At 48.6% G+C, this 144,179-nt stretch overlaps 1 protein-coding gene and 1 long non-coding RNA gene across 3 annotated transcripts; one reads left to right on the top strand and one right to left on the bottom strand.

Annotated features, from left to right (window-relative positions):
- Positions 1 to 37,838: 37,838 nt before the first annotated feature.
- atl1 (atlastin GTPase 1) lies at positions 37,839 to 142,881 on the top strand. 2 transcript variants are annotated; one of them, XM_072489785.1, is made up of 14 exons: positions 37,839 to 38,034; positions 39,218 to 39,393; positions 56,985 to 57,229; positions 93,664 to 93,798; positions 104,030 to 104,134; positions 109,868 to 109,918; positions 110,011 to 110,067; positions 110,687 to 110,779; positions 116,581 to 116,719; positions 116,899 to 117,026; positions 120,138 to 120,194; positions 124,322 to 124,393; positions 135,171 to 135,602; positions 142,660 to 142,881. In XM_072489785.1, exons 2-14 carry the CDS (start codon positions 39,348 to 39,350, stop codon positions 142,864 to 142,866), a joined length of 1,767 nt encoding a protein of 588 aa, XP_072345886.1. In that variant the 5' UTR covers positions 37,839 to 38,034; positions 39,218 to 39,347; the 3' UTR covers positions 142,867 to 142,881. The 2 variants fall into 2 exon arrangements, with proteins under 2 accessions (XP_072345886.1, XP_072345885.1); XM_072489784.1 differs by lacking the exon at positions 39,218 to 39,393 and having other exon boundaries at positions 37,840 to 38,034.
- Positions 57,001 to 58,318, bottom strand: LOC140401382 (uncharacterized). The gene is made up of 2 exons (XR_011938097.1): positions 58,111 to 58,318; positions 57,001 to 57,171 (listed from the first exon to the last, which is right to left on the bottom strand). It is a non-coding gene; the product is annotated as an uncharacterized lncRNA (long non-coding RNA).
- Positions 142,882 to 144,179: the final 1,298 nt, after the last annotated feature.

Here is a 144,179-nt window from a genome sequence, read left to right as displayed (position 1 = left end):
CACGGCACTCGCCCTCTCCCCCCTCCCCGGCACCCGCCCTCACTGCGGCACTCGCCCTCTCCCCCCTCTCCGCACTCGCCCTCTCCCCCCTCCCTGGCACTCGCCCTCACCCCCCTCTCCGGCACTCGCCCTCACCCCCCTCCCCGGCACTCGCCCTCACACCTGCACTCGCCCTCTCCCCCCTCCCCGGCACTCACCCTCATCCCGGCACTCGCCCTCTCCCCCTCCCCGGCACTCGCCCTCTCCTACCTCCTTGGCACTCGCCCTTTCCCCCCTCCCCGGCACTCGCCCTCTCCCCCCTCCCAGGCACTCGCCCTCTCCCACCTCCCTGGCACTCGCCCTCTCCCGCCTCCCTGGCACTTGCCCTCACCCCGGCACTCGCCCTCTCCCCCCTCCCTGGCACTCGCCCTCACCCCGGCACTCGCCCTCTCCCCCCTCCCTGGCACTCGCCCTCACCCCGGCACTCGCCCTCTCCCCCTCCCCGGCACTCGCCCTCTCCCGCCTCCCTGGCACTCGCCCTCACCCCGGCACTCGCCCTCTCCCCCCTCCCTGGCACTCGCCCTCACCCCGGCACTCGCCCTCTCCCCCCTCCCTGGCACTCGCCCTCACCCCGGCACTCACCCTCTCCCCCTCCCCGGCACTCGCCCTCTCCCACCTCCCTGGCACTCGCCCTCTCCCCCCTTCCCGGCACTCGCCCTCACCCTGGCACTCGCCCTCTCCCCCCTCCCTGGCACTCGCCCTCACCCCGGCACTCGCCCTCTCCCCCCTCCCTGGCACTCGCCCTCACCCCGGCACTCGCCCTCTCCCCCTCCCCGGCACTCGCCCTCTCCCACCTCCCTGGCACTCGCCCTCTCCCCCCTTCCTGGCACTCGCCCTCACCCCGGCACTCGCCCTCTCCCCCCTCCCCGGACATTGCCCTCTCCCCCCTCCCCGGCACTCGCCCTCACCCCGGCACTCGCCCTCTCCCCCCTCCCTGGCACTCGCCCTCACCCCGGCACTCGCCCTCTCCCCCTCCCCGGCACTCGCCCTCTCCCACCTCCCTGGCACTCGCCCTCTCCCCCCTTCCCGGCACTCGCCCTCACCCCGGCACTCGCCCTCTCCCCCCTCCCCGGACATTGCCCTCTCCCCCCTCCCCGGCACTTGCCCTCTCCCCCTCCCCGGCACTCGACCTCACCCCCGCACTCGCCCTCTCCCCCCTCCCTGGCACTCGCCCTCACCCCGGCACTCGCCCTCTCCCCCCTCCCTGGCACTCGCCCTCACCCCGGCACTCGCCCTCTCCCCCTCCCCGGCACTCGCCCTCTCCCACCTCCCTGGCACTCGCCCTCTCCCCCCTTCCCGGCACTCGCCCTCACCCCGGCACTCGCCCTCTCCCCCCTCCCCGGACATTGCCCTCTCCCCCCTCCCCGGCACTCGCCCTCACCCCGGCACTCGCCCTCTCCCCCCTCCCTGGCACTCGCCCTCACCCCGGCACTCGCCCTCTCCCCCTCCCCGGCACTCGCCCTCTCCCACCTCCCTGGCACTCGCCCTCTCCCCCCTTCCCGGCACTCGCCCTCACCCCGGCACTCACCCTCTCCCCCCTTCCTGGCACTCGCCCTCACCCCGGCACTCGCCCTCTCCCCCCTCCCCGGACATTGCCCTCTCCCCCCTCCCCGGCACTCGCCCTCACCCCGGCACTCGCCCTCTCCCCCCTCCCTGGCACTCGCCCTCACCCCGGCACTCGCCCTCTCCCCCTCCCCGGCACTCGCCCTCTCCCACCTCCCTGGCACTCGCCCTCTCCCCCCTTCCCGGCACTCGCCCTCACCCCGGCACTCGCCCTCTCCCCCTCCCCGGACATTGCCCTCTCCCCCTCCCCGGCACTCGACCTCACCCCGGCACTCGCCCTCTCCCCCCTCCCTGGCACTCGCCCTCACCCCGGCACTCGCCCTCTCGCCCCTCCCTGGCACTCGCCCTCACCCCGGCACTCGCCCTCTCCCCCTCCCCGGCACTCGCCCTCTCCCACCTCCCTGGCACTCGCCCTCTCCCCCCTTCCCGGCACTCGCCCTCACCCCGGCACTCGCCCTCTCCCCCCTCCCCGGACATTGCCCTCTCCCCCCTCCCCGGCACTCGCCCTCACCCCGGCACTCGCCCTCTCCCCCCTCCCTGGCACTCGCCCTCACCCCGGCACTCGCCCTCTCCCCCTCCCCGGCACTCGCCCTCTCCCACCTCCCTGGCACTCGCCCTCTCCCCCCTTCCCGGCACTCGCCCTCACCCCGGCACTCGCCCTCTCCCCCCTCCCTGGACATTGCCCTCTCCCCCCTCCCCAGCACTTGCCCTCTCCCCCTCCCCGGCACTCGACCTCACCCCGGCACTCGCTCTCTCCCCCCTCCCCGGCACTCGCCCTCTCCCCTCTTCATGGCACTCGTCCTCTCCCCCTCACCCCGGCACTCACCCTCTCCCCCCTCCCAGGCACTCGCCCTCTCCCCGGCCCTCTCCCCCTCCCCCCACCTCCCCGACACTCGCCCTCACCCCGGCATTCGCCCTCTCCCCCCTCCCCAGCACTAGTTCGATCCAGGCTCCAGATCACTGTCCGAGTGGTGTTTGCACATTCTCCCCGTGTCTGCATGGGTCTCACCCCCACAACCGAAAGATGTGCAGTGTGATGCGACCATCAATACATTCACCATACAGTATAGGTGGATTGGCTATGCTAAATTGCCCCTTAATTGGAAAAAAATAATTAAGTACTCTAAATTTAAAAAAAGGAACATAGAATCATAGAATCCCTACAGTGCAGGAGTCCATTCGGCCCACAGAATCTGCGCTGACCCTCAGAAAGAGCACCCTACCTAGGCCCACTCCCTCACTCTATTCCCAAAACCCCACTTAACCTGCACATCTTTGGACACTAAGGGGCAATTTAACATGGCCAATCCACCGAACCTGCACATCTTTGACCATTTATAAAATTTGTTTTGGGGTTCATGCTGGCAACACCATAGTTGTTGTCTAATTCTATTTGCAGACATGGTAACTATTCTAGGTCTAGTTATTTGCAATTACCTACTCTTTGTGTATTATTCACTGTACTAACCCAGCTAAATAGGCAAATACGCTATGGTAATTTTCTTGAACGGAGCAAGTGAGTTCTCCTCGTTCATCCCTAAACCAACACCTAAACAGATGATCAGGCCATTTATCTCATCGCTGCTTGTGGAAGATTGCTGTGTGCAATGCAGCTGCCAATTTTCAACATTACAACAGTGACTACACTTCAAGTTGTATTTAATTGGCGGTAAGGTATTTTGGGATGCCCTGAGATCAAGAAGGGTGCTTCAAAATAGCAAGTCTTCTTTTATTTAAAAAAATTATTTATTAAAACAAGTGCTGAAAGTATTATATGTCCAAATATTCCGAAATATGACTGATATCACAGAATATAGCATGCACATTGATACTGTAGTCAGTAGGGTTCAGGAAGTCTGGATTGTTTAACCTGGACAAAGCTGAGGAAATCATAGGGATAAAATGTCATGAATTTAGGGTTGATGTTATCTCATTTCGGAGCTGCAAGAGCTTTTGGTCGAAAAAAGAAAAGCAAACAATGCGTATTCCCCCACAAGCCATAAGTACAACAGCAATTTTATTTCAGTACAGTAATTTTTAACATTAAGCTGCCACCTAATGGTGAATTAGATGAAATATACTGACTTAAATATTATATCGGGTGAACTCGACCGCCTCCTGTGCGAGGATGAGCTTGATACAATATAAGTGGTTCACAGGACTCATATAACTCTTGCACGTATGAGCAGGTTCTGCCCAAAGTGGAGAATAGGTGTGAGAGGTGTGCAAGGGGACTGGCGAATCATGTGCATATGTTTTGGTCATGCCTGAAATTGGTCAAGTTTTGGATGTAGGTATTTGAGACATTGTTGAAGATTGTGGGGGTGAGGTGGAGCTGTGCCCTTTGGTGGCAATCATTGGCATATCGGAGCTGCCACAGCACGATAGTGCAGTGGTTAGCACTGCTGCCTCATGGTGCTGAGGACCAGGGTTTGATCGCGGCCTCGGGTCACTGTCCGTATGGAGTTTGCACATTCTCACCGTGTCTGCATGGGTCTGTAGCCATCTGGGATGGCCACTTCCAACTAGGTACAGGGAAACTCGCAAAGCCTAGCGGGTAAAATGGACAAGCCAAGACTCAGGCAGGCTCAGAGCCTGAAATTCATATTTATAAGCAAGAAGCCCAGACGGTATCGAAACTCCGTCCAATTAGCATTGTAATGGGGTCGATTAGCATTTGATGGCCCATCTTCACCAAAACAAAGGACTGGTACTCGAGCGATCGGTACAGTCCCAGACATTTCGGCGCCACACCCTGTTCAGGGGGTGCGTAAACAACGGGGTCAGTGACTGCTTGGGACACGCCAAGCTATCCAGATCCCCGCCCACTTATTGGTTAGGAACCGAACGGAGTGATCAGAGATCACCCAATTAGTAGGGCCCAAACCGGAGGACCGCCCAAAAGAGCGCGAAAACCCCCAAGTATAAGAAGAAGAGTTCACCACATGTTCGTCCTGCCTCACTCTGTGGATGTTGGTCTGTGGAAAGAGGTGGGGTGTGAGTGCCTCATCCCTTTTATAGTGAGATACCACCCCTGAATGTCCTGGCTGCTCATTGGTCGTGTCCTATTCTATGTGTTCATTAGTTGCATGTATGTATATCATGACATCTCCCCCTTTTTTTTAATGTTTGGTTGGCGTATGTGAATGTATTTACATGTGAATGAGTCGTCTAATGTGACTGACGGCAGACAACAGAACAGAGCAAACAAAACAAGCGTTCACAAGTCCAGTCTCTGAGGCTTGCGTCTGATCTTGGCCGACCGCCGGAGAGATGGCGGAGGGGACGACGGCGCCTTGACAGGCGGTATGGAAGCCTGACTGGTGGCCTCGTGGTACGAGGTATCAGGAGATGGCAATTCAACATATGGAAATGGAGGAGAAAGTGGTTGCGGGCAGGCAACTTTGCGCAGTGCCCGTCGATTCCTTCGCACAATGGAACCATCAGCCATACGTACAACATAAGAGCGGGGCGCGGCCTGTCGAACAACGACTAGGTGTCCCTCATGAATCTGGCGCAGCACCAAGCTCTGGTGACTGAGCGGAATGACAATCCTGTCCAGCTTGAGGAGGATACCATCAATCACCGTCAGGTCATCCTTCACATTGTAAAATTGTGGGCACTGCCCTTTCTGCCAGCCATTGGTGAGGTTGTGGATGATGCGCTGCAAGAGGGGGTCTTTGGCTGTCTCATCACGAATGAGAACTACCTTCTCATCTGTTGCCAGGAGAGTGCTAGCACACAGCTGCACCTGCGATTCGATGTGCTGGATGATCTCCAGCGGCTCACTGGGTGAGGTGACGGAGCGGGACAATGTATCAGCGATGATGAGCTCCTTGCCAGGTGTGTACACCAAGTTGAAGTCATACCTCCTAAGCTTAAGCAGGACTCTCTGCAACTGAGGTGTCATGTCGTTCTGGTCCTTGTGGATGATGTGGACCAGAGGCCTGTAATTCGTCTTGACAGTGAATGTCGGCAGGCCGTAGACATAATCATGAAATTTGAGGATGCCGGTGAGAAGACCCAAGCACTCCTTCTCGATCTGTGCATATCTGGTTTCAGTGGGCGTTATCGCCCTTGATCCGTAGGCTACTGGTGCCCAGGATGCTGTGTCATCTCATTGAAGCAACACCGCACCGATGCCATCCTGACTCGCATCTGTGGATATCTTTGTCTCCAGGTCCAGGTCGAAGAATGCCAGGACTGGTGCAGTGGTGAGCTTGGCTTTCAGCTCCAGCCACTCTGTCTGGTGTGCCGCCTTCCACTCAAAGGCAGTTGACCTTTTCACCAGGTTGCGTAGGGCCGTGGTGTGTGTGGCCATGTTGGGAATGAACTTGCCCAGAAAATAGACCGTACCCAAGAAGCGCAGCACCATCTTTTTGTCCTCGGGGACCTTCATTGCCTCGATGGCCTTGATTTTGTCTGTGTCCGGGCGCACACCATGCTGTGAGATCTGGTCGCCGAGGAAGTTGAGCGTCGATGTGCCAAAACAACGTTTGGACCTGTTTAACTTTAGGCCGTTGGCATGTACACGGAAGAATACCTCCTGGAGACGGGACACATGTTCTTCAGGGGTTGTGGACTATATGATGATGTCCTCCAAGTACACAAACCCCTTCATGCCTTCCATCATCTGCTCCATGATGCGATGGAATATCTCCGATGCCGAGATGATGCCAAATGGCATGCGATTGTAGCAGTATCTGCCAAAAGGCGTATTGAAGGTGCAGAGCCTTCTGCTGGACTCTTCCAGCTGGATTTGCCAAAATCTCTGTGATGCATCCAATTTAATGAAGAGGTCCGCGTGTGCCATCTCACTTGTGAGTTCCTCCCGCTTCGGGATGGGGTAGTGTTCCCACATGATATCCTAATTGAGATCCTTGGGATCAATGCAGATGCGCAGGTCCCCCAAAGGCTTCTTTACGCACACCATCGAGCTGACCCAGTCAGTCGGTTCGGTGACCTTGGATATGATGCCTTTTTGCTGAAGATCCTTGAGCTGTGCCTTCAGGCGCTCTCTCAGTGGAGCAGGGACTCGTCGTGGTGTGTGGACCATTGGCTTGGCATCAGGTCGTAGCAGAATCTTGTATCGATACGGCAGCGTGCCCAGCCCGTTGAACACATCTGGATACTGGGCGAGGATGTCATTGATGCCGGCCTGAAGATCCACATGGGAGGATGTCGTGGTGTAAACCCTTCGAATGAGGTTCAGCTGCTTGCAGGCGTGCGCACCTAGTGTGGCTGCTCTGTCCGGCTTAACAATTTCAAAGCGTAACCGTGCTTGTGTGTGTCGGTTGGATACGTGCAGATGGCAGGATCCCAGTGCCGTGATGGCATTCCCGTTGTAATCCAGGAGCTTGCAGGCAGCTGGAAGGACCGTGGGGGGTTTCTTAATGTGTCTGAAGTCTGCCTGTGAGAGGAGGTTGGCAGAGGCACCTGTGTCCAGCTTGAACTGGATGGGGCAGTGGTTGACCTTCATCACTGCTCACCATTCGTCCTCGGAATCCACAGCTAGGATTGATCGGACTTGCGATGCGTCTGGTGTGCCATATTCACACGTTGTAATAATGCCCACATGGAAGGCGTAGTCCAGGCATTTATCATCTGGATCCATTGCACTGCTGGGATAAGAATCCTGTAGGTGTTGTTCCACACTCCAGATGCGCCGTCGCCGGAATTGGGAGCGCTGGCTCCTGACTGGTGGTGCAGATCTGCACAGGGTTGCATAGTGGCCTGGCTTCCCGCAGTTTAAACAGCGTCTGCCTCTCGCAGGGCAGTGTTTATTTAAATGGGCAGTGCCACAGTTCGAACATGTCATGACGTCGGCGTCCTGACGCTCCGTGCGTCGTTGCACATGCGCAGTGCGGTTATCAGACGTCTGCACCTGCGCAGTGCGGGTTTCGGCCGCTTCGTTATCCCGTTCGCATCGCGCATGCGTCGGGCCCCGGGAAGAGCGCGCAAAATGGCCGCTTTCGTCAATGTTGAGGCGCTGCATCCGGAGGATGGCCTGCACACTCTCTGCCTCGTGGGAGGCTAGTATATCATTTTCTGCCGTTTTGTACTGGGAATAGCGATTTTCAGCGTGCCCATGCACTGTACATGTTTCAATCACGACTGGCAGTGTCATATGCTTGATCTTCAGTAACTGCTCTCTCAGAGGATCAGAGTGAACTCCAAAAACGATTTGGTCTCTGATCATGGAGTCAGTGATATCACCGAAGTTGCAGGATTGCGCTAGCAGTCTAAGGTTAGTTAAATATGAGGTGAAGGATTCGTCTTTACCTTGCAATTGCTGCTTGAATATGCAGCGCTTGAAGATTTTGTTGGTGTCCACCTCACAGTGGCTGTCAAACTTGTCCAGGATGGTGTGAAACTCTGTCTTGTCCTGGTTTTCAGCGAAGTGAAAGGAGTTAAATATTTCCAAGGCGTGATCACCCGTTGTGGTGAGGAAAAGAGCTATCTTTCCGTGCATCAGACGCACCATTGAGGTCTGATGCTTTGACGTAAAGCTGAAATTTCTGCTTGAATGTCCGCCAGTTGGCACTGAGATTGCCGGAGGTGCTGAGCTGGTGAGCAGCCTGAATCGTTTCCATTGTGCCGGTATACATTCGCTGGTCGTCACGGATCTTGCTGAGTTGAACTAACTAGATTGAACAGACTCCTGGTATCATGTTGTGTTATGCAATTTGGAATAAAACAAGCTGCCACTTGATGCAGTTTTGAGTAAAAGATGCTCCAGACTTTGAAGTGAGTTCAATGTGTTTTATTGAACTATTAGCACAGTTCTCAATGAGTTCGACTCTCTGCTAATCTAAATGTCGTAACTCAGTCTAACTGAACCAGCCTTGCTCTAAGCCATGTGCTGGGGTGTGATGCTGAGGATACACCCTGTCTCACTCTGTAGACGTTGGTGTGTGGAAAGAGGCGGGGTATGAGTGCCTCGTCCCTTTTATAGTGAGATACCACCCCTGAGTATCCTGACTGCTCATTGGTTGTGTCCTATTCTATGTGTTCATTAGCTGCATGTGTGCATATCATGACACCGTGTAGGTGAACTGGCCATGCTAATTTGCCCCTTAATTGGAAAAAAGAAGAATTGGTTACTCTAAATTTATTTTAAAAAGAATATCAGAGCTGCCGGAGCTGCTGGAGGTGAAGGGGGCCAATGTCATGGCCTTCGCCTCTCTGATTGTCCGGTGACGAATCCGACTGGGTTGGAGGTCGGCGTTGTCACTGAGTGTGTCGCCGTGTTTGGGAGATGTGGCAGAATTTCTGCAAATGGAGAAAATTAAGTTTGCTGTAGAAAAATTACAAACTGTAATTTGATTTTGTTTTTATGAACGTGGAGCCTTCTGTATGGTTTGGAATAAAAAGAAATACACTAATTTACCACCTTAAATATTAAAGACCTCCATGAAATTTGTTGTCGCATGGGAATGTATGAAATAAAATCTGATGCTGAAAGGGATTACGTGGGATTACATGGGATATGCTGCCCAGAGACAGGCCATTTCACCCAACCAGTCCATACCGGCATTTATGCTCTGCTTGAGCCTCCTCCTAGCTTACCTCATTTAAGTCTATGAGGAATGAGATTAATGCATTTAGAATTTAAAAAGTGCCATCTGACTATTTATAAAAGCATTTTGAGGGGCGGCACGATGGTGCAGTGGTTAGCTCTGCTGGCCCACGGTAACGCGGACCTGGGTTCGATTCCGGCCCTGGGTCACTGTCTATGTGGAGTTTGTTCATTCTCCCCATGTCTGCGTGGGTCTCACTCCCACAACCCAAAAAGATGTGCAGGGTAGGTGGATTGGCCACTCTAAATTGCCCCTTTATTGGAAAAGAAAAGAATTGGGCACTTATGGGTCCCTGGAGGAGGTGGTGGAAGCAGGTACCATGGTTGAATTTCGCTGCAAGGGAGCAAGGTCAGAACAAATTTCAAAATGACACTTTTCGGGAGGCTCGAAGCTTTCAAAGCAGGCATGGAAGATTGGGCCAAGAACGCTGAGTGGATGTGCTTCTTTTATTCAGGCAAATGCCATTACAGGAGATGACCAACAAAAGATGATGCTCCTGACCGCCTGTGGAACCCCTACCTTTAACGTCATCAAAAGCCTGAACTACCCTGTGGCCCCAGATTCCAAGACCTTTGACGAGCTGGTAGTACTTGTGGTGGATCGTTATGACCACAAACTGTCGGTGATAGTACAGAGGTACAGGTTCAACACGACTGGGCGAACCCCGGGACAGTCGGTCACGGAATCCTTGACACCACTATGCAAGCTGGCCGGGTATTGCGACTATGGGCCATCCCTTCCGGAGGTGCTGAGGGAGCCCTTTGTGTCTGAACCTTCTTTGGACTTGAAAAAGACCTTAGGGATATCCCTCTCGTGTGAAAACGCAGAGAAGGGAGTCCAGGAACTCCAGGGTTCACTAGATATGGAGGTGAATAGTGTTGGACTCCTCCTATTCCAGAGAGCAATGCCCCCGAAGAGTAGAGCCTGTGGGATCCAGCCACTGCCCGAGCAGCGTCAGGGCCAGACCCATGGGGCGAGGGCCTCTACATCCAGCGAGACAGCTCCCTTTAGCCCCACGAGGAGGACTCATGGGGGTGCTGCACCACATGGGGACCAGGAACGCCAGAACTGTCAGCAAGCATGTCACCCATGTCGGGGGACCAGCCCACCCAGAGGCATGGCTTTACACCTGGCACAACTCGAAGAGGATAAGTGAATGCAGCTAAACTGCATTGCAGAACCAAGGGTAACCCTCATCAAAATCACATTCCAGGTTAATGGCCACCCGTTAGAGATGGAAATTACACAGGGGCTGCTGCCTCGGTCATCGGACATCAAATGTAAAGGAAAACCGTCCAGGGATCCAATGCCTGGACCTAAGGGACTCTGAGGCACGTTTGGCAATATATACAGGAGATCCGCTGGCCATCACTGGCACAACAACTCCGGTTGCCGACGGGCAGCAATCCGTTTGGTTGCCACTGATAGTGGTACAAGGGTCCGGACCCAGCCTGTTGGGCCGTGACTGGCGGCAGAGGCTCCACCTGGAGGATTCAGATTTTCAAAGTGGTCACTACGGGATTGTGCGGGGTGCTGGGGAAATACCCAGAAGTTTTCCAGGATATCTTGGAGAAAGTAAAGGGGGCCATGGCCAAAGTCTACATGGACCCAGAAGCCCAAACTAAGTATTTCAGGGCCCACACCATTCCCTATGCCCTATTGTCAAAAGTGGACGATGAGCTCAGCCAGCTGGAAAGCCTGGGGATTATTCATCCTGTACAGTTCGTGGGGTGTGGAGCTCCAATGCTGTAGCCGGATAAAACCATCCGCCTGTGTGGCGATTACAAATTGACGGTGAATAAGGCCTCTCGGTTGGATGGGTGCCCGATGCCGTGCATGGAGGACCTCTATGCAAAGTTGGTTGGGTGTGACTCCTTCTCCAAATTAGACATGAGCTATGCATACCTCCAGTTGGGAGTTGGATAAGGCGTTCAGGAGATAAGTGACCATCAATGCCCCCGGGTCTTTATGAATACACCATGCTTCCATTTGGGGTATCGTCCACCTGTGGATTCTTTGAGCGGGTTATGGAGAGCATCCTCCAAGAACCCCAAGGGTGACAGTTTAGTTGGACGACATCCTGATTATTGAAACCACTGAGAAGGAACACCTGTATAATTAGAGGAAGTCCTCACCAGTTCTCTGAGGCAGGCGTCCACCTAAGAAGTGTGTATATCACGCAAAATTGATCACATACCTAGGGACCGGTTCGACAAGGACGTCTTGCACCCAATGGAGGAGAAGTTACGAGCTATCAAGCAGGCCCATGCCTGAGAATATATCCAAACAGTCGTCATTCCTCGCACTCGGAAATTATTATTGCAAATTCAACCTGTAAATGGTAACCATAGAATCATAGAATCATTCCAAGAGCCGGTGCAGACTCGATGGGCTGAATGACCTCCTTCTGCACTGTAAATTCTATGATTCTGCGATCACCCAAGACCTACCTTAGCCCACACCTCCACCCTATCCCCACCTAACCTTTTTTGGACACTAAGGGCAATTTTGCATAGCAAATCCACCTAACCCGCACATCTTTGGACTGTGGGAGGAAACTGGAGCACCCGGAGGAAATCCACGCAGACACGGGGAGAATGTGCAGACTCCGCACAGACAGGGTCCCAAACCAGAATCGAACCTGGGATCCCGGTGCTGTGAAGCCATAGTACTAACCACCATGATAGTGTGCTGCCCTTACCATACTGGCCCCGCTCTCCTAAAAAGACACAGTGGCATAGTGGTTAGCACTGCTGCCTCACAGCACCAGGGATCTGGGTTCAATTCCAACCTTGGCTGACTGTGTGGAGTTTGCACATTCTCCCCGTGTCCGCGTGGGTTTCCTCTGGGTGTTCTGGTTTCCTCCCACAGTCCAAAGACATGCAGTTTAGGTGGATTGGTCATGCTAAATTGCCACTTAGTGTCCAAAGGTTTGGTGGGTTATGGGGTTACAGGAATGGGGCAAGCGGGGCTCAGTAAGGTGCTCTTTTGGAGGGTAGGCACAGACTTGATGGGCCAAATGGCCTCTTTCTGCACTATAGATGCAGAACTTTTACACATGCACCATAGAAAGCATCCTATCAGGCTGCATCACAGCCTGGTATGGCAACTGCTCGGCCCAGGACCGCAAGAAACTTCAGAGAGTCGCGAACACCGCCCAGTCCAGCACACGAACCTGCCTCCCATCCATTGACTCCATCTACACCTCCCGCTGCCTGGGGAAAGCGGGCAGTATAATCAAAGATCCCTCCCACCCGGCTTACTCACTCTTCCAACTTCTTCCATCGGGCAGGAGATACAGAAGTCTGAGAACACGCACGAACAGACTCAAAAACAGCTTCTTCCCCACTGTCACCAGAATCCTAAATGACCCTCTTATGGACTGATTTCATTAACACTACACCCTGTATGCTTCATCCGATGCCAGTGCTTATGTAGTTACATTGTATATGTTGTGTTGCCCTATTATGTATTTTCTTTTATTCCCTTTTCTTCTCATGTACTTAATGGTCTGTTGAGCTGCTCGCAGAAAAATACTTTTCACTGTACCTCGGTACACGTGACAATAAACAAATCCAACCCAATCCAATCCAATATAGGGAATCCATGATCAGGAATGGGTGTGGAGGGCACTGCAAGAAGAGGTGTTTGCCAAGGTAAAGCGACAGCTATCATCCTCTAGGCTTCTAACACTTTACAACCCTTCCAGACCACTCCTGATCATGTGTGATGCCTCCCCATATGGCAGCGGGGTGGTGTGCCACCGGATGGACAACGGGGCAGAGAGGCCAATTTCCTATGCATCAAGAACTTTGGCCGATGCAGAGCATAGGTACTCTCAGATCAAAAAGGAAGCACTGGCTATTATTTTTGTGGTCAAATATTTCCACCAGTTTAGGGGCAGCACTTTGCAATCGTAACAGACCACAAACAATTGCTCATTCTGTTCAAGGAAGACAAGGCAATCTCAATGATAGCGCTGGCCAGGATTCAGCAATAGGTGCTATTATTGGCGACATTTGAGTGTGTGTTCGGGTGTCGCCCTGGCTCACCAATCTCGCATGTGGATGCCTTGAGCCGACTTCCATTGCCGAAACACCCCCTGTCCCCGGCAGTAACTGACAAAGTTGTGTTGGAGCTGAATTTTATGGAATCCTTGCCGGTCACAGTCTCGCAGATTTGTGAATGGACACAAAAGGACCCGTCCTTAGCGAAATTATGCCAGATCATCCTGGACGGGAAGGCAACAGGGAAGACTGCCTGAGGAGTTGTCAGTTTTCGCAACTAAGCAGCAAGAGCTTAGCATGAAGGACAGCATTCTCCTGTGGGAAGCCCATGTTCTGGTCCCGAGCCAAGGCAGGAAAGCCATATTGCAGGACCTGCACAATTATATCTAGGAGTGTCCAAAATGAAGGTGCTCGCCAGAAGCTACACGTGGTGGCCAGGGCTTGATGGTGACATTGACAAGTTGGTGCAGTAGTCCAAATAGTTGGACGTTTACCAGATGCCGTCTACCACTTCAAGGACTACCATTGGGAACTTATGCCAATTGTTTAGCATCCATGGCATCCTGGAGGTGCTCGTTACTAATAATGGCACTGCTTTTACTAGTGAGCAATTCTCGAATTTCATGAAGATGAAGGGTTTAAAACACATTCGGACTGCCCCAGACCACCCCTCTTCAAATGGCCTGGCTGAGTGGGCGTTGCAGACTTTTAAGAGAGACATAAAGAAACAAGCCACGGGGTTCTTGGAGACAAATTGGCAAGGTTCCTTTTTGATTATCGGACCACACCGCATATAACAACTGTTCTGGTGCCGGCAGTATCGCTTATAACGACTGCTGTGGCGCCAGTAGAATTGCTGATGGGCTGAAATCTACAGATCCGTCTTAGAACATAGAACATAGAAAAATACAGCACAGAACAGGCCCTTCGGCCCACGATGTTGTGCTGAACTTTTGTCCTAGATTAAGAACAAATTAATCTACACCCCTTCATTCAACCGTAATCCATGTACCTATCCAATAGCCGCTTGAAGGTCCCTAATGTTTCCGACTCAACTACTTCCACAGGCAGTGCATTCCATGCCCCCACTACTCTCTGGGTAAAGAACCTACCTCTGACATCCCCCCTATATCTTCCACCATTCACTTAAATTTATGTCACCTTATAATGGTTTGTTCCACCCGGGGAAAAAGTATCTGACAGTCTACTCTATCTATTCATCTTATAAACCTCTATCAAGTCGCCCCTCATCCTTCTCCGTTCTAATGAGAAAAGGCCTAGCACCCTCAACCTTTCCTCATAAGACCTACTCTCCATTCCAGGCAACATCCTGGTAAATCTCCTTTGCATCTTTACTAAAGCTTCCACATCCTTCCTAAAATGAGGCGACCAGAACTGTACACAGTAATCCAAATGTGGCCTTACCAAGGTTTTGTACAGCTGCATCATCACCTCACGGCTCTTAAATTCAATCCCTCTGCTAATGAACACTAGCACACCATAGGCCTTCTTCACAGCTCTATCCGCTTGAGTGGCAACTTTCAAAGATGTATGAACATAGACCCCAAGATCTCTCTGCTCCTCCACATTGCCAAGAACCCTGCCGTTAACCCTGTATTCCGCATTCATATTTGTCCTTCCAAAATGGACAACCTCACACTTTTCAGGGTTAAACTCCATCTGCCCAGCTCTGCATCCTATCTATGTCTTGGAATAGAATAGAATAGAGCAGAATCCCTACAGTGCAGAAAGAGGCTATTTGGCCCATCGAGTCTACACCAACACTTCGAAAGACTACCCTACCCAGGCCCAATCCCCCTCCCTGTGACCCTACCCTAAGGGGCAATTTAGCATGTCCAATCCACCTAGAGTGCACATCTTTGGACTGTGGGAGGAAACTGGAGCACCCGGAAGAAACCCATGCAGACACAGAGAGAACGTGCAGACTCCACACAGTTACCCAAGGTCGGAATCAAACCTGGGACCTTGACACTGTGAGAAAGCAGTGCTAACCACTGTGCCACCATGCCACCCTTAGCCTGACGTTTCCTAATTTTGGTGGAAAGGTGAAGAGAAAACAAGATCTCCAGAAAAAAATATCATAGCCAATGGAAGCAGGACAGAAGGTTCAGGCCAGGGGACATGGTGTATGTCCGGATTTCAGAGACAGTGCCTGGTTGACACCATAGGCCATAGTGGAGAAGACTGGACTGGTCTCTTATTTGGTAAAAACCAAGGAACAGATGGTACGAAAGAACGTGGACCACCTTAAATGCAGGGAGCCGATATCAGGACCAGTCCTGCCAGAAGAATCAGCTCTTCGTCCATTCTACCTGTCATCCAGGGGCCAAGGAGCAACACTCCCCAAGGACCAGGACGCAGAAATTTACAAGACGGAAGATTTATGGTCAGACATGGAGATAGAAACATCCATAGACTCAGACGTCAGTTTGACCAGCGAGAGACCACCGACAGCGTCCCCCAGACGATCGGGGCAGAAGTGACATTCCCCTATATGCTACTGTCGTGGAAATCATAATAAAGCCAAATTCCTCGAGGTTCGATTTAAGGAAATTTATTTACACAAATATATTTGCGGAGAGAGAGAGTTCCAGTTGCAAAAGCTAGTGCACTGCACTCTGAGATTCGATTGAAGACAGCATGTTTTATAGTCTGAAATCACAGTTTGAAGTAAACAGCCATGTTTATATTAAATAGACCTTGGAAAGTACGTAAGCTGAAATATGTAGTATGAATGTACTTGCCCTTGGCTAAAAACAATTCGAGTATACATTTTGTTATCTTTCGGAGGACAAGGTGTTTTCATAAACCAAGACCAGAATATTTCAGCATTTTCGCTAAAAAGCAGTGTTGACTATAGTCAAGCATTTCCCACCATGCTTTTAATATGGCAACTCATTAATTTCCCTTCCACAATTCCCTCCTTGTTGGTCTTAGAGCCCATTCTGCTATCTCTTTCCTGGTGAATGGGATAGGTCGCACAGGGAATCCTTCCCCCAAGCATCTGGGAATTGGTGTACAAACCCAAGAACTGAATTTATTTACCCTCTCTGCTTTTGAGTGAGACATGTATATTAAGGTGTTAGTATGCATCTACATGATGTTGGATTAATATGATAATATAAAAACATCAACGCCGTCATTCTCTTCAGGTCAGCGTTTCGCTAGTACTCTCAAAGTTCTGTATGATGTAGTTTACACGAGTTGCGTGGATCCCATCTGGCTTTTCTTTTACTTTAACGGCTGTTCGGGTTGTCAGCAGCACTTGGTTGGATCCATTCCACCGAGGAGAAAAAGAATCTTTGTTTAGTGCTTTCACATATACTTGATCTCCAGGTTTAAAGGGTGTGTATTTCCCTCTTTTGGATGCATCTGAGCCTATCGCACCTTTCCATGGTTTTTTTTCAGCGGTTTCACACATGGCCTGGGCATATTTTAGTGATGCCTCATCTGCCCATATTAAGGCTACTGCCGCTGGGAGTCTTTGGGGGTTTAGTTCCAGTTGTCATGGGACATTCCATTAATATCTCATACGGGGTTAAACCTATATTACGATTTCTCAGATTTCTCAGGACATACATTACTATGGGTATGGCATCTGGCCATAGCAGCCCATTTTGTTGACACACTTTTGTAACTGCAGTTTTAATTATTCCATCCGCCCTTTCCACCATTCCTGAGGATTGTGGCTGATATGGAAATGCAATTTCCAATCAAATCCCATGGCTTCTGTTAGGGCTGTGGTCAATTTGCTAGTGAAATGAGTTCCCCTGTCACTGTTAATACCCATTGGTATCCCAATCCCAGGATATTCGTCCTTCAACACTTGAGTTGTCTGATTTTCCAGTGGCTTATCAACCACAGTCGGCATCACTCCCACCTGCGATCCAGCTATATCATTACCCAAGATAAACTGTATTCCTGGACAAGATAGTTTCTCTATTACTCCTACTTCACCGCTCTTCACTGGACTTTCCAACCTTACCTTATATAATGGAACACTACTCCTCTCACCCTGAATTCCACATATTACCACCTTTTCTGGCAACATTCTTTCCATAACTCCTCATCTCTTACCATCAAAGATTGACTAGCTCCCGTATCTCTTAAAATTGTGACTTCATTACCTGCTCCTCCTGATACACATGAGTAAATTTTACCCACACAAGTAAATTCTTTAAAAAGATCTGGCACCTTCTTATCAATCACCTCTTGATCAGGCTGTACAATTTTTGCACCTCCTTCGCTTCACTTGGGTTTTCTTTTACCACTTTAACAAACCCCACTGTCTTATCCTGTTTTACCACATTAGCCTTCTCAGTGCTTTTCTTCAACCACCAACACTGTGACTTTACATGGCCTAGTTTATTACAGTGAAAACATTTGAAACGTTTCATTTCTTTTCCACCCTCCTGGATTTATTTTTTAATCTGAGGTACACTCTCCTTATTATCTCCCATCAGATCACATTTACCACTTGAGTATTTCTCATGTCCCCAGTTTCTATCCCTCACAGGCTGAAACAGATGTCGGAAACCAAACTTTGATTTATGAACTAATTCATAATCATCTGCCATTTCTGCAGCTAATCTCGCAGTTTTAACCCTCTGCTCTTCCACATGAGTTCTCACTACATCAGGAATTGAATTTTTAAACTCCTCCAAAAGTATAAATTCTCCGAGAGCTTCATACGTTTGGTCTATTTTCAAAGCCCTTATCCACCTATCACAATTGTCTTGATAGTAACCTGCTTTTAGCCAAGAGCGATGCTCCTGTAGGGAGGCTTGCTGCTTATGCTCATCCTCATGAGCATACCAAGCCGAGCAATGGGTCACTATATTCTCTCATCAGGACTCTATCAGGTGTTTTAATAGCTGTGCCCAAGGGTCATTAATCTTTTATAAGACTTCCTGCAGTTTTGAAAACTTTTTTTTTAACAGCGGTACTGTAAGGGTTAACGTTAAGCTGCCAGCATAGAACACAGACACAGAGCGATCGGGCGCAGGCTCAGAAGTTATTAAATTTTGCAGCTGGTGAGCTCGTATTTGAGACAGTTCTATAAACATTCCATTATCAATGAAATGTATCACCGCTCCTAATTTGCAGAGTGTCTGTCTGCCTAATAGGTGTTGCTAACTTTTGGTTGGCTCTTAAATGTTGCCCGTTGTATCTTTACTGAATTTGCTCTGTTTCTATAACCTTTGCTCTAGAGTCGCCAGGTATCTTTAATGATGCCGTCACGAGGTTCAAGTTCAAGTACTGATCAATAACTAAATACATCAGTTAGTAAGTTTCAAATCAAAACACATTTATTATACACAGTCAATCACTACTCACGCATAAACTCTACTTACTAGACTATCTCTAACACTATAGGCCTATACTTATCTTTGGACTGGCCCACCAGGTCAGGGAAACAAATGGCCTTTCGTTCGGGTTCTGAATCTGCAGGCTTCAAAGCTGGTACGGACTAGTAGCTAGGAGCGCCTATCTCATAGCGTGCGTTGGCTGGAGACTTACTTGGTTGGTGCAGCAACTTAGGAAGTTCACTGTCGAGGGTAGGCTCGATCTGCTGAGTGACCCTGCCAAGAAGGACGAATTGAACTTGGGGACTCTATTTTATAGTCCCCAGGGGCTTCACGCCCCTTCGGGGCGGACCCTATACCTGGTTCCATGTGATTGGACTAAGTTCTGATCACTTGGATCGATTTCTCCAATACTGGAGCTGTTCCCTGATCACTGGGCGATCCCTGAGTGTCCGTTGGCTTTCCTTTGTCTTGGCTCCTGCTGGCGCCGAGGAGTCTGGCTTGGCCTTATTCACCTTAAATGATTCAATTGTTCCCGGGGATCGCTCATTAATATGCAGATGGCTGTGAGTTTCAGTGCAGTCTGGGTTTCTGCAAAGTCTAATACACAGGAAACTTTGCACCTGCTAGTTTTTCCTGGCTTGACTGAAATTCCCTGCATTCTTTGCGGATCTCCATTTTAAGTCGGGAAGTGGCCAACCCAGGTGACTACACTCCCTCCTTGTGATCCCTAACGCGAAGCGTGAAAGATCACATAACTGAGTTGTCTTCACTCCCTGACCCAGCGAGCACTCTTCCATGGCCTCTACACTGACCATAACTATGTATGAAAATTTTTAACTAACAATTCTAAGTGGCGCTATGTCACAACAGGGGCATGCATTACAACATTAAAAAAACAGTACTTCTAACTATCTTCCATAAACTACACTCACTTAAACATCCAATCATACTAACTTCCTAACAATACAAAAATAATAGCAGCATTCACATTTTCCTCTGGCTTGGAGGTCAAACACAGAGTTGTACAATTTTTCTTTATTTACAAATCACGTAAACGAATGTTCTTTATTGTAGATCCAGGGGTTCGGGGGCCTGGTGAAAACCGAAAATAGGGGATCTCATCCTGTATACCGGGGTGCTAGAGCGGTAGGCTCTCCTTCGCCATTTCCTCATGCGGATAGTCTGCACGATGCTGCAGAATATCGCCAGTACTAGAAGGGATTCTATTACATATGATGGTGAATACCAGATTATAAACGTATCACACCATGGTGGTGTGTTGTTACTTGTCACTGGGCTCTGGGTGCTATGGGGAAGCGAATCATCGACGGCCGGGAATGGTTGGGGTCAAGGGGGTTCGCATTTGCGCGGATACAAATTACAATAACGACGAAAAACACGTATGATGTCTTCATTGTTGTCTTCTTTTCCTTTCTTCTCTTCCTCTTTTTCTTCCTCTGAAGTTCCTGAGGTTCCGGAGTTCTATGGACACAAGCATAATATCTGTTACTATCTTGTGTAATATCTTGAATGTTAGCATGTCTGTCTTTTAGTGCCAATTTCCCTTTATAATTTGTCACCATGTGTGACTCCCTCATTTTTTTTTAACCGAATATCCGGACAAGACGTCTATGAAAAATACTGCCGTACTGCAAGCCATCTCGCAGCCTTTGTGATTTACCATCCCAGTGGTTGAGGATGTAAATAGCAGAGGTAAGCAACCCTAAGGTTGCCAAAACCAAACAAAAGAATTTTGAACATAATGAGCCAAAAATGGGGTGCGTATGGGCCGCGGCGGGTAAGATTTGGATGGAATCCCCGGGTAGGATGGTGATCAATGCCGTATGTGCTCTACCCGAGCGAAGCTGACCAGAGGGGGGTCCTCAGGCAGGGCGGGGACCAATGCCGTTTCTCCACTGCTTGAGCAACCAGCAAGAATGGGTAAGAATGTGGTCGTCGTGGGGGCTGCCTCTCGTGATTACCTTCGAATCAGGAGAGTAGTTATGATTGTTGTCTGCCGACAGACTAGTTCCTCTGAACTATTGTCTGAGACAAACTTGTACCTTTAACAATATTCTGTAGACAGACTAGTTCCTCTGAACTATTGTCTGGGACAAACTTGTACCTTTAACAGCCGGGGGGGCGTTAAAGGAGTGGTGACGTGGGGTAGTGAAAACTTTCGAGTTTACACACAACACTTAATGATAATGTTAACGAACAAACATTGAACAAACATGCTGCAGGTTTCATCAGAAATTACATCGTGAATCACATTTGGACTGGGGTGTAACTAGCATATGGAGGCAGTGTAGTGTGGCCGAAGAAGAGAGGAAGGAGGAGTGAAACAAAAATGAAGTGGCCTTGCTGAGGTGTCCCTGCCAGGAGAAGTGGTGGGTAATCGTTCACAGTTTGCATGGGGCAGCTGGGACCTTGTAGCTGCTGTGGGTGGTGTTCTCTTTCATATCTGGGGGCTAGTCTAGCTGGTGGGGGTCTCCTGCAATCTCGGGCGAAGTGTCCTGACTGCCCACAGTTGTAACATGACCCCTGGGGCACATAAGGTGGAGCAGGCTCTCTGGTGCATTGTTCCCTTGGGTATGGTTCCCTGGGTGGGGGGTAGGGGCTGTTGGTGTCTTTGCTGGTTCGGGTGGCATTTGTGGGCTGATTCCGTTGCTGTTTCGGGGGGCTTGACATTCTCGTGCGTAATGTCCTAATTGTCCGCAATTGTAACATTCTTGAGCTTTGGGCTGGGGTTGGCTGTTCCTGCCCTCATTTACCCATGCGGGGTTCTGGTGTGCTTTAACTGGGTTCATTTCTACCTGCTCTTCATCGGGTGCTATAAATGCGGTTTTGCCTGCAATTGATTGCTCCCAAGCGCGGGACAATCTCTTCAAAACCCATTTTTCATTGTGGGCCTCATCTGAGGGGTCATAATTGGTACAGGCTTTTTGTCCTGCCTCTGTGGCATGGGAGATAAGGGTGCGGGTCCATTTGGCCATGTTGTCTGGGGACAAATGGGCACGGTCTAAGTTTCCAAAAACGGCTGTTTAATGGATCCACAGGCGTCCAGCAAACGCTGTGGGGTGTTCTGTCTTCTTCTGCCTGCACTTATTCAGGCCTTCTACTGGGTCACTTCTGTTGTAACCGATCGCGTCTAGGATCGCTGTGTGCATCTCTGCAAGGGTGCCTGTGGGTTGGGAAGGGCTGCTACAACTGAAGGGTCGAAACTCAAAACTGTGAGCTTCACTTGCTCACGCTCATCCAGGCCATACATGGTCGCCTGCTGCTTTACTCTAGCAAAGAAGTGGTGGGGGTCTGAGGTGGGGAGGAACGGTGTGATCTTTTCGCATGCGTCCCGTAATTGGGTCACGGTTAAGGGGGTGGTGTAAAGGAATTCCGCGTCTCCTTCCGATGTGACTGTGCGGTGGGTGGTTACTGGATTTATGGGTGCCTGATCTATCTGCTCTGTGGGGGGTTGGGTTGCTTTTCTCTTTTGGGGCTTTCCTTGCGCACATGTTCCCTGAACATACCTATGCGCGGTTTCGTTTAATTCTTGCCAATCAGGGCCGTCTTCCTCATCTAATTGGGATCCAAAGGTACTCTGAAACCAATTTTGCACTGAAAGCAAAGACTGCTGTTCCGCAATCTGCTTCCGGCATTTTGAATGATGCACTGAGCTTTGTCTGTGCTCCATGGTGGCAGCATGGAGTGCTCTTAATGCTGCTTTTAAATTGCTGCACTGCCTTTGCAATGCCTCTACCTGTTTCTCTGTCTCTTCTCTTACCAGGACTGCACGTTGCGTGTCCTGATAGGCCTTTTCATATTGGGTTTGGAAGCTGCTCAGATGCACTAGGCAAGACTGGTGTGCCCACTTGGCATCATCCACCTCTCCGTCCTTTGCTGCCAACTTCCTTCTCAACTCTATGTTCTCTCTCTCGATCTCACTAACATCGACCTTGCACATTCAATGTCTCTCTTCTATCTCTTTGCGGAGCGTCCGAACGACCTCCTCTGTGCCTCGCAATTGTGCCAGACAGGACACGATTGCCATTGACTTGCGAGCTTTCCCTAAGCCTTTCTTATGGATCTCTGACAGGTTCTCCCACCAAGTATGTCCTATACTCCCGGGACCTGTTTCCTCATTATCACAGAATTCACTCCAAAGGGGCCATCCTTTCCCTTTGAGATATTTCCTGATCTCTTCTTCCCAAACGGGACACGGTCCTACTCTGCTGCTGGTCGCTGCGACCACAAATTCTTGAGGGTTCATGAGCCGTTCCATTGCCTTCATTGCCATTTTTCCTATCTGAATGCTCTTTTAAATTTGGAACGAGGGGTGCTAAGGCAGTGCTGTAAACACGGGTACGGCGTTCGCTACTTTCCGGAATACAAACTCACGACAGTTTTTCACAACAAAAATCTATCAGTTTTACCTTATAGCCCTGTTAGTTACGCATGCATTAACACGCTTCCGAATTACGAGGATTGATCAGAACTGCTTGAACACTTGTGACTGCTTCTGTTCCCAATTGGATTCTCAATTCAAATTTTGGGTTCTCCCGGAGTGGTTAGGCTACTACTAAGTTGGGTCCCGTCAGGATGTTGCCAGTAAATGTTGCTAACTTGTTGTTGGCTCTTAAATGTTGCCCGTTGTATCTTTACTGAATTTGCTCTGTTTCTATAACCTTTGCTCTAGAGTCGCCAGGTATCTTTATGATACCGTCACGAGGTTCAAGTTCAAGTACTGATCAATAACTCAATACACTAGTTAGTAAGTTTCAAATCAAAACACATTTACTATACACAGTCAATCACTACGCATGCATAAACTCTACTTACTAGACTATCTCTAACATTATAGACCTATACTTAGCTTTGGACTGGCCCACCAGGTCAGGGGAACAAATGGCCTTTCGTTCGGCTTCTGAATCTGCAGGCTTCAAAGCTGGTACGGACTAGTAGCTAGGAGCGCCTATCTCATAGCGTGCGTTAGCTGGAGACTTATTTGGCTGGTGCAGCAACTTAGGCAGCTCACTGTGAAGGGTTGGTTCGATCTGCTGAGTGACCCTGCCAAGAAGGACAAAATGAACTTGGGGACTATTTTATAGTCCCCAGGGGCTTCTCGCCCCTTCGGGGCGGACCCTGTACCTGGATCCAAGTGATTGGACTAAGTTCTGATCACTTGGATCGATTTCTCCAATACTGGAGCTGTTCCCTGATCACTGGGCGGTCCCTGAGTGCCCGTTGGCTTTCCTTTATCTTGGCTCCTGCTGGCGCCGAGGAGTCTGGCTTGGCCTTATTCACCTTAAATGTTTCAATTGTTCCCGGGGATCGCTCATTAATATGCAGATGGCTGTGAGTTTCAGTGCAGTCTGGGTTTCTGCAAAGTCTAATACACAGGAAACTTTGCACCTGCTAGTTTTTCCTGGCTTGACTGAATTTCCCTGCATTCTTTGCGGATCTCCATTTTAAGTCGGGAAGTGGCCAACCCAGGTGGCTACATAGGGTCAGGTGTCGCTAGTTGCGGTACATCCTTCCTGGAGGTTAAATGCTTCTTGGCCCCTTGCATGATAGCCTCTTTCCCTCTATTTGCTAACCAGTGTTCGAGGGGCTCATTTCCTTCATTCAAATGATTATCATTATTGGGAACCCAGCCCCATTTATGCCGGGTGGGACTGCAATCCCATCCTTCAAAGCTTACCAAGATGCACCATAAGAGTATTTTAGAAGCAGCAAAACATCCCCTGGGAGGGGGCTATAAATAGCACACATTTAAGTCAATTTCCAATGATTGATTTTATGGGCATTAGCTATTCTTAGAGATGTATATTTTTCTTTGTCAATTCAGAAAAGGTCAACTGTCTGCTGAAATGGTTAATGTTTCCAGCAGAATCTAAGGGGCGGAGAACTTAGCATGATGCCATTTACGTTTTTTCACGTAATCTAAAAACTTATTCATGGTCAATAACTTTTATTCGTAAAGGCACTTTCTTTCTTTTAAACTGATTGTAATTTCCAATGTTTTTGTTCAACAAATCTCAACAAAAATCACTTAAGTTATAATCTCTGACTCTGACTCACAATGACAGACGATAATAAATACAACCCACTTAGCACTTCATGCTTTGACTAAAATTAATTGGTTAAACAAAACACAGATTCTCACAGCTCACAAACATCACAGTTAACCGTTAGCCTTATCTCACACACAAATCTGAATTCCTTTTTCTACAGGAACCCATCTGTTACGCTTTTACCTTAATCTTCTATTTACTTTTACTCCCCTGTTTTTTGTTTCGAGAGGGGGTCAGCTTCATTAGATTCCTATGCGGGACATATAGGTTTTCCTACCTCATTCCGTTGCTTTACGATTGTTTCTTTTCATTTTCTTACTCATTTTGACTCCCTTATCTGTCCTCTTTAAGGAGTTCACCTTCTTGCTCGCTCCGGATGTCTTTACCGAGGCTTCGGGACAACCTGTGAGGGGGTGTCGAGTTTAATGCTCATCGTTCCTTCTGCAAAATACTTTCAAACATATATATAACAATAACAACGACCGCAGAAATAATTTACAAATACTACAGGGAGTGCATACCAGTGTTTATCCTTTCACTAACCTCAAAGTCTTTAAAAAAAAATGTTGTCTCTAAGGCACCTTTTTCTTCCCATGCAGCTATCATTAATTTATTAATTAAGATAACTCTCCGAGCATGAGTCACTGGCCAGTGATTAAGGCTGCCGAGCCGCAGACCCCCCTTTAAGCTGGGGTTGCGCTATGGCTCTCTCCCTTTCAGCTGAGAGAGTCCTGTTTAGAGATTCATTTTGGGGTTCACTTCCTGTTAAATTAGGGAAACTGCAACAACTACGCCAATTTGTCGTGGAAATCATAATAAAGACAATTCCTCGAGGTTCGATTTAAGGAAATTTATTTACACAAATATATTTGCGGAGAAAGAGCGTTCCAGCTGCAAAAGCTAGTGCACTGCACTCTGAGATTCGATTGAAGACAGCATGTTTTATAATCTGAAATCACAGTTTGAAATAAACAGCCTTGTTTATATTAAATATGATGTGGAGATGCTGGTGTTGGACTGGGGTGAGCACAGTAAGAAGTCTTACAACACCAGGTTAAAGTCCAACAGGTTTGTTTCAATGTCACTAGCTTTCGGAGCGCTGCTCCTTCCTCAGGTGAATGAAGAGGTATGTTCCAGAAACATACATATACACAGATTTAAAGATACCAGACAATGCTTGGAATACGAGCAGGTGATTAAATGGACATTGGAAAGTACATAAGCTGAAGTACGTAGTACGGATGTTCTTGCCCTTGGCTAAAAACAATTCGAGTACACATTTTGTTATCTTTCGGAGGACAATGTGTTTTCATAATAAGGCCAAGACCAGAATATTTCAGCATTTTCACTAAAAAGCAGTGTTAACTATAGTCAAGCATTTCCCACCATGCTTCTAAATTGGCAACTCATTAATTTCCCGTCCAGAGTTACATAACCCCTGACCCGGCTATGCAACCGCTGGAAATGCAACTGTGGGTGAAGTGACGAAGGAGACCTCCTCCACCCTCTATGAATAGAGGAACTTGCGCAGGCTTTGGGGTGTGGGAGGGGGGGATGTAATAACCCCTACGAGACCCACGGGGATGACCCAATTGATTTCCCCATGGGGTTCGTGGTATGCGAACTCCCCGGCTGAGAGGCAGAGGCCTAATAGCAGGGCCCGATGATTTGGACAGATAAAAATGGATCGGAAGCGGCTTCTTCAGATGCTCCCGACTGGGACTGGATGTACTGCCAGCCACGTTGCGGCCTTGCTTTTCTTTAACCGAATAAACCAAATTTAAGGCTTAATGGGACTCCTGTGAATATTATTGTGGTACCCTCAATAACGACGCTTAGAGTGTAAACAGTAAAGAAGGCTTTAATAAACTAAGAACTAGGCTAGAGCCGAGACGTGTGCTAACTGCTGCACTGCCCACAAGGTGGCCCCTTATATATGGCTCACAGATGGGCGGAGCCGGAGGCGGAGTTCCCCAGGGTTCCAAGCCCGGTCTTAAAGGGGACATCACCTTACATGATGACAAGGGTACAGTGTTACAGTAACCGTTCATCACATTCACCCCCTGTTTAAAAAAGAGTCCGGCGGGGATGAAGTGCCATCATAGGTCCATCCGTCTCGGTGGCCGGATCATCCTCATCGACCGCCTCAGTTCGCCCGGTGGTGCGGCGGCCGGTAGTGTGGCGGACATGGACATCCTGGTTCAGGGTACGTCCGGGAGCACAGCGGTCGGAGCTCGGTCCGGGTCAGGGCAGGGGAACAGGGCGCAGGGAGAATAGGCGGGGCCGGGGGTAGCGGTGCCGGTGCTGGCGGGGTGTGTAAAGGGGGTTGCTAGGGGGGGCGCGCGGTAGTGCTCACCAACGGGGGGTGGGGTCGGGAGGGGGTGTGTTGTAGGGGGTGCTGGGTCGTGTAGGGGAGCGGCGTGGTAAGGGGCGTCTGTAGTGGGGGATACAGCGGGTGCCAGATCCCGAAGGGACACCGTATCTTGCCTGTCGTCGGGGTACTCAACGTAGGCGTAACAGGGGTTGGCGTGTAGTAATCGGACCTTTTCAGCCAAGGAGTCCGTTTTATGGCTCCTCGCGTGCCTCCGGAGAAGAACAGGTCCCGGAGCCATCAGCCAAGGTGGAAGCGAGACCCCGGAGGTAGACTTCCTGGGGAAGACTAACAATCGGTTGTGCGGGGTCTCATTCGTGGCCGTGCAGAGGAGCGACCTAATGGAGTGTAGGGCATCGGGCAGGACCTCCTGCCAGCGGGTAGTTGGGAGATTTCTCGACCGTAGGGCCAGAAGGACAGCCTTCCACACTGTTGCGTTCTCCCTCTCCACTTGCCCGTTTCCCCGCAGGTTGTAACTGGTCGTTCTGCTCGAGGCGATGCCTTTGCTGAGCAGATACTGGCGCAGTTCATCGCTCATGAACGATGTACCCCGGTCGCTGTGGATATAAGTGGGGAAACCGAACAGAGTGAAGGTGCTGTGCAGTGCCTTAATCACGGTGGCTGAGGTCATGTCGGGGCAGGGAATGGCGAATGGGAAACGGGAGAACTCATCGATAACGGTGAAGAAATAGGCATTACGATTGGTGGACGGGAGGAGCCCCTTGAAGTCCACGCTCAGTCGCTCAAAGGGCCCCGAGGCCTTCACAAGCCGAACATTGTCTGGCTGGTAGAAGTGCGGTTTTCACTCCGCACAGATCTGGCAGGCCCTGATCATGGCCTTGACCTCCTTGTTTGAGTAAGGTAGGTTGTGGGACTTGATAAAATGGACGAGCCGGGTAACCCCCGGGTGGCAGAGGTAATTTTGGATGGCTTGCAGGCGGTCGTCCTGCGCGTTGGCGCATGTGCCACGGGACAGGGCATCTGGGGGCTCGTTGAGCTCCCCTGGACGATACTTGATATCGTACCTGTAGGTGGAGAGTTCGATCCTCCACCTCAAAATTTCATCATTTTTTATTTTGCCCCGTTGCGTGTTATTGAACATATAGGCGACTGACCGTTGGTCGGTGACGAGGGTGAACCTCCTACCGGCTAGGTAGTGCCTCAAGCGCGGCACAGCCTCCACAATGGCTTGTGCCTCCTTCTCGGCTGCAGAGTGTTGAACCTCGGAGGCGGTGAGGGTCCGGGAGAAGAACGCTACTGGTCTGCCTGCCTGACTGAAGGTAGCAGCCGGGGCGATGTCTGATGCATCGCTCTCTACCTGGAAGGGGATAGTTTCGACCACCGTGCGCATAGCGGCCTTGACGATATCGGCCTTGATGCGGTTGAAGGCCAATTGAGCCACATCCGAGAGGGGAAAAGTGGTGGTCTTTATGAGTGGGCGGGCTTTGGCCGCATACTTAGGGACCCACTGGGCGTAGTAGGAGAACAGCCCCAAGCACCGTTTGAGGGCCTTGAGGCTGCGGGGGACGGGTAGTTCCTTAAGGGGCGCATGCGGTCGGGGTCGTGACCTAGGACCCCGTCTTCCACGACATAGCCGAGAATGGCTAGCCGGGTTGTGTGGAAAACGCATTTTTCCTCATTATAGGTCAAGTTAAGGGCTCGGGCGGTCTGGGGGAACTTTTCGAGGTTAGCGTCATGGTCCTGCTGGTCATGGCCGCAGATGGTGACATTGTCCAAGTACGGGTATGTAGTCCGCAAACCGTACTGGTCCACCATTTGATCCATCACCCTTTGAAAGACGGAGACCCCATTTGTTTTTTAAAAAAAATATATTTTATTGAAAATTTTTTCGATCACAATTTTTTCCCTTTACAAATCAAACATAACAGTAAAGAAAATTTAACAATAAACAAATGGCTAATCAACATGGTAATCTAATCGTTTAACATAAACTAAAGCTTCCACCCCGCCCTTCCCCCCTGGGCTGCTGCTGCTGGTCATCTGTCTTCCCTCTAACGTTCCCCTAGGTAGTCGAGGAATGGTTGCCACCGCCTGGTGAACCCGTGAGCCGATCCTCTCAGCACAAACTTTATCTGCTCCAGTTTTATGAACCCCGCCATATCGTTTACCCAGGCCTCCAGTCCGGGGGGTTTCGCCTCCTTCCACATGAGTAGAATCCTACGCCGGGCTACTAGGGACGCAAAGGCCACAATGTCGGCCTCTTTCGCCTCCTGCACTCCCGGCTCATCCGCAACTCCAAATAAAGCTAGCCCCCCAGCCTGGTTTGACCCAGGCCTTCACCACCTTGGAAATCACTCCCGTCACTCCCTTCCAATACCCCTCCAGTGCCGGGCACGACCAAACATATGTGCGTGGTTTGCCGGGCTTCCGCCGCACCTCCCACACTTGTCCTCCAATCCGAAGAACCTGCTCAGTCTTTCTCCCGTTATGTGTGCTCTATGTAGCACCTTGAATTGAATCAGGCTAAGCCCGGCGCACGAGGAAGAGGAATTTACCCTGCTTAGGGCATCAGCCCACATACCCTCCTCTATCTCCTCCCCTAGCTCTTCTTCCCACTCTCCTTTTAATTCGCCCACCAACTCCTCCCCCTCCTCCCTCATCTCTCGGTATATCTCTGTCACCTTGCCCTCTCCGACCCACCCCCCGAAAGCACTCTGTCCTGAATCCCCTGTGCCGGGAGCAGCGGAAATTCCCTCACCTGTTGTCTTGTGAACGCCCTCACCTGCATATATCTAAGGAAGTTTCCCCAGGGCAACTTATACTTTTCCTCCAATGCTCCCAAGCTCGCAAACGTCCCATCTATAAATAAATCTCCCACCCTCCTAATTCCCAACTGGTGCCAGCTCTGAAATCCTCCATCCATTCTTCCTGGGGCAAACCTATGGTTGTTCCTGATTGGGGACCCCACCAGGGCTCCCCGCACACCTCTCTGTCGCCTCCATTGTCCCCAAATATTCAATGTTGCCGCCACCACCGGGTTTGTGGTAAACTTTTTTGGTGAGAACGGTAGCGGCGCCGTCACCAGCGCCTCTAAGCTCGTCCCTTTACAGGACTTTCTCTCCAGTCTTTTCCACGCCGCTCCCTCTCCCTCCATCATCCATTTACGAATCATCGCCACATTGGCGGCCCAATAGTAGTCGCCCAAATTCGGTAGCGCCAATCCTCCTCTGTCCCTGCTACGTTGTAGGAACCCCCTCCTTACCCTCGGGACTTTCCCTGCCGACACGAAGCTCGTGATGCTCCTGTCTATTTTTTAAAAAAAGGTCTTGGTGATTAGTATAGGGAGACATTGAAATACAAATAAGAACCTCGGGAGGACCATCATCTTAATTGCCTGCACTCTGCCCGCCAACGACAGAGGCTGCATGTCCCACCTCTTGAAGTCCTCCTCCATTTGTTCTACCAATCGTGTCAGATTAAGTCTGTGTAAGGTTCCCCAGCTCCTAGCGATCTGAATCCCCAGGTATTGGAAGTTTCTTTCCACTTTCCTTAGAGGCAGGCCTTCTATCTCTCTACTCTGGTCCCCTGGGTGTATCACGAATAGTTCACTCTTCCCCATGTTAAGCCTATATCCCGAGAAATCTCCGAACTCCCTCAATATCTGCATGACCTCTATCACCCCCCCGCTGGGTCCGACACATACAACAGTAGGTCATCCGCGTATAGTGAGACTCGGTGTTCTTCTCCCCCTCTAATCACCCCTCTCCTGGAGTCTCTCAACGCCATGGCCAGAGGTTCAATTGCCAACCCGAACAACAGTGGAGATAGTGGGCATCCCTGTCTTGTTCCCCTATATAGTCGGAAATACTCCGATCTTTGCCGACCAGTGACTACACTTGCCGTTGGGGCCCCATAAAGAAGTTTGACCCAGCTAATAAACCCGTTCCCGAACCCAAACCTCCTTAACACCTCCCATAAGTACTCCCACTCCACCCTATCAAATGCCTTCTCTGCATCCATTGCCGCCACTATCTCTGCCTCCCCCTCCACTGGGGGCATCATTATCACCCCTAATAGTCGTCGCACGTTGACATTCAGTTGTCTCCCCTTTACGAACCCTGTCTGGTCTTCGTGCACCACCACCGGGACACAGTCCTCTATCCTCGATGCCAGTACCTTTGCCAGCAATTTGGCGTCCACATTCAATAATGAAATAGGTCTATAGGACCCGCACTGCAACGGATCTTTATCCCTCTTCAGAATTAGCGATATCGTCGCCTCCGACATTGTCGGGGGTAAAGTCCCTCCTTCCCTGGCCTCATTGAACGACCTCACCAACAACGGGGCCAACAAGTCCACGTATTTTCTATAAAATTCCACCGGGAACCTGTCTGGTCCCAGAGCCTTCCCTGCTTGCATGTTCCCCAGCCCCTTAATAACCTCGTCCACTCCAATCGGTGCCCCCAGGCCTTCCACCTCCTGGTCCTCCACCCTCGGGAACCTCAATTGATCCAGGAACTGCCGCATCCCCTCCTCTCCCTCTGGGGGTTGGGACCTATACAGTCCCTCATAAAAGGTCTTGAACACCTTGTTTATCTTCCCTGCTCTTCGCACCGTGGCTCCCTTTTCGTCTCTAATTCCCCCTATCTCCCTCGCCGCTGTCCTCTTTCGCAACTGATGAGCCAGCAGGCGACTAGCCTTTTCCCCATATTCATACCTCCTCCCCTGCGCCTTCCTCCACAGCACCTCCGCCTTTCTGGTGGTCAAGAGGTCAAACTCCGTCTGGAGTCGCCTCCTCTCCCTGTACAGTCCCTCCTCCGGGGTCTCTGCAAATTCCCTGTCCACCCTTAAAATCTCCCCCAGTAATCTTTCCCTTTCCTTGGCCTCTGTTTTCCCTTTGTGGGCCCCAATGGAGATCAGCTCTCCTCTGACCACCGCTTTTAGTGCTTCCCATACCACTCCCACACGGACCTCCCCATCGTCATTGGCCTCCAGGTACCTCTCAATACACCCCCGCACTCTTCCACACACTCCCTCGTCCGCCATCAATCCCACATCTAATCGCCAGAGTGCTCTCTGCTCCCTTTCCTCTCCTAGTTCCAGGTCCACCCAGTGTGGGGCATGGTCCGAAACCGCTATGGCTGAATACTCAGCTTCTTCCACCCTTGAGATCAACGACCTTCCCAGAACAAAAAAATCTATCCAGGAGTACACTTTATGGACATGGGAGAAGAAGGAGAACTCCCTGGCCCTCGGTCTAAGAAATCGCCATGGATCCACTCCACCCATTTGGTCCATAAACCCCTTGAGCACCTTGGCCGCTGCTGGCCTTCTTCCGGTCTTTGATCTGGATCTATCTAACCCTGGGTCCAGCACGGTATTGAAGTCCCCTCCCAAGATCAAGTTTCTTACCTCTAGGTCCGGTATACGACCCAACATCCGTCTCATAAATCCCGCATCGTCCCATTCGGGGCATATACATTAACCAACACGACCTCCATTCCCTCCAGCCTGCCACTCACCATTACATATCTACCTCCGCTATCTGCTACGATGTTCTTTGCTTCAAATGCTACCCGTTTCCCCACCAATATGGCCACCCCTCTATTCTTTGCATCTAGTCCTGAGTGGAACACCTGTCCCACCCATCCTTTCCTTAACCTAACTTGGTCCGCCACCTTCAGGTGCGTCTCTTGAAGCATAGCCACGTCTGCCCTTAGTCCTTTCAAGTGCGCGAGCACTCGGGCCCTTTTAATCGGTCCATTCAGGCCTCTCACGTTCCACGTGATCAGCCTCACTAGGGGGCTACCTGCCCCCCTCCCGTGTCGACTAGCCATCACCTTCTCTAGGCCAGTCCCATATCCCGCCTCCGCGCTCCCACCCGCTCCCCAGGCGTCGCATTCCATCCCCGTCCACCCACTCTTTAACCATTTCCTTTTTGATTTCCGCAGCAGCAACCCAGTTGTCCCCCCCCCCCCCCCCCCGCTAGATCCCTTTCTAGCGTGATTGCTCCCCCCATATTACTTCTGCAAGTCAGCTGACTTCAACTGACCCCGGCTACTCCTGCTCACTCCTTGACCCCCCCGTGTGGGGAACTCCCATCCGCCTTGCGCCTGTCTTCCCGCCATAATCTTTCTGGCGCGGGAACATCCCTTTATCTGACCCGCCTCTTGTGGCGCAGCTCCCTTTCCTCTCCCCCTCCCATTCCTCATTCTCCGCTTCTTTCTTTCTCCCTTCTTTCCCCCCTCACCGGCGCCCACATTTCCTAGTGTCTCCCCCCATCCCAATTTACTTCTCTATTTACATCAACCATAACAATAACAATAACATTCCCTACAGTATCAGTCCCTCAGTTCCGATCCAATTTCTCCTCTTTAATAAAGGTCCATGCTTTTTCCGCCGTATCGAAATAATGGTGTCTCTCCTGGTACGTAACCCATAGTCGTGCCGGCTGCAGCATCCCGAACTTCACCTTCTTTTTGTGTAACACCTCCTTGGCTCGGTTAAAACTCGCCCTCCTTCTCGCCACCTCCGCACTCCAATCCTGGTACACCCGTACCACTGCATTCTCCCATCTGCTACTCCGCACCTTTTTAGCCCATCTCAGGACCTCTTCTCTATCATTAAGGCGGTGAAATCGCACGATTGTCGCCCTGGGTGGTTCTCCCGCTTTTGGTCTTCTCGCCGGGATCCGATGTGCCCACTCCACCTCCAAGGGGCCCGTAGGGGCCTCAGCTCCCATCAATGAGCTTAGCATCGTACTTACATAAGCTCCACAGTCCGCTCCTTCCACTCCCTCAGGGAGACCCAGTATCCGAAGGTTCTTCCTTCGCGCTCTGTTTTCTAGGGCCTCAATCCTTTCAATGCACTTTTTATGGAGTGCCTCGTGCGTCTGTGTTTTGACCGCCAGGCCCAGGATCTCATCCTCATTATCCGTCACCTTCTGCTCCACCACGCGGAGCTCTGTCTCCTGGGTCCTTTGTGCCTCCTTGAGCCCCTCAATTGCCTGTAGCATCAGGGTCAGCACCTCCCTCTTTAGTAGCTCCACACACCGTCTCAGGAATTCGTCTTGCTCGGGCCCCCATGTCGCCTGGGCTTTCTCCGCCGCCATCTTGTGTCTTCTCCCTTTCTGTCCCTTTCGTCGAAGATTCCTCGCGCTGCAGCCGCCGCCGCCGATATTTTCCTCTTTCGTTGGGGGGGGGGGACTCCCTATTCACTCACCCCACACCGGGTTTCGTCGCCCAAAAATTTCCCGTTGGGGCTCTTAAAAGAGCCCGAAGGTCCGTTGGAGCTGGAGCCGCCGAAACGTGCGGCTTAGCTGGTCATCGCCGCAACCGGAGCGGAGACCCCATTTGTGACGCCGAAGGGGACCCTGAGGAAGTGGAAGAGCCGGCCGGCTGCTTCGAAGGCAGTATAGGGGCGGTCTTTTGGTCGGATGGGGAGCTGGTGGTAGGCGGATTTGAGGTTGACCGTGGAAAATACTCGGTATTGGGCGATTTACCATTTCCGCGATGCGAGGAAGGGGGTACACATCAAACTGCGTGAATCGGTTTATGGTCTGGCTATAATCCACGATCATCCGTTTCTTATCCCCGGACCGGACTACCACCACTTGTGCTCTCCAAGGGCTGTTGCTAGCCTCGATGACCCCCTCTCCCAGTAAACGCTGGACCTCTGACTTGATAAGTCATATCTTGGGCACTGTACTGCCGGCTCCTGGTGGCGACGGGCTTACAGTCGGGAGTGAGGTTCGCGAATAGCGAGGGGGGGTGCAACTTTCAGTGTCGCAAGGCAGCATACCGTGAGGGGGGCAAGGGTCCACCGAACTTCAGTGTCAGGCTTCGGTGGCTGCACTGGAAATCCAGTCCGAACAGCCGTGGGGCACAGAGGTGGGGGATATAAAATTTGAAACGGGTGTACTTGGCGCCCTGGATCGAGGGATCCGCGATACAGTACCCCTTGATTTGTACCGAGTGGGACCCGGATGCGAGGGTATGGTTTGGGACGCGGGATGGGTGCGCAGGGAGCAGCGCCTCACCGTTTCAGGATGGATAAAGCTCTCCGTTCTCCCGGAGTCGAAGAGGTATGCAGTGTCGTGCCCGTTGACCTGGACCTGCATCATAGAGTTCTGCAGGTGTTTTGGCCGAGTTTGGTCGAGGGTGATCGCACCCACTCATGGGTAGTCCGAGTCGGACTCGTAAAATGGCCGCCGCCGGCTGCGCGTGTCGGGTCGAGAAGATGGCCGCCGACAAGGTGGCCGCTCCCATGATTTGCACGAGGCTGATGACGCATCAGAAGGGGGCGTGTCGGGTTGGTGCGCAGCCTCATTGCGAGGTCTACGGGCCTGAGAGCCTGATTTTCGGGCCGGCTGTTCTTTGTTCTTCTGGCCCCTGGGTCTGGCCAGGCAGACCTTCGCAAAATGTCCTTTCTTCCCGCAGTCGCTGCAGATCGCGGAGCGGGCTGGGCAGCGTGGGCGTGGGTGCTGGCCCTGACCGCAGAAGTAGCACGATTCCCCCGAGCACTGCCGGCAGGTAGAGAGCAGATGCCTGGCGTGTACCTCATTGATAGGCTTGACGAACCGCTTGCGGAGTAGCTCGACCGCCTCTTCATAAGTCGTCACCTTTTCGAGCGTGGCGGAGATTCTGTGACTCACCCGGGCGTGGAGTAGGCGCAGCTTGCGTGGCCCCAGGATGGGAGTCTCTGAGGAGTCCAGGTAAGCCTCGAAGCATCGGAGCCAGTATTTAAAAATTTCCTTTGCCTCCGGTGTCCGTGCTTCCAGGTTGAGCTTCTCTGGTTTTTGGCCTGCGCCATCCTGATGTAGTTTAGTTTATTAAATTGTGGTACCCTCAATAACGACACTTAAAGTGTAAACAGTAAAGAAGGCTTTAATAAACTAAGAACTAGGCTAGAGCCAAGACATGTGCTAACTGCTGAACTGCCCACAAGGCGGCCCCTTATATACGGCTCACAGATGGGCGGAGCCGGAGGCGGAGTTCCCCAGGGTTCCATGCCCGGTCTTAAAGGGGACATCACCTTACATGATGACAAGGGTACAGTGTTACAGTAACCGTTCATCACAATTATAGTTAGAGATGGCTTTCTAATCAGGAGGACAGGTTTGCTGACATAGTCGAGGCTGGCATTTTGAAAGGGTATATGTGGGAACCTGAGACCACAAAAAAGGTAGTCAAATGCATTGCTGTTTGAAAGAGGGAATAAATAATTAAGTTTAACAATAATAGTAACTCAGCAGAACAGTTGTAACAGTAATAACTGTGAAATATAAACAGGAACTCCAGTAAAAACAGGTCTTGCTTACAGGTCACCCTCTTGTAACCTGAAAAAGCTGCCAAAGTCTGCACATGCTCAGAACCTTCAACAGACGCCAGAGAAACAATTACATTGGAGAAAGGCTTATAAGAACACTCTGTACTCAAAATGACACTCTGTAACAGTACGTTTGAGAGAACCATATGTTCTTGGGATCTTGAGTGATCTGGTGTGTGCCAAACCCGGCCACAAATCAGGAGAGATGAGCTGAGATGGGGTGAAGATTGAAATGACTGAGGATGAGCGCAAAGGCTTAGGCAGGAAAGATTTCTTGAAGAAAAATCGGGCAGGGCTTGAGACTGGTAATAAATTAACATTTTAAAGGAAAGCTGAGAAGTGTAGTACATGATCGGATGCTCAAAGGAGGAGGAGGTGCCAGAAGACTAGGAAGAAATTGTGATTTGGTGATAAAGGTCACATCTCTCCATTCACTGATAAGATTGTAAATGAAGGTGTGGTGCTGCCAGTGTTGGGATTAGGAATGAGCTGATTGACCAACGTTATCAATCAAGCTTGTCAACTTCTGTCAAAGTTGTGTACTTTTGAAACCCTGTAAGATACTGACCTCTAATGCTCCTTTATTCATAATAGACGTCAGCATTTTTACCTTGGTTGGTTGGGTGCTCCTGAATATTATTGTTCGATGAGATTCAAAGGTGCAGTTTATGTATATTTAAAATCGAAGCAAGTAAACTTTGTGCAGATACCAGACAACTGGCATGTACCTACTGTGCCGGGGGCAGTTTGCTAGACAGCTGGTTCGTGATGCAGAACGAGGCCAGCAGTGCGGGTTCAATTCCCGTACCGGCGGAGGTTATTCATGGATGCCCTGCCTCAAGTTAAATCACTACCAGTCAGCTCTCCCCCCTCGAAGGGGAAAGCAGCCCATGGTCACCTGGGACTGTGGTGACTTTACCTTTTACCTACTATGACACATGTCCACTGGGCCCAGTTCAGTTCTCCACCAAGTGCTGGCATTGCAGCCGAGGACCCATCAGCACCAAGACGATATGGTGATCGATAACCCCAAACAGCTCAACGCACATCAGCTGTCACATCCCTCGTGGGGCCTCGACTGACTATGAATAAGTCCCCATTTCTCCTCTAACCTGCCACAAGGCGGAATTCACATTTCCAAGCTACCGCAGGCTCGGCGCCTGGCAACGTTCTTCAGAATTTTGAGGGACCAGAAAAATAATAACAATCAGTGAATAAAATCATCACGTTGCGTGGTACTTAAAATATTCCTACGCTTCACGCTGTACCTAGCGGCAGCATTTATTTTACCATCAAGAGTTTTAATTTCGCATTTTGCCATTATTTGTTTGGTTGTGATTTACGGTTCAAATAAATGAAAACCCTACAGCAGGTCTTGTCCCCCCCCCCCCCCACCCCTGAAAATGCATTAATTTTATCCCTCTGAGAAATAACAGTCGGACCCCACCCTGTAGTAGGTACGTTTATAAATATATAATTCAGACCCCCCCCCCCCCCCAATATGTTATTACGATTAACGCAGACGACACTCTATCCCCCCGCTTGAACTCTGAATGTGTGCACACTGCAACCCCCTGGTGTTTCCAGTACATTGTTTAATCCTGAGCTGCGAAAGGCTCCATCCTCACAGCTCGTCATCCTCTCAGAGAGAGAGAGAGACGCCCTTTCCAAAGGGATCCTCCTCCGGACACGGCTCCACGGTGCAGACGCCGACACACACACACACACAAAAAAAAATGGCACAGAAAAACACGGCGAGGAATCGGAAAGAAAGAAACAGCTGGGGTAAGTCGGACATCTCTGGCCGGTGCGGCCGCCCGAATGTTGAAGCCCGCGCGGAACATTGGCGCCTTCTTCGGGGGAGAAGGAGGCGGCGGCCAGGGGAAGGAAGGAATCAGTGCAGGAGGCATGATCATTGCTGTTGTGGGTTGAGGAGGAGGGGGGGGGGGGGGGGGGGGGTATTTATTAGCCTCCCAAGTGTTGGTTGAACAGGGCGGCTTTGAAGGACGAGCTTGGTGCCTAAAAAGGCAGCACTAAACATTAACTAAGCCGTCGCTCTTTTGAGCATTCCCCAGCCAGCCTTGCATTGGGTCTTGTGCATTATTTTTATTTTGTGTGTGTGTGTGTGTGTGGCAGCCGGCGGACTCAACGCGCGGCTTGTGCTTATTCTGATAGGCCTTCAACTTGTTAGTTGAATAAATAAATACACACACACATAAAGGAAGAATGCGCGCACTGTGCACCAGCCAGGATTTGGAGCTCGGATGCATGGCTGCGAAGGAATTTGCTGCTGCAGACGTCCTTAATTCTGCAGTGATCCGCCCTTGGAGAAGGGGTGAAGTGCCTCAGTTTTTAAAGGGGTTGGCGAGAAGGAGAATCATCTCTCCGTTGCCCTTGTGCTCTCTCTCCTCTTCCCCCAATCCCCATATACAGTACTCAAAAAGCAGAGGCTATGCATCTCATTCTTCATCTTCATCATTACCTAGCTCTTGGGGAACAAACACTTCCAGACATGTAAACCACACCACCGCCCACAATGACGTTTGTTTTCCCACACCCGGACAGGCAACGCGTTGAAGTAATTTTATTTCTCGCGTTTTCATTTCATGATTGGGAATGCACAACTGTAATGATTGGGGTCCAGAGCAGTTCACTGGACAATGTTGCCTACTTAATGCCAAATGTTGCCTGCTTAATCTGGTGTCAAATCCACATACCTATCCAGCATGGGAAACACGTTTCCAGTAGATGTATAAAACAGTTGTCAAAATGATCAGAGCACCTGCTGTTGACGTGGTGTAGGTGACATGATCTCATATCTCATGTTTAGTGGTACTTCTCTCCACTTCACCACCACTGGAACCCAGATCCCCCCCCACCCACCCCCAACTGCTGACCACCCAGTTCATCTTTCTGGCTTCCAATTTAGCTTGTATTGTTTCATATTGATATTAGTCTCTCTCCGCAGGTAGCATCCCCTCACCTAGAAATCTACTGTCATGAGCCCGCTTCTGAAAAGATAAAGCCATGACCCACTGCCCTTGCCAACTTTCCTTTCCACTCCAAAGTTCTGAACTGTGTTCTTGCCGACCAAATTCATGCCTACCTTTCCCAGAATTGAGGAGTTGGAGCCCTTCCAATCAGGTATGTATCACAGGAATGTAAAGTCACCATAGTGAGGGCCACAGTCTCCCTTTCAGGGAGAGAGCTTGACTGGTGGTGATTTAATCTGAGGATCACAACACCTCAGGCGAGGGGCAAGGTTGAAGAACCTCAGCCGGTACAGGAATTGAACCTGCGCTGTTGGCGTCGCTCTGCATCACAAACCAGCTGTCCAGCCAACTGAGCTATAATACAAAATAGCTCTTATCAAAGTCATAAGTGACATCCTATGTGACTGTGCCAAAGGTGAACCATCCCTCTTCATCCTCATACTGAGACATGTTGGGCCATACCCTCCTCCACTCCTCTCCACCGTCATCCAAATGGGTTGGACTTCATTTGCCTGATGCCGTTCTTATCTATCTAAATCATGGCCAAAGAATCATCAGCAATGGCTTCTCATTCCTCTCCTACACCATTACCTCTGGTGTTCTTCAAGGATCTATCCTTGCCCCTCCCTTTCTCATTTACATGCTGCTCCTCTGTCACATCAACTCAAAACATAGCATCTGTTTTCACATGACACTGATGACATCCAGCTCTATCTCACAACCACCTGTCTTTAACACCACTAAATTGTCAGGCTGCTTGGCTGACATCCTGGATTGGGGAACAGACCTTTGCTTTGACTATGTATTGGTAAGACTGAAGCCATTGGTCAGGATTTTTTAGCCCCACCCACCACAGGGATCTTCCAGTCTCAGCAAAAGTCAATGGACACCCACGGTGGCTGCCGCCATGGTGGGGCTGCACGTTGGCACAGTGGTTAGCACTGCTGCCTCAAAGCGTCAGGGACCCGGTTTTAATTCAGGCCTTGGGTGGCTGTCTGTGCGGAGTTTGCACTTTCTCCCCGTGTCTGTGTGGGTTTCCTCCGGGTGCTCCGGTTTCCTCCCACAGACCAAAGATGTGTGGGGTAGGTGGAATTTGCTGTTTAATTTTCAAAATAAAATGTGGGGTTACAGGATAGGGCAGGGAAGTGGGCCTAGGTAGGGTGCTCTTACAGAGTGTCGGTATAGACCTCCTTCTGCACTGTAAGGATTCTATGAAATCTCAGCCATTGCTTTTGGTTCTTGCTACAAACCCCATTCCCCAGCCACAAATCCTATTTCTCACCCTGGCAACTTTCTGAGACTGAGCCAGACTGATCACAACTTCAGTGTCATATTTCACCTCAAGCTGAGCTTCCAGCCACATATCTACGCCATCACTAATAATACCCATTTCCATCTCATGACCCTGGCCCTTCCTCAGCTCACCTGGTGCTGAAGCCATGATCACAATTTGTTACCTCTAATCTTATTCTAGTGCACTCACAGCTGTCCTCGCATGTTCCACCCTCTGTAAACTTGAGGTCATCCAAAAATCTGCTGCCTACCTCGCAGCATATCTTGTTCACCCATCACCCCCATGCTCACTGACCTATATTGGCTACTGATTGAGCAACATCTCAATTTCAAATTCTGATCCTCCTTGTTTTCAGATCTTCTCATGCCCTATTCCCCTCTACCTCTGTAATCTCCTCCAGCATAACAACCGTTCAAGTTATCTACAACTCCTCCCATTCTGATCTTTTAAGCATCCATGATTTTAATCATTCCCCAGTGACAGCTGGGCCTTTAGCCACCAAGGCCCTAAATTCTGGAATTTCCTCTCTCTGCTTCTCTCTCTTCCTTTAACATGTTTCTTAAAACCCTACCCGTTTTACCAGGCCATCTCTTAATGTGACTCTGTGTCTAATTTTGTTTGATAGTCCTTGAAATGTTTTATTCCATTAAAGATGCTGTATAAATGCAAATTATTGTTGTAGTAGTCTATTATTAGTGCTGTCTTTCTTTTATTAGAATCTATGGTAAACTCATAGATTGAAGAGCAAGAAGCCAATTTTGGAGAAAGGAAGGAAACAGAAGGGTGGTTAAAATTTTAAACTCTGTAGAGCTAGTGGAATTGTTATGAAGGCTGTGAAATATACTTTCAGAGCTGAACCAGGTAGCATAGTAGATGGAAGAGAGCTGTGGGCAAATGAGGTAATAAGTAGAAATTGTGAAGCATCAGTAATAGAATCATAGAGTCCCTACAGTGATGAAGGAGGCAATTTGGTCTATCGAATCAGCACCGACCCTCTGAAAGAGCACCCTACCAAGGCCCACTCCCCCACCGCAACCCCGCACACTGATCATGGCCAATCCACCAAACCTGCACATTTTTGGACACTAAAAGGCAATTTTAGCATGGCCAATCTACCTCACCTGCATAACTTTGGGACTGTGGGAGGAAACCGGAGCACCCGGAGGAAACCCATGCAGACACCGGGCGAACGTGCAAACTCCACACAGACAGCCATCCAAGGCCGGAATTGAACCCGGGCCTCTGGCGTTGTGAGGCAACAGTGCTAACCATTGTGTCACCATGCTGAACCAGTGGGTAGCACATGGACGTGCCAAGAGGAATAATGAAACCGACCCATCAAAATAAGCATTGGCAAGGTCAGTGACAAAGGGGTTTCTCTGGAGATGTGAAAGTTATGAGAAATGCGACATGTTCCAAAGAGGTAAACGGATCAGAAGCAGAGAATTGCTGAGAGTTGTGGCCGGGGATTAGAACACAAGTACTCAAAAAAGGTTTACCAGGATGTTGCCTGGTATGAAGGGTATTAGCTATGAGGAGAGATTGAATAAACTGGGATTGTTCTCCCTAGGAGGCTGAGGGACGACCTGATAGAAGTTTATAAAATTATTAGGAGTATAGATAGGGTGAACAGTCAAAGGTTTTTTCCCAGGGCGGAAATGACAATTACAAGGGGGCACAAGTTCAAGGTGAGGGGGGATAGGTTCAGTGGCGATGTGCGGGAGCAGTTTTTTACACAGAGGGTGGTGGTGGCCTGGAATGCACTGCCAAGTGAGGTAGTTGAGGCAGATACGTTAGCGACCTTTAAGACTTATCCGGATAGTCACATGAACAGACGGGGTATAGAAGGATACAGGCAGTTAGTCTACATAAGACACGTGATGGACGCAGGCTTGGAGGGCCGAAGGGCCTGTTCCTGTGCTGTATTGTTCTTTGTTCTTTATTCTTTGTTAAATAGGGAATGGTCCACTGAGATCAGCTAAAGTAAGGGATGAGAATGAAAGCTGGTATTTCCAAACGGCAACATTGCCTTCAACAAAGGCAACATGATGACTCTACCCCTTAGTTCCTTCCTTAAGTGGATCCAGTCATTTTTCAGTGGACATCAGTAGGAGGATGATTTCAGAGTTCCGATGAATCTGCTCCCCTGACCAGACTTTGCATTTCAATTGTCTCTTTGGTTTGCCCAAGACTGGTAAATGTTTGGAGGCTGATTCATTTGATTTGGAACTTAATACGGTTCTATGGTAAGAAATAGAAGTAGTCTGAAGAATACATAGCAGGGAGAAAGTGAAGATGAACATGTCGGTAAATCAGTGTCACATCACTTTAGTTCAGTGGTAACGTTCCACTTTCTGGGTAAGAAGGATTGCATTTGAACCAGAACATCAATCATATCGTCTGGGTTAACACTCCAGTGCAGTCCTGAGGGAATGTAATATTGTGTGAAGTTCTACCTTTCAGATGAGATGTGAGTATGAGGCCCTTTCCATCTATTCAGGTGGGTCTTAAAGAATTCAAGAGCAGAAGTTTTTCCATTTAACCAGGCCAAAAAACACACACATTAAGTTTGTGGTACTGCTGGTGCAGAATAGTACATGTCAATGTAATAATCACTGGGCTTAAAAAGTAATTAATTGTTTGAAGTACCTTGAGACATTTCAACAATGTGGTAACATGCTAGAATAAATACAGATATTTCTTAAGACAAACCAATCATAAAATCTTCTGTTCCTTTTCAAGTGCAGGTTAAATCAGGAATTCTATAAAGAAACAGCATATATTTCTCTACTAAGCAGTAAAATGGAAAGTAATTACATTGATATTATAGTTCACTAAAGTGCAGGTCAGGACAGACAAGTTAACATTTGGATGTGGACCTTCCTGTTTTGGGAAAGGGTTTGCCATTGAAATGTTTTTTAAAAAAATTTAGAGTACCCAATTCTTTCCAATTAAGGAGCAATTTAGAGTGGCCAATCCACCTACCCTATAACCTACCTTTGGGTTGTGGGGATGAGACCCACGTAGACATGGGAAGAATGCAAATTCCAGAGAGAGGGACAGTGAACCAGGGCTGGGATTGAACCCCGGTCCTCAGCGCCGTGAGGCAGAAGTGCTAACCACTGTGCCGCCCCTGCACTTTAAATGTTAACTCCTCTGTTCTCTGCACAGTTTCTGACTGACTCACTGGTCGGAATTTAATGTTGGCAACGGGGTTTTGCCTGCTAATCAGAGAATCGTCAGGAAGCCTGTGGTGACTCCGCTGGAGAAACCCACTGGAATTAAGACCATGTCAGGCTCTTAACTGGCCGATGTTAGGCCTTCCCAGGGACCTAGGACCCTGGATGGATGGGTTTGTTTATTGTCACGTGTACCGAGGTACAGTGAAAAGTATTTTTCTACGAGCAGCTCAACAGATCATTAAGTACATGGGAAGAAAAGGGAATAAAAGAAAATACATAATAGGGCAACACAAGGTATACAATGTAACTACATAAGCAGCGGCATCGGATGACGCATACAGGGTGTAGTGTTAATGAGGTTAGTCCTTTGTCTGATGGCAAAGATGCCATACCCCAAGAACTGTCAGCCAATAAAAGTCAGCACTCCACCAGAAGCAGTTTCAGCTGTCAGTAATGCATCCACTCGAGCCTTTGAATTATCAAGTGACCCAGGCCACAGGCGAGTGAGGGCACAATCAGGGTCGTAAGGAATGGGTCTTTGGCTATGGGAGGAAGAGGTTTAGAAGAAAGAGCGGGGGGGAGGGTTGCCTCTCAGCAGCATATTCTTGATGACATGTCTCGATTAGGCAATGCGGTTTTAAATGAGGGACTTCCCCTGGCTTGTGTTTGAATTTTGAGCTTCTCTCGTGGTGACTATTGGTATTCAATCAGCAAAAACAAGCTGAGGCTTAAATGTGTGTTAATTGGCCACTTCAGGGCCTCAATCAGCATCCACAAGCCTTCCCAACCAGGAGGTTAATTGGGAGGGGGTAGGAAGGCAGTGGTGTCTCCCCACCCAACAATCTCCTGCCAGATTAAATAGCTGCCCACCTCCAAACCCACTGCTAGAATGTGGGGCATTAAATTGCACCCACTCTGTTTCTACCATTTCCTGTTTTTGTTTCAGATTTTGAGCCATCTACATTACTTTATTCTTTTATAGTAGGAAGTTAGGGCCAGAATTTCCTGTTAGAGGTAGGAATCGCGCGGGGGGCCTGCGTCTGTTTTCAGAAAGCCTTGGCTCGGTGCTTCTGAGGCAGACAGCGGCTTACCTATATAATGTTGAATCTCTGACCACTTTAACCCCCCTAAACCACTCAGGATCAACTTTGTGAACAGAACTCACAAGCAGTCATGGGTGCAAGATGTTGAATAGTCCATAAAACTCACTGAGTAAAGAAGCAGATATTAATGTTGAATTTGTGGTGCAATGAAATGCATGAACTCAGCTGTCCCCAATTGGGGAAGGATTAGGAAGGAATTGCTGTAAGAGTATATAAATCAGTTCACGCATTAATCTCTGGAAGGAACTGGGAGAGTCTGTGACTTTTCTTAGCTGCCTTGGAAATAAACCAATTTTAAGGCTAGCTTTAGACTCTTCCCTCCTCAACATACAATTATTGGAATTAACATGTTGGCAGAGGATGAAATACAAGCTTTGGTGATTGGTTGCTGAAAGAAGAAGTTATTTTGCCTCTAGCCTCTCTGAGGAAAAACGAAGAAGCATGCTGCTGATGACAAGCTCAGTTACAGAGTGGAGAAGGATGTTGCAAAATCTCAGGCTTTGACTGTCCACTGATATTTTTTGGAGGCAAAACCCTAACAGCAATGGAAAAATGAAGTTGAAATGTTGACACAAGGTACTTTGTTACCCCAAAAGAAGCACAGTATGGCTTTAGCTTTGTCATTACCAGTAGAAAGTAAGATTAGAAGTAAAATACTTTCAGAATTGGATGTGGATGACTTGGGCACCGAAGAGGGATTAGCTCTTCTGTTACAGTTTATGGAAATGTTTTCCAAAAAGAATGATTTGTTGGAAGCTTATGAAGCATGCTCAATCTTTGATAGATTTGAGAAAACAGATCATCAGTACATGGAAGAATATATTATAGACTTTGATAAGTGGCATAAAGGACTGGAAAAGTAAGCCTTAAAATCCCGGAGTCTAGGGCAGCACGCTGGTGCAGTGGTTAGCACTGCCGCCTCACGGCAGTGACGTCCCAGGTTCGATCCCGGCTCTGGGTCACTGTCCATGTGGAGTTTGCATATTCTCCCCGTGTTTATGTGGGTTTCACCCCCACAACCCAAAGATGTGGAGGCTAGGTGGATTGGCCATGCTAAATTGCCCCTTAATTGGAAAAATTAATTGAGCAATCTAAATTTTTATTTTTTTTAAATCCCGCAGTCTGTGACCGCGATATTGGCGACCCCGTTGATGGTGGGCGCAAGTACCATAATGGTCGCGGAATTTCACGAGCGGCCAAAAACTGGATTTGCGCCAGCGAGATCTCAGTTTGAGATCTTCCCCACCCCCTGCCAGTGTCGTTATGAGCGTGAACCTGATTTCAATATATTAACATCTACTTACCAGCCTTGATGCCCTAACGCCGCCCACGATGTATCTTCCCACCCAGTCGGTGTAACATCACGCCGCCTTAAAACACTTCTGGGTTTCGAAAATGAAAACCAGTTGTGATGACCACGCTGGGGGTGCGGAGGCAAGATAGCCCCTGGGTGGTAAGGGACATGGCTGTGGGTTGGCACTGCCAGGGTGGGCCCTCTGTGGAGCCCCATTGGAGGGGGGTTCCCCTTTTGTGTGGTGGGGCGTGGGTGGAGAGCCCCGATGCCTGTGAGGAGAGGAGGGGGGGGAAGAACCCCGATGCCATGGGGGAAGGGGGTCATTTATTTAAGTTGGAGATCTTTAAATGGTTCACCCTGATCCCAGGATTCCTGGCCTAAGCCAAAACTCTTTGCATTTTTGGGAAGATTCTGCCCTGTATTTGTATTTAAGGTACTAGATTGTGCACCATTTCTCAAATTACAAAACATACAAACAAATATCTTCAACAAACACCAACCCCAAATCTCCCCCCTCACAACCTTCCAATTCACCGCTGCCCCAACAGCGACCAATTCTCTGAAATACAATATAAACCGCTGCCATCTCCGGTAGAACCCATTAATCAACCCCCTTGCAGTGTATTTGACCGTCTCGAGGTGCAAAAACACCACCAAATGCCCTAGCCACGCCGAGACACTCGGTAGTGTCCCCAGCCTCCAACCCAGCAGGATACACCTCCGTATTCCGATGAGGCGAAGGCCAGGCCATCCACACCCGCCTGAAGCTCTGGCACATCTAAAACCCAAAAAACTGCCACCAGGGGGCAGGGCTCTAATTTATATTTAGGATCGCCGACATGGTGTCAAAAAAGGATCTCCAGAAAACCACCAGCTTAAAACAGGACTGAAACATGTGCGTGTGGTGAGTGGGCCCCCTTGAGCAGCACTCACACTTCTTCTCCACCCCCTCAAAAATAGGACTCATCCTAGCCTTAATGAGATGCGCTCAAAACACTACCTTTAGCTGGATAAAGCACGGTCTCACACACGATATAGCATTCACCCTCCGCAGCGCCTCACTCCACAACCCCTCCTCCAGTGTTGGCCTCCACCCATTTAGCTTTCGGTCAGTTGGGTCCATTGTCGATGTTTAGGGATTCTCTGGCATGGGGCTCCCTCCCAGAAACACTGGGGCAGGCGTCCATCTTGCTGCTCCAGAAGAAGGACCCCACAGAGTGTGGGTCGGAAAGTCCCACAATGTAGATGCCAAGGTATTGGCATTAAGGTTGGACCCTTTCCTCCTGGAAGTAATAGGGGAGGACCAGACGGGATATGTGAAGCGGTGGAGGTTGTCGTCAAATGGTGCTTACCCCTGCGCCCAGGCCAGTACTGGAAATAATTGTATCATTGGAAACGGAGTATGTTTTTGCGGTGTGGGAGAAGTTTTAGTTTGGTCCTGGGTTTGTGTCATGGCGCAGTTGCTGTATGCAGCTCCGTTTGCTGGTGTTTGTACCAACACCATGAGCTCCTGGTCCTTTCGGTTGTGTCAGAGTACGAGGCAGTGCTGTCCAATGTCTCCCTTGTTCTTTGCATTGGCATTTGAGCCGTTGAGAGCCTCAAATGAGTGGAGTGGGATCATTAGAGGTTGAACATAAGGGGCAGATAGCCAGCTATTCACGCTTGCGGGATATTCCAAACCCACCGAGGGCGCACCCCCACCTCAGGTTTTACGGCGACAGGGGGTGTATTCAACAGCCAATCCCATTGACAACGGCAGGACCAGAATATCCCGCCTGCGGGCCACCTCTGCCGCCGAAACACATACGGCGGGTTGCTCAGAAAATCCCGCCCAGAGTGTCATTATATGCTGATGATTTGCTGCTGTACATTAGGGACCCAGGGTATAGGGAATATTATGGGTATTTTGGTGCCTTCTCTGGTTATAATTTGAACATAATAAAGAGTGAATATTTTGTGGTTAGTGCATCAGGGCGGAGAGCCAGATTGGGGGGGGGCTTGCCGTTTTGGTTGGAAAGAACTACTTTTTGATACCTCGGGATGGCCTTGTGCATGAATTGCAGAAAACTAGTATGCAGATACAGTAGATCATAGATCATAGAAATTACAGTGCAGAAGGCAAATGGAAATTTGGTCTTTATAGCTAAAGGAATAGAGTATAAAAGTAGGAATGTGTTGCTGTAACTGTACAAGGCATTGGTGAGATTGGACCTGGAGTACTGTGTACAATTTTGGTCACCATACTTGAGGAGGGATGTAGTTGCATTGGAGGCAGTTCAGAGGAGGTTCACTAGATTGATTCCAGAGATCAGGAGTTTGTCTCATGAAGAGAGATTGAGCAATTTAGGCCTGTACTCTCTCGAGTTTAGAAGAATGAGAGGAGATCTAATATAAGATATATATGATAAAGGGTATTGACAAAGTAGACATAGAGCGGATGTTTCCTCTTGTAGGGCACTCTAGAACGAGAGGTCATAGATTTAGGATAAGGGGTAGCAGATTTAAAACAGATGAGGAGGAATTACTTCTCTCAACGGATCATGAATCTATGGAATTCATCTGTGGCTGTTGGGACATTGAGTAAATATAAGGAGGAGGTAGACCGATTTTTAATTAGTAATGGATTTAAGGATTATGGAGAATGGACAGGAAAGTGGAGTTGAGGCCGAGATGAGATCAGGCTCGAGGGGCTGAATTACCTAATCGAAAAATGAAATGAAAATTGTTTATTGTCACAGGTAGTCTTCAAATTAAGTTACTGTGAAAAGCCCCTAGTTGCCACATTCCGGCGCCTGTCCGGGGAGGCTGGTACGGGAATTGAACCGTGCTGCTGGCTTGCCTTGGTCTGCTTTAAAAGCCAGCTATTTAGCCCTGTGCTAAACCAGCCCCATATCCCAGCCCCATAATCCTGCTCCAAGTTCTAATGTTCTCATTACACAATGAATTGTCTGCCGCAAAAGAATTGTGTTCTTGAAATAATGCATGAGAAAGATAATTCCAAGGCTGAAAATGATTTAAGGTGACTGCCATGAAGGAATTGTATTTGTCACTGGGAGTTTGAATCTGCTGATGAGTATTCTGAGGGCTGATTCATTCGACTGCGCAGTTTTATACAGCAGTTGCACTTCCACAGTGTGTGGGGTGGACTGGCTTAACTGCTATCTGGAATCTCGATGAGGCAGATCGGCAGAAGGTTAAGGAGTATGGAAGCTCTACTTGCTTCAAGTTTGGGGATGATAACACTCGAACATCTTCTAATAGAGTAGGATAGTTGGGGTCAGTCTCTTCATCTCTACTGATGTGGTCTTTAGTGCGATTCCTCTAATGTTAAGCAGACCATTGATGAAAAAAGCACAGATGAAGCTAGACATGGAGAATGACAGAGCGATTGTGTTCGGGAAAACTGTGGATCTACTTTTCACCCAGTTAGTCCATTACTTTAAAAAAAAATGTTTTCATTGGGTTTTTGGTATATATAACACAAAATATATACACACATAACAATAGGAATTTTGCAAGGAGGGGGCACCCAACGTTATTTACATTGCAGTCGGTTTTTGCTATTTACATGGGTTTATTTCCTCGTTTCTTCTTTTCGCTCTTTTGCTTTTTTTCTCCCCTTGCCGCATTTGCTGTGACCCTTGCGGCCCCTTGTGTCTCCTTTTTCGCGTGTGTTCCCCTCTCTTTTCTTCCCCCCCCCTCCCCCTTGCGGCCCCTGGCTCTCCTGCTGGGTTTGATTGTGCTTTCTTATTTCCCCGGAGCCCCCCCCCCCTTTCCTTTTGTGTCTTTGCTACTTTCTCTTTATCCCTGGCTCCCTAGTTGCTGGCCACAAACAGATCCTGGAACGGCCGGGTGAATGGCACCCATGTTCTGTGGAAGCCTTTTCCGACCCACAAATGGCGAATTTGATTTTCTTTATTATGGGCAGCATGGTAGCCTTGTGGATAGCACAATTGCTTCACAGCTCCAGGGTCCCAGGTGTGATTTCGGCTTGGGTCACTGTCTGTGCGGAGTCTGCACATCCTCCCCGTGTGTGCGTGGGTTTCCTCCGGGTGCTCCGATTTCCTCCCACAGTCCAAAGATGTGCAGGTTAGGTGGATTGGCCATGATTAATTGCCCTTAATGTCCAAAATTGCCCTTAGTGTTGGGTGGGGCTACTGGGTTATGGGGATAGGGTGGAGGTGTTGACCTTGGGTAGGGTGCTCTTTCCAAGAGCCGGTGCAGACTCGATGGGCCGAATGGCCTCCTTCTGCACTGTAAATTCTATGATAATCTATTTGGAGAAATTCTGATAGGTCGGACAGCCAGTCTGCAACTTTAGGCGGTGCTGCTGACCGCCAGCTGAGCAGGATTCACCCAGGCGATGAATCCTGTTCCGAGCCTGAACCGCTCCAGTACCTCTATGAGGTATTTCCATTTGACTCTGTCAAAGGCCTTTTCTGTGTCCAGGGAGACGATCACCCCCAGTGTTCTTTCCCCGGCTGGGGTCATGATCACGTTCAGCAGCCGCCTGATATTCGATGTTAGCTGTCTACCTTTGACAAAGCCCGTTTGGTCTTCTGCGACCACCTCTGGTACACAGTCCCCAGTCTTTTGGTTATGATCTTGGCCAATACTTTGGCGCAGTCAGACCATTACTGCCTGCCATTCAGGAAGCCAGATATTTCTTTTTTATAAAAATGTTTCCAATTAAGGGGCAATTTAGCGTGGCCAATCACCTACCCTGCACATCTTTGGGTTGTGGAGGTGAGAACCATGCAACATGGCGAGAATGTGCAAACTTCACACAGACAGTGACCCGGGGCCAGGATCGAACCCGGGCCCTTGGCGCTGCGAGACAGTATGCCATCCACTGTGCCACCGTGCTGCCCACTGGAAGCCATATATTTCTTATCAAAGCGTTCAAGCAGTCTTGTTAACATCTGGGGATAAAGGTTTGGTGGATAAAAAGATTATTTGTAAGTTGCACAGATAATTTGCAGATCCAGCACCACAAAAACCGAAAGCTCTACTGTGGGATGGTGGAGTGGGTGAGAAAGAATATTGAGCAAGTCATGGCTTAATTGCCATTTGTGTTAAATATCGAAGGGAACCACCACATCCTGTTGTGAGATTGCCACTGGCAAGGGAATTTAATGATGTGGTGGCAATGGACTTAAAAGCATGAGACAAGGATCAGAGTTTATTTTGCTACACTTTGTAGATATGGTGAACAAATTTAGTCTATTTACGGTACATGATGAGGACAAAAAGACTATTGTTGATAAGGTTATGGAGAAATAGGTGGATTAGGAACACCAACAAAACTGTTGATGGATGATGGAGGGCGCTTTGCAAATGAGGATATTTGTGAAAATTTGAATATCATAGTTTTGCATACCTTAGCTGAGAGCCTGTTCAGCAATGGTTTACTGAGGAATCATACAGTGATAGATCACATGTTGCATAAAATACTGGCTGAACAACTGGATTGCAAACATCATTGGGAAAGGACCGTGCATGCAGAGAATTCTTTACATCATAACCATGTGCATCATATACTCATATATTTTGTGAGGCAGAGCCTGAGGGTCAACAAATGATGGACCTGGAGTTGTTTAGCAGTAGAAAATCAGGTTGGGAGGGCAGCACTTTGGTGCAGTGGTTAGCACTGCTGCCTCATGGCGCTGAGGATCCGGTTTCGATCCCAGCCCTGGGTCATTGTCTGTGTGGAGTTTGCTCATTCTCCCCATGTCTGTGTGGATCTCACCCCCACAACCCAAAGAAATGTGCAGAGGAGGTGGATTGGGCATGCTAAATTGCCCCTTAATTGGAAATAAAATAATTGGGTACTCCAAATGTACAAAAAAAAAATCTGATTGTGAGAAACAGGAAGGTGCTATTTTGTCTGGAGGTCAACTGCCCGAAGTGAGTTCCCGAATATCCCCTCGTTAGAAAAATTGGTTAACTGGAGGGATGCAACAATAGTGGAATAGGCAGGAAAAGCTACTGGAAAACATAAGGATAGGCTGAAAGTCCAGGATGATAGATAAGCAGTGAAGGCTATTGACTGTGAAAACGGAGTACGAGAATGGAAAATAAAGAAGCCTACCCTAATTTGCAGTGATGGGTCAGGTGGTGAATCCCGGATAAGAAAACATTTCTACGGATGATAGGGCCTCTGATAGGGTAAGCAGGGGATTTAACAGGAGGAGCCAAGAAAGTCTTAAACAGGCAAGTAGGGGTTACAGCCTGACAGACGACAGAGTAGCATGGAGAAGGCTGAATCATTATAACAAACTAGAAGAAAATCTGACAGGGTGGAAGAGGGGGGAACCCTCACAACTTTTAAGAAGCATTTAGATTAGCAGTTGAAATGCCATAGCATAAAAGGATTTGTCCAAGGGTTGGAAAATTAGATTAGAATAGATAGGTGCTTGATGGCTGGTGCAGACACATTGGACCGAAGTGCCCCTTTGTACTTTAAAGCTCTATGACTCTAAGTTTCGGCCCCGTTGCTGGTTTGAGGGCATTTCTTCTGGTACTTTCTCTTTCCGGGTGAGGGTGGGGGGGTTTCTGTTTGTTTAGTGACCGATTATCTGGTCAAAAGTACCTAGGTTAGAGTCTCCATGGGGAGAGCCACCTTTCATGCGACTGCTCAGCACATCCCAGTCACCAGAAGTCTTCCAATTCAAGTCACCCGAGCACAATACAGAATTGGCAGCTGCTGCTTTTCAGGCAGTTCATGAACAAAGGCTGAACAGTAGTTGTAAAATGTCAAAATTGCTAATATTTTGTACTTTCTGAGAATTAATCATTGTTTTACATAGTTTAATGGTTTCATATATAGTTTAAATTAATATGCGTCTTTGTTACACAGCACATTGTTTATCATAACAGCCATAAGGGAATAAATTGACTTTTAGCTCACAATTAAATTAGATTTGTTCCTCTTTGAAATTAATAATATAATTATTTTCACTTGCTCCGAACAATGAATTGAGTCAAGACCTGAATGCAGATGTGCATATTTAACCTAAAATACTTAATGCCATATTTTAGAACTGGTTTTACAATGAATGATAAAATGGTTCTTGAACTATGCTGGGTAATTCACAGATTGCGCATGATGAATTATTTATACCTTCCATGTTTGTATTACTTCCCATTATGACCTACAACTAAACTTACACACAGGTTAGCTTCAAAAATACTCTGAAGGCGAACATACTACTGCAATTGTTTATTATGGTTCAAAAGAGGTTGTTCAAAATCAGAATTCAGTTAATAGCTGTAGATAAGTGATCAAAAAGCAAAATGTTTAGATCAGTTTATCTCCATTTCCTAGTGAGTCCATGAAGGTTTTAGTTTGACATAAGAAGTAATCATTACTAAAATATAAGCTGTTGCTATGTATATATACAATCAATGGTCCAATACAACAGTGTTCATCTTTGGGCAGTTAAATTGCTTGCAACTGAAAGCCACCATATTTTGTCCACAGAGGTTTGGACACTTCAACATTACTATTACAGCTCAAAATTATATCTGATGAATTTCTATACTGTGCCAAAATTGATGGGATGCATATTATGGACTGCTGCTATTCATTCTAAAAGCAGGAATTGGTGAGCAGGTGCCGAATATTTTCTCAGAAAGGGAAGAAATGGAATATACAATTGGGAAACAGACAACCATTTCTTTTTAGTTCTTCCAATTAAGGGGCAATTTAGCACGGCCAGTCCACCTACCCTGCACATCTTTTGGGTTTGTGTGGGTGAGACACGAGGGGAATGTGCCAAGTCCACACGGAAGTGACCCGGGGCTGGGATCGAATCCTGGTCCTTGGCGCAGTGAGGCAGCAGTGCTAACCACTGCGCCATTATGCCGCCTTGTTTCATATTACCCTAATTTCCCCTTGCTCAAATAAAGCAGGATTAATAAGTTAGTCTCCTCCAAAGGAGTGATGCACTTGTGATTTGTTTAAAAAAAAAGTAAATTATTACAAACATGCATCAAAACAGGTTACAGCAAATAAACATCCCGGGAAACATACTTCCCAACAATCAACTAAACAGTCTGTACATATTTTCCCCCTTTTTCACCCTCTCCCCACCTCCTTGCGACGAACAGCTCCTCAAACACGGTCACAAACATCCCCCACCTTTTCTCAAACCCCCCCTGCTGAGCCCCTTAACCCATACTTTATCTTCTCTAACCGCAGGAAGTCAGACAGATGACCCAACCAAGCTGCTATCCATGGTGGCGATGTCGACTGCCACTCCAGGCACTTGTGATTTGTTAGCTGCACTGGAGTTCAGCTGCCCCCCTCCCACCCCCACCTAATACCCTCGCAGGACACGCCGGCCCGATTGAGGCATGCAGAAGATGTCAGCGTGGCACCATGGCAGTGCCAGACTGGCACCATGGCAGTGCCAGACTGGCACCATGGCAGTGCCAGACTGGCACAAGCAGTGCCAGGGTACCACCCTGCCCAAAAGGAATGCAGCTGAGGGCATCTGATTCCTTGGGAGACCCCCAGAAGTGCCGTTCCATCTGGTCCCCGTTTGTGGGGAGCAGTGCTGAACAGCGCTCGCCCAAGTCTCCGAGGTGACGAGGATGAATCCCAATGCCTCAGGTACCTCGGAAATCTGCACTTAGGAGTGAGACTTACTGTCTTGCTCTAATATGCAGATTTGCCAAAAAGTGATCGCGTTGGATCTCGCGAGGCATTGTGAGCTGGGTAGATCCCGGGAGCGGCGCCATGTGGTTGGTAGATCAAGCCCAAAGTGTTCTTGAGAAACCCCAAGTTAAAGGGCTATATGAACTGTAACCTAGAAGTGCCCAGTCTGAAGGCCAAAATGTATGTCAGAAAGTGATAGTGCATCATTTTTCAATCTGCTGAATGATGCAAAATAAGAACATCAGAAATAGGAGCAGGTATTTTGGTCTCTTGAACTTGCTCTGCCATTTGATAAGATCATAACTGATCTGATTGTGGCCTCAACTCCACTTTCCTTTGTTGATTATCCTTTTTATCTACGGTGTACGTACTGTGTACGTCCCCTTGGCCTTACATGTGTCAATCAATCAATCAACATTCCATTTGTCTTCCTAATTATATGTTTTACCTGCATACTATAGTTTGCAATTCACGTAGGAGGATATCCGAATCCTATGTACTGCAGCATTCAGCAGTCTCTCTCCATTTAAATAACATTCCACTTTTCTATTCTTCCTACTATAGTGGATAACCTCACATTTTTCCACATGATACTCAATCTACCAAATTTTAGCCCACTCACATAACCATTTATAGCCCTTTGCATATCTTTTGTGGTCCTTCCCACAACTAATTTTCCCATCTATCTTTGTATTGTAAGCAAATTTGGCTATTCAAGGGATCTAACATTGCAGGGGGGGTGGGGGAGGGGGAAGCATTTGCTTCCAGCCAGCTTCACCTGTTGCCGGTACCGGCTCAACACGGCCCCAGGCCGCCCACTTTCCCCTCCAGGGCTACATCAGTGATGGCTGGTGAAGGCCCCACGTTGGCACAGCTGGCCTCTGATTTGCCTGCAGCTCTCGGGGGTGGGATGTCTGCCCAACTGCGGAATTAATCAGACGAAGACCAGTCCTGCCCATTTATATGCCTGATTGGAATGTAATAGCATTGGGCCTCCCAGAGAAAAGTGATACGGGGCTTTCTCTGGATCTCCAACCAGCGGAGGATACCCCACCGCCCACATTAAATCCCAGCCATTATGTCCACCTATGGTGTTTCTGAACAAACAAAATATGGATCTTCATTGAAAAATGTGCAAAGGTTTGTTACTCAGAATTGTAATTACAGATTACCTAAATATTTTTATACAGAAAATATATGTGTTTGCAAAGATTTGTTAATAATCATCATGGGGGGCAGCACGGTGGCGCAGTGGTTAGCACTGCTGCCTCACGATGCCGAGGTCCTAGGTTCGATCCCGGCTCTGGGTCACTGTCCGTGTGGAGTTTGCACATTCTCCCCGTGGTTGCATGAGTTTCGAACCCACAACCCAAAGATGTGCAGGGTAGGTGGGCTGGCCATGCTGAATTGCCCCTTAATTGGAAAAAAGTTAATTGGGTACTAAACAAATAAAAACAATAATCATTATGGAAAGTATTTTATAATCCCGTGTGGGCTATATGCAGCTGGGTGGGGCCCATGACATTCCGTGCATACTTTTCCTGCTCCTACTTGCTGCCTCTGAACAGGCTGCAATTTAACGAGCGGTGGGCATGGCCTCGGGAGGCCTAGCGGCCCTTGTGACAATTGAGGCCTTTAAATAGCCTCTTAAGGTAAACCTGCTTGGGTATCAGGTGGGAAAGGTGGGCTGCTGCCTCCTTCACGGGATCTCTTTTCCTATTGGAGGACCCCGCCCTGTCCCCAGAAGCTACCTTCCACCCAGCCTATGTATTCCAACCTCTAATCCCCAGAGTGCCTCCCCCCCATAACCTTCTGAGGTGGGTCCTCCTCCCCAGATGGAGGTGTGGGTGGCAGAAGGATTGCCTCAAGTCACTTAACACTCTGGCTGCGGGGCAGTCCACTGATGTGTGGGAGGTTTTAGTGGAGACCCTTTTTCGTGGCAGGGCAGAAAACCCTGCCATTCTTAAAATCCTGCATGTCCCTGTTTGCAGCATACATTTCCACAGATACAGAAGAACAAGAGTTTACATTTTAAACAAATTAAATGCTAAATGAGATTTATATAAGATGACCATTTGGAATGAATATTTTGAAGTATACACCTGACATAAATACTTTTCCAAGTTTAATGGTGACTGTTTTGAGGTATAGCACTCGTATTAAACAGAGTGAACTGCTTTATTATTTTTTCAAAACTTTGTTTGTAGGAGGATTTTCAGAGGGTAGCTTCAGTTGGACATCAGAAGATGAAGCTGTGCAGCAGGCTAGACCAGTTCAGATTCTTGTTGTTAATGATGACCATACTTTTGAACTGGATGAAGTGGCTCTGAACAAAATCCTCCTCTCAGAAGAAGTTAGAGATCGAGAAGTGGTAGCCTTATCAGTTGCTGGTGCCTTCAGAAAAGGAAAATCGTTCCTTATGGATTTCATGCTGAGATACATGTACAGTCAGGTAAAGTAAGAATAACATATCTACACATCAACCGCTGTCATTTTTAATATGCAAGACATTCTTTCAAAATTGATTATTAAGCCCTTCGGTAGCTCTCGGGTTGGTTTTGGATTCTCTGCATGTGAAAGTTCTGAACACTCCTAGGGAGCCTTCTGAGGAATTGAGGTGCAGGAACATTTGGTGTGTAGACTGTGTGGTAAGGGACTTTTAACATTTAAAGAGAAATCGGAACACCTCGGGTGGGATTCTCCCAGCCCTGGGCCGAGCCGGAGAATCCCCACGACTGGGCCACGCTGCGCCGACGCCGGCGTGGTTGGCGCGGCGCTGGTCGCGGGCCGCTCTATGTGGCTGGCCCGCCGATTCTCCGGCCCGGATGGGCCGAGTGGCCGTGAAAAAAAAAAACTGAGTCCCGCCGGCGCCGTCCACACCAGCTCGCAGCTGGGGAGAGGGGGGCTCCAACCCCGGGGGGCCACACTGATCGGAGGGCCGGCCTCTCTGTCCCCCGGCCTCATTTCCTACCTTTCCCAGCCCCTGTACTCCTGTGCCATGTTGCATTGGGGCCGGCGCGTTGAAAGAGGCCACTGCGCAGATCTCGCGGCGCCCAGTTTGTGCCGGGATCGGCAGCTGGAGTGGCGTTACTCCTGGCAGCGGCCCGTTCACGCCGTCGTAAAACGCAATGGCGTTTACGACGGCGTGGACACTCTGCCGGGGGATGGGAGAGTCCCACCCCTCATAATCCTATGCCACATGATTTCACTTTCCCCCCCATGTATTCCAGGCCCTTAGATTTACTTCTTACTCCTCCACCCCCCCCCCCCCCCCCCCTCCCCTCCCCGCAAGCCTTTTCCTTTATAAGGCACATTAAGCGTAAAGTTGCTTACTTTTATAGGGAACAGCCATAGGTATAAATTCCAGCTATTCTCAGAGGTGAAATTATCATTTGCCGTCTCTTGATTGTGGATACCCCAGTCCCTTGTCTCCAGTTACTGTTCCAATGCCTTCCAATACTGCATACCTCAGCTGATTTCTTTCATTTTCATAAAACTCTGTGGGGATCACTGGAGACCCTTCCACTCATTTCAAACTAGGCGATCCAGCTTTTGTTTCCTCAAAATTCAAACTGAAATTAAGCCTCACCTGCATTCCACATGGTTAACGATGAAGTTAGTTTTTTACTCCACTTACAGCATAGGCCTAGCTAGCTGTCGTTTGCTTTGCCTATCTTTTCTCAGTGAGCTCAAGGTCCAAATGCAACTAACACTATCTGTCAGTAAACACCCAGATAACTTGAAACTGGAGAACTTCCAGACGCTCTACGCCTCTCCACGACAACATAGCCTGCTCTGGAATGTCCTCACTGACCATTAGATTAATTATCCATCATTTATGTTTTCTTCTTTGACCTGATGACATGAATGGGTTTAACAATCTTCCAGGGTTCACTAAATCTCTCCTGTTGTGTTCTGTGATATGGCTGTTGTAATGAGATACACAGAACAGCTAATTCTTAACGAGAAAGATGATTTATTAACAAACACGTTGAAAGATAACTAACAAAAAACTATACAGACAATAACTACTAAATGAATTCAGTGAATTCTACTGGAACTACTGTAAGTGCGACTATCCTCTCCTACGTCCTATTACCAACTGGCAGGTGTCTCTGTTCACGCGATGGATGTCTGACACCACCTGTTGATTGAGGGTTGTGCGAATACTAGGTGCACAAATATACAACTATTTACATTTATGGTGGCACAATGGTTAGCGCTGCCTCACGCCGCTGAGGACCCGGGGTCGATCCCGGCCCCGGGTCACTGTCCATGTGGAGTTTGCACATTCTCCCCGTGTCTGTGTGGGTCTCATCCCCACAACCCAAAGATGTGCAGCGTAGGTGGATAGGACACACTAAATTGCTGCTTAATTGGGGAAAAAAATTGCGTGCTCTAAATTTATATTAAAATTGTTTTTTTAAAAACTATATACATTTATGTGTCCATGCATATCACCACAACTCCAAAAACATGTCTCTCAAATGCCATTACTGCAAGTATTGCAGATATTGGGCAAAATTCTCTGCCTCGTGCTACCGGTTGCGGAGTTCCGAATGAGGCAGAGAATTCAGCGTTTTGCTGATCTGTTTCCGATGCTCTGGCCCCCCCTACTGGCGTCGGGACAAGGTTTGCGCCCTACACCAGCGGGCCGGGCACAATATTCTCTGGGCCCGCATGATCCTCCAGTCCTCTGGGCTGGGAATTACGTGGGCGGAAATTAGTACTGGCCCTGATAAACGTGGCCCTGATGCGGTGAATCTCACGATGGACCAAGGGGATAACTCTTTAAGGGAGTTGCCCGAAACATCCATCTGAGGGCCAACCCCACCGCTCCCCACAATGCAAAACCTGCCCATCCCACCAGACCCCCCTCCCACCCACACACACCACAGACCCTCCCAGAAGTGAGACTCCTGTCTGGAGAGCCCCCCAGAAGAGAGCTCCCTGTCTGGAAGTTAGAGGCAGTAAAAAAAAAAAATCACTGCTTTAGCACTCACCTGGGCAATACACCTGCTGGCTCAGACACAAGAAGCAGCACCAGTCAACTCCTGGAAAGAGAAAACCAGTCAGCTGGGTTTAAACCCCTCAGATATTTGATCTGCAAGCCATTCATTCAATTCTCTTTGATATTGATTTTACTAGGCTGTGATTGACAGCTTCCACACACCCCATCAGATTTGGGGGCCATCAGATTTGGGTGGTCCTCCCCTCTGGGACCAGGGAACTACGGCCCTCCCTCCCCCACCCTGGCCTACCCCCAGACACTGAGACACTTTGTCCAATTTAGGGGCAATTTAGCGTGGCCATTGCACCTACCCTGCACATCTTTGGGCCGTGGGGGTGAGACCCACAGACACAGGGAGCCTCGGCACTGTGAAGCAGCAGTGTTAACCATTGCTCCACCGTGTCGCTCTATGACCGAGAAGTTGGTGGACTTCTTAACAAGTGAATTTAAGAAGCAGCGTCAAGCAGTCGCTGAGGATCTGGTGAAGACGATTGAGATGGCTGTGGCATCCTTGGACAGGATGGATCAGCGGATAGAGATATGGGGTTGGGGGGGGGGGGGGGGGAGCATCGAGGGACAATCAAGAAGGTGGAGGAGGTGTTTACTGATCATAGGGAAGGTAGTCTTGGTGTTACACTTGGTTGAGATGGGTTGGGTTGGGATTAATTTTTGTAATATTGAAACAGTTTGTTTGAATAGAAATATTGTTTATAAAGAGGATGGAATTTTCTAACATACTGCCACCCAATGCGGTACACTTTTTTCAATGTTCCACTAAGCCTTATAAGAATTTTGAAATAACCTTTGTTTCAAAGGGATGGAATTGCAAACATTTGCATTTCCTTTAAAGCAAGTGGAGTGTGGGAGGATGCACGGCAACTGTGCAAGTATGTAGAAAATAGAAGGACCAGAAGGAAGGTTTATCTATTCTCAGTATTTTATTCTTTAAATACAGTTTATTCTCTATACGCCATTAGGATCATTTACATGTAGGAAAGAAATTATTGAGCAAGCAGAGCTGGAATGTTATATTGTGAAAACAGGCAAGAGCGTGTGATCTTTCTCCACAACAGACTGCAGTTATTGTGGAGACTGTGATCACCCAGGACAGGGAATAGTTTATCCAAATTAAATATTTTTTATACACTTCAAATTAGAAGTGGTCATAATTTGAGCGGAATAAGCTACTAATGCTTGGTAACATGAATTTCTGAAGTTGTGGTGCTAGTGAACTGTGTAGATTTTTAGGAAACTTCAGTCATTTAGTTATACCAGATCCCTAAAGGCATACGAACACTGACAAAGTTAGGATTAAGAAAGAGAAATCTGAGCTTTTTCTTTAATATGTTAGATGTTCCACCAAAGTTCCAACTCCGTTTTGCAATTAACTGTCAGCCCCCTAATTTTGTCCCCCCCCCAATCTCTCTAATCTGACCATCCACCCCTCTGCCCCTCTCGCTGGAGTATCCCAGCTGTGCCTGCCCAAAATTCCCAGACTTGCCTGAAGTTCAAGGGGCATCCCAACTTCTTCACAGGGACTGGTTGTAGAACCAGCAGTGGCCACTCTCTTCTGGCTACGCTGAGATGACATAACTGCTGGCCAATCAGATTGGCCAGGAGCTTTCCAAGGCAGGGCTTTCCTGTCCCACAGGGGTGGAAGCCACACTCTGCACTATGCAAGACTGCCCCCATACCTTATTGACGTGGGGCAGTCAGATTTCATGTTGGTGAGGTGCTGACCAACATTCAGGTCGGAGATAGGGCCGGGTAATCTATCCTCCTGTGAAATCCATCCCATTGTTTTGGCTTTTATTACCCAGCCAGCAAATTACTTCAAACACTTTGCAGTCTTCAGAGTTTTAAAAATTCATTTCTATTTATGTCCTCTGTTCCTTCTTTTCTGACTTGCTAAAGTAAAAGTCTGGGTGGTATAACATTTACTGTTTCATAACCATGGTGAGGTGCTCCCTTAGACAATTTCCTCCAGACTCTGAAGCTCAATCTTCTTTACTTTTTCCTCAAATCTCACCTACTACAATTAGGCCTATTGTCTTCTTTATACCCTTTCCAATTCTTGTTTTTTTTTGTATTGGGATGAACAAGTGCAATGAATATGGTGGTTAGCACTGTTGCTTCACCGCACCAGGCTCCCAGGTTCGATTCCCAGCTTGGGTCACTGTCTGTGAGGAGTCTGCACGTTCTCCCCGTGTCTGTGTGGGTTTCCTCCGGGTGCTCCGGTTTCCTCCCACAAGTCCTGAAAGACGTGCTGTTAGATAATTTGGACATTCTGAATTCTCCCTTGGTGTACCCGAACAGGCGCCGGAGTGTGGCGACTAGGGGCATTTCACAATAATGTCATTGCTGTGTTAATGTAAGCCTACTTATGACTCTAATAAAGATTATTATTAATAAAGATTATTAAATGCATGGCTGTGGCCTGAGCAATGCATTCTAAAGTCTTAGCAAAGCTTGTGCAGATTTTTATTTTAATACTCTGGCTGTATATCAAAATATTTTATTAGCTTTTCCCTCCAGAGCTGATCCACCCTATTGGCTAATGAAAGTTATCACTCTACTATTACTCCCAGATCCCTTTCTGTTCAATTCTGTTTCCACTATTGTTTCTGGTAGGGCGTCCCATACCACGACAACCCTCTGTGTCAAAAATCTTCTAACTTCTCCCTTCATTGATTTGGTAGTAATCTTAATTAATGCTCTCTGTTTATCAAGTCACGGATCAATACCTCACCAATACTACACAATTATGAACACCTGTGGCCCAGGTTCCCCAGTCTCTTCCCATAACGAAACCTCTTTCCTGGTATCATTCTGGTAAATTTCTTCTGTATCCACTCCATGGCCTTGATCTTGCACAAATTAAGGTGCTTAAAAGAGGCACAAACAGTTTTGCCGTTCAGCACTTGGGTCTATTAGAAGGCCTGTGCATGTCAAACACAAGGAAGTTAAGTAATGAGGACTGCATAGCGACAAGGAAACCTTCTCTGGTTAACAGGCGTGCAATCCTCCCTGCCTACTCTTCCATTCTGGGCCCTGCTCTTGACAATTTACAGCCATACCGTACAAACATCTAGGTCAAATGCTCGGTTAATGGTGACATTTCTTTGTCCTACGAGGTCACAAATGTTGGATGATCTTAAATATCGTGCCACTGGTTCCTAGGTTCCACTGCCAGATTGCAGATGTGATCCTGATCACTTGTAGGCCTAGATGCCAAAGAAAAAGTTATCTTGCCTCACATTCATGAGTTCTGATTCTGTTATCTCACTTGCTTTAAGGAATTCCTGTTTTACATTGGGTTGGTTGAGGTCACTGCTGACTGCAATACTGAGGGTATTTTCACCTTTAGCTTCTTGGGCAGTAAATTAAATCATGAGACTTTTATTTAGTACAGTTTCTGACAAACTGGTTTCATTGAAAATGGAGGTTCATTTGGATTCCGGAGGTGCTGCTTAACTAATTTGTCATGTGCTTTTTCATGATTGGACAAGACTAGTGGATGTTGGTATTTTTGTCCACTTATAGGCCAGGATTCTCCTTTCCGGGGACTAGTCCCAACGCAGTCAGGAAAACCGGTGCCAACGGGCCCCCAAGGTGAGGAATTCTCACCTGTCTCGTAGACTAGGTGGACGCCGGAGGGGTTGGTGCCGCTCCAGCCGGTGCTGAATGGACTGCGCGACTTTGCGCATGCGCCAAAGGGCCAGCGTGATCTCGCGCATGCGCAGAACCGCCGGCGTGTTTTGCCGCATGCGTGGAGGGTTCTCTTCTCCGCGCCGGCCATGGTGGAGCCGTACAGGGGCTGGCGCGGAAGGAAGGAGTGCCCCCACGGCACAGACTCGCCAGCAGATCCGACTCGGCGGGGGGTTGGAGAATTTGTGTCCTGATCGCGGGCCAGGTCTCCGTGGGGGTCCCCCTTGGGGTCGGATCCACCTGCGCTCCACCGAGAACCGCCCCAGCCGACTTACCTGCCAGGTCCCGCTGTGTGGGACCATACGCAACCCACGCCGGCGGGACTGGCCAAACACGGACAGCCGCTCGGCCCACTGGGGCCCGGAGAATTGCCGGGGGGGCCGCTGCCAACGGCCTCCAACCAGCGTGGTGTGAAAAACGGCGCTGGGGATAGGGCAGCCGGCGTCGGGGCGGGATACGCACCGTCCACTGGGGATTCTCCGACTCGGTGGGGGGTTGGAGAATTCCATGTCCCATGAAAGGCCACTTAGTAGCTCATCAGGGGCGGGATTCTCCGATATCGGCGCGATGTCCGCCGACCGGCGGCAAAAACGGCGCGAATCAGTCCGGCATCGCGCCGCCCCAAAGGTGCGGAAGTCTCCGCACCTTGAGGGGCTAGGCCCGCACCGGACTGATTTCCACCCCGCCAGCTGGCGGGAAAGGCCTTTGGTGCCCCGCCAGCTGGCGCAAAACTGATTTTGCCAGGCGGCACATGCGCGGGAGCGTCAGCGGCCGCTCACGGCATCCCCGCGCATGCGCAGTGGAGGGGGTCTCTTCCGCCTCCGCCATGGTGGAGACCATGGCGAAGACGGAAGGAAAAGAGTGCCCCCACGGCACAGGCCCGCCCGCGGATCGGTGGGCCTCGATCGCGGGCCAGGCCACCGTGGGGGCACCGCCTTGGGCCAGATCGCCCCGCGCCACCCCCCCCCCCCCCCCCAGGACCCCGGAGCCTGCCCACGCCGCCGTGTCCCGCCGTCCCAAAGGTGGTTCAATCCACGCCGGCTGGCGTGGGTTGACAGCGGCGGGACTTCAGCCCATCGCGGACCGGCGAATCGCCGGAGGATTCCCGCCGACCGGCGTGGCGCGATTCCCGCCCCCGCCGAATCTCCGGTGGCGGAGAATTCGCGACACAGCGGGGGCGGGTTTCACGCTGGCCCCCGGCGATTCTCCGACCTGGTGGGGGGTCGGAGAATCGCGCCCCTGATGTCCAACACATAAGTGGATTGGAATGATGCGTATTGAAGACCTTCAGCGTACAGCCTATGGTTAAGCTCCCAGGTTTGATCCCGGCTCTGGGTCACTGTCCGTGTGGAGTTTGCACATTCTCCCTGTGTTTGCGTAGGTTTCGCTCCACAGTCCAATGATGTGCAGGGTAGGTGCATTGGCCAAGCTAAATTGCCCCTTAATTGGAAAAAATGAATTTGGGTACTCTAAATTTTTTTTTTTTAAACTTTCATGATTGGATGACAGTATTTTCTGTATAGTTCACTCCACACTGTAACACATGCTAGTTAATATGTAAATGTTTTGTAGCTATTCAGCCTGAACCATTCAGTGCCCCCTCATTTCATTGTTTTTGTGGTGGTTCCTGGTGGTGGTGTAGGCATGGAAAGAAAGGAAAACATTTCCGAGAGTCCTCCAAATGTTGTCCATCACAGGTTGCATTACAAGCAGAACCTCTGTTGGGAATCAACTACTTTTAACTTTCCTTTTATACTTTTAGGTCAGTCACAGTGATTGACGTAATATTCATTATCCCGTTTCTTAAAGTATCAAACACCATGGGGAAATAATTCACAATTAACCTTGCATTTGTTAGTTACTATATAAAGAAAATCTGACCTCTGATTGCAAAGGGAGCCCAGGCAGCTATTCAGTACATCGGAACAGGAGAAGATCATTCAGCCCGCCGAGCCTGCTCCGCCATACAATGGAATCACGGCTGATCGTCTACTTAGTACCACTTTCCTGTGCCATCTCCATATCCCTTGATATCATTAGTCTCCAGAAATCTGTTTGGAACATGCTCAATGACTGAGCTTCCTCAGTCCTCTGGGGTAGATAATTCCAAAGATTCACCACCCTGAGTGAAGAAGTTCATCTTCATCCCTGTTAAACAGCCTACCCCTTATCCTGAGATAATGCCCCCTGGTTTTAGACTCACCAGCCATGGGAAAAATCTACATCTACCCTATCACACCCTGAAAGAACTTTCTAAGTTTCAATGAAGTCACCCCCCATTCTTTGAAACTATAGTGGTTACAGATCCAATCTCTCCTCACAAAACAATCCCTCCATTGAAGAGATTAATCCATTGTACTCCTTCTATGGCAAGCAAAACCTCCTTCGATAAGGGGACCAAAACTGTACACAACTACTCCAGGTGAGGTCTCACCAAGTCTCTGTACAACTGCAGCAAGACATCTTGATTCTTGCACTGGGATTCCTCACTGTACTTTGAACTGGAGTTGTTCAATTTAATTTTAACTTATTAATTTCTGTTTTGGAACCTGTGTTGCAACTCCAGGCTAAAAGATTATTTTATTTTATTATCTGGTACATTGACTGATGATACCCACTGCTACTGCTCCACAGCTTCTGTGTTGTCAGGTTGCTGGTCTGAGATCTGAAATAGAAACAGAAAATGCTAGAAATATGCAGCAGGTCTGGCAGCATCTGTGGAGAGCATTTCAGCTTGTGACCTTTTGTCAGAACTGCCAGCAATCTGAGATACTGTCTTGGATGAGTCACAGTTTGCAACATCTACATGTTTGTGATAGATTCTGTACACTTGCTACTTATTCCCTCATTCTCCAGCCGTTGGGTGGGAGTTTCTAGCCCCGCCCACCGCTGGGACCTTCCTGGCCGCTGAAAATCAATGGACTTTTGGCTGGACCGTCGAATTCTCAGTGGCGGACCCTGCCAAGACGGGGCTGGAAAGTCCCAGCTACTGATCCAGGGTGATCCAGACTGTTAGTCCTTGTGGCTAAAGGGATCAAGGGATATGGAGAGAAAGCAGGAAGGGGATACTGAGTTTACAGAAAAGCAAATGACTGCGGATGCTGGAATCTGAAACGAAAGAGAAAATGCTGGAAAATCTCAGCAGGTCTGGCAGCATCTGTAGGGAGAGAAAAGAGCTCACGTTTCGAGTCCGATGACTCTTTGTCAAAGCTAACAGACAGAGAAAGTGGGAAATATTTATACTGTGGAGTGAGAATGAAAAATGAGTCATAGCCACAGAAACCCAGGGAGACCCGGGTGCTAATGGCCACAGAAACCAAGGGGAAAGAGTGCTAATGGCAGTCCCCAGAGAGAACAAAAGATGTGAAAGGTCAAACAGCAGGGAAACTGACATCAGAGGATGATACTGTAGATGTGGGGGGAGGGGAAGGGGGAAGCAAAGAGGAGAAATGTGAAGGAAAGGTGGATAAGATTGGGGGGAGGGGGAATTAAATATATATTAAGAAAGAAAGAAATGGTAAAAGACAGTTAAAATGAAATGGGATGAAAACAAATGGGTCGAGGTGGGGTAGAGCTGATCATCTGAAGTTGTTCAATTCGATGTTCAGGCCGGAAGGCTGTAGCGTGCCTAACCGGAAGATGAGATGTTGTTCCTCCAGTTTGCGTTGAGCTTCACTGGAACATTGCAGCAGGCCAAGGACAGACATGTGGGAACAGACTTTGCTTCCAGTTTCCACCCCTCAATCACTTTCACCTGGTCCATCTCAGACACTTCCCTTCCCTTCCTTGATCTTTCTGTCTCCATTTCCGGCAATAGACTATCCACTAATATCCACTACAAGCCCACTAACTCCCACAGCTATCTGGACTACAGCTCTTCGCACCCTACACCCTGTAAGGACTCCATCCCTTTCTCTCAACTCCTTCGCCTCCGTCGCATTTGTTCCGATGATGCCACTTTTCAAAATGGTGCTTCGAAAATATGTTCCTTCTTCCTCAACCGTGATTTCCCACCTACAGTTGTGGACGGGGCCCTCAACAGTGTGCGGTCCATCTCCCGCGCCACTACCCTCGCCCCCTCCACTCCCTCCCAGAACAAGGATAGAGTCCCCCTCGTTCTCACATTTCATCCCACCAGCCTCCGTATGTAAAGCATATCCTCCGCCATTTTTGCTAACTCCAGCGTGATGCCACCAAACACATCTTCCCTTCACTCCCTCTGTCAGCATTCCTCAGAGACCGCTCCCTCCGAGACAATCTGGTCCACTCCTCCACCATACCCAGTACCTCTCCCATCACCCATGGCACCATCTCATGCAATCGCAGAAGGTGTAACACCTGCCCTTTTACCTCTTCCATGCTTAACATCCCAGGCCCAAAACACTCATTCCAGGTTAAGCAGCGTTTCACTTGCATCTCTTCCAATTTGGTCTACTGCATTCGCTGCTCCCAATGTGGTCTCCTCTATATCGGAGAGACCAAACGCAGACTGGGTGATCGCTTTGCTGAGCATCTTCGGTCTGTGTGCATTCAGGACCCTGACCTTCCTGTTACTTGCCATTTTACCAAAAGACCCTGCTCCCATGCCCACATGTTTTTGATCTCTCATCCTCACCAAAACCAAAATCAGTCACTTCCACCAGATTGCTCACCTCTGCCTCAAGCTATGCTTTTATCAACTTCCTGGCCAATGATCTCTGACCAGTCTTTGTACTTCTGACCTCTGTGAACTTTAGTCTATCTGAAACTTTGTTGCCCATGTGAATCGTGCAGCAAACATTGTTCATCCACCATCCCTGTCATCACTGACCTATATAATAATAATCTTTATTATTGTCACAAGTAGGGCAGCACGGTGGCGCAGTGGGTTAGCCCTGTTGCCTCACGGCGCCGAGGTCCCAGGTTCGATCCTGGCTCTGGGTCACTGTCCGTGTGGAGTTTGCACATTCTCCCCATGTTTGCATGGGTTTCGCCCCCACAACCTAAAGATGTGCAAGGTAGGTGGATTGAACACGCTAAACTGCCTCTTAATTGGAAAAAAATGAATTGGGTACACTAAATTGATTTTTAAAAAAAATTATTGTCACGTGTAGGCTTACATTAATACTGCAATTAAGTTACCGTGAAAAGACCCTAGTCGCCACACTACAGCACCTATTCGGGTACACAGACGGAGAATTCAGAATGTCCAATTCACCTAACAAACACGCCTTTCAGGACTTGTGGGAGAAAACTGGAGCACCTCCGGAGGAAACCCACGCAGACCCGGGGAAAACGTGCAGACTCCGCACAGACAGTGACCCAAGACAGAAATCGAACGACTTCCGGTTGCGGCTAAGCGGAGCTAAGTCGCACGTTTGGCAGCTCCCGACAGAAACAGACTTTTGGGCTCTTTTTAGGGCCCCCAGCGGCATTTGTTCGGCAGTTCCCAGTGTGGGAAGGTGATAGTAACATTTCCCCAGCACTGTATAGATTGGACTAGGACTGGAGCGGTGAAAAAAGTAGTTTTGGAGCAGCGAAGAAAATCAAGATGGCAGCGTGGGCGCAGTGGTCGCAGGAACAGCAGGAGTTTCTCCAGCGCTGTTTCACAGAATTGAAGGCAGAGCTGTTGGAGCCGATGGAGGCTTCGATAGACAAGCTGCTCGAGACCCAGAAGGCCCAAGGGGCAGCGATCCGGGAGGTGCGGCAAAAGGCCTCGGAGAACGAGGACGAGATCTTAGGCCTGGCGGTGAAGGTAGAGGCGCACGAGGCGATGCATAAGAAATGGCAGGAGCAGTTCGAGGACATGGAGAACCGTTCGAGGAGGAAGAACCTGCGGATTCTGGGTCTCCCGGAGGGAGTTGAGGGGTCGGATGTTGGAGCATACGTGGTCACGGTGCTGAACACGTTGATGGGCGCGGGGGCCTTCCCGGGGCCCCTGGAGCTGGAGGGGGCCCACAGGGTCCTGGCGAGGAGGCCCAAGCCCAACGAGCCACCGCGGGCGGTGCTGGTGCGGTTCCACCACTTCGTGGACAGGGAGTGTGTCCTAAGGTGGGCAAAGAAGGAGCGGAGCAGCAGGTGGGAGAATGCAGAGGTTCGGATATACCAGGACTGGAGCGCGGAGGTGGCCAAGAAGAGGGCCGGGTACAATCGGGCTAAGGCGGCTCTGCATCGGAAGGGGGTGAAATTTGGAATGTTGCAGCTGACGCGACTGTGGGTCACTTTCAAGGACCGCCACCACTACTTCGAGACGCCGGAGGAGGCGTGGACCTTTATCCAGGCCGAAAAGTTGGACTCGGATTGAGGGTCGGTTGCGAGGGGATGTCGAGAGGGGATTGATGTGATTGTTGTGTTTTGGGGGGATGTTCTGTTCTGTTTGATACTGTTTTTTTGGGGGTAGGGTTAAATGGTTCGTAGTGGGGGTTTGGTGAGAGTGTGGGCCCCCTGATCCGGCTGATAACTTCGAATGTGAGAGTCCTGAACGAGCCGGTCAAGAGGGCCCCTGTGTTCGTGCACCTGAAGAGACTGAAGGCAGATGTGGTCATGCTCCAGGAGACACATTTGAGGGTAGCAGACCAGATTAGGCTGAGAAAGGGGTGGTTAGGGCAGGTTTTCCACTCTGGATTGAACGCAAAGAATCGAGGGGTGGCGATTTTGGTGGGGAAGTGGGTGTCGTTTGAGGCGCTGAGCATCGTGGCAGACAATGGAGGTAGGTACGTGATGGTACGAGCGGTAAGCTGCAGGGGGTGCGGGTGATCTTGGTGAATGTGTATGCCCCGATTTGGGACGATGCCGGATTTGTGCGGCGCATGTTGGGCCGGTATTCTGGCCTTTGCGTCCCTGGTAGCCCGGCGGAGGATTCTGCTACAGTGGAAGGACGCGAGGCCCCCAAACATGGAAGCCTGGATCAGCGACATGGCAGGGTTCATTAAATTGGAGAGGGTAAAATTTGCCTTTAGAGGGTCTGTGCAAGGGTTATTCAGGCGGTGGCAACCGTTCCTAGACTTTCTAGCGGAGCGTTAGGAGGTGGTCAGCAGCAGAAGCAACCCGGGGGGGGGGGGGGGGGGGAGTACTGGTATTTACTACTGTGTTTATTATCGTTTAATGGGCGGCTTGTTTATTGGGGGGAATACGTGACATAGCTATAAGATGTTTATTTATGTGTTCTTTGTTTTTTCTTATTTCTGTAAGGGGGGGGTTGTTGAAAATATGTAAAAAATATTTGAATAAATTTTTTTTTAAAAAACACAGAACTCGAACTTGGGACCCTGGCGCTGTGAAGCAACAGTGCTAACCACTGTGTTTTGTCTCCCAGTTCCTCAACAACTCAATTTAATATTCCCTTTTTTGTGTTTGAATCATTCTGTGGACTCTGTCTGCCCCCCCCCCCCCCCCCCCATCTTTGTAACCACCTCCAACCCTTATCTTCCACACATTCTACATTGCTCTGACGCTACGTTCTCGTCAATTCCCTCCTCCCCCATTCCATTAGTGGTTGTGCTTTCAGCTATGGCATTCGCTCTCTAAGCTCCTACACCTCTTTTAAGAATTGTAGTAAACTCCATTTTTATCAGCCTTACTAATGCAGTAGAATTTTCCATTAAACCTCCCTTGGAATAATTGTTTCGTCACAATGCTCTTTTGAGAACGTATTCACAATATTGATCCTCCATTATATCCTCTTCGAGTATTCCTACACATTTGCCTTTTATTAAAAATCCAAAGCTAAATATTTGTTAAATTCTGCTTTTCTTTGATTCTTCATTTCAAGATGGTTCTCTTTATCTCCATGTTTTTCTTAAATTATTTTTTTCTTCTAAAACCTACATCCCTTCATGTTGACCACCATTATTTCTTTGTGTTGCCTCTTTTATGCTTTCCTCTTTTATTTTTAATATTTCTTACAGTTTAATTCCCTCTCTATTTATCACTTTTCTTAAACCTCCTAATCTCTCCATATATGCATGGTACTCTTGATGCATCCTGCTTATTCCAGTTAAAATGAATTTAGCCCAAACCGTATCTACTTTGTATTTAAATATTGCTCTTTGATCTTTCATGTTTAAAAAGAGAGCTTGCTTTTTCAAAAAAAATTAAATGTGGGCTAGGTCCCCTTTCGTTGCAGTGTAATTAGCTTAGCTCCACTCTGACATCTTTATTTTTGATTCTTTATCTATTTTCTATCTAATTAGGTTATGCTCATTATTTCCCAAGTATTCTCCTACCTTTAGGTTATTTATCTATCCTTTGCTACCTATAATCAAATCCGGTATTCCTTCTTTTGGACATAAAAATTAACAACAAACTGTTGTGGATGAATTCTGGGAATGATGGAATCAAGCAGAGGGGGGAGGAAGTCCTGTTCAAAGACCACTTGACCTAATTTTTAAACAGGTATCAGAAAGGGTGTATAGCGCTCCCTCTCAGGACAGATAGGGGCCTTATTTCAATACTTAAGCTAGGATGAGAATTTGGTTGCAGAAGAGGTTGCAGGGTTATGTGAGAGAGTAAGACAGTGGGCAGGATTCTCCAGTTCCCCAGCCGCCTGTTTCTCGATGGTGCGTCGTTCTCTGGCGACGGGATTCTGCCTTCCCGCCTCCTGTCAATGGGATTTGCATTGAAACCACCAGGAAACCCGCGAGTCGGGTGAGCTGCCAGCGGGAAAAGCGAATCGCAACGGCTGGAGAATTCTGCCAGTGGTATGAGTTTTGGATTGCCTAAGCAAAGGCACAAAGGCTTAAATTCCGTCCTGTGACCTGTTGTGTTTCTAAGGAGGCAAGTAACATCATGGACACCCATGCTATCCATTCACTGAATCTTTCCACTGCTAGAAAATGTCTACTTCAGTGTTCCTTGATTCCCCACGTAGCACCATCTTGCCTGGTACAGTGGACAACATTGGACAGGATTTTCTGACCACTCACAGGATCTTATGCTCCCACCAATGGTGCATCCCCACTGCGGGTTTTCCGGCAGCAAGGGAAACCCAGTTGACAATAGCAGTCCAGAAGATTCTGCCATTGGCCACTGGCAAGCCGCCCCCTGCCGCTGCGGGACATGCCGCAGAGGGGGAGGAAAATCCCACCCAATGTGACTGTCAAATAAAACAAAAAATGTTGACAAAACTCAGCAGCTCTGGCAGGCATCTGTGGAGGGAGAAACAGGGCTAACGTTTCGCGTCCAAATGCCTCTTCTGCCTTTCCCGCCCCCCCCATTGGAAACAATTTCCAATACTGAAATTGTCAACCAGTTCCTCACAAGAGATGGAGTCAGCTTGTTTCATTATTTGTGGGCTGCCTGTTGCCTGACCATGAGAAATGTAGCTGCCCTTCAAAATGTTAATACTCACTCGATACCATTCACCTTATTTAGTATCAGTGAGTAATATTTTATTCCATCACTTTGTTCACTGCAACATTATTTTACAATTGACGTCAAGTTTATTATAAATTGTTGTCTTTTGCTAGTGATCCAAACCTTTTACATGCTTTACATTATATATTCAAGCCAGTATTTTCTTGTCAGGAGTCAGATAAAAGTGTCCTTTTTTTAACTAGATAACAGAGTGGAATTAGATCTTCAGTCGTCGCTGAAAATGACTCTTACAATTTAGTTATCATAAATATTCCACTGGAAGAAGGAAATCACACGTTGTATTTTTGAGGTTACTTAATCACGTTTTTGCTCATAATCTAAAAGTGACTGGTGCAAATCCAGGGTACTTGCAAATTTTCAGTTCTATGTGTAGAATACATCTTTTTTTCTGGCCAGCTGACCCATAAAATGATTAAAATCAAAATTCAGGTGGCGGCACGGTGGTGCAGTGGTTAGCACTGCTGCCTCACACCGCTGAGGACCCGGGTTCGATCCCGGCCGTGGGTCACTGTCTGTGTGGAGTTTGCACATTCTCTGCGTGGGTCACACCCCCACAACCCAAAGACGTGCAGGGTAGGTGGATTGGGCATGCTAAATTGCCCCTTAATTGGGAAAAAAAAGAATTGGGTACTCTAAGTAAAAAAAAAATATCAGAATTTAGTAACCATGGCCGGAATCCTCCAGCCGTTCACTGACGGCAGGATTCTCTGGTCCTTCCGGCAGCACACCCACCATTTGCGGGCGATTAGGGAAGCAAAGGCAAGGGCGTCAGCCTTCTTCCCCAATTGTAGTACTGGCTTGTCCAATACCCCGAAGACTGCCACTCTTGGGCAAGGCTCCACCCTCACCCTCACAACCTTGGACATTGCCTGGAAGAAAGCAGTCCAAAACCTGACAAGACTGGGCCGGCCCAGAATATGTGGGCGTGGTTGTCCGGGCCTCCCTGGCACCGTTCAGATTTATCCCCCACCTCCGGGAAGACCCTGCTCATTCGGGTTCTTGTCAGGTGTGCTCTGTGCACCACTTTTAGCTGCATGAGGCTTAGCGTTGCGCAGGAGGAGGTAGAATTAGCCCTGGCTTTGCTCCAGAGACCCCACCTTGTTTCTGCCCCTAGCTCTTAACATAGAACATAGAACATAGAAAATACAGCACAGAACAGGCCCTTCGGCCCACGATGTTGTGCCGAACCTTTGTCCTAGATTAATCATAGATTATCATTGAATTTACAGTGCAGAAGGAGGCCATTCGGCCCTTTGAGTCTGCACCAGCTCTTGGAAAGAGCACCATACCCAAACTCAACACCTCCACCCAACACCAAGGGCAATTTGGACATTAAGGGCAATTTATCATTGGCCAATTCACCTAACCCGCACATCTTTGGACTGTGGGAGGAAACCGGAGCACCCGGAGGAAACCCACGCAGACACGGGGAGGACGTGCAGACTCCGCACAGACAATGACCCAAGCCGGAATCGAACCTGGGACCATGGAGCTGTGAAGCAATTGTGCTATCCACAATGCTACCGTGCTGCCCTTAAGAACAAATAAATCTACACTATATCATTTTACCGTCATCCATGTACCTATCCAATAGCTGCTTGAAGGTCCCTAATGTTTCCGACTCAACTACTTCCACAGGCAGTGCATTCCATGCCCCCACTACTCTCTGGGTAAAGAACCTACCTCTGATATCCCTCCTATATCTTCCACCTTTCACCTTAAATTTATGTCCCCTTGTAATGGTGTGTTCCACCCGGGGAAAAAGTCTCTGACTGTCTACTCTATCTATTCCCCTGATCATCTTATAAACCTCTATCAAGTCGCCCCTCATCCTTCTCCGCTCTAATGAGAAAAGGCCTAGCACCCTCAACCTTTCCTCGTAAGACCTACTCTCCATTCCAGGCAACATCCTGGTAAATCTTCTTTGCACCTTTTCCAGAGCTTCCACATCCTTCCTAAAATGAGGCGACCAGAACTGTACACAGTACTCCAAATGTGGCCTTACCAAAGTTTTGTACAGCTGCATCATCACCTCACGGCTCTTAAATTCAATCCCTCTGTTAATGAACGCGAGCACACCATAGGCCTTCTTCACAGCTCTATCCACTTGTCTTCCTTCCATTTTTCACTTGTTTCATCCAGTGGGGAGCGGGTCCTTTCTAAAGTAGTCCATAAATGTCCCCGCAGTTCTCCTTCCCCAGACTATCCGCATCCAGTAACTCCTCCAACATTGTGTCTCTCAGGGTCCTTGGGTATGTTGTTGCCTCCTTGAGGAGAAAGATTTTGACTTGCAGATGTTGGAGTTTGTTTCTGTTCGGTAGTTCCAGTCTCTCCGTCAGCTCCTTTAAGGTCGCTAGTCTGTCCCCCGTGTAAACATCCCTAACCATCAGTGTCCCATGTCTTCCCCCCCCCCCCCCGGGTTGGGTCCCAGCGCCTTTCCCGCCTACATGGAGCCAATGCTCTCCATGATCCATGACCTCTCCCAATCCTATAGGTGCTTCCAGCTCTCTCCGCCTATCGTCCCCCACAACCAACATGTCCAGTCCATCGAGGAACCGTTTCATCGCCGAGTCCCTGTCGGGGGGGCTCGGAGGTGTACAGTTCCTGGTAGAAGGCCTTGTTGACCTTTTTTGGTTCAGTGACCAGTCTGCCTCTTGTTATCCTTTACCTGCTCTATCTCCCTCGAGGCTGCCTGCTTTCTCAGCTGGTGAGCCAGCAGGCGGCCAGTCTTCTCGCTATGCTCATAAAAGGTCATCCTGTGTCTGGCGGGGTTGATGCACTGCTTTCCTGGTGGATAGCAGGTTAAAGTCCTTGTGTAACTTTTTCATCTCCGCCAGAAGCTCTATGGTCGGGCCTTGAAGTACTTTCTGTCGACCTCCAGTATGGAGTCGATCAGCTGTTGCGTATCTACCCTCACTTCCCTATCTCTACGGGTCTTGTAGGCAATAATTTCTCCCCTGATCATGGCCTTCAGTGCCTCACAGAAATTGGAAGGTGAGACGCCCCCGTTCTGGTTGTTCATAATACGCCTATGGCCTGTGACATTTTCTGGCAGAAGACCTTGTCGGCCAAGAGAATTGTGTCCAACCTCCACGTGGGGTGCTGGGCACGGCCCGTCTCCAACTTCACATCCAAATAATGTGGAGCGTGGTCGGAGATTACGTTCGCGGAGTATTCAGCTCTGATTATTTCTGCAGGCACTGATTTTCCCACTACAAAGAAGTTGATACGGGTGTAGACTTTGTGTACTGGTGAGATGGACCAGAATTCCTTCTCACCTGGGTGCATGAACCGCCACGGATCCACTGCCCCCATCTGCTCCATAAACGTTTCCAGTTCCCAAGCCATGCTTGCCATTTTCCTCATTCTGGGATTTGATCTGTCCGTCAGTGGGTCCTGTACATAGTTAAAGTCGTCTCTTCCCCCCCCCCCCCCCCCCCCCCCCCCCCCCCCATGTCATCCCAGTTAGGCGCGTACACATTCATCAGGACTACCAGTGCCCCATCTAGGACACTGCTGACTGACCATGACATACCGTCTCCCTGGGTCGGTAACCTTCTTTGCCGTCTTGCCCATGTAGGGGCAGCACGGTAGCATTGTGGATAGTACAATTGCTTCACAGCTCCAGGGTCCCAGGTTCGATTCCGGCTTGGGTCACTGTCTGTGCGGAGTCTGCACATCCTCCCCGTGTGTGCGTGGGTTTCCTCTGGGTGCTCCGGTTTCCTCCCACAGTCCAAAGATGTGCAGGTTAGGTGGATTGGCCATGATAAATTGTCCTTAGTGTCCAAAATTGCCCTTAGTGTTGGGTGGGGTTACTGGGTTGTGGGGATAGGGTGGAGGTGTTGACCTTGGGTAGGGTGCTCTTTCCAAGAGCTAGTGCAGACTCGATGGGCCGAATGGCCTCCTTCTGCACTGTAAATTCTATGAAAAAACTCTATGAAACACCATCCTCTTGCTTATCAAAATTGCTACCCCCTAGCTCTCATCCTGCAGCAGAAATGGTAGATCTGTCTCACCCAGCCACTCTTATCTGCAGTAGGTCCTTCTCCCTCAGGTGCATCTCTTGGAGGAATAATATGCCAGCTCTCATACTTTTCAGGTGGGCCAAGACGCTGGATCTTTGCACTGGGCCATTAAGTCATCGAACATTCCAGGTGACCATCCACGTAGGGGGTTTCTGTCCGTCCCCTTCCTGCGGGATCAAACATACTTATCTAGTGGATGCGCCCCTGAACTCTAGAGTTTCCCTTTGACCAGGGGCCACCTAACATGGCCGCCATGTGTACGCCATGTGGGTGAGCTCCTGGACTCTGGCGTTTCCCTTTGTTTAGGGACCCTCCAAAGTGGCTGCTTACGGTGCCATCTTTCCGAACTCGCCAGTCTAGAGCCCTTCCCGTCCTTGTCGCTGTGTTTCTCCCGTGGTCTCGATTCCCCCTTCTATCCTCCACTCGGCCCTCCCCTGTCCACCCCCCACCCCTGCCAGATGCTCTCTCCCTACTGGGAGATGTGCCGTGGCCTCCCCTCTCCCTCATGCTTCCTGGCGCTAGCATTCCCTGCTAGTGTGGTGGCCCCCCTCCCAGGGTTGATCTGACCCCCTCCTACGCCCGTTCCATTGTTGTCCTCTCTGTCTCCTCCTCACCCTCCCCTGCGCTCTTCTGTCTTCGCCCCTTCCTTCCTATGAGCTGGTTCCCTTAATCATAGCGAGGCAGTGCAGTCTTACGTAAAATTGTCCATTCCCATCGTTTTCTCTCTCTGCGTCTTCCTCACGCTGACTTGTTTGTCTTTTGTCTAGTACGCTCGTACTGACGAGCTCTGCCGGGGTAGTAAAATAGTGTTCCTTGTTCTGGTACGTCACCCAGAGCCTGGCTGGGAATAACATCCTGAAGGTCGAGTGGTTGAATTCGGCCCTGCACTTCGCTAGGTCAGCCCCAATGTCTTAAACCTTTATCTTGTGTTCCTCACAATTGCTTGCCTTTATCTGCTGCGCTTAAGGCAGGATCCTTTCCCAATCCTGGTATCTGTGCAGCTTGACTATTATCGCTCTCGGCTGCTCCCTGCCTTTGGGCTTTGGTCGGAGCGATCTATGGGCCCTGCTAATCTCGGGCGGCTTGGGGAAACTGTCTCTTCCAACCAGGTTGCCCAGCATCTGGGCCACGTGGTTGGTTGGGTCCCTGCCCTCAATTCCCTCTGGCAGGTCCACTATTCAAATATTTTGCCGCCTGGATTGGTTCTCCTGGGTCGCCATCAACCTCTTTATCTCGGCCTCCAGGGCGACAATTCGGTCACACTAGCCCTTCGATGCCTTTTCGAGTTCCTGTATCGTTTTCCCTTGGGCTTCCAGCCTCCGTCCCAAGCTGTCGAGCGCCGTCTGCATGGCGGGGAGCGCCTCTGCCACTGACATCTTGACCACCGTTTGGATCTCCGCCTTAATCTCGTCCTTCATCGCAGTCAGTTCCTTAGTTAGGAACGTCTTTCAACCATCTCCTGGTGGTGGGGGCGGTGCCCGCTGTCTGGGTCGCCAGTCTCCCTCTCTTGAAGGTTGCCTAGTTAGTTTGCCAACTCGCTGCTCCTGCCCTTTTCTGCAGTTTCTGGCTTCCCTGAGGCCTCTCGAGCTACTGCTTCCTGGCATTCTTTTCCTATCTGTTATCTTTGTGGGTGAAGGGATGAGTGAGTCTGATTTTCCGGGCTAAATTCGGCCAAAGGTGCCTATTTTGCTGTGTTCTGGAGGAGAGCCACCTGATGTGCGACTGCTCAGCACATCCCCACCACCGACTGCTCAGCACATCCCCACCACCGGAAGTCCCCGCCAGAAATGCTTCTAAAGAGGATTAGAAATACATATCCTACTTTGTGTATTGCTACTTTTCTTCGCTTTGCTGTTAAAGGTGTTTCCAGAATTTTTCTGACCAGCTTTAAGAGCAGCATATTTCAGCTGGTTATCGAATCCTTCCCTGTGATAATGGTGTTACTTCCTGCATGTTAGGGTGATAAACCTCTCTCTGTAGAGGTGTTATCTGTTCTCGCATCCTCTGATCCCGGGGGTGACTTTATGTAGACCAGCTGCCTTAAATCTCAACTCCCTTGGTCTTTAGGAAATTTATGCATTGAAGTGACACATATCTGCTGGATCTGTATAGTACAAAACTCATAACCCCCCCCACTCTCTCTAACTCACAGTTAGAGGTGCGCGCATTGCTAATAACAGAGAAGCCATTTACATTCACTAAAGACTACAAAATAACAAGAACTAATGAAGGGAATAGAAGCTCCGAACTCTTGTTAAAACATCTTTCTATGCCCCTTTCGATTTTCAGAGAAGATCCTTTCCATTCAATTGACCATTCTGTTTTTGACCAACCTCAGTGGCACATGTTTTCAGATGGGTTCACCTCTTTTTGGTACTAGTCTCAGTTATAAACATTGATTACCTCAGATTACAAGAGCTGTAGAATTCAGGCATGCCAGGTGGAAAATTAATTTCCCTAAACCCTCTGTCTTTGCATTTTATCTCTGTCTTTTTACATGCTCATGTTCCTACTGAACTATCCACGTGCCTCGGACTTTAATAGCCTATGCTATTTCAGCCTTTATGGAAAATTTGTTATGGAATATCAAAGGTTTTTAGCCCTTTAGTGTCCCCTTGTTCAGTTTGACTACTTGAAGACATTTTGAGGACATGTCTAATGTAATATTACAGCACGGTGCCTAAAATGCTGTGCAGTATATGTTCTCTTAAACCCATTCTCGGTGCTTGACAGGTTTGCTCGCTGTGTGTCTGTAACCTCAACTGGTATATTTACACACATGCATTCCAAACCTAACTTAGACTTGTGTGTATTTCCTATACGTGTCTAGTGATTGGGCAACTGGGCTACTTGCATTATTGACTGCATTGAAAATCTGGCCTATGTGATTGTGACATTGGAGATGGCTGGCAGCAGGATCTGGATTTGTCCTGGGTAACAGCACCATGATCTGTACAAGATGCAACTCTGCTCTTGCTGCGGGGCACTCCTGACTTCCTCTGCAAACAGAGTTAGGACTGACATGAAAAGAAATGGGGGGTGCGATTTAACGACCCTGCTACCAAACGGGACTTTTTTTGGGGGGGGCTCTGTAGGGAACGCCCCGCTGAGGCCGCACTTACCTCACTTCCGGTAGGAAGAGATTGGGGCGCCATTTTTTAAGACCCACAACACCCCAACTTACCAATTAGGGGGCCCTCGCTCTCCCCCTCACCCCACCTCATAAGAGCAGGGCACCTCCGGGTCCGACCTCTGGTAACCTGGCACCTGGGAACCTTGGCACTGCCACCTGGCACCCTGGACAGAGTGGCACTGCCAGGGTGCCAGGGTCAAGGTACCTAGGTGGCATTAGGGGTGGCAGGGTACTACCCTGCCCAGAGCCCAATGACCCGGGGGCCTCTGATTGCCTGAGAGACCCCGCCCAGTGATTCAGATCCAGAAGATCCAGAGTGTGATGTCTCATGAGGTCTCGTTAGATCTCGTGAGGTCCCGAGCGTCGTAAATCTTGCGGGAGGCCTCTCACGAGATTTAAGGCCTCGTCGCATCACTGAGTCCAATGTGATGAGGCAGTACGGTCGTACCCCTAGTCTCGCAAAGGGTTGCGAATCTTTTGAATTTTCTGCCCCAGAGAGTTGTGAATACGCCATCATTGAATGTATTTCAGGCTCAGATGGAGAGATTTTCGGTCTCTCAGGGAATCAAGAGACATGCTGGGAGGAATTTTCCCATCCAGTCCGTGACAGATTTGGTGGAGGATGGGATTGGAGAATCCAGCGCGAGCCAAAAAGTCAGAACCCCACCGACGTAAAATCATGTTGCAATTCTCCCAATGACGGGTTGATGTCAGGCTAGACTTGCTGGTGGCACAAATGCTATTTGCATTTCATGAATGCTGATTAAAAAGCTGCTCACTGAATTGCCATCAGACCTTTCAATCGTGCATCACACCAGCGTGACATTACCTCAATCTAAAACCCAATTTGCTAATGAGTGGTGCGCATAAGTTGGTCCTCAGTTCGCCAGAGACTTTGAGGTCAGCGCCACAAAGCCTTTTTGCCATAGTGCTGCGCTGATCATGATGCTCTGTTGACCACTATGCTGCGCAGACCGGTTCATGCCTCCATCTCCATGCCGGGTTGGTCTTCATGGACTGTACCGTGTTGCTGGACCCATGGACCCTGCTGTGTCCCTGTCTCAGATCAGTACTGTGCTGGGGGAGGGGAGTGCCATACACCAGTGTTTATCTCGACAGCGCTATGATGTGGGACTCGTAAATCCCAAGGTTCAAGGAGGTGACTGAAGAAGACTGAACAATGGAAGGCAGGGGGAAGACGGAGGGGGGGGGGGGGAAGCTAGACCCCCAACAAACCTTATAAAAAGCTGACAAACAAAGGAGGCAAAGGGATGCCACATGATTACTGTTAGTGGGTGAATGAAGACTCCAGAGCATGGGGTTAGAGGTCCAAATGGGGCATGGGTGGTGGGCTTGAAGGGAGGTTGGTTGAATGGAGGAAAAGAGGGCGGGATTTATTGCTCAACCTGCCACATATTTCTTCACGGCGGGAGGTGGCCCGCTATCAGCTGGCAGCAGAATCTTCTGGTCCCGCCGTTGGCGATGGTATTTCCTGTTGAATGCACCCCTAGCTACCATGGTGGGCCTTTGGCAGGACCGGAAGATCCTGCCAGCATGAACAGTTGGAAAGTTCTCGCCAGACTTTTTCTTGCAGCCGCTAGCCTTTTCCCTCTGGGTTGCTGACATGGTCTGGTGAAGACAGCTGGCAGTACCTTTGAACCCAGAGCTGCCTGCCACTGCATTTAGTCTCGAGGCGGGAGAATTCCGTCTGTGACGTGGGCGGGAAAGTGGAATTGAGGCCAAAGATCAGCCAGTATCCTACTGAATAGCAGAGCAGCCGCGACAGGCTGTGTGGACTATTCTGATGTTCTTAGAAGTGAGTGTTGTAACTGTTGTGGTCATATCGTCCTCCCAAGTGTCAGTTTGCAGTCTAAAGTGGGCATTTTTATGCATGTATGCACCATGCAACCACGTTACTGGGGAGAATGATCTTGGCACTGAATCATGCAAGGCTTCAAATAAAAGCACAATTCTGCAAGCCAATGCTGCAGCATTCTGGGCACTTGTGGCCATTCTGTAAGTACTTCAGGACATGATGAGGAGGAGGAAGAGGTAATTGTAGGTGCTGTCCATGCGTTGTGCACTGAATAACTGGAAGGTGGTAATGGTCTTCTCCACCGTAGCTGACTTGGCTAAGCTGCTCCATTTCTTCCATTTCATTGCCTAACGTTTCCTGGTCCAGTTACAATGTCATTTCACAGGGTACCATTTGCTACTATTTCCATTGGACAGATCACCTGTTGGTTTTATTGCACTCTGTTCTAAATGCTTCATTCCCTATAGCAGAATTTATTCCTTTGCACCTGGGAAAAACAGGATGCTCTTTGCATCTCTGCGCTCCTTTCAGATGTTGTGAACTGAGACAAGAAAAGTGCCTTTTTGTCATGTCAAATTGTAACGTTTAAACTGATTTAAAGCCTACAACCTGATTTCCCATCCTACTGTGGGGATGCCAGGAACTTGTCCAGTATGCGCGTGAGGCCGCAGTCCACGTAGTTTTAGGTGGTTCCATCAGATAAAAACATTGCGAATGTATATTCAAAGAATACAAAGAGTAGTCAAGTTTTTGGAAATAGCTCATGGATCCACCAGAATTCTTTGAAGATGAAACTGAATGGAGGCACAAAAGTTGTTTGGATTGAACTGAACATGATCTAATAGCCCAGTGGAGTTCCACTCGTCATGATGATAAATGCTGAATTGGATACTGCCAGTTATTTATTTTTAATCAACACTGAGCTATTTTGTTAGCTGAGTAGTGTGAGAAGGTATATCGCAAACAACAGGCCGGACCTTGTGGCAGAGTGGTTATCACTGCTGCCTCACAGTGCCAGGGACCCCACGTTAGGTGGGGTTACAGGGACAGGGCAGGGATTGGGCTTGTGTTTAGGGTGGTCTTTTGAACGGTCGGTACAGACTCGATGGGCCGAATGGCCTCCTCCTTCACGAAAGGAATTCTATGTCCTACACCACAATCCGCCCATGCTCCTTTGTTCCACTGTCCGAGAAGTGCTACGTTATATGGTGGGGGGAGCTAAATTAAAAATAGATTATTTTTTAATATGAATTTGGAGTACCCAATTCTTTTCTTCCAATTAAGGGTCAATTTAACATGGCTATTTCACCTACCCTGCACATCTTTTGGGGTTAGGGGGATGAGACCCATGCAGACACGGGGAGAATGTGTAAACTCCACATTGCCAGTGACCCGGAGCCGGGATCGAACCCAGGTCCTCGGTGCCATGAGGCAGCAGTGCTAACCACTGTGCCACCGTGCTGCCCTAAAAATAGATGAAAGAAAAGATCTAAAATAACTCAAAAGATTTACCTGCCATTGAGCTGAAGGCAGACCTTAAGGGGCATATCTCCAGCTTGTGATTGGAATTGTATTTCACCACTAGGACTCGCTACGTAACCTTGCCAGTGCATCCACACTGCAGCTGGAAGAGCAGGTTCCTGTTGCAGTTCATGTAAAAAGTACTTTTAAATGCAGTGAGCAGCATACGCCTCTGCTCCACTGCTTTCTATAAGATCGAGACTTATATTTCTACAGTATTGTTTACCCTCTTCTGAAAGCACTGACACATTGGGTGGTGCAGCATCATTTGCAAATAATCAATTTTAATTTGTCTAGACAGCAATTGCTCTCCGGCTGTTTTGCAACGGGGTGTGTCACAGTCAAGCATGGTATTGCCCCATCCAGTATTCACATGTTCATTTTTCGAGATGAAGCCATTGGATAGCAGTCAGAAACCTCAATCCCAACTGAGTTTTCCACCTCCCTTTGACTCGATACTTGCAAACAAAGCAACCTTGTTTTTGCAGAAAGCTGCTCGAGAAACTCGGCTTGTATGACAAGTCTTTGGAATGTTTTTTGTCATATTTACGACTCGACATCAGATTCTGGCTTAAACGTAAAAAAAGGACACACTGTGATCATGTCATATTTATGTACAGGAATGCTGATAAAACAATTAGAGACTATTTCATTAAGTGGAATTTGAATAAGCGATTAGAGAAGTTTCATAAATTATTATTCAATCCTTAAAGCTTGCTACAGAGAAAAAAGGTTTGCTTTTGGACAAATTCTAATCCCCTTTCACTGAACCTAGACAGTTTTATATGTTTACAGCTCATTGGCTACAATGCCATGATTACTAAAAACAGTAATTAAGAATTCAAACATCAGGTTTTCTCATTTGTTTCTCAGACTATCCCCGTGGATATATTTGTTGAAAGGGAAGAACTGTCAAACACTGGGGTCTATCTATCCACTTTAATGATGGCCAGAATTCTCTGTTTGGGGAACTAAGTGTTCCCGACGGGACAGTATAGCGGATGATTCGCATTTCCGTTGGGGGCCCTATTCGGTAAGTGAGTTGGGACATGCAAATGATCCAGCACTCTGGCTGACGCGAATTCAGAGCAATTCCCGGCCCAGCGGGCGTTGTAACCACTGGGGCCAGAGTTAGTGCCAAACGTCTGGCAGCTGGAGCTGATTTTAAGCGCCCCACTTACCCCAGACACACTGCAGCCATGAAGATGGCTCCGAGAAGACATAACCCCCAAGTTTGGGAGTCCATGTTGGAGGTACAGCTCCGTGCCAGTGATGAGAGGAGGGACACCCTATTCCCCAGGATGGGCCACAGACTCGAGCCTGCTTTCCTGAACAGTGCCTGGGAGGTGGTGGCAGAGACAGTCAGCACTACCAGCCTCACCAGGAGGAGACAACTTATGATCCTGAGGGCGGGGCTCACTGGTGAGGCCTCTAAGCTGAGAGGGGCAGTGTGCAAAGGAGGGCTCCAAAGGCTGCGGTGCAGATGTCCTTTGGTTGGGGTGAGCTCTACTGATCTCCTGCTTCCTCTGCAATGGGGCAGCACTTCCCAGGAGTGGCAACGCCTGGTGGGCCCCTGATTGAGCCTGGCCATGCCCATCCTCTTGATGATACAGCTGGGGTAAGTGGTGTCCAGAGGGGCAGCCTGGGTGGGCTCCCAGATGACCGGAGGCTTGAGCATTCACAGGACATAGTGAGCACTTAGCAGTGTGAGCTGCCAGGAGTCTGTAAGTAGCACCAGAGGGTTGCGTTTAAAACACAGACTGCAGCAATGGCGGTCTGAGCCAGGTCCCCCCGATCCCTAGGGGGCCATCCTGAGCCCGCGGACATGGCACCAAGTTGTACCCTCGCTACTGCTCCAGGCACGGACAGCCAATCCCCAGCAAGCCCAATAATCTTTGAGGCTTTTTCGGAGTATTTGTAGCCTCCCGCTCCTCCTCTGCAGCATGACGCCCAGGCCCCACTTGTAAATACTTGCACTAATTCACGCCCGTGAGACTTTCTGCCTAAGAGGGGCAGAGCATCGCGGGCAGGTGGAGTATAAAGTGTCCAAGCTGCTAATGATATTAAAATCCATGCAAATGTTGGTTTTGCATGGATCCGCCGGCACGGGCCGCAAACAATGATATTTGCTACTAGCAAGGGACTGGAGCATGGTGTCGGATCGGCACCGGGAACAAAACGGATTTTTTTCCGTTTCACGCAATTCTCGCTTCCGGCATTGCGAAGCGGAGAATCCAGCCCAATTGGTCCTTCTTTTGTATGTTTAGACAGTGGATTTTATTACTTTAAAATAAATGACAAAGAAAACCTCACCCAGATAGTACTTATTTCTCAGGTTTTTGTCACTTGAAATATCCATGTGCTACTTAAAGTTAATTGCATGTGAGTATACAGTGACAGTAAACTTTGCTATTGAATCACCACAGTCTTTAAATATACAAATCAGGAACCTATTGTATTTGTTTGTTTATTGTCACATGTACCAAGGTACAATCGAAAAGTATTTTTCTGCGAGCAGCTCAAATAGATCATTTAGTACATGAAAGAAATACATAATAGCCGGCAACACAAGATACACATATAAATCCATAGACACCGCATCGGGTGAAGCATACGGAAGTGTAGTATTAATCAGGTCAGTCCATAAGAGGGTCGTTTAGGAGTCTGGTAACAGCGGGGAAGAAGCTGTTTTTGAGTCTGTTTGTGCGTGTTCTCAGACTTTTGGATCTCCTGCCCGATGGAAGAAGTTGAAGAGTGAGTAAGTCGGGTGGAGGGGTCTTTGATTATGATGCCCGCTTTCCCCAGGCAGCGGAGGTGGAGTCAATGGATGGGAGGCAGGTTTGTGTGATGGACTGGCGGTGTTCACGACTCTGAGGTTTCCTTGCGGTCTTGGGCCAAGCAGTTGCCATACCAGGCTGTGATGCAGCCAGATAGGTGCTTTCTATGGTGTATCTGTAACAAGTTGGTAAGAGCCCGTGTGGACATGCCGAATTTGCTTAGTTTCCTGTGGAGTATAGGTGCTGTTGTATAGGACCAGGACAGATTTTTGGTAATGTGCACCCCTAGGAATTTGAAGCTGTCAGCCATCTCACCTCTGCCCCGTTGATGCAGACAGGGTGTGTACAGTACTTTGCTTCCTGAAATCAATCGCCAGCGCCTTTAATTTGGCTGGCATTGAGGGATAGATTGTTGTTGTTACACCACTCCATTAGATTCCCTATCTCCCTCCTGTATTCTGACTAGTCGTTGTTCGAGATCCAACCCATTTATGGTTGTGCGTCAGCAACCTGTACATGGAGTTTGAACAACATTTTTGCCACGCAGTCGTGCATGTATAAGGAGTATAGAAGGGGGCTAAGTATGCAGCCTTGCAGGGAACCTACTCAAGTTGTAGGACTCATTTGCAACTTTCAGGTACAAGCTTGATACCATCCAGGCACAAAGCATCTCGCTTGATTGCTCCCCTTCCACAAACATTCAAACTCTTCACCACCGACAAACAATGGCAGTCGTGTGTACCATCTACAAGATGCACTGCAGTAACTCACCAAGGTTCTTTCCAACCCATGATCACTACCATCTAAAAAGAAAAGAACAGCAGATACCTGGGAACCCCACCACCTGGAGGTTCCCTTCCAAGTCACTCACCACCCTGACTTGGAAATATATTGCTCTTCCTTCACTGTCGCTGGGTCAAAATCCTGGAACTCCTCCCTAACAGCACAATGGGTGTACCTACACCTCAAGGACTGCAGCGGTTAGCGGGCAGAGTACAGTCGATTAAAATGATGGTCCTCCCGAGGTTTCTTTTTGTGTTCCAATGCCTTCCAATTATGATCACCAAGGCCTTTTTTAAGAGCGTAGGCAGGAGCATCATGGGTTTTGTGTGGGCAAACAAGACCCCGAGGGTAAGGAGGGGTTTCTGGAGCGTAGTAGAGATCGAGGAGGGCTGGCGTTGCCGAATCTGGGTGGCTACCTATTGGGCAGCCAACGTGGCGATGATCTGTAAGTGGGGATGGAGGGAGAGGGGGCGGCATGGAAGAGGTTGGAGATGGCGTCCTGCAAAGGAACGAGCCTGGGGGCGCTGGTGACGGCATCGCTGCCGCTCTCGCCGACAAGGTACACACGAGTCCGGTGGCGGCGGCAAACGCTAAAGATCTGGGGCAATGGAGACGACACAGGGGTGCGATGGGAGCCTCGGTGTGGTCCCCGATCAGAGATAACCATCAGTTTGTCCCAGGAAGGATGGACGGGGGGTTTCAGAGCTAGCACCGGGCAGGGATTAGAAGAATGGGGGGAACTGTTCATCGATGGGACGTTTGCGAGCCTAGGGGCGCTGGAGGTTTGGGCTACCCCCGGGAAATGCTTTCAGGTACATGCAAGTGAGGGCATTTGTGAGGCGACAGGTGAGGGAATTCCCGTTGCTCCCGGCACAGGGGGATTCAGTACACGGTGATTTTGGTAGAGGAGCTGAAGGGCAAATGGGAGGAGGAGTTGGGGGAGGAGAATGAAGAGGGTCTGTGGCTGATGCCCTAAGTAGGGTTAATTCCTCTTCCTCGTGTGCCAGGCTTAGCCTGATACAGTTTAAGGTTATTCACAGAGCGCATATGACAGGGGCGAGGCTGAGTAGGTTATTTGGGGTGGAGGACAGATGTGGGAGGTGCTCAGGAGGCCCGGCGAACCACGCCCATATGTTCTGGTTGTGCCCGGCACTGGATGGGTTCTGGAGGGGGTGTTGCGAGGACTATGTCTAAGGTGGTGAAAGTCCAGGTCAAGCCAAGTTGGGGGCTAGCACTATTTGGAGTGACGGACGAGCCGGGAGTGCAGGAGGCAAGAGAGGCTGGTATCCTGGCCTTTGTGTCCCTGGAGCTCGGCGGAGGATCTTGCTATTGTGGAAAGACGCGAAGCCCCCAGTGTGGAAGCCTGGATAAACGACATGGCAGGGTTCATCAAGCTGGAGAGGATAAAGTTTGCCTTGAGAGGGTCTGCGCAGGGGGTTCCTCAGGCGGTGGCAACCGTTCCTAGACTATCTCGCGGAGCGTTAGATGGAGGTCGGTCAGCAGCAGCAGCAACCCAGCGTCTCTTTCGGGGGGGTATAAGGGTGGGCGGGGAAAGGGTTTTTTCCTAGGGGCACTTGAGAAAGGAAAAACATAAACATATGGGAAAGTCAATATGTGCGGGCGGAACCTATTGTACAAGTTCTGTATTATGTTGGATTGATATGTTTATGTCTTGTTCTGTTACTTTTCTTTTCTTTTTTGTTATGGGGGTGGGTTTGAATGGTTGAAAATTTTTGTTGAAAAAATTCTGAATAAACATATTTTTTTAAAAAAGGACTGCAGCGGTTCAAGAAGGCAACTCACCACCACCTACTGAAGGGCAACTAGCGATGGGCGAAATTATCGCTGGCCTAACCAGGGATGCTTAAAATCTTGTTTTAAAAAAAAAGTTTTTGAAGTTGGAGATGGTGCAATGCGAGTTCAAGATTTAGACCGTTTTCCCACGTGCCATAAATGAATTTTAAAAAATGTTTTTAAATGGCACAACAGCATGGTATAGACAATTTACAAAGTGGAGACGGCAGGATTAATATCCTGCCAATTGTGGAGGAGGCCTCCATGCTTCGAACATTCTTGAACAATGCTTGGAACTTCTGGTCAGCTAAATTTTAATATGGAGCTTGCCAGAGAGAGAGAAACAGAAACATAGGAAGACAAGATGGCCATCAGCCTATCAAGCTCTGCTATTCAATTTGATTGTGGTTGATACATATTTCAGCATCATATACCTTCCTTTGTTCCACATCCTTTAATACTTTTCCTGAACAGAAAATCCATTCATCCGCCCCCCCCCTCCCCCATGGTATTCCAGATGTGCTCCAATGAGATCTTTATCACAACTTAAACCCCTTCATGTTCCAACCCCATTGAAATGAATGCAAGCATTCCAGAACCCTTCAAATTATTTTTGTACCTTCCAGAAACTTTCTGTACTTGGATTCATAAATATTTCTGCTCCCCACTGTTCCTCACTTCTCACCATTGGAAGATAATAAGGAAATAATGAGAGTGAACATTTGGGGAAGGGAGGAAACTGGAGCGCCCGGAGGAAACCCACGCAGACATTGGGAGAAAGTGCAAACTCAGTCACCCATGGTCGGAATCGAACCTGGACCTCTGGCGCTGTGAGGCAGCAGTGCTAACCACTGTACTACCGTGTCGCAGCTTGCTGATGGTGCAGAGTGGTTAATCAGCCAGCTCTCATGCTGATTGACTGATTTGATTTATTGTCACGTACCGAAGTACAGTGAAAGGTATTTTTCTGCGGCCGAGGAACGTACACAGTACGTACACAGTAGACACCAGAATAATCAGCAGAGAACATTGACAAATGGTACATCAACAAAACAGTGATTGGTTACAGTGCAGAACATGGGGCCAAACAAAGCAAACACATGAGCAAGAGCAGCATAGGGCGTCGTGAATAGTGTTCTTACAGGGAACAGATAAGTCCGAGGGGGAGTCGTTGAGGAGTCTTGTAGCTGTGGGGAAGAAGCTGTTCCTATGTCTGGATGTGCGAGTCTTCAGACTTCTGTACCTTCTGCCTGATGGAAGGGTCTGGAAGGAGGCAATGTCTGGGTGGGAGGGGTCTCTGATAATGCTGTCTGCCTTCCTGAGGCAGCAGGAGGTGTATACAGAATCAATGTGGGGATGGCAAGTTTGTGTGATGCGGTGGGCTGAGTTAATCACAGTCTGCAGTTTCTTGCGATCTTGGACCGAGCAGTTGCCATACCAGATTGTGATGCAGCCGGATAGGATGCTCTCTATCGCACATCTGTAGGGTGCTCTCTATCGCACATTGTGAGAGTCGATGCAGACATGCCAAATTTCTTTATCTTCCGTAGGAAGTAGAGACGTTGTTGGGCTTTCTTGACTGTTGCATCAACATGAGTGGACCAGGACATACTGTTGGCGATGGTGACCCCCAGGAACTTAAAGCTATCGACCATCTCCACTTCGGTGCATTGATGCAGATGGGAGTGTGTGTCGTGCTGCACTTCCTGAAGTCGATGATCAGTCCCTTGGTCTTTCTGACATTTAGAGAGAGGTTGTTTTCGGTATACCATGCAACCAAGTGATTTATCTCTCTCCTGTAGCCTGATTCGTCGTTGTTTGAGATGCGATCCACCACAGTCGTATCATCCGCAAACTTATAGATTGAGTTGGAGTTAAATGTTGCCACACAGTCATGTGTGTAAAGGGAGTTCAGTAGAGGACTGAGCACACATCCTTGCGGGGCTCCGGTGTTGAGGACTATTGTGGAGGAGGTGCTGTAGCCTATTCTGACAGATTGCGGTCTGTTGGTGAGGAAGTTGAGGATCCAGCTGCACAGGGTGGGGTCAAGTCCAAGATTGCAGAGTTTGGTTATTAGTCTTGTTGGGATAATGGTGTTGAAGGCGGAGCTGTAGTCTATGAACAGCAGTCTTACATAGGTGTCCTTGTTGTCGAGGTGTTCGGGTGTTGATTGCAGAGCCAGTGAGATAGCGTTTGCTGTGGACCGGTTGTGGTGATAGGCAAACTGCAGTGGATCGAGATCGTCTGGGAGGCTGGCAGTGATCCATCTCATGACTAGCTGCCGAAGCATTTCATGATAACAGACGTTAGGGCCACCGGTCGGTAGGCGTTGAGACAGGCTACCTTGTTCTTCTTTGGTATGGTGGTCTTCTTGAAGGAAGTCAGCTCTGGGGTAGGTGTGATGGAGTAACAGCGGGATGGAGCTGTCGATGGGCGATTGATGTTTGGGGGAGGCAAAGTGCTTGAAGGTCCCCTTAGCCCAACCAAATAAAAGTTAAAAGTTCCCTCTGTGGCTTTGTGGATATCGTCCTGCAGTCCCTTTAAGATTGTTCACTAGGCTGCTCACTTACTGGATTTAAAAAAAGGCAGAATGTGCATGGTGCACACTATTCCCATTTGTACGTTAAAGTTAGAAATAGGGTCCAACAATTGGCGTGAGACCCTAATTTGGACATTTATTGGCTTTATCGGCCTGTTTTGGATTCACTACCTGGCCCACCTGAAAGTTACCTCGGTGGACTTTGGATGATGGAGGTGTGCGACTGAATCATAATTGACAGCTGCTCATTATTCAGAGAGACAGCAGTTAAAAAGTAAAAATTTGGGTTGCTTCAAAATCAACCCTGATATTAAACTTACCTTCACTTGCTTGCTGCCTGCCATGGGACTCTGCACCTGCATCAGTTGCCTGATGACTCGCTGAGCTCACATAAGAGCTGATATTTTTAGAATTTCATTTCATGTGCCCTTTTTTTCGTCCTGTTTCTTTTCTGCTGTGATTAGTACACAAAAATTAACGTCATTGTGATGCTTTAAACAAAACTTACCGTAACGAGTAAATAAAGTTTCCACAAATTTTCTCATTAATAAAAAAAATGATGAAGTAACTCTTACATTTAAAATAGTGTGGTAAACGTTGCAACAAAAATATGTAACACCCGTTCCTGTTTTTTAATGCATGGGCTGAGTATTGCTGTTAAGGTCAGCATTTGTTGCTCATCCTCAGTTTCCCATGAGAAGGTAGTGGAGAACTGTCTCTTTCAATCACTGCAGGCCATGTGCTGCAGGTACCCTGGCAGTGCAGTTGGGAAGGGAGTTCCAGTTTTTTGACCTGGCGACAGTGAAGGAACAGTGATATAATTCCAAGTCAGGAAGGTGAGTGCCTTGGAGGGGAACCAGAGGGTGGTGGTGTTCTCATGCATCTGATGCCCTTGTCCTTCGAAGTGGAATAGGGATATTTGAGGAGTCTTCTCTGGCTAGATGTTTAATTGCCCACCATGATACATGACCAAATCTGCACGACTGCAGAACTTTGACCTGATTTGTTGATTGTGAAATAGCTTTGCTATTGTGTCTCGTTTCGCATGTACATAGGCCTGTTCTGCAGCTTCACCAGGTTTGTCTTTTTAGGTATGCCTGGTGATGTGCCGGACATGCTCTCCTGCATTGCACTTTGAACCAAGCCTGGTAATGGTAGAATGAGTTTGCCCATTCAAAATGGACCGTATAGAGTGCAACTTTGGAAAATTGCATCTGGACTTATAAAACCTTAATCTGACGATGTCACAAAGTACACTGATTTGCTCTTCTGCCTACCATGGATATGCCCGAAACTCAATCGCAACCTATTTCCAGGCTTGGCCATCTGTTGCTGTGCATGTTGAGCTCCCAATTCAATTCTCGCTACCCACTAGCTGGAGAGTGGAAAATCCCAGCAGGTGTGCTTTGCTGCACCAGAAGCAGTGGCCAAGGGACCCCAAAGAGGCCAATTACTTTGTAAATTTGACCAACTGTCCTGCTAAAGGCATTGACCAAGACATCAGCAAGTAGCTCAGGCTGACTGGAGGAAGATTGTATCACTGCAAACCATTTTCCACAGAATTGTAGAGGCAGGAGGTATTTAATTCCTTTGACTATCCCCCATCTAACATACTTTTGAATTCAGGAGTAATTTGAATTTTGACTGGAATTGTATTTGCAATGGCGACAATCCAAAAGATTACATGGGGTGTGATTGAATGGCCTCATTGCGCATGATTCAGTTACATTTCCTGAGAAGACTCTCACAAGATTCGCTTGGAACACCTCGCAAGATCTGACGAAATCTCATGAGATGTTGCAATCTGGATCTCGCCCTCACTGGATTTACATATTTAAGTGAGCATTTGGGCTCAATTAAATATGTTGGCACCCGAGGCCTGGCAATGATCGCACAAACGTGGATCAGGCGTAATGGCACTTGGGGGGGGGGGGGGGGGGGGGTTGGCCTCCTAGGCCATCGGAGGCCCCTGTGTGGTCTAGAGGGATGGTACCCTAACAGTCCTGCCACCCTGGTACCTTTGTGGTGCCACCTGATCACCCTGACGGTGCCACCATGGCACTGCCTGGGTGGCACTGGCAGGGGCACTGCCAGCGTGCCAGGCTGGCAGTGTCAAGGTGTCCGGTTGCCAGAGTACCTATGCCAGGGATCGGGTCCTTATAAGGTGTGGTGGGGGGGGAGGGACTCGAAGAACGTCTAACAGGTAAGTTACAGGGGGAGGGGGAGGGGGGGGGGGGCAAGCTTGTCAGTGTAGGAAGCACTGTTTCTCTCCACCAAAAATAAGCAGAATCCTGTTTGTCAGCGGGAGTGCCGAGAAACAGCCACCCTCAACACGCCCAAAGCGGGACTCTGTTTTTCCCCATTAAATCGTGCTCATGGTACTCGTATAAAAATGTTATGTTAGTTTTTTTTCTTTCGTTTTTAGGATCGCAATGCCTGGTTAGGTCACTATGATGAGCCTTTGACTGGCTTCTCCTGGCGTGGAGGATCAGAGAGAGAAACAACTGGCATTCAGATATGGAGTGAAGTATTTCTGGTAGACAAACCTAATGGAGAGAAGGTGAGAACAGATGAACAAAATCAAGAATTACACTGAATTTACAGCACAGGAGCAGGTCATTTGTCCCACCTTGCCTGAGCAGGTCTTTCTGCTCCACATGAGCCTCCTTCCCACCTCGCTACAGGATTGGGTAGCGTGACAGCGTCAGATAGTGTGGTAATTCGAAAACTGATTTGGGGTGTGTGGCTCAATCATAAAGTAATGCTTCACTTTTTGGAAGTTTAATTTGCGGATTGAATCGAGCCATAGTACAGAACTTTACATGTTTTTTTCCCCCCTCCTTGGTGTGAAGAAGCCTTGATTCAAGAGCAACATATTCATAGATTACAAAAGTTCAACTTTATTAAGGATATGAGCTGTGAATGGTCAAAGTCAGAAGCACAGAAAATGCAGGAAAGGGTCGGCCGACCATGATCTTTAAGGGCAGATTCATGATTCGGGTGGGGCAGATGAGTTCTAAGAGTTTTCATTCCAACTTAAAATGTGAAGAGCAATCGGATACGGAAAAGTAATCAGAATTAATAATTGCATTGTTACTTTTGGTGTTTTTATAACCAATGGGTTGTGGGGAATATTAATTGAATCCTTTATTGAATCATTTTCGTATGTTGGGCGCGCCCACTTGGAGGTCCCAGAAACGAGTGTGAACCTTGCTGCGGTTGGCCCCAAAGTGCAATTTCACACTGACTGGCCAATTAACAGGTAGCCAGCATGAAACTAGTGCTGGGAAAGGTTCAGTGCTCAGCCGGGAGGGGTGCGGACTGGCACTTCCAATGTGCTCCCTCAGGGGGACAGCTTCTGCGGAATTGCTGACCCGTGAAAAATAAATTACGATGATAAAACTATCCAAAAAGTGTCTGGGCAGCTCATTCATGCACAAACCTCAGTATGCAGACACGTTTTTAAAAGTAGGTTTATTGAGGTTTTATATTTTGACAAACGATGCAACAAAACCACAAGAATGATGCAGCACAGTAAGTAAAAATAGACTCAACGAACATGAATACAGCAGGAGAACAGCAGTATAACTAGCTCAATAGGGTCACTAAACATAACTTGATGCCTCTATAAAGCCCAACTAGAGAACAAGAGATAAACAGGATAAGGCCACGAAAACATGGCCGGGGGAGGGGGGGGGGGGGGGGGGGGGGTCGGGCATTTCCCCCCCAAAATAACTAAGGGCGCGATTCTCTGGAAAGCTATCTAAGCTGCTCGCTTCCTGGTGCTTGGCCCAGTGAGGCCGGCAATGCGATTCAACGTTAATAGGTCACTTAACAAGGCCTCACGGGCTTCTCGCCGCAAATGAAGACACACCAGCTGATTAGCCAGGACCACGCTCTCTAGCACCCACTAACGAGGTCGAGCAGCACTTAAGCTGCACTTGCTCAGCCAGCTCGCAACAATGGCGCCGAGGAGACCAGCCCCAAGATTCGGGGACACAGACCTGGGGAGACAGCTAGACGCAGTGGAGGCCAGAAGTGACGTCCTGTTCCCCTGAGGGTCCGGGGAGTCAGCCACAAGGCAGCCAGTGCTGCCTGGGACGAGGTGACGGCAGCTGTCAGCTCGGGGAGTGTGACCAGGAGGATTGGCCTCCAGTGCCATAAGGTCAACGACCTACACCGGACAGCACGAGTGAGTAGACACCAACCCCCCCACCCTCAAGGGAGCATCCACCCCCCAACCCTCCCTCCACCCCCTCTCACCATTGTGAATCACCCGTGTGGCTAACAATGGCCCTCTGTGTCTGCTCAGGAAAAGCTCTCCCATAATCGTTGTGAGAGGGCCCAGACTGGCGGAGGGGTGCCAGGTGCAACCGTAGTCGCGGCACAACTGTTATCCACACACTTCACCAGCGCAGATACACACAGCTCAGTGGGAAATGTTAGTGGACAGGCTTCGGAGGCACAATCTGGTGAGAACCTCGCTGCTGATGATGCACATCAGGTGGAGGAAGGAACCCCCAGGCAAGACAGCAGTCTGAGGGCTACTGGATTACAGGACCCAACTGGGTCCCAGACTGATGCAGAGCCTGTGATGCAGATGTACTCTGAGCTGATTGAGACGATAGGGTACAGCCGGGATATTCTGGGGAAGATGTCAGTGTCACTCCAGCAGATCCATAGCTGATTGGAGGAGTCACAGAGGCTACGGGTACAGGAGTCGGCGCTGGCAATGCGTGGCACCGAGGCCAACACTGCAAGGGTGGCAAACGTAGTGGAAAGCCTGGTGCACTGCATGGGTACCATTAGTGAAGGTGTCCAAGGCATCGTGCAGTTGGTGATGGCCTCGGCAGAATGTCCAACCTCGCTGGGGGATGTCACCCAGTACCAGGCCGACCTTGATGAGATTCTGCGGGACATGTCCCACTCACAGGTGGGCAGGCCGAGGCTTGTCCCAGTCACTGAGGAGCATCGCTGAGGGCGTTGACATGATGGCGCGGACCATGGGGAACCGCCAGGGCTCGCAGAGCCAGATGATGCAGGGGCAGTCGGGGCATTCACCCTCTGCGGCATCTCGCACTATAGTCCGTCGTCCAGCACCACCCCTACCACTTCCTCCCACTTCATGTTACTCCTCTCCATGGACACCCTATCCTCCACAATCCTCCCGTAAATCGGCGAGACAACCCACCAACCCACCACTTACAGCACAACCTCCAGCAACGCGGAGATCGACGCCATCGGGAAGGTCGGTAAACCTTCCTCACAAAGTCCCGCACCTGCAAACCCATCCCCTCGCGCCAATCCCATACATCTCTCCCCGCTCCTCTAAACTCACAAATCTTCCCGCTAGGAACAAATCCTTCATTTCCTTAATCCCCCTCTCATCCCATTCCCGAAGCCTCGCATCCATCCTCGTCGATACAAACATATGATTCCCCCTAATCGGCATCCCCCTAATCCAGACCCCAGCTTAAAGTGTTGTCTGAATTGTCTCCAAATCTTCAACGTAGTCACCACCAGCGGATTCACCGAGTACCTTCCAGGGCCATCAGGAAAGACGCCGTTGCCAGTGTCCGAAGCCCAAATCCCCGACAAGAAGTTGCCTCCAACTTTACCCACAAAGACCCCCCCAACCCCCCTTGCTCCAGCCCTGCATTTTCTCCGCTTGCGCCGCCCAATAGTAATACAGCAAGCCTGGCCTGTCAATGGCAAAAGGAGATTGTCCCACCTCAGCAAATCGGCCTCTCCACCCCCCCCCAACCAAGCTAGTGAAATTAAACTTCTGAAGCCCTGCCCAATCCTAAGCCACCTGCCGCCCAAATACCTAAAGTGGATTGCAGCCAAGGGGAATGGCAGCCCCCCCAGTCCCACTCCCGGCGGGGAGAACATAAATTACTCGCTTTTCCCTGGATTCAATTTACATCCCAAGAACATCCCAAATCTCTGGAGCAGCTCCATTATACTCCCCACCAACGTGCTCGTTTCCAAAATATACAACAGCAGATCATCGGCACATAGGGACACACTATGCTCCACACCCCCTCGCTATCCCCTTCCACAACCCTGAGCTGCTCAGCGCAATGGCCAAGGGCTTTATAGCCAAACAAACAGGACATCCCTGCCTCGTACCCTGGTGCAGTGCGAAATACCCTGAATTCATGCAGTTAATCCGCACATTTGCCATCGGTTCCTTATACAGCAGCCGCACCCACGCCACGGACCTCGGCCCAATTCCAAACCTCTCCAGTACCGCCAACAAATAACCCCACTCGACCCGGTCAAACGCCATCTCTGCATCCAGCGCCAACACCACCACCGTCTCCCTTCCCTCTGCCGGAGAAAGGCCACATTCAGCAACCTCCTCACCTTCGAGAACAACTGTCTTCCCTTCACAAACCCCGTCTGGTCCTCCCCAATCACCTTCGGGAGGCACCCTTCCAACCTTGACATCAACACTGTTGCCAAATCTTGGTGTCTACATTGAGCAGAGATATGGGCTTATACGACCCACACTCCACTGGGTCCTTATCCTTTTAAAAAAATGTATTTTATTACAAACATGTATCCAAAACAGGTTACAGCAAACAAACACCCCGGGAAACATACTTCCCAACAATCAACTATACAGTCTGTACAGACGTTTCCCCTTTTACACTCCCCCGCGATGAACAGCCCCTCAAACACGTTCACAAACATCCGCCACCCTTCCTGAAACCCCCCTGAAAAGCCCCTTAACTCATACTTTATCTTCTCTAATTGCAGGAAGTAGTACAGGTCACCCAACCAAGCCGCTTACCCCCCCCCCCCCCCCCCCCCGGCCAAGACATCACCCTTCCTCCTCTCCATGAGCTCCGGCTTCTCTGAGACCCCAAATATCGCCACCAAAGGGTCCGGATCCACCTCCTCCTCTACTATCCTGGCTACGACTGCGAACACTGCCGCCCAGAATCATCACAATTTTTCGCAACCCCACAACATGGGTGTGTGATTCGCTGGCCCCCGCCCACACCTCTCACACTCATCTGCTACCCCCTGAAAGAACCCACTCATTCTGCCTCGAGTCATATGCACCTGTGCATCACCTTAAACTGTATCAGGTTCTTCCTTGCACATGAGGAGGTCCCGTTTACCCTACGCAGTGCCTCACTCCATGCTCCCCAATTGATCTCCCCTCCCAACTCTGCTTCCCATTTCTCATTGATCTTTACCACCCACTCGCCTCCCTGCTTCCCCCAGCCACTTGTATCTATCCCCAATTCTTCCCTGCCCTTCCACATCCGGGAGCAGCAGTCGCTCCAGCAGGGTGTATCCCGGCAACCTAGGGAACCCCCTCCAGACCTTTCGCACAAAGTCCCTAACCTGCAGATACCTGAACTCACTCCCCCGTGACAGCTCTACCATCTCCCTTAGCTCTTTCAGACTGGCGAACCCTTCCTCCAAATACAGATATCTCACATTGACCAGCCCCATTTCCCTCAACCTCCACTATAAACTATCCATCCCCCCCGGCTCAAACTCATGATTCTCGCACAGCGGCGTTAGCACCGACATCCCTTCCACCCTAAAATGTCTCCTCAGCTGATTCCATATCTGCACTATGGACTGCACCACCGGGCTCCTTGAATACCTACTTGGAGCCATTGGCATTGCTACCGTCCCATAGCCATCAAACTAGACCCCTTACAAGGTTCCTCCTCCATCCTAACCCACTCTACCCCTTCTCCTTCCCACCACCGCCGCACCTTGTCCACATTCACCGCCCAATAATAATGAAGCAAGTTCGGCAACGCCAACGCCCTTTGCTGCCTCTGTCTCTGTAGCAGAGTCCTCTCCATCCCCGGCACCTTCCCCGTCCATACAAAGTCAGAAATGATCGTGTCCACTTTCCGAAAAAAGGCCTTTGGTATAAAGATCAGGAGAGCTTGAAAGATAAACAAAAACCTCAGCAAGATATTCATTTTCACCACTTGGACCCTCCCTGCCAGCGTTGAGTGCAGTGTATCCCACCTCTTAAGATCCTCTCTCGCCTCCTCCACCAGCTTCGTTAAGATCCACTTATGGAGCCCCATCTATTCTCTCGCTACCTGAATCCCCAAATACCTAAACCTATCCCTCGCTACCGTAAATGGCATCCCCCCTAAGTTAGCCCGCTGTGCCAGCTCACTCACCGGGAATACCTCGCTTTTCCCTACATTCAGCTTGTACCCCGAGAACCCTCCAAACCTCCCCAACAGGCCCATAATCCTTCCCATACTCTCCAACGGATCTGAAACATACAGCAAGAGGTCAGGGGCATAGAGCGACACCCGATGCTCCCCGTGTCCCCTCATTATCCCCTGCCAACCCCCTGAGAGCCATCGCCAATGGCTCTATGGCCAGCGCAAACAGCAGCGGCGACAGTGGGCACCCCTGGCTAATACCCGTGTGTAAGTCAAAGCTTTGTGAGTTCATATCATTCGTCCTCACCCTCGCCCTTTGTACTACATACAGCAACCGTACCCCTACCACAAATTTCATCCCAACCCTTCCCAAAACCTTGACCAAGTACTGCCACTCCACCTGATCAAAAGCCTTCTCCGTGTCCATGAACACCACCACCTTCAATACCAGAGCACCCAACGGATTGATCACCACATTCAACAGCGGTCTTATATTACTTGCGAGCTGCCTGCCCTTCACGAAGCCTGTTTGATCTTCTGCCACCACCCCGGGGACACAATCCTCCATCCTCCCCACCAACAACTTAGCCAATACTTTCACATCTGTGTTCAATTGTGATATGGGCCTATACGACCCACATTCCACCGGGTCCTTCCCCTTTTTTGGAATTAGTGTGATTACTGTCTGCGTCATCGTCTCCGGCAATTCCCCCTTCTCCAGTGGTTCATTAAATGCCCCCAACAGATATGGTGCCAGGTCTGTTGCAAATTCCTTATATCCGGCCCAGGGGCCTACCCCGACTTCATACCCCTGATACTAATCAGCACCTCCCTCAGCCCCAGGGGCTCCTCCAATGCTTGCCTCTTTGCTTCCTCCACCTAGGGAAATTCCAGCTTGTCCAGAAACTGCCCCATGTCCCCCATCTCTCCTCCCGGGTCCGCCTGGCTCCCGACACCACATTCCCAGTCCCAGTCCGCATCTTCAATATTTCCCTGGACGCAGCCTGCCTCTACAGCTGATGCGCCAGCATGTGGCTCGCCTTCTCCCCCATACTCGTATTGCACCCCCCTTGCCCTATGCAGTTGCCCTACCGCCGTTCCTGTTGTCAGCTTGTCAAACTGCCCCTGCAACTTTTTCCTCCTCGTCAATCCCTCCACGCTGGGCACCCTCGAATATTCCCTGTCCATCTCCACTATCTCACCCACTAGACGGTCATGTTCCTCCCTCCTTTCCCTATCCACAGGGGCCTTAAACAAAATAATTTCCCCCAGACCCACTGCCTTCAGTGCTTCCCAAAAAAATGGCCGCCGACACCTCCCCATTCTGATTCAACTCTGTATACTCTTTCATCGCAGCCCGCACCTTATCACAAAAAGCTCCATCCGCCATCAACCCCGAGTCAAAACTCCATCCCGGCCTCTGCTCTCGTCCGAATCTCCAGCCAGTGGGGCGCATGGTCCGAGATAACTATCCCCACATACTCTGCCCACTCCACCCCAACCAAAATCTCCCGACTGGGTCCTTATCCTTCTTTAGTGGCAACGAGATGGAAGACTGACCCATGATTTACGGTAAGACACCCCTACCAGTCGCATCCTCAAACATTCCCACCATCAACGGTGCCAACTTGTCCATAGATTTCTTATGAAATTCAACTGGGAACCCATCGGGCCTCACCGCCTTCCCTGCCTGCATCCTCCCAATCGCCTCCTGCTCCCCACCTGCTCTTCCAGGTGCCCCTATCTTTCTCTCCCAGCCTCGGATATTCCAGCCCATCCAGAAATTCCCTCATCCCCACTCCTCCGTCAGCTCTGACCTATACAGGTCCCTATAAAATTCCCCAAATACTTTATTAATCTGCTCCGTAGCCTTCCCCGTCCTACCTTGTACCCAAACTATCTCCCTCACCGCTGCCTCCTCCGGAGATGGCTGGCCAGCATATGTCCTGCCTTCTCCCCGTACTCGTAGACAGCCCCCCTCGCCCTTCTCAACTGACGTACCGCTTTCCCCGTGGACAATTGGTCGAACCTCGCCTGCAACTCCTTCCGCTTGGTGAGGAGACACGGGCCTGGGTCCCCAGCATACTCATCTACCTCCAGAATCCCCTCTATTAGTCTTTGGCGTTCCACCCTCTCCTTGTCCACATTAGCCTTGAACGAGATCACCTCCCCTCACTACCGCCTTCAGAGCCTCCCAGACCACCGACTGCGAGACCACCTCCATGCAATTAAACCCCACATACTCCTCGATCGCCTTCCCAATCTTGTCACCAATCTGGTCCGCTAAGAACCCGCCGTCCATTCTCCACCCCGGCCTCTGGGCTACCCCCTCTCCAAAACCACATCCATCCAATGCGGAACATAATCCAAAATCACGATTGCTGAGTACTCTGACCTTCTAACACCAGCCAAGAGCTCCTTTCCCACCAAGGAAAAGTCAATCCTCGAGTGCACCTTGTGAACCGGGGATGTAAGAACCTCCGCGGGCCCACACGTCCCATCTCCCTCATGAGCCCAGACAACGTCCCCCCCACCGTTCCCCCCCCCCCCCCCCCCACAATATACCTGTAACCAACTATAAACAAAGGTAAACTACACTATCCCGTTCAACCAACCCAAAACCCATACAAAATTAGAAACATCCCCTGAATCCAAGTCCCAATCCTAGTTCCATCTATCATTTCAGTCCCAATCCTTCGGCCTTCACGAACGCCTCCACTATCTCGAAGTAGAAATCTCTTGAGTTGCACATCACCCTCAGCTTCGCCGGGTAGACCACGCCAAACCGCGCACCGTTGCTGTACAGTAATGCCTTCACCCGTCCGAAGCCTACCCGTCTTCTCGTCAGTTCCATCTTCAAGTCTTGGTATATTTGAATACCGACACATTCCCACTTCACATCTCGCCTTTGCTTCGTCCAACTCAGGACCTTCTCCTTCATGTGAAACTTATGAAAGCAAATGATAATTGCCCTTGGTGGCCCATTTGCTTTCTGCTTCAGCCTGACTGACCGAAGTGCCTGTCCAACATGTATCGGGAGGATTCTTCCCACCCCCAACAGCTCTGCCAACATCTTTGCAAGTACTCGGTCGGCCTTGGGCCCTCCAACCCCCTTAGGCAGGCCCACGATCTGTAGATTTTGCTGCCTTGACGTGTTTTCCAGGTCCTCCACCTTGGCTTTGAGCTCTTTATTAATCTCCGCCACCCCCCCGCAGCTCCTCACCCATCGAGGTGAACTGATCACTGTGCTGCGAAAGGGCCTCCTCCACCCCCTTCAATTTCTCTCCTTCCTCCCATACCTCGGCCAATGTCTTCAACACTGCCGCCTTTACCGGAGCAATCGCTTCCTCCATCCACTCTTTCATCGCAGCCATCATCTCCCTTCGCAGCACCTCCGTCTGCTGGGTGAACTGCCTCTCAAATTCCCCGGCCATCACCTCAATCAGAGTTTTCACTGTGAGGGGAGCGACCCCACCCAGCGATCCAGCCTCAGCCATCCAGCCTCAGCCATCTTTCTTCCCACTGGATTCATCAACTCAATCGATGGCGGACTTTCGGTTGCCCCCTTCTTTCCAGTGCCTTTCTTCTGGGTCTTCGACATCTCCCAGCTTCCTTGTAGCTTCCTACACCAGTTCATTCAAAAACTGCCCCGGAAACAGGCATTAAAGTCCAAAAACCAGAGCCTCGAGCAGGAGCCACCCAATGTGAAACCTCTACCTACATGCCACCACAGGAAGTCAAACGAGGATTCTCTACGATTTAACTTGACCCCTCATCGCTAAACTCTAATCAGAATCATCCAGGGACGTAGTTAAGGATGTATATCCCCAAAAATACACAATTCTGAAATGTGCACCAGGATAAAATAAAGGATTAAAAGACGAGCAGAACCAGAGCTCGCGAAAATTCAGCTGCTCTCGTGTTCCACATCGCGTGGCCGCCCCCCACACACATTAAAAAAAAATTAATTTCAGCCTGAGCAGTTCATCACGCCCTGGATCGTGCTTTCATCGGAGACGTAAAGGTCACCTGGTCAATCGGTCTGCCCGCAAACCATGAAAGCAGATGGGCCGCTTAAAATGAGCCCTAATGGACTGAATTCATAGGGTCACAGAATTTACTGTGCAGAGGTAGGCCATTCAGCCCATCGAGTCTGCAGTGGCCCTTGGAAAAAGCATTCTGCTTAAGTCCACGCCTCCACCCTATCCCCATAAACCCAGTAACCCGATCTAACCTTTTGGACACTACGGGGCAATTTAGCTTGATTGGGGGGTCTGCTTGATTGTCAGCAGATGTGCGTTTAACTGTCACGTGTGCCCGCCGACTGAAATATTGCATGAGTGTGCGATGGCGGCGAGGTGCACGCCTGATATAGCAAAGTAAAATTCTGGCCATAATGAAATGATTGAGATTATACAGACACAATATACGGACGCAATAAACACCATTTTCTTTGAAATGCATTACTTATGTTTTCCATTTTCTGTTTCTAATCAGTGGGATTGCATCTTTGCAATTGTAGTCGTGCATCTGTAGAGTTTATCCTTTTTTTGTAGTGTTTGATAGGCAATAATGGTAATATTGTCACTTCCCTTTTGAAGGTCACCGACAGTTCTGTCTCATTTGCAGGTTGCAGTGCTGCTGATGGACACCCAAGGGACGTTTGACAGTCAGTCTACTCTTAGAGATTCTGCTACAGTATTTGCACTCAGCACCATGATAAGTTCGATGCAGGTAGGAGAATATCTTTCTGAAATTTGGCAATCTGACCTTTTGAATAGTCTCAAAAATGGAGAAGTGTGTCGGTAAGAATGCTGACACAACTGTGAACACCCTGCAGCATCGTTCTTCCATTTATTGGATTTGTTGTGATATTCTGCAAAATAATTGTGCATTCCTTTAAATTAACTTCCTGCACTATTTAATGTGGTACACTAGAACTTAAAGAGCTAGGAAGAAATTACTTTTATCCTCCTCGGAACAGAGATGGCCAAGTTTTCCCAAGCATAAAAAATTCAGAATAAAATAAAAACGCAAGATAGTTGTGTTGATTAGCTAACACTTTGGTGATAGAAAATGTATGGCCTTGAAATTATGTTTTGGTACCAACACCATTTGAAGCCAATCCATGTCATTACCTGCACAGTGGACAGCAAAAGCACAACGTGTTACAGCACTGGAGGGACTAGAGTATCAAAAATGGCGTGTTCTGCAACAAATGCATTTTCCTCACAGTATACAAAGTGAATGCTTATTTGTGTTTGCAAAATTATTTATTGCCAGTGCTTTAGCAATTTCCACCCTTGCTTCCTTCCGTTTTCTCAGATACAGGTGATTTGGTCCTGGTGACTTATCAATTCTAAGGACAACCAGTCTTTCTAATACCTCTGATAAAATTTCAAGTCCATATGACCCGTCTACAGACCTGAAAGGGATAGAAATGTAATTAATTATATACTTGGAGAGGGGGGGGGGCAGAGATAGGTTGCACTTAAAGAGAGATGGGCAAATATGTTGTGGGCATGATTCTTTGGGAATTCAGATCAGAGGGGACGGAGGCTAGGGCAGTTGCATGCTCCTCCTGTAGGATGTGGGTGGTGAGGGACACCACTGGTGTCCCCACTGACTACACCTGCGGGAAGTGCACCCAACTCCAGCTCCTCAGAGATTGCGCTAGGGAACTGGAGCTGGAGCTGGATGAACTTTGGATCATCCGGGAGGCAGAGGGGGTGCTGGAGAGGAGTTACAGGGAGGTGGCCACACCCAAGGTGCAGGACAAGAGTAGCTGGGTTACAGTCAGGGGATGGAAAAGAAACAAGCAGACAGTGCAGGGATCCTCTGTGGCCAATCCCCTTCAAAACAAGTATACTGTTTTGGATGTTGTTGTGGGGGGATGACCTACCTGGGGAAGGCCCTAGTGGCCAGGTCTCTGACACTGAGCCTGACTCTGTGGCTCAGAAGGGAAGGGGGGCGAATAGAAAAGCAATAGTGATAGGAGACTCAATGGGTCGGGGAACGTATAGGAGATTCTGTGGTTGCGAACGAGACTCCCGGAAGGTATGTTGCCTCCCGGGTGGCAGGGTCAGGGATCTCTCGGATCGAGTCTACAGGATTTTTAAGGGGGAGCAACCAGAAGTCATGGTGCACATAGGCACCAACGACACAGCTAAGAAAAGGGATGAGGATCTAAAAAGTGATTTTAGGGAGTTAGGATGGAAGCTAAAGAGCAGGACCAGCAGAGTAGTAATTTCAGGATTGCTACCGGTGCTACGTGCATGAGACAAGGAACAGAGAGCGAGTGCAGCTGAACAGGTGGCTACAGGGCTGGTGCAGGAAGGAAGGCTTCAGATATGTGGCTCATTGGGATACCTTCTGGGGAAGAAGGGACCTGTACATGAAGGATGGATTGCACCTAAACTGGGGGGGCACCAATATCCTTGGTGGGAGGTTTGCCAGAGCTCTTCGGGAGGGTTTAAACTAGTTTGGCAGGGGATGGGAACCAGAGCTATGGGTCAGAGGATAGGGTAGCTGTTGAGCAGGCACAAATAGTATGCAGAAAGTATGTGAGGAAGGATAGACAGTTGATAGGGCAAGGTTGTACTCAGCGGAATGGGTTAAAGTGTGTCTGTTTCAATGCAAGGAGTGTCAGGAATAAGGGAGATGGACTTAGAGCATGGATGAGTACTTGGAACTACGATGCTGTGGCCATTATGAGACATGGATTTCATAGGGGCAGGAATGGTTGTTAGATGTTCTGGGGTTTAGATGTTTTAAGAAGACTAGGGAGGGAGGTAAAAGAGGAGGGGGAGTGGCACTGTTAATTAGGGTGTGCATCACAGCTGCAGAAAAGGGGGTAGTCGAGGAGGGTTTGTCTATTGAGTCAGTATGGGTGGAAGTCAGAAACAAGAAAGGAGCAGTCACTTTATTGGGAGTTTTCTATAGACCCCCCAATAGCAGCAGAGAGATGGAGGTACAGATTGGGCGGCAGATCTTGGAAAGGTGCAGAAGTAACAGTTGTTGTCAAGGGTGACTTCAACTTCCCCAATATTGACTGGAACCTCCTTACTGCAAATGGTTTGGATGGAGCAGATTTTGTCAGGTGTGTACAGGAAGGATTCCTGACTCAATATGTAGATAGACCGACTAGGGGGAGGCCATATTGGATTTGGTGCTTGGCAGCGAACCAGGCCAAGTGTCAGATAATGCAAATCCCAAATGTCTTTACCCGTCAGTCTGGCCTCAATAAAAGTCGAGATGGATTTGCAAGTACAGCATTAGTTATTTTATTTAGCTTGCAAGCTTTCCTCAATTCTCAGGAGCACGAAGCACATCCTGCTTCGTAGACTTCTGGAATCAAGTGAGGCTGTAGAACAAAGGAGTCTGTACTGATACATTCAAATGGCATCACGTTTCACATACACGATGCCCATAGGTCATCCTATATCCCTCCTGACCTGTTGATATATTCTGATTGGCTCACTTCCAATCCCTTCCTCTGGCCCCTATTACCCAGCATCCTTTTCTCCTCCTTTGGTGGACACACCTCTTCCTGCTTTGCCATGCGGTCTGAAATCCTTTGTCTGTGAACTCACCAGAATGAGACTGGCCTATCTCTACATTACAGTAACTAATATCTCTAAAGTAACTATTTTATATCACATTCGTCAATAACTTGGTGGGAGATAATTTTGGTGACAATGACCACAACTCCTTGACTTTTACCATAGTCATGGAAGGGATAAGAACAGACAGTATGGGAAGGCATTTAATTGGGGGAGGGGAAATTATACTGCTATTAGACAGTAGTTGAGGAGCATAAAGTGGGAACATTTGTTCTTGGGGTAATGCACAACAGTAATGTGGGGGTTGTTTAAGGAGCTCTTGCTGCGAGTGGTGGATAGCTTTGTCCCACTGAACGAGGAAGGAATGGTAAGGTGAAGGAGCCTTGGATGACAAGAGAAGTGGAGCTTCTAGTCAAGAGGAAGAAGAAGCTTATGTAAGGTTGAGGAAGCAAGGATCTGGCTAGGCTCTATAGGGTTACAAGGTAGCCAGGAAGGAACACAAAAATGGACTTAGGAGAGTTCGAAGGGGCCATGAAAAAGCCCTGGCGGGAAGGATTAGAGAAAACCCCAAGGCGTTCTACACTTATGAGAGAAATAAGAGGGTGATCAGAGTGAGAGTAGGGCCGATCAGGGATAGTGGAGGGAACTTGTGCCTAGAGTCTGAGGAGACAGGGGAGGCTCTAAATGAATATTTTGCTTCAGTATTCACTAGAGAGAGGGACCTTGTTGCTCATGAGAACAGTGTGAACCAGGTTAATAGACTCAAACAGGTTGATATTAAGAAGGAGAATGTGCTGGAAATTTTGAAAAATATCAGAATAGATAAGTCCTCTGGGCCTGACAGGATATACCCAAGGTTACTACGGGAAGTGAGGGAGGAGATTGCTGTGCCGTTGGTGATGATCTTTGTGTCCTCACACTCCACTGGAGTAGTATCGGATGATTGGAGGGAGGTGAATGTTGTTTTCCTGTTCATGAAAGGGAATAGGGAAATCCCTGGGAATTACAGACCAGTCAGTCTTACGTCTGTGGTGAGCAAAATATTGGAAGGAATTCTGAGAGATAGGATTTATGGTTATTTAGAAAAACATTGTTTGATTAAAGATAGTCAGCATGGCTTTGTGAGGGGCAGGTCATGCCTCACAAGCCTCATTGAATTCTTTGAGGATGAGACAAGATACATTGATGATGGTCAGGCAGTGGATGTGGTGTATATGGATTTCAGTAAGGCATTTGATTAGGATCCCCATGATAGGCTCATTCAGAAAGTTAGGGGGCATGGGATACAGGGACATTTGGCTGTCTGGATACAGAATTGGCTGGTCAAAAGAAGACAGCGAGTGGTAGTGGATGGAAAGTATTCCCCCTGAGGTCGATGACCAGTGGTGTCCCGCAGCGATCTGTTCTGGGACCTCTGCTCTTTGTGGTTTTTATAAATGACTTGGGTGAGGATGTGGAAGGGTGGGTTAGCAAGTTTGCCGATGACACGAATGTTGGTGGAGTTGTAGATAGTGTCGAGGACTGTTGCAGGTTACAACAGGACATTGACAGGATGCAGAGCTGGGCTGAGAAGTGGCAGATGGAGTTTAACCTAGATAAATGTGAAGTGATTCATTTTGGAAGGTCGAATTTGAATGCTGAATACGGGGTTAAAGGCAGGATTCTTGGAAGTGCGGACGAACAGAGGGATCTTGGGCTCCACGTACATAGATCCCTCAAAGTTGCCACTCAGGTTGATGTGGTTGTTAAGAAGGCGTATGGTGTGTTGGCTTTCATTAACAGGGGGATTGAGTTTAAGAGCCGTGAGGTTTTGTTGCAGCTTTATAAAACCCTGGTTAGACCACACTTGGAATATTGTGTCCAGTTCTGGTCGCCTCATTATAAGAAGGATGTGGATGCTTTGGGGAGGGTACAGAGGAGATTTACCAGGATGCTGCCTGGACTGGAGAGCATGTCTTTTGAAGAAAGGTTGAGGGAGCTAGGGCTTTTCTCACTGGAGCGAAGAAGGAAGAGAGGTGACTTGATAGAGGTGTACAATGTGATGGGAGGCATGGATAGAGTGGATAGCCAGTGACTTTTTTCCAGGATGGAAATGGCTGTCACGAGGAGACAAAATTTAAAGGTGATTGGAAGAAGGTATAGGGGAGATGTCAGAGGTTGGTTCTTTACACAGAAAGCGGTGGGTGCGTGGAATGCACTGCCAGCGGAGGTGGTGGAGTCAGAGTCATTAGAGACATTTAAGCGACTCTTAGACAGGCACATGGACAGCAGTAAATTGAAGGGGTGTAGATTAGGTTGATCTTAGATTAGGATAAATGGTCGGCACAACATTGTGGGCTGAAGGGCCTGTACTGTGCTGTACTGTTTTATGTTCTATGTTAATGGTGCCATTATGGACTGAAGAGGTTAATAGTGGCAAAGGTAGGATAGCAGAATGTGTTAATGGAGAACAGGGGGCAGTGCTCAGTGAGATCAAAACTGAACAACAAGGGACAATGGCCATGTGGGGGAGGGGTGGCATTGTGTTTGGACACGCCAGGGAACCAAATAACAGAAAACAAAAGGGGGAAGTCAAGATGGAAGGGAAAGTTCACAGTCTAAAGTTGTTGAACCCAATGTTGAGTTCTGAAGGCTGTAACGTGCCTAATCAGAAGATGAGGGGCGATACTTTTCTAATTCTCTTGCTACCACCCCTGCCCATCATGTCGTGGCCGCTTCTCTCCCCCCCCCCCCCAATCCGATCAATGGAATTCACATTGTATCACCATGCTTAAGCTAACAGCCAATCACCAATCGCTAAATTGAGCATCAGTGACACTTGAAAAATGTTCTTTGTTATTTCAATAAAGCAATTACCTTGTCTTATCTTTCAGAAATGTAACAGCTCTTATTTCACTTTGTCCAGGTATATAACTTGTCACAAAATATTCAAGAGGATGATCTTCAGCATCTACAGGTAACTGGACCACTAATAAAATCTAAACAATGTGGCATCATCTCTGTGAGGGTAATTTATTCACTTCAGTGTCGCTGTTTAATCCTCTTCAGCTCTTCACTGAATATGGACGACTAGCTATGGAAGAAACATTTCAGAAACCATTTCAGGTGAGAAATAGTAAATGTTTAAACAGACAAAGTTCCGGAATGTCAGATTGCTGAATTGAATATTAATATAACTGTTTATTATTGCCCTTTAAAAAATATATTAAAATTCTCTGGACTTCTCCCCACCTCCAGTGCTGAGCAGCTAGCCTGGAAACCAACTATGGGTTTTTCCGTACATTAATTTTGAACCAACCCACCAGAATATGTGCAAGAGTGGCAGAATGATTTGCTCTCTCCAGTGTCTCACATCTTCAAGAACGATGTGGCCTCCACTTTGGACTTTCCTTCACAGCTAGGTTGGGAATTAGATGTGTGAACCCAGGTCCTCTAACACTCTGTAATCAGTTCGAAATATATCTCTTTTAAAATAGAGGCATGTAATTGATTAAATATTGCTGAACCAAAAATGATATCAAGTCTGCATTAGTTTGTTAGTTGCCTCTTTGTTCATGATGGATTCATGTGAGTGTGAACAATGAACTGGTTGAACTCATCTAGCATTATTTTTGCCTATTAAATTCTGAAAATGTTTTAAATTTAAGAGAAAATATATTCGATTATAATATCCCTGCATAACAATTCGCAGACTAAAGATTATTTTCTTTTTTTTAATATGCAGTCACTTATATTTCTAGTCCGTGACTGGAGCTTTCCTTATGAATTCAACTATGGTCTTGATGGAGGCATCAGATTCCTGGAGAAACGTCTTAAGGTTTGTGGGATCGAGTCAATTCTAAGCTTGTCAATTCTAAATAACTTGAACGAAATTGTAGCAGTGTTTTGACTGTGTAAAAATAGGGTTGGACCAATGCAGTTATATCAGATGTTGCCATAATGGCCAGGATCTTGTCACCAGCACGCCACTCCCGTTGTCATAACTCGAACTGTGCACCACTTCAGTTTTCTGTTTGCTGTTCGCCACATGAATATAATTAGTATTCATGGCATGCAAATGTATTGCAAGTATGAACCTGCCACAGACTGGCATTATGGTCAACCTGCCACAAACATACCACTGACTTTGGGTGTCTCTCGCTCTCTCTTTCTCTCTCATTTTCTTTCTCTCTCACTTTCTCCCTCCTCTGTGGCAGTGACCAAACCTGCAACTAGACTGCAGCAGCATTTACTGCAAAAGGCATCTAAAGTATTCCACAGAGGTCTTCAGTGCTGAGATCTTCCTGAGTGTCAGCCAAGAAAAAAATAACTTTACTTAAAGAGCTGACTGGAAGCTTGGACATTAAGGGGGCCCGGGATTGGCGTCAGACAGAATGGCAACGTGGGTGGAAAATCTGGAGAGAATCGGGAAACATGATTGTCTCTGGAGAGATTGCGTTCCCCGATTTTCACCGCCCCTCACTGGTGACATCACAAGGGTCACACCCACAAAAGGGTGAGGATCTCATTTTAATGAATTGCAGTAAATTGAAATATCATCAGCCAGCCTCGCCCAACCACATTGCCCCCCCTCACTGAATATTCAAACCTCTTCAACGTGATGTCACCCGCCTTGAAAGATGAGATTCAGTCGAGGGGATCCCTCTGGGGGCACAAAGGTAAGAATAGCACCCGAGGGGAAGAGGGACATGCACAGACAGTGCCTTGGCACTGCCCAGCACAGGTTGAAACAGTGGCAATGCCAACCTGTGCCAAGGGGCAGTGCCAGGAGCGGGCCCTCGTGGGAGTCCCAAGGAGGGGGGGGGGGTTTACAGTTTAAGTGTGGTGGAGGGGCGAGCGGGCAGTGAGTGAGCAACTTGTAGGCACGGAGATTAGATACCCACAGAAGTGGAAGGATATCAGGATGAAGGTGTCCAACTTGTAGAAAAGTGTCAAGTTGAGAAATGAACATGATTGAGAAACTATAGCTGACGTATATATAGTTAACCATTGATGCTAATCAATCTACATTAGAGTTGTCTGCTCGTTTGCCTGAATAACACTAAATTGATACAGTAACCTTAAAGCGGGTGATCCTTAAAATCATTAGTTGGGCAGAATACAATGCAGGTGGCATAGAAGTTGGGGGAAAATAACCTGTTTCTACAATTTATTTTTTGTTCTACAATTGAACGCACATACACTGGCCAGAACTTTCCGGCTGTTCATGCCGGCGGAATCTTCCAGTCCCACCAATGACTCACACCCGGCAAGGGTTTCTTGGTGAGGGGTGCATTCAACGAGAAACCCCGTTGCCAACGGTGGGAGCTGCCGGCAAATTGCGGGCCTAGCGCTGTGGCGGGTTGCGTGGTAAATCCCGCCTGCTATCTCTGCCCTTGTGTTTTCTCTAGGTATGAAGTGACAAATGCACTCTGCTTTTTTACCACTTGAAACAGTAACCAGCCCAGATCAAAAACATTCTGGAGGATTTCCAAGATTTGGAGAAAATAGTACAAATTGTGGAAGGGACAAAGTTGGGAGCTAAAGAAAGGTTGGAGGCAGCACAATGAGGACCCAATATGACCAATCTCCCGATTAAGTCACCTTGGGCGGGATTCTCCGCTACCCGGCGGGGCGGGGGGTCCCGGCGGGATGGAGTGGCGGGAACCACTCCGGCGTCGGGCCAAGCCCTCACCTTGAGGGGCTAGCCCCACGCCGGAGTGGTTGGCGCGCCGCCAGCCGGCGGAAAAGACCTTTGGCGCCACACCAGCCGGGGCCGAAAGGACTTTGCCGGGCGGCGGAAGTCCGTGCATGTGCGGGAGCGTCAGTGGCTGCGCATGCGCAGCGAGGGGTGTCTCTTCCGCATCGGCCATGGTGACGACTGTGGCCGAGGCGGAGGGAAAAAGAGTGCCCCCACGGCACAGGCCCGTCCGCGGATCGGTGGGCCCTGATCGCGGGCCAGGCCACCGTGGGGGCACCCCCCCGGGGCCAGGTCGCCCTGCGCCCCCCCCAGGACCCCAGAGCCCACCCACGCCGCCTAGTCCCGCCGGGAAGGGAGGTGGTTTGATCCTCGCCGGTGGGACAGGCATTCCAGCAGTGGAACTTCGCCCATTGCGGGCCGGAGAATCTCCGGGGGTGGGGGGCTCGCCGACCGGCGCGGCGCGATTCCCGCCCCCGCCGAATATCCGGTGCCGGAGAATTCGGCAAACGGCCGGGGCGGGATTCACGCCAGCCCCCGGCGATTCTCCAACCCAGCGGGGGGTCGGAGAATCTCGCCCCTTATATTTAGATCTTACAGGGTCAGTTATGAAACAAAAAATAATTGGAACAGACCCAATGGGCTGAATGGCCTACCCCTGCTCCTATGTTCCTATATGTACCTGTCACTCACCTCCTTGCAAAGCACCATGTAGATGTTAGGTACAAGGCTGGGTTATGTGATGCAGCAAGAGTTTGCATCAAATTGCCATGCGACAAAGGTTTGCTGCTGGGAAGACCGGAGCCACAAGGCAGTGAGTGCATTTGTTTTCACAAATGCTTTCACTTATGCTTGAAAATGTGGCCGGAAAAAAAATTGAAGATTGTCATTAATTGAAGGTATAGCTGGAAATTACAATGTATTTGTAATGTCCAAAGATGTGCAGGTTAGATGGGGTTTCGGCAATTGGGGGTGTGGGCCTCGGTAAGGTGCTCTTTCAGATGGTTGCCCAGATTCGATGGGCCGAATAGTCTCCTTCTGTGCTGTAAGGATTCTATGATTATGAGGCATTTCCATCATGAGGGGCATGGGCAGGGTGGATAGGGAGCAGCTGTTCCTGTTCCCCCTTAGTGAGGGGTGGGAGTTTTAGGGGGAATTTGAGGGAAAACCTTTTTTACCCAGAGAGTGGTGACGGTCTGGAATGCACTGCCTGGGAGAGTGGTAGACGCAGGATGCCTCACATCCTTTAAAAAGTGCCTGGATGAGTACTTGCCATAATACACCATAACATTCAAGGCGATGGACCAACTGCTGGCAAGTGGGATTAGATGGGCAGGTCAGGGCTTTTCATGTGTCGGTGCAGAATCGACGGGCCGAAGGGCCTCTTCTGCACTGTAGTATTGTGTGATTCTGTGATTTAAACACCTGCCAGCTCTTTCTCGTCATTTTGTTCATTCTTGGTCATGTTAATCTATGAAAACCGATACAGTAGATCACAGCATATAAATCAACCCAGCATATAAAATGACAGCATTTTTTCATTGTCCAATCTGGCATATAAGCCAAACCCCCTTTTCTTGCCAGGAAATATTTTACTGACATTAGGGGTGGGCCTCAATTTTTCACCTCAAAAATGCATGTGTTACTCACTTTATAAGACCACGCATAGGATCCAGCAGGTGATATGGGCCGCCTTGTCAAGAAGATGAGGAGTTTAAAACATGCCTAGAACAGTGCGCATGGCAAGCGACAAACAGAAACGGACACACCAGCAAAAATAATTGATGAAGCTGGTTTCAAGCTGAAAGCTGTAACCTGTCAAATATCTGTGCACCTGTGAGGGAATTCGGTGTTAGTGAAAAACTGGTGAGAGATTGGGAGAAGAAGAAATCCGCCCTGAAGGAGATGCCCAAGACCAAATGCGCCATGAGAGCAGGGACCAGCCATTGGTAAGATCTTGAGAAGCATGTCCTCGAAAATCATCAGAATAGTTACATCATCACTGGAAATACAGGGCTTATATACGCACTTAACTGGGCCCAATCAAACCCTGAGTCCAGCAAAGATTTCAGACCAACAGCTAATTGGTATGGCCACTAGATGGAACAGAAGTTGTGTTGTGGCTGAAAAACAAGATCACTCCGTGGCTATGAATAGATCTCATTGCCAAAATAACCCGTTTGCAGCGATTCATCATCAGACAGCGGCAGAAATGTGAGTACACATTACATCACATTGTCAACATGGAGGAAACAGTTTTTAAAATGTTTTGATTGTGGGTTTAAAGGTATCCCTGTAAACTTAATTCATTCAATAAAACATGTCACATTGATTTAATTTGATTTACTGGTGTTGTGTTTAATTTCCACATTTCAAAATGGTGACTGCCTACAGCACTGGCGATTCACATTCTATTCTTGGCGTATAAGTGGACTCCCGTTTTTGGTGAGGCTTAAAAGGTGAATTAATATGCCGTGATTTACGGTAATTTTAGAATGTCACATTTCTCCAGGTTCCTGGTTCTTGTGTTTTATTGTAAATTGCTTGCCAAGGTTGTCCCAAGAGCTATGCAGCAGTGTAATTGGTAAAGGGCATTGCGTTGCTCCCGAAAAGCAGCGCTGTGCGGCCGGTAGGTGCTAGGACCTACCTGGTTTGCCAGACCTCACGGGATCTAACGCGACGTGAATCCCGCCCATTGTGGGCTGGATCACTTTGTGGCAAATCTGCATATTAGAGTGAGACAGCTAGTCTCAATCTAATAATGCATTTCCGAGATCTAACCAAGGCGTGAGATCTAACCCTCTCGCCTTGGAGACCTCGGGCAATCGTCGTTCAGTGCTGGTATTCACAAATGGGGACCAGATGGAATGGCACTCGTGGGGTTCTCCCAGGGGATCGTAGGCCCCTAGGTGCTTGCCCTTTGGGCAGGGTGTCACCCTGGCAGTGCCAGCCTGGCACCATGGCACTTCCACCGTTGTCAGCCTGGCACCATGGCACTTCTACCTGAATGCCAGCCTGGCACTGCCAAGGTGGCCAGGTGGCACTGCCATCTGGCATGAGCACTGCCAGGTTGGCATGGCCAAGGTGGCAAGCTGGCATTTTTCACACAGCAGGGATTGGGTCAGAGGTGCCCTGCACGGATTCGGGGGAGTATGGGGGGCAGGGACCCACTTATATGTGAGTTGGTGCTTGGGGGAGTGGGGGGGAGGGTTTCAAGGGTCACATTGGGGGCTTGAGAGATTGGGATACCATTGTTAATTCCAGCGAGCGGAGCTCCTCAGTGCAGGGAAGGTGGCTATTTGCGACCTCGGCCTGTGTTCCCCGCTGAGGCCCAGATCTACACGGATGGGTATTAGAGAGCAGGGTGTTTCACGGTGCTCTGAGCGCTGGGAAACACCTGGCTAATCGCGCTATGGGACTCCGTCCCCATTCGGGTAGATCGTGCCCACTATTTCAGTTGGTTAACTAATAGCCTAAAAGAACCAATCCATGCAATGTGATACATTAAGAAGTGAACTTTTCTAAGCAAATTTACATCATTGGAGTGAAAGTTGTTTACTTCAAAAAAAGAATTTCAGCTACTGGAAATCTGAAACTGAAAAAACTAAATAGTGCTCAGCAGGGCAAACAGCACCCGAGAACAAATGCATTAACATTACAAGCAAAAGAAAATACAACGTTCAAAAGTAACAGAACAAAGGAAATGAGAAAAATAAATACAAGTGAAGTAGTGGGTATTCTACTTCGCCTCTTGTACATGCACATGTACGGGTGTGGTTATATTTTTCCTTTTTGTTGAAACTCCATCCTTCATTTTACTGTCCAGGGAATTAAAAACAAAGTTCTTAAAATTTCCTTGAGCTACTTCTGGAAACTGGAGCAAAGTTTTACCTCTGTTTTGATATTTGATATTTTTTCTCCCCCTTCCAAACTTATTCCAGATTTCAGAAAACCAGCACGAGGAGCTACAGAATGTCAGGAAGCACATCTATTCTTGTTTTACCAATATCGCCTGCTTCTTAATGCCACACCCTGGTTTGAAAGTGGCCACAAACCCCAACTTTGATGGACGGCTAAACGGTACAGATTCAGCAGTCATTGCCCACTTACATTAGGCCCATTTCAGAAATGCCTTCACTGACTTTTATACAATATCCGAAACCTAAAGATTTCAATTATTTTTTAATTATATTTTTCTGAAAAAGAAATTTGTCAATGCACAAAAAAATCCTAAAAAGTGTTTATCTCATTTTGCTTAGAGATTGATGATGCATTTATAAAACATCTGAAAGTGCTGGTTTCTTGGCTTCTGAGTCCTGAGAACCTTGAGTTGAAAGAAATCAATGGAAATAAAATAACAGGACGAGGGCTTGTGGAGTATTTTAAGGTAACATTACAGATTATGCTTTTAGGCAGATTCGTAACATTATAGAAATGGTCCTTTTTTCCTAAACATTGCGAGGGTGTGTTTTTTTTGGCCTTCCTTTTGACACGGTGTTCACATAAGAAACCGCTTTTTGTTATGTGTAAAGTTTTCTCATATGCAAACCAAACCCATGTGTGAAAACTTACCAGAAAATGTTTTAAGTTATATCTGGAATGTGATTGGAATAATGTACAATATACTTGCATTCTCCATTTTGATAGTTTTTCACCTGGAGGTTGTGAGGAGGAAAAATATTTATAAAGAATGGGAGTTTGGAATGAAGGGAAGCTGAAGGCGGAATTTCAGTTTGAGACCAAGAGCAGAGGTGGCCGGTGTCATGATATTCAAACACACACATCATGATAGACACACTAACAGACAAATCAGCACACACAACACGACAACCAATCATAGACAAGGACAGAGACAGTATAAGAGAAGAAACACGACACCTGGTGGCCAGTAGATCTGGAGACCAGGACAAGGACAGGACCTGATTAACATCACACACAGGGAGTCACCACGTGCTGAGTATCAAGACAGAACTGTAAATAACAAGTTGAAATAAAACAGCGTTGTACCAAATACAACCGTGTTGGTTCATCTGTACATCAGAACACCCAACACTACAGCAGGCTCCGGCGGCACCTTGACCGCTGGCCAGAATGGCGGGATCCCGCTCCAGATTCTCCACTTGGAACCTCGTTAATTATGCACCTGCGCATCCCGCTCCAAGTCACCTGACGGAGCAGCAGCTGATTCCTCGCCTTCCATCCGCTGATGGGTTCAAAGGTGACCGGTGATGCCAGTCCAGCAGACCCATATCGCTCTCTCTAGCCCACCTGTTTTCACCAGACCATGCAGGGTGTCAGCAACCCAGAGGGAAAAGGCCAACCGTCTCAAGAAGACGTCTGTTCCTCAATTCAACCGCCCTCCCCCATCACCCACAAGGCACCCATGCCCCACTTAGCTCTCTACCCACCGCATCTGAAGTCTTCATCCATCCCCGTCCAGTAAACAATGGGGTACCCTTTGATCACCTTTTTTATGAGCTTTTCATACAGCTTTGTTGGGGTCCAGCTTCCCTCCCCTTGGTCTTCCCTCTGCTTTTCATTGTTCGTCTTCATCCCCCTCCTTGCCCCTCTGCCTGTCATCGTGAGTCCTCATCCTACTGCCCCTCCTTGCACATCCCTGCTCCCGCACTGCCCTGCTTCTCTTTATCCGTCCACCCCCGGCCTCACCTCACACTCCTCCCCCACTCGAACTTTGGACCTTTGTTGTGGTGTCTGCATGATTCCCACAGCACAGGGCTGTCCAGAGAGATACTGGTGTGTGGCACCAGGGGAAGGAGACCCCTGTACTTCCCAATCCAGGCGCAGTGCTGATCTGATTCAGTGTCACAGGAGGGTTCATGGGTCCAGCAGCACGGTGCTGTCCATGAAGACCAGCTCGGCATGGAGATGGAGGGAGGAACCGGTCTACCCCCACAGAATGGTGAGCAGCACGTCAGGAACAGTGCAGCACTCTGGGGGCATTGCACTCATTCCGAAGTCTCTGGTAAACTTAGGACCACCTTGTGCACGCACTCTTTAGCAGTCGTGTGTGACAGCAAAGTAATTTCACACTGAAGTGGCGCAAGATTGACAGGCCTGATGGGATACCGGTGGGCAGCTGTTTTAATGAGCATTCGTGAGATGCAAATTAATGCGAATGGATTCATGCCACCAGCCAGTGGGAAGACTAACTCGCCACTGGGAGAATTGCATTGGGATTTTACGCTGGGGGGTTTCTGACTTTTTGACTTCTGCTAGATTCCCTGCCCCCGCCCGCCACTGTAAAACGTTAATTACGAAAGAAGGATTGGGACCTGCTTAATAAAGAGGCATAAAAACCAGCAGAGCTCTGACCGTCCAAAGAATTTATTGAGGAGAGCAATTCTGCGATTTTATGCTGCTGACGCCATTACATAGTTGGCGTGGACAAGGCGGGTGGGAGTGGGCATCCGTTTTTGAAGTCGGGCTGAAAAAAAAGCAGGATGGAAGGCGGGAGGGAAGCAGATCATTCAGGGGGTGCTATGTGCTCATTGGGGCCCCCCCCAGTTCTTCACTGTCTGTCCTCCAAAACCCAGCCCCCCACCCCGCTCACCACCTCCCTGGGCTCCCGGATTCCTCCCCACCCTAAAAGCCATGGATCAACCTGTTTTCGGCAGCCAGCGTTTTTCTTCCTGCTCCTCCTTGCAGTTCTGACAGTGGCCACTACTGAGCTCTGGCACTGCTGGGACTGCTTGAGCTGCTGTTCAAACAGGTTGGCCGGTGGCTCTCAAATGTGTGACTTTCTGACAGCTGAGGGACTGAATTCCCACTGTGAGCCCGCTGCCAGCAGCATATAATGGCTGCAGTGTGGGGCATTCTTCCAGGTGCACGGCTGTTGGCCGACTTTCTGAAGGGGTGGAGGGCAGGCGAGTGGCCGACCCTCATAAAATCCAGCCCCAGGTTTCTATAAAGTTAAATTATTGGAATATTGAATGTAGTCATCATCTCCCATGGTAACAACAGTAGTTGTATATCTATTTTTCCAGTTTTCATCGTTCTACATCAAATATCACCTCCCAGCTGGGCCAGAGCCTTGGGTGCTGGGTATGTCCCCAGCCCTTACCTGAACAGCCATTATTCACCCTGAGCCTTCATTAGTTCAATGACTGGTGCTGAATATTATACTAGGTTGTTGCGCTTGAGCATTGCAACCAAGCCCAACTCCTCCCTGTCCCTAATCAACTTTCACATAGCAGAGACCCCTGATTTGTGTTTACCATGAGAATCTTGGCTAATTTTGTTTCAGAATCATTGAAGTCAATTATGGCACTCCAGCTGCCATCAATGTTCAGGTCAGCACAGAATGCAAATTGAACCGTGGTCATTCTTTGTGTTTATGATGGATATACTGATGGGATAAACTCATTATTGACATTATCTTTGATTCCAGGAAGTTGAAAATATGACATATCCATTTAATTGTGATTGGCTGTTATTTACTTGTGAACTTAGACCCTTTCCTGTTTAAATTGTATCGTAGGCATACATAAAGATCTATCAAGGGGAAGAACTACCACATCCCAAGTCCATGCTGCAGGTACTGTAACTCCATTCCTAATGTTTTTATTCATTTGTAAGCTGTTGTTCCTTGCTCTCTCTTTACTTTATAACATTGTGCCTGCCACAAGCAATGGGCGGAATTTTCTCATTATTTGGCAAAGTGGTGCATTGGGTGGGAAAAATGGGGTGGAAGTCGCCGGCCCCAAGAGCGACTTCCTTCGCCGTATTATGAGCCTCTTTAAAAAACAAAAGTAGCAAGAAGCAACAACTTGGGATTTCAGAAGATTGAGGCACCCATTTAAAAAAAAATAGAAATAGAAACATCCATCCACCCCCTCCCACGAAACTATCCCCCAATGCAATAACTCCCCTCCCCCACAACACCACCTCCCTCGCCCACGGGACTCCCCCACCCCGAACCATGGAATGTTATCTAAATGGGGATCCCAATTCCCCTCCCGTCATTGGCAGGAAACGGGGACAATCAGTCGGCAAAGCCCCACCGGCATGAATGCCATTTTGGGACTCCCGCTGCGATTTCCGTTCCCTGAAAGTGGGAGCAGAAAATCCCTCCGCAATGTCTACGCTGAAGTAAAATGCTTATTCCATCTATTCCACTCAGTTTTGCTGCATGACAATTGCTTAACAAAGCAAGACTAAAGTAAAATGCAATACTTTTCTGGCCATTAAATAATGAGTTCCTTCATGAAACTTGCTTTTTACTTGAGGAGATGCAACAAATTGTGGAGCTGGAAAGTTTCAGCTTAAGTTCCTGATCTGGGCTGTCTGCAGTAGAGCAGACCTTAACGGAGCCAAGCGTTCTCAATTGGGAGATGGGAGTAGGGCAAGAGGAAGAGAAAAGAACAGATAATTTAGTGAGAAGTCTGCACCATCCCGCTCCTGTCAGACAGCCAGTGGTGTCATTGACAGTGTTAGAAAGACTCAGAAGCCACTCCAGCCCTTTTGGAGCAGATGCACGGTGGCACAGTGGTTAGTTCTGCTACCTCACAGCGCCAGGGACCCAGGTTCGATTACACCCTTGGGTGACTGTCTGTGTGGAGTTTGCACTTTCTCCCCATGTCTGCGTGGGGGTTGGTTCCTCCGGGTGCTCTGGTTCCCTCCCACAATCCATAGATGTGCAGGTTAGGTGGATCGGCCATGATAGCTTGCCCCTTAGTTTCCAAAAGGTGGGGTTACGGGGTTTTGGGGATAGGAATGGGGAGGGGTGCTAAGCAGGGTGCACTCTCAGTGGGTTGGTGCAGACTTGATGGACCGATAGGCCTCCTTCTGCATTGTAGGCATTCTATGATTCTAGGCAGGATGACCCAGGGAAACCAACAAATTGGGTAGAGGATGTGTATTGGGAGGAAAGGTGTGTATTCAAAAGGAGGATTTATGCCCTTACAAAAAAAGCAAAATGGAATGGCGTCCTACATAAACGAACGTGATTTCAGTACAAAACCCACAGCCAAGGTTATGGTAACATAGGTTAACTTAATCAGTGAGGCATTTGTTTAGCCTGAACAGCTGATAAAGGTTATAACTTGAATTATGTCACTGCCTTTCTCAGGAATGCGTGCAGTGTCCTTTCATTATTTAGAACAATATTTCTTTCTTGCTGTAACCCATCAAACATACATCAGGATGGTAACTGCTGCTCTGTCATGTAGAATTCCTAAACCTGGACAGTTAGCTATGGTGTCATGTGTAACCTTTTGGTGATATGATGCCCCCTCCACAAGTTATTCTGCTAGCGACCTGACGTTAAAAACAAAAGCCCAGCCAAAGCGATAATGTGCTGCCAGCAGGTGAAATGAGCAAAGAGTGGACATCTGCCCCTTCAGATGGAGACAGTCCCGCCCTGGAGAGCTGCCAGCCAGTCCGATTGGCCGGGAGCTCTAGCAGTCCCAGCACTTGCAGACCAGAGTAGTGGGCACTGCTGGAACTGCAAGTGGGTCCCAGAGTTGAAGACAATCATGGAGACTGGACCAATACCAATAAAAACAAGAAGTCCCGGGTTTTGGACAGGGTGGGATTGGGAAGCCTTGGAAGGGAGTGGGGGGCGGTTTTGGAGGCGAAGCAAGGAGGAACAAAGTTTTTTTGGGGGGGTTAATATTTTTAGCAGGGTGCCCCAAAGGACCTTAAACCCCCCCCCCCCAAATGATGTAACTCCACCTTTTCCACAAAGGCCTTCTCATTCCTGCCCACTTACCTACACCAACCATATTATGGTGTGGGCAGTGTAATATTTGGGCCAATTGGCTTGGTAACGGGCTCAGCTGGTTAACTATTTATCTAAAAATTGTTTGGCGGGCTGCTGATTTTGGCACCTGCCTGTCGACCGTTTATACGGATCATGCTGAGGGTGGGGCAGGAAGGCAATAACGCTAGCCACCTGTCATATTTTATATGCCTCCCCAGTCTGAAAACATGTCCATCAGGGGGCAGTAAAATCCAGACCAATATTTCTCAACAAATACCTATTAAATAAAGCTATTTTAAAATAGGACACCTTTGTTTCTTCGGTGATGGGGAATCCTGCTTTTTACATTTGATATGCCAATATAAAACAGCTGTATAAGAAGGATTTATGAATCATAATTAAAATAGATCTTTGAGGAAAATAGAGTTTTAATTAAGGCATAAATATTATAATATAATAATAATTCTTTATCGTCACAAGTAGGCTTACATTAACACTGCAAGGAAATTATTATGAAAAGCCCCTAGTCACCACATTCCGCCACCTGTTCGGGTACACAGAGAATTCAGAATGTCCAACATATCTAACAGCACGTCTTTCGGGACTTGTGGGAGGAAACCGGAGCACCCGGAGGAAACCCACGCAGACACGGGGAGAATGTACAGACTCCGGACACAGACTGTGACCCAAGCCGGAATTGAACCTGAGACCCTGGTGCTGTGAAGCAACAGTGCTAACCACTGGGCTACCGTGCCGCCTTAATATTATACAAAAGATATTAAGAATCAATTTGGAAATGTAATTACATGTAGGCCAGACCAGGTAGTGATATCAAGTACCTTCCTTGGAGACATTAATTAGTCAGTAGAATTTTTATAGTACTCCAACAACTTCCACGTGCATTTTATCAGCTGTCAGAAATTACTGCACTTAACTGGATGGATACTCAAGAAATGCTAGACAGATTAAAACCTAGTCTAACACCTGGGTAATTCCACAACCAACGTCACAACCTTCCCTCAACTAGAATTAGAGCTGGTCAATGCAGGAGCAAACACTTCATACCAAGAATATTAGATATCTTCAACTCTCACGTCCAAAAGGTTGTGATCCAGGTCAAATAAAATTTTCAAGAATGAGATTGCTAGGCCTTTGTTAGGCTAGGTTATTGAGGGATATAGAGCAAAGACAGATAAATCGAGTTGGGTTGCAAATCACCCAGGTTCTCTACTGTATCTGTGCTAATGATGAATCCACATAATTTACAAGATATCCAGTGGGCTTATTGCATACATTACAATTTTGGTGATCAACTGATTATTGTTATGATTCATAGATCTATGTGAGTTGGCATAGAGTTAGCAAAAGGCGCAACTAGAAAATTGCAGTTTTAGGTGAGAGATAAAAAGATCCAGATACTTATTTAAGCGTGAGGGAGGGGGCAAATTCCTTTGCGAATTGGAGTCTCCGATGTGCAGATTCGGACAGAGTGAGGTGTATGCACCCTAGTAGTCACAGGATAATGACATTTTGGCCATGAATAGCTCTGGTATAGCCTAACCTGCCCAGGATCCTTCCAATAGAGCTCTTCTTAGTACTATTTTCATGGTAAAATATATGTTGCGTCAATCAGCCAATCCAGCGAGTCTATTCTATAGCATTGTGATGCAACTTAAGCGCAGCATGATTCCTACCCGTTTCCAACAAGACACAGGCTCCTGGAAAAGGCAATAAAACAGAAATATCCTGTAGTCAGGTTTGTATTGTTGATTACTCCGTGGTATAATTGTTGCAGCACTGACATTTAATATTGCAAGATATTAAAACAGGTCTGACTTATAACCTTGTTTTCTTTATAACTTCTATTGATTCCCATTAATTACTATTTATGCAATGCACACTACCAAAAATTAATTCATAATTTGATCTAATCAATCTTTTTGTCCCGACACCTAATTTAGGCCACCGCAGAAGCAAACAATTTAGCAGCTGTAGCAGCAGCCAAAGACTTATATGGTAAAAAAATGGAGGAGGTAAGGAAGCTACATCTCTTAAACATTAAAGAATCTAGTTCCAATGTCCTTCAAAGGCTGAATATTTAATCTAAGCTGAGTGCATAACTGTGGGGGTGGAGGGAGAATTGCTTGGAAACCATTTGAAAATATATCTGAATCTAGTTATACTGATCGATTTGGCTTAGCCCAAATTCCCATTATAATCTGATGATTCTGTAGCTGATTTCTGTGTGTTTTGCTACCAGGCATTTTAAATTCCCAATTAATCAGCTGCTTTCTCTCTCCACTTAGTCAAATTCATTTAATGTGTCACTATCAGCAGTCTTCTTAGTCATTATCTCCATTAGTCATTATTTCCTTTGTCTTTCTGTCCAAGACATCTTTGTCAGTCGCCACCTACATCCAGTCCCACTGCTTCTGCTTCATGCCCCCCCCCTCCCCGCCGTATAAATCTGATCCTATTATCCTATTTCCATTTCTCTCTAGCTTTGACAAAGAGTCACCTAGGCTCGAAACGTTAGCTCCGTTCTCTCTCCACTGATGCTGTCAGACCTGCTGAGATTGTTCAGTATTTTCTGTTTTTATTTCATTTAATAAGATTAATTTTGTCTGCAATTGGTGCTCTTGCTCAGCACAGATCAACAATTTAAATAGCTGAAATTGGATTTGGCCACCGTAATTTAAGGCTTTTATCCACATGGTAACCGCAGACAATTCTCATGTACTTCAACTGCTATTTATTGTCTTACCTCGTGAATGGCAGAAATATGATAGTTATGCTCTACATTCTTTGCAGCAATGCAAAATTGGAGGAGGTTCTTTTGGAGTCCGGTTTCAACCCGACTCAGACAGAAGGCGGAGACAGGTTTTGTCATCCGGTTTTGATACCTCTTGCACTCAACAGCGTATATAGTATCATTCCAGTACTGGATCAGGTTGTGGATTCATGGGGCTCTCCGGGGCACTCTAGAAATCTGAGCAAAGTTATTTTATTTTAAAAGAGCAAATGCTCTTGTCAACACCATCAAATGATTCATATTGTACTGGTTGGGTCCGGAGTTCTGCACAAGCATGTTAGCAGATAAAGATCAGGAACTGGGGTGATGCAGTAAGTGACATTGGCCTTTCACGCCTGAGATGAACATTTCCTCTGATTGTTGGTGGTAAGCATCAAATTGTGAAATGGATTGAGGTAGTCAAGCAAATTCCCAGTTGGCAAGGGCCTGCATACACAATCCATAAATTGAAGACTTATTACCACCATGGGCAGCACGGGGCACAGTGGTTAGCACTGCTTCCTCACAGCGCCAGGGACCTGGGTTCAATTCCAGCTTTGGGTGACTGTGTGGAGTTAGCACATTCTCCCCGTGTCTGCGTTGGTTTCCTCCGGGTGCTCCGGTTTCCTCCCACAGTCCAAGGATGTGCAGGATAGGTGGATTGGCCATGCTAAATTGCCCATTGGTGTCCAAAAGGTTAGGTGGGTTATGGGGATAGGGTGGGGGCGTGGGCCTAGATAGGGTGCTCTTTCTGAGGGTTGGTGCAGACGCGATGGGCCAAATGGCCTCCTTCTGCATTGGAGGGATTCTATGATCCCTCAGAGAAGCCCAAGTCTTCAAGGATGGTTGTTGTATGAAATGAAAAACATAGCCTGGTGACTATGTTATTGGACTAGAAATCCAGAAACTTCAGTAAAGATTCAGATGACATGAATTCAGATGGTAGTTGGGGAATTTAACTTTGCATAACTAAATTGAATCTGAAATCATAGAATCATAGAATTTACAGTGCAGAAGGCCATTCAGCCCATCGAGTCTGCACCGGCCCCTGGAAAGAGCACCCGACCCAAGCCCACACCTCCACCCTATCCTCGTAACCCAGCAAACCCAGCCCACCTTTTTGGCCACTAAGGGCAATTTAGCATGACCAATCCACCTAATCTGCACATCTTTGGACTGTGGAAGGAAACCGGAGCACCCGGAGGAAACCCACGCACACACGGGGAGAATGTGCAGACTCCGCACAGACAGTGAACCAAGCCGGGATTCGAACCTGGGACCCTGGAGCTGTGAAGCAACAGTGCTAACCACTGTGCTACCGTGCTGCCCTAGTCTCATCATGGATTTTGGATTGTTGTAAATATCTGGCTCAGCAATGTCCTTTAGGGCAGGAAATCTGCTGTCCTTACCGTTTTAAAAAAGAAAATGCCCCTGCTCACCGCTTCCTTCTCCTGAATGCTCACTATGAACGAAGCTCTGGAGGTGAGCAGCAAAAGGCAAGAGAAGGGGCTTTACAGTTTTTATTTTTTTTAAACTTGGATTACAACAGCCCCAGCTCAGCAGTTCTGCACCATTGGGACCGCACTTTCACAACCTCGGGGCTCCGGCTTCGGATTGCATCTGGAACTTGAATGGGAACACCGGGTTCAGGAAAGGGAAGCAGTGAAAGGGTGAGTCATGGAGCAGGAGATTTGGCGAGAGGTGGGGTCAGGCATGGGAGAGGCTGCATGTTGGAGGTCGGGGAGGGAGAGAGGTCGCAGGGTCTGTCATGGGGGAGGCCACAAGCTAGTCTGAGAGTGGGAGGGGCTGCTACAGAATGCAGCCAATAAATCACATGGGAAATTAAGTTAAAATGAATCTTGCGTGCTCAGTGTGATTACGGGTCCCATTAACTTACCAATGTTATAGCGAAGCAATTTTAAACGAGGCAACGTGAAATAGGAACTTACCGTATAGCAAAGGCAACGGCTCAGCCGTCCTACTACTGAGGTCTGATAAACCTGGCTTACGACGACTTCCGGGTGCGGCGATGACCAGCTGAGTCGCACGTTTCGGCAGCTCCCGGTGAAACGGACTTTTGGGCTCTTGATAGGAGCCCCAACGGCAATTTTGACGGCTAAAAACACTGCGGTAAACCAGAAGGGAATCCCCCCTGGACACGGATGAAAAAAGGAGGAGAAAGTGGCCGGATTGCAGTGGATCCTTTAGAACAGCGGCAAGGAAGGCAAGCAAAAACCAAGATGGCGTCGGAAGGTGGCAGTTTAACATGGGGCCCTGAACAACAAGAGTTCTTGAAATGCTGTGTGGAAGAGCTCAAAAAGGAAATGAAGAAAGAGCTGTTGGCCCCGATACTACAGGCGATCGAAGGGCTAAAGGAGGAACAAAAGACCCAGGAGCGGGAGCTTCGGGTCGTGAAGGCAAAGGCAGCCGAGAATGAGGACGACATACAGGGCCTGGTGGTGAAGACGGAGACTCATGAGGCACATCAGAAACGATGTGTGGAAAGGTTGGAGGCACTGGAGAACAACGCAAGGAGGAACAACCTGAGGATTTTTGGTCTTCCTGAAGGTGTGGAGGGAGCGGACGTCGGGGCATATGTGAGCACGATGCTGCACTCGTTAATGGGAGCGGAGGCCCCGGCGGGTCCGTTGGAGGTGGAGGGAGCATACCGAGTGTTGGCGCGAGGGCCGAGAGCAGGAGAAATTCCCAGAGCCATAGTGGTGAGATTCCTCCGTTTTAAGGATAGAGAAATGGTCCTTAGATGGGCAAAGAAAACTCGGAGCAGTAAATGGGAGAACGCGGTGATCCGCGTTTATCAAGACTGGAGTGCGGAGGTGGCGAGAAGGAGGGCGAGCTTTAATCGGGCCAAGGCGGTGCTTCATAAAAAGAAGATAAAATTTGGAATGCTGCAACCGGCAAGACTGTGGGTCACATATCGAGGGAGGCACCACTACTTTGAGACGGCGGATGAAGCGTGGACTTTTATTGTGGAAGAAAAACTGGAATGAGCGGGTTATTAAAAAGAACGTTTGAACAAAGTGGTGGGCCGAATGTGGGGAGCAAAGAGGGGGGTTAAAAAGGGGGGAAAGAGGAGTTTTATGTACTAATCCTGCGATGTGGTAACTTTTCTCTCTCCCACAGGTGGTGATGGGGGGAGGAGGGGAGGTGGAGGCGGCCATTGGGGGCGGGGCCAAGGGAGAAGCGCGGGCTTGGTTCCCGCGCTATGATAATCATGGCGGGAATAGAGAAGCAGGAAGGAGGGGGCGTCGCACGGTGCGAGCCGAGGTCACGGGGGGAAGCCAAGGTCGGCCAGAGTTTGCTGACTTCTGGGAGCAACATGGGGGGAGTAATTACGCTAGCGGGGGATCTAGCGGGGGGGGGGGTGGGGGGGTGGGAGGGGGGAATTACTGGGTTGCTGCTGCTGGGGAGAGGGGGGAGCTGATATGGGAGGGGATGGGTGGGGGGGCACCGCCTGGGGGAGATACAGCTGCGTGGGAACCGGGTGAGGAGCTGGAAAAAGGTGATGGCTAATCGACAAGGGGGGGGTAGGAAGCCCCCCAACCCGGTTGATCACGTGGAACGTGAGAGGGCTGAACGGGCCGATAAAGAGGGCACGGGTACTCGCACACCTTAAGAAACTTAAGGCAGATGTGGTTACGTTACAGGAAACGCACCTGAAACTGATAGACCAGGTTAGGCTACGCAAAGGATGGGTGGGGCAGGTGTTCCATTCGGGGCTAGATGCGAAAAACAGGGGGGTGGCTATATTAGTGGGGAAGCGGGTAATGTTCGAGGCAAAGACTATAGTGGCGGATAACGGGGGCAGATACGTGATGGTGAGTGGCAAACTACAGGGGGAGACGGTGGTTTTGGTAAACGTATATGCCCCGAACTGGGATGATGCCAATTTTATGAGGCGGATGCTAGGACGCATTCCGGACCTAGAGATGGGAAAGCTGATAATGGGGGGAGATTTTAATACGGTGTTGGAACCAGGGCTGGATAGGTCGAAGTCCAGGACTGGAAGGAGGCCGGCAGCAGCCAAGGTACTTAAAGATTTTATGGAGCAGATGGGAGGTGTAGACCCGTGGAGATTTAGCAGACCTAGGAGTAAGGAGTTCTCGTTTTTCTCCTATGTCCATAAAGTCTACTCGCGAATAGACTTTTTTGTGCTGGGAAGGGCGTTGATCCCGAAGGTGAGGGGAACGGAGTATACGGCTATAGCCATTTCGGATCACGCTCCACACTGGGTGGACTTGGAGATAGGGGAGGAAACAGGAGGGCGCCCACCCTGGAGAATGGACATGGGACTAATGGCAGATGAGGGGGTGTGTCTAAGGGTGAGGGGGTGCATTGAAAAGTACTTGGAACTCAATGATAATGGGGAGGTCCAGGTGGGAGTGGTCTGGGAGGCGTTGAAGGCGGTGGTTAGAGGGGAGCTGATATCAATAAGGGCACATAAAGGGAAGCAGGAGAGTAAGGAACGGGAACGGTTGCTGCAAGAACTTTTGAGGGTGGACAGACAATATGCGGAAGCACCGGAGGAGGGACTGTACAGGGAAAGGCAAAGGCTACATGTAGAATTTGACTTGCTGACTACGGGCACTGCAGAGGCACAATGGAGGAAGGCACAGGGTGTACAGTACGAATATGGGGAGCAGGCGAGCAGGTTGCTGGCACACCAATTGAGGAAAAGGGGAGCAGCGAGGGAAATAGGGGGAGTGAGGGATGAGGCAGGAGAGATGGAGCGGGGAGCGGAGAGAGTGAATGGAGTGTTCAAGACATTTTATAAAAAATTATATGAAGCTCAACCCCCGGATGGGAGGGAGAGAATGAGGGGCTTCTTGGATCGGCTGGAATTTCCCAAGGTGGAAGAGCAGGAAAGGGTGGGACTGGGAGCACAGATCGAGGTAGAAGAAGTGGTGAAAGGAATTAGGAGCATGCAGGCGGGAAAGGCCCCGGGACCGGATGGATTCCCAGTCGAATTCTATAGAAAATATGTGGACTTGCTCGCCCCGGTATTGACGAGGACCTTTAATGAGGCAAAAGAAAGGGGACAACTGCCCCCGACTATGTCTGAAGCAACGATATCGCTTCTCTTAAAGAAGGAAAAGGACCCGCTACAATGCGGGTCCTATCGACCTATTTCCCTCCAAAATGTAGATGCCAAGATCCTGGCCAAGGTAATGGCAATGAGAATAGAGGAATGTGTCCCGGGGGTGGTCCACGAGGACCAAACTGGGTTTGTGAAGGGGAGACAGCTGAACACGAATATACGGAGGCTGTTAGGGGTAATGATGATGGCCCGACCAGAGGGGGAAACGGAGATAGTAGTGGCGATGGATGCCGAGAAAGCATTTGATAGAGTGGAGTGGGATTATTTGTGGGAGGTGTTGAGGAGATTTGGTTTTGGAGAGGGGTATGTTAGATGGGTGCAGCTGTTGTATAGGGCCCCAATGGCGAGCGTGGTCACGAATGGACGGGGATCTGCATATTTTCGGCTCCATAGAGGGACAAGGCAGGGATGCCCTCTGTCCCCATTATTGTTTGCACTGGCGATTGAGCCCCTGGCGATAGCGTTGAGGGGTTCCAAGAAGTGGAGGGGAGTACTTAGAGGAGGAGAAGAACACCGGGTATCTTTGTATGCGGACGATTTGCTACTATACGTGGCAGACCCGGCGGAGGGGATGCCAGAAATAATGCGGATACTTGGGGAGTTTGGGGATTTTCAGGGTATAAATTGAACATGGGGAAAAGTGAGTTGTTTGTGGTGCATCTAGGGGAGCAGAGTAGAGAAATAGAGGACCTACCGTTGAGGAAGGTAACAAGGGACTTTCGCTACCTGGGGATCCAGATAGCCAAGAATTGGGGCACATTGCATAGGTTAAATTTAACGCGGTTGGTGGAACAAATGGAGGAGGATTTCAAGAGATGGGATATGGTATCCCTGTCACTGGCAGGGAGGGTGCAGGCGGTTAAGATGGTGGTCCTCCCGAGATTCCTCTTTGTGTTTCAGTGCCTCCCGGTGGTGATCACGAAGTCTTTTTTTAAAAGGATCGAAAAGAGCATCATGGGTTTTGTGTGGGCCGGGAAGACCCCGAGAGTGAGGAAGGGATTCTTACAGCGTAGCAGAGATAGGGGGGGGCTGGCACTACCGAGCCTAAGTGAGTATTATTGGGCCGCTAATATTTCAATGGTGAGTAAGTGGATGGGAGAGGAGGAGGGAGCGGCGTGGAAGAGATTAGAGAGGGCGTCCTGTAGGGGGACTAGCCTGCAGGCTATGGTGACAGCCCCATTGCCGTTCTCACCGAGCAACTACACCACAAGCCCGGTGGTGGTGGCTACACTGAAGATTTGGGGACAGTGGAGACGGCATAGGGGAAAGACTGGAGCCTTGGGGGGGGTCACCGATAAGAAACAACCATAGGTTTGCCCCGGGGGGAATGGATGGGGGATATGGAATGTGGCAAAGAGCAGGAATAACGCAACTGAAAGATCTGTTTGTGGATGGGAAGTTCGCGAGTCTGGGAGCGCTGACCGAGAAATATGGGTTGCCCCAAGGGAATGCATTCAGGTATATGCAACTGAGGGCTTTTGCGAGGCAACAGGTGAGGGAATTCCCGCAGCTCCCGACACAAGAGGTGCAGGACAGAGTGATCTCAAAGACATGGGTGGGGGATGGTAAGGTGTCAGATATATATAGGGAAATGAGGGACGAAGGGGAGACTATGGTAGATGAACTAAAAGGGAAATGGGAAGAAGAGCTGGGGGAGGAGATCGAGGAGGGGCTGTGGGCAGATGCCCTAAGCAGGGTAAACTCGTCGTCCTCGTATGCCAGGCTAGTCCTGATTCAGTTTAAGGTATTACACAGGGCGCATATGACTGGAGCACGGCTCGGTAAATTTTTTGGGGTGGAGGATAGGTGTGCGAGGTGCTCGAGAAGCCCAGCGAATCATACCCATATGTTTTGGTCATGCCCGGCACTGGATAAATGACATGGCGGGGTTTATAAAGCTAGAGCGGATTAAGTTCGTCCTAAGGGGGTCGACTCAAGGGTTCACCAGGCGGTGGCAACCGTTCGTCGAATACCTCGCAGAAAGATAGATGGAATGGAAAAAAGAAGGCAGCAGCAGCAGCCCAGGATCGGGGGGGGGGAGGGGGTGGGGGGGGGGGAGGAACCAGAAGGACTCTCAGGGTTGTTAATATATACTGCATAATATGTATAAGTCGTAGCTACAGATAATTATATATTGGACTGTTAAATTATATTTTTGGAGAGTGTTACTTGTGATAAGGCAGTTTCCAATTAGGGTTAGTTTTCATTTTTGTTATTTATTATTTATTCATGTTTTGTTTATAAAGTAGGTCGTTGTTATTTGTGTTGTTATAATATTGTGTAAAGGATGCACAATGTACTGTGTTAGTTGACCAAAAATTTTCAATAAAATATTTATTAAAAAAAAACCTGGCTTACGATACTGCAACCCAAATCAGAAGTGGCACCTAATTAACATATTTAAAATGCCGATCCGCTTCCTCACAGTGAGTCAGCTGTCTGTCCCTTGTCTTCCCTTCATAAACCTGGAGGTTAGATCTTCCCGGTGAACCCGCAGGGGGGAGGGGCAGAGCTGGAGCGGTTGCCTTTTAAACAGGCCCAACACAAATTCCGCTACCTGGAGATCCAAATCGCTCAGGACTGGACAGGGATCCACAATGGAACCAGACCAGCCTGACGGAGGAAGTCAAAAAGGACCTGCAGAGGGGGGGACACACTCCCATTCTCCCTGGCAGGAAGGGTGCAGATGATCAAAATGAACGCACTGCCCAGGTTCCACTTCCTGTTTAGATCCATCCCGATCTGCATGCCAAGGCTTTTTTCAACTCACTGGACACACTGGTTATGGCGTTTGTTTGGGGAGGGAAGAACGCAAATATCCCAAAGAGAGTACTGCAGAGAACGAGATCCACGGGGGGCCAAGCCCTCCCAAACCTGCAATATTACCACTGGGCAGCAACTGCTTATGGAGGAGGGCTCCTGCAGAGGGACCTCCCTCCGGGCCCTATCCACAGTGGCACTCCCATCCCTATCCAATAAATATTCAATGAGCCCAGTGGTGGTAGCAACACTCTGGTCGTGGAACCAACTGCAACAGCATTTCGGGTTAACCGAAATGTCCGACAAGGCCCCACCTGCAACAACCACAGGTTCATACAGGCGGCCATGGACGCCACCTTCAAAAGGTGGAGACAGGAAGGGGGGGGGGGGGGGGGCTGACAGTTAGGGACTTTTACACCAACAACAGGCTAACAACGCTCAAAAAACTGACCGGAAGATTCCAGCTTTGTGCGGCGGGGGGGGGGGGGGGGGGGGGGGGGGGGGCGGGGGGGTGGTACTAACTAACTTAGGTACCTACAAATCAAAAGCTTTGTACGATGGGAAACAAGGATGTATCCACGACATTCACTTGTTGGAAGTAGACATCCTAGGGAAAGGGAACTGTGGCGACATGTACGGGCAACTGCTTGGGGGGGCCAACACCCAACTGGACAAGATGAGGGAAAAGTGGGAGGAGGACTTGGGGTTTGAAATAGGGCGGGAATTCTGGTGCAAAGCACTGCACATGGTCAACTCCACCTCCACATGCGCAAGACTAAGCCAAATGGTAGCTAAAGGTGGTGCACACAGCCCACTTAACCAGAACCTGAACGAGCAGGTTCTTCCCGGAGGTGGAGGACAAATGCGAACGGTGCCAAGGAGGCCCAGCCAATCACACCCACATGTTCTGGTCTTGCCCCAGACTTGCTGGGCTTTGGACAGCCTTCTTCGAGGCAATGTCCAAGGTGGTGGGGATGAGGGTGGAGCCATGCCCAATAGTGGCGGTATTCGGGGTATCAGAACTGCCAGATCTATTCATGAGGAGGAGGGCCGAAGCCCTTGCCTTTGCCTCCCTAATCGCCCACCGTAAAATCCTGCTCGGCTGGCGGTCAGCAGCACCACCCAAAGCTGCAGACTGGCTGTCCGATCTATCGGTATTTCTCCAAATGGGGAAAATCAAATTCGCCATCTGAAGGTCGGAGGAAGGCTTCTACAAAACGTGGGAGCCATTCACTCGGCTGTTCCAAGACCTGTTTGTATCCAGCAACTAAGAAGCCAAAGAACAGGAGGGGGTAGCCACGACATAGCAAGGAAGGGGGGGTGGGGGGTGGAGGGGATAGGGAATGAGAGGGGTGGCAGGGAGTCATGGAACTCAATCATGCCCAACAAAAGAGGTCGGGTGGAGGGGGGGGGGGAGGAGAAAGAGAAGAAAAAAAAGGGAGGCGGGGGAGGCAGCCAGAACCAAAACAACAGTGGGGAATGAAAAACAGGAAACCACAACCACCACTGTAAATAATGCAAGAGAAAGAACGCCGATATATGTATGTAAATAGTTGAAACCGACCGATGAGTTAATACTTTTCTTTTTTCTCTGTTTCCTACTGTTTGTCCATACTTATCCTTGTTTTGTAGACCATAAAAACATTTTAAAAAATAAACCTGGAGGTTGGAGAATTGGGACCACGTTCTCAACATGCTTCGAGGTTTTCCTAATTTAACCCCCAACCCACATCCGATCTCATGCACTTTTCCATATTACAGTTTCTCCCAATATTTCCAGTGCTCCCTCAATTTTCCTCCTGGCATCCTTGCGCCAATGTCATCAGGAGATGAATCCTTAACTCTCAGGACAAGCCTGCAGCTTTGCTTTCGACTCTGCTTAGTTGCACCAGGAGACAAGCGTGCACTGGCAGTGTCCCAGGCTGTATAAATGACCAGGAACAGAAAGTCACAGCCACCTTGAGCTGTAGGGCACCGTGTGCATTGCCCCTGTCCAGTATTGGGAGAAAGCGAAGGCCTGCTGTGATATCTTTAAACACAATAATATTCATGTGTTTGCAAATTTAGTACGGCACAGATTTTAGTATTTTTTTGTAGGATACATTTTTATTCCTGTCTCTCACAAATATGTTTTGTCCTGTAGATTTGCGGAGGAGACAAACCATTCCTCGCACCTAGTGACCTCCAGAACAAACACTTGGGACTCCGAGATGAAGCAGTCAAATTATTCCGTGGAGTCAAGAAGATGGGAGGAGAGGAATTCAGCCGCCGTTATTTGCAACAACTGGAGAATGAAATTGATGAGTTGTACATAAACTACATAAAACACAATGATAGTAAAAACATCTTCCATGCTGCCCGTACACCTGCCACTCTATTTGTGGTGATATTTATCATGTATGTAATAGCTGGAGTGACGGGATTTATTGGAGTGGACATTATAGCTAGTTTGTGCAACATGATAATGGGGCTGGCTCTGATCACCCTGTGCACGTGGGCATATATTAGATACTCTGGAGAATACAGAGAGCTTGGAGGTGTCATAGACCAAGTAGCAGGAGCCTTATGGGACCAGGTAAGTGTGTTGCTGATTTTTTTCTCCATTTTAGTACAATTCAATATTTCTGTAATAATCTTTTGTTGTTTGTAGGACACTGAATTATTCCAAACAGCTTTAAAATAGAGATGCAGAATGTTGCTATACAATCTGAAACAACATAACATTATTTCCTTTTAGATCTGAATTATCATTATTAATAAACCTGAAATCTTGGTTTTGAAATTTGAATATTGATGCATGCAAGTAATTAGAGTATAATTTAGCAAGCTATTTTCAAACAGCACCATGTTAGCTCTCCCTGATCCTTTCATTAAATTCACGGTTAAAGTAGAGGCGGCCAACCTCATTGACATATTTAAAATGCCAACCCACTTCCTGGCAATGGGTCAGCTCTCTGTTCCTTGTCTTCCTTGGCGTCAGCTTCCTACCATGCTCCAACGCTTTCCCACTATAATCTCCCAACCACCTGCTCTTCGAGATTAAAATATCCAATCTGTCCTGCGATAGCTGATCTTAAATGGTAGGAGCAAATCTGTGTCGGTTTCAGTAGCAGTAGGTTCGGTCAGTGTTCCTGGATAGCTACCCAGTAGCCACTGTTGGAAGTGGGCATGTGGTCCTGGAGAAGCATTAAATCAGAGAGGACATTATTCCCCTTCCCTCTGATGATCACTGCCGAGATTCATGTATGGGGAATGCGCACATGACTGAGGTGGCAAAAAAGCGGACATCATCAGTGGAACTTAACACTGCAAGGAATTGATATCCTCAGGAAAAGTTGAGGAAAAGATTTACTTCATTTATTTTAATGTTTTGCAGTTACGGTCTTAGGTTTTCACTTGGTGCTTTTTAGCAGTCTTATCTTCCTTTGCTACCAGAGTGAAGAACGTATTGTCAAAATTCTTGCCCATTTAAAAGATGGAGTTGGAGGGGATGATCTAGCAAAAGATATTTGTGGCCAACAATATATTAGTTATACCAAACATTAAAAATATTAAGACTAAGTAAAATAAAATTAATTGAAATATATATTGAAATCTGCAGCTCTATCACGTCTGAAAACACATAATAAAACGGAACAAATTTTCCATCATTTTCTTTTAAAAATTGATAAGACAAGTTATGAAGTTATGATGTTCTATTCCCACCCATATGAAGGGAGTAAATGTCACATCTCCATCCGATCCTATCTGTCCTCATTGGTAAGGCCAAGTCATTTGAACCAGTGGATGAAGATCATTCTGGCTTAGAAGGAGGCAACTGATTCCACAGATTTCCCACTAAGGAAGTGCACCTGCTGCAAGAGGATAATATAATGACACGAATAGCAGAAATGATTAATTGTAAAGCTCAGGCTGATAATTTCCCTGTCTGAAGGAGAGAACACAGAAAGGAGGGAGGAAATAATAATAATCACTTATTGTCACAAGTAGGCTTCAATGAAGTTACTGTGAAAAGACCCTAGTCGCTACATTCCGGCGCCTGTTCGGGGAGGCCGGTAGGGGAATTGAACCTGCACTGCTGGCCTTGTTCTGCATTACAAACCAGCTGTTTAGCCCTCTGTGCTAAACCAGAAATGGGCATGGATTTATTTTGTTGTTGGAAATGCAAGGCAAAGGACCAAGGACCAGGGTGAAATAGTAGAACTGAACACAAAGACAAATGAGGATTTCATGTCTAAAGTTTGGACTTGAAAGCCTGTAAAAGCTTAGGAGGAATAAGAGAGGCATATTCAGAGGAAAAGTCACCATACAGCATTGATGAAAAAGTTCTGCAGGATTACTGTATAGAAACAAATTTGTACGGCAGGGATCTTAGAGTCAGGACAAAAAGGAAATCACGTAGAAATGCACCTTAAAAGGTCTCAATTGATTTTGTAAACGCATAGCATAAATCTATTTTTTGTAAATGGAATATATAAGTTAAGGATGCCTGTTCTTTTGCATGCTGTTTTTAAAAACTGGTGCTCAGATTAGCTTTCTCCTTTCAACACTGTCTCTCTCCTTTCTGCAATTCATAGGGAAGTACTAATGAGGTAAGCCTTCATTTTATGTGCTATCTTGCAACAGGCTGCATCGTAAAGTCAAAAGAATTTCATTGTGCATCAGTCTTTTGCCTGCTTTTCTTCCATAGATTGCAATTGTTAAAAGTCATTTTCAGCTGCTGTTGGTGCCTATTAACAGTTAAACACTTTTACTTGCAAGGTTTCAGCTTTGTTAAGTTTCTGAAAAGCCTATATTCTTCTGAATCCTATGCAGCATCTGAAATAATATTACCACCTCTTATGGGTTGGAGGAGCAGGAATACTCTCCCCTCCCCAACCCTTCCAAGTCCCCTCCCCTCCCATTTAATAAACACATTTGCAGAATGTATTAGAAAAAATCTTATTCTGATGTAATTTCATTATTTTATATTTTGTTATATTAGTAGAAATTTGGATAAATTTTGTCTCTTAATTCCCAAACTATTCAGCTCTGAGTCTGTTGAGTTAATATCAGATAAAAACATCAGAATCCAGTACAGGAATAGGCCATTAGGCTCCTCGAGCCTGCTGCGCCATTCAGTAAGATCATGGCTGATCTGATGGCCTTAACTCCACAATCCTGTCTGTCCCCCATAATCCTTGACTCACTTGTCAATCAAAAATCTGTCTCACTCAGCCTTGAATATATTCAATGACCCAGCCTCCACTGATCGCTGGGAAAGAGAATCCCAAATACTACCACCCTCTGCGAGAACAGATTCTGCCTCCTCTCTTCCTTAAATGGGCAACCCCTTATTTTTAAACTAAGTCTCCTAGTTCCTCAGGAGTGGAAACATCCTCTTGGCATCTACTCAGATGCTCCCTCAGAATCTTAAATCTTTCAATCAGATCACCTCGCATGCTTCCCAACTAGAATGAACAAAGGCCCTACTTTTCATAGAATTTACAGTGCAGAAGGAGGCCATTCGGCCCATCGAGTCTGCTCCGGCTTTTGGAAAGAGCACCCTACCCAAGGTCCACACCTCCATCCTAACCCCGCAACCCCAAGGGCAATTTTGGACACTAAGGGCAATTTATCATGGCCAATCCACCTAACCTGCACATCTTTGGACTGTGGGAGGAAACCGGAGCACCCGGAGGAAACCCACGCACACACGGGGAGAACGTGCAGACTCTGCACAGACAGTGACCCAAGCTGGAATGGAACCTGGGACCCTGGAGCTGTGAAGCAATTGTGCTATCCACAATGCTACCGTGCTGCCCTTGCTCAATCTGTCCTCATTAGACAAACATTTCACCCCAGGGATCAGCCCAATGAATCTTATCCAAACTGGTTCCAATGCATTTTTGTCCCTCCTTTAATGTATGATTCCTTTGCATAAATGGCCATTGTATTTAGAATAGTAATACACTTGCACATTAGACTAAGTAAATAGAATTTAAACTTAACTACTCAAAGTGCAAGCGTTTTTATTTTACAGATCTCCCCTTTTAAATGTATTGCTTTCATACTTCCCTTCCAAAATGCCATCATTCCAAATGACAATGATGCGACTTTCTAAATTTGGATCTGCTCAGCAGCTGCCCACTGAGATGTCATAAAGTGATAGCGCACGATTTAATGGGAAAACAATAGAGTCCCGTTTTGGGTGCGTTTAGTGGGGTATATCTTGGTGCTTGCAGCGTCGAGAACAACCCTGCTATCTAATGGGATTCTGTTTTTTCTTTTGGCCTCAGCAAGGAATGCCCCGCCGAGGCCGCACTCACCTTCGTTCCCTGCACTGTGAGCTCAGCTCATCAATGCAGGAAGAGATCGGGGCACCATTTTTAAATGACACCCTAATCTCTCCGATCTCTAGATCCTCCTCGGACTCCCACTGCAGCCTTCAGACCACCCCCCCCCCCCACAAAACGCCAACATACTTGTTAGGAGATCCTCGAGTTCCCCCCTCACTCCACCCCATAAGGACAGGGCACCAGTGGGCCTGATCCCTGACAGTGCCAACCTGGCAGTGCCATCTGGGCTGGCACTGCCAAGGTACCCAGATGGCAGTGCCAAGGTGCCCCTGTGGCAACAGGAGTGCCAGAGTACCACCCTGTCCAGAGCCCAACCACCCGGGACCTCTGATGGCATGGGAGACCCCCCCCCCCCACCAGGTGCCACTACACCCGGTCCACATTTGTGTGGACCAGTGCTAAACGGCGCCATGGCGGGGTCCCCCAGGCGCAGGCGTTCGATCCACCGCCTTGGGAGAATCCGGCACAGACATATTTAAGTGAGCCTAAATGCTCACTTAAATATGCAAATCTGGATCGCGCCCAGTCAGGCAGAGAACCAGATCGCGACGTCGATCTCGAAAGGCATCCCGAGCATCACAGATCGCGCAAGAGACCTCTCGAGCGATTTAATGGACGAGTCAAGCGAGATGAGGCCGTTCAATCAGGCTGATAGAGCTTTTACAGCACGGAAGGCGCCCTTCAGCCCATCGTGTCCATGCCGGCCATCAAGCACCTATTTGCTCTAATCACATTTCCCAGCATGTGGCCTGTATCCTGTAGCATTTTAAGTGCTCATATAAATACTTCCTAAATGTTGTTCAGGCAGTGAGTTCCAGATTCCCACCACCCTACGAGGTTGGCTGTGACAGCTTACCGATTGATTTGCCATTCTTTCTGTCCTTTCTTGACTCCTCTCTCAAACAGTGCAAGCAACGCTTCAGTGGTGTGGTGTAGTGGAGCACCATTATTTTACCAAAAATAGACTATTTTACTCCATTAAAAACTTATTTCCTATTTTTATGCACATCGCTTTGCTTTAAACGGTGCCGGAGGTCATTCAGCCCATCATGTCTGCGCCAGTGCTGTCGAAGAAGAATCCAGTTCGTGCCACTACTGCGCTCTTTCTGACACCCCAACATTGTTGTTCTTTGAGTATTCATCCAATTTCTTTTTGATGATTACTATTGAATTAACCAGCCTACGAGGCAGTGTATTCCAAAACCTGAGTTTAAACAATATAGATAGAGAAAAAATGCAAACACATGTACTCAAAACAAAAACAAAAATGTTGTATATATCCGACACGGAGGCACTGCTGCCTCACAGCTCCAGGGACCCGAGCTCAATTCCGGCCTCGGGTGACTGTGTGGAGTTTGCACTTTCTCCCCATGTCTGTGTGGGTTTCCTCCAGTTTCCTCCCACAGTCCAAAGATGTGCAGGTTAGGTGGGTTGGCCATATCTTTTTATTAAAACAGTAAAAAATATATACAAGGCCAAATGGTACAAACACTAATTTTGTGTTGGAGAAACGGGGTACATGCCCCTCAGTACCAATGTACGGGGAAGGGGGGTGGATACTCTAATTATTAAAACAGTTCACACACATTTCTACAAAAAGAAATGGTACAAGCACTAAACTTTGCGCTGGAGAGACCAGATACCCTCGCCTCTGCACCAACAGAAGGGAAAGAACGGGATAGTGGGGAGAGAGGGGAAAGGAGGGTGGTGGGGAGGGAGGGAGTTGGGGTGTTGGTGGAGCGGGGGGACCCAATAGGGCACTGCCTGAACTACCTACGGAGGCAGAAAAATAAAAGAACGTTCATTATGATGTACCAGATTCCGGGAGTCCCCCTGACACAGTGTCAGGCACGAGTGAGCCAAGGTGGATTGGCCATGATAAATTGCCCCTTAGTGTCCAAAAGGTTAGGTGGGGTTACTGGGTTATGGGGATAGGGTGGAAGTGTGGGCTTAATTAGGGTGCTCTTTCCAAGGGCACACTCAATGGACCGAATGGCCTCCTGCACTGTAAATTCTATGATTCTATGATAAAATTGTGGTGGTTTAGTAGCCATATCAATAATCCTGTGGCTACATTAGTGGAATTAGATTAAATAGAGAGACACTTGTGTAACTAAATGACTCAAAGCTGGAAGTAATTTTGTGATAGTTATGGTTGCAGATTACAGGTTTATAACTGTTTATATCACCTTAATTGAGCCAATTTAGAGAGAAAGTTGGGCAGACTCAGCTGAATTTACATTTGAGAGAGATTCTGAACGCCCAAGGCCAAAATGGGCACACTTGGAAAACGCTTCAATATGTTATATAATGTTCTGATTCATAGATAATGCAGGGGCAATTCAAGTTGATAAATTGTAAAAATTAGACTTTTGGACATAACTTGTACAAAACAAATATGAATAGGTAATTATTACATTATTGTAAAATTAACAAACCGCATCTTAAGTGCTTGTTCATCTCTTAATATTCACTCCCTTCACATTACTAGATCATTATTAAACATAGTTTTTTTTTAAATTTCAGAGGACAAAACAAAATATTTTTTTTAAGTAAAGGGCGTGCTTCATGAGGGCCTCAATTTGAAATGGCTCCCATAATCAACCACTTGAGGGGCGAGGGGGCTGCTTAGCTCAGTTCGTTGGATGGCCAGCATGTAGGTCAGATTTATGTCAACTACTCTGGGTTTGATCCCCATTCCTACTGAGGCAGATTCGGGGCCTGCCTCTCTGCCCTTTCCCATGGTAAACAATATCAGGACACTTTGCTGTGGTTGGCAAATAATAACCAAGCCTTTAGGTAGGAAACTGAAGGAGGGTAATCCACTATTACTGATCCTCAAACACAGGCCAAATTTCACAAACTATCGAGAACTTAAATAGTAAATTACTTTAACTTTGCTATCTTTAAATGTATGAGAATAGCTGGAGGTGAATCTCGTTCTTCCTGCCATATCTGTGTAGACCAGCAGGGGATGCTAAGATCATTAATTCAGGACAAGCATAAATATCAAACCAGCATCATTTTACATGGTTCTTGAAACAAGAAGGCCGTGAACTTTTACGTAACAAATCTGTGAATGCTTTGGCTGTTCCCAGCATAAAAGACCACTGATTTTCAATTGGAACAAAAAGCATGAAACTAATTTCTTGAACGTTATGTTTATCTAAATACACCCTGTTGATTAGTAAAGGCATTTGGTGTAAGCTTGTTTAAACATACAGTATTGTTTACTTGGAAACCCTTACCCATTTATTGAATTCTCTTTCCCCCTCCCCCCTATTTGTTTAACAGAAGCATCTGCCCAGCATTTCTCCAGCACACAAGGAAGAACAGGGAACTCACTCTATTGAGATCATATCTCCAATGTCCAATGTACCATGCCATTGTATCAACCCATTAAATAGATTTAAAAGCTATAAAAATGTGTACAGATCTTGCAGCAGTAATGCACCTCATCTGCACTATCTTACCAGAGGTTTTCAGACATTGTGTCTCTGATATGGATATAATAAGAGCTAGGAGCAAGAGTAGGCAATTCAGCCTCTCGAACCCGCTCTGCCATTCAATACGATCAGGCTGATCTCATCTCAGCCTCAACTCCACCTTCCTACCCGTTCTCCATAACCCTTCACGAGCACCTCCCACATCTGTCCTCCACCCCAAAGAACCTACTCAACCTCGCCCCTGTCATATGCGCTCTGTGAGTAACTTTGAACTGTATTAGGCAGAGCCTGGCGCAAGAGGAGGAAGAATTAACCCTACTCAGGGCATAAGCCCACAGACCCTCATCTATCTCCTCCCCAAGCTCCTCCTCCCACTTGCCCTTTAACTCCTCCACCGAGGCCTCCTCCTCTTCCTGCAGCGCCTGGTAAATCGCCGAAACCTTGCCTTCTCCAACCCATACACCCGAAATCACCCTGTCCCGAATCCTACGTGCCGGGAGCAGCGGGAATTGCCTCACCTGCCGCCTCACAAACACCCTCACTTGCATGTACCTGAAAGCGTTTCCCTGGGGTAGCCCAAACTTCCCCTCCAGCGCCCCTAGGCTCGCAAACGTCCCATCGATGAACAGGTCCCCTATTCTCTTCTAATCCCTGCCCGATGCTAGCTCCGAAACCCCCCATCCATCCTTCCTGGGACGAACCGCTGATTCTCCCGAATCAGGGACCAAACCGAGGCTCCCACCTCACCCCTGTGTCGCCTCCACTGCCCCCAGATCTTCAGTGTCGCCACCACCACCGGACTCGTGGTGTACCTTGTCGGCGAGAGTGGCAGCGGTGCCGTCACCAGCGCCCTCAGGCTCGTGCCCACACAGGACGCCATCTCTAGCCTCTTCCACAACGCCCCCTCTCCCTCCATTACCCACTTACGGATCATCGCCACATTGGCTGCCCAATAATAGCCACATAGATTCGGCAGCGGCAGCCCCCCTGTCCCTGCTACGCTCCAGAAACACCCTCTTCACCCTCGGGGTCTTACTCGCCCACACAAATCCCATGATGCTCCTGCTTACCCATTCGAAAAAGGCCTTGGGTATCAAAATGGGAAGGCACTGGAACACAAAGAGAAACCTCGGAAGGAGCGTCATTTTGATCGACTGCACCCTACCCGATAGTGAGAGTGGCAGCATATCCCATCTTTTAAAATCCTCCTCCATTTGCTCCACCAACCGCGTCAAATTGAGCTTGTGCAGGGCCCCCCAACTCCTAGCTAGTTGGATCCCCAGGTACCGAAAGCTCCTTTCCGCCCTCTTCAGCGGTAGCTCGTCTATCCCCCTTTCCTGGTCCCCTGAATGCACCACAAAGAGCTCA

The sequence above is a fragment of the Scyliorhinus torazame genome, chromosome 2, assembly GCF_047496885.1.
Source record: "Scyliorhinus torazame isolate Kashiwa2021f chromosome 2, sScyTor2.1, whole genome shotgun sequence".
NCBI lineage: Eukaryota > Metazoa > Chordata > Chondrichthyes > Carcharhiniformes > Scyliorhinidae > Scyliorhinus > Scyliorhinus torazame.
Note: the sequence above shows the minus strand (reverse complement) of the source record. Positions and strands in the feature narration are given on the sequence as shown.

Bases quoted from the DNA above. Each gene is read 5' to 3' on its own strand.
- atl1 (XM_072489784.1), top strand. From the start codon at position 37,986: ATGGCACAGAAAAACACGGCGAGGAATCGGAAAGAAAGAAACAGCTGG. The intron at 110,068-110,686 runs GTGAGAAATAGT...TTTAATATGCAG, and splicing joins CATTTCAGAAACCATTTCAG to TCACTTATATTTCTAGTCCG. The intron at 124,394-135,170 runs GTAAGGAAGCTA...TTTGTCCTGTAG, and splicing joins ATGGTAAAAAAATGGAGGAG to ATTTGCGGAGGAGACAAACC.